Here is a 130,749-nt window from a genome sequence, read left to right as displayed (position 1 = left end):
CGAGTGTAGGCTTTCAGCTAAATGTTGCTAATCAGCTTACCTGGATTGTTTTCCTCCTACAGCTAAATGTCTAATTGGCCTTTATTTGTCTAAAGTCTAATCTGTTTCTCCTCCATATGGAATGTCTCTTGATAAGAAAAAAATCTACTGTTTTCTCTACTATACACTTTTAGGAATGACTGTTTATGTTATATGTTGTCGCGGTTTAACTCCAAACACCAACCAAGTATGATGCAGCCACTCACTTACTCCTCTTCTGCCCCCAGTGGGATGGGAAGGAGAATCAGGAAAAGGGTAAAATTCATAGGTTGAGATAAGATCAATTTAATAATTGAAATAAAATTAATAATAATAACAACAATAACAACAACAACAGTAATAATAATAGTAGATGAAAAGGAGAGAGAGGGAGAAGAATAAAATCCAAGAGGAAAAAACCAAAACAAATGATGCACGATACAATTGCTCACCACCTGCTGACTGATGCCCAGCCAGTCCCCAAGCAGCCATCAGCCTGCCTCAACTAACTCCCCCAGTTTATATACTCAGCATGACGTTCTGTGGTATGGAATATCCTTTTGGCTAGTTCAGGTCAGCTGTCGTGCCTGTGTCCCCTCCCAATTTCTTGTGTCCCTCGAGGCAGCCTTAACAACAGAAAAGTTCTTGACTTAGTGTAAACATTACTTAGCAACAACTAAAAGCATCAGTGCACTATTAACCTCATTCTCATACTAAATCCAAGACATAACATTGTGCCCGCTACTGAGCAGAAAACTTAACTCTATACTGACCAAAACCAGGACATATGTGAGCTACTTTTGTTTTGAAGGTCCTTGCACTGGAAAATATGCAGACATTTTGTAGGGTCTTCTGTGATCTGCACTAGCAACTATACTGCCAGGCATGGAAGGAAGTCAGGGCATGTTGTGTGATGATGCATGGAAATGAGGTTTCATTTTAGGGAAGTAAGGGTATGCATTTTAAAGAGGCATAAGAAATTAGTTTGAGGTCCTGAGTAGGAGATAAACAGACTCTGCATTTGGACAGGGTACTTGGAAAGGAAAACCACAGAACTTTCAATCTTTGCTATTTATTTGAAATTTAGTGTGAAAGGAGTCACACTTAAATATTTGTTGCTTCACATGGAAACTGCCAACATTTTTTATTACCAGCTCACACTCAAAACTTGTGTTTTCAAGTAACGTTGCTTGGCAGGAAGAAAATTTCTCTGAAAGATTGAAAAAACATTCCATAATCTACCACAGATTTGCTAAAATATGTGGTGGGATTCTTGCTTTGCTTTGTCTTCTTCTCTTATCTGTAAAACACCCAGGGTAATATCAATGATAAATGTAAGGTAAAGAGAGATTGGCCTTTCTGAAAACTGAGAATTGTTTGGTCCAGTGTTGCTTTTAACAGCTATTTCCAGCAATGAAAACTTGAAAATTTTTGGAAGATTCTAACATGTTTATTTTATCCAGTTAAGGATAAAATGTCATTGCTGAGGCCAGGGGGGGAAATGACTAGAAAAGACTCCCTTTTTCACACCACTTCATAGCTCTAAAGCCCTTCTCTTTAGAGAAAGATGGGCTTTTGCAGAAATGGTTGCTAAGACCAAGAAAATGTTCACTGCTCAGAAGTAGGCCAGGAATAATTCCCTGTTCAGAACAGAGCCAGTGTGATGGTTGACGAATAGATGCAATGAAGGATGCTGACACATAATGCTGGAGAGCAGCTGCCAGGTCTCCCAGTGTCTCAGACTACTAGGGAAAAACAAAGAGCTTCAGCAGTGCTACTCAGAACAGGGAGCAGGAAACTGTTCAAAAGACATGCAGATTTGCAGGGACACACCCAGAACCAAAAGTGGGAGAAGTCCTAAATTCTGCTCCTTGAAATTCTCAGATAATAACCTCCTTCGTCTGCTTTCCTTACAAAAACACAGACCACCTTGTGCATTTAAAACTTGCCAAAGACTATGGACAGCAATCCCTACATGCTGTGGGAAGGGAAGAAAATCTCTCCTCTCCTGGTGGACTGAGAACAGGTTTACAAAGAGTGAGTTTAAAGGGAAACATGCCCAAATGTGTGAATGTGAGGGATGGAGCTGGTAACCAACCCTTGGGGCTACAGCAGCACTCTTCCACCAGTGGTTACTGTCCACTCCCAGTTGCTCCCAGCTCCCAGACCAGTTTCAGATGTAAGAGTCATAAAGCTCTAATACTAAATTGTAAAACCTACAGAGATTAAAGCACATTAAGTTTCTTTTAGTCCTTATTCCCTAAAGAATGTGCATTACATTAAACAAACCTGGACAGATGACATCCCTTGCCAGCTCTGTCTTTTGTCAGACTTTGCTTTATGGTCATCTCTATTCACCTAACCTGGAAAATAAGCATAATGCCCTCATCTTACCACAACCAACTATCTTTTTACCTCTCAGGCACATATTCCTACTGTTCATTTGAGTTACCAGCCTGAGCTTTCAAACTCTATGGCTACCGTGAATTTGGTCTAGTTGTTTATGTGGGAATGGTGTCACATTCACAAGGAGCATGGCAGATCTCACAGCCCACTTCAATATGCCTGTCCAGTTTTTACTATGGGACACCTAAAAGCCTAATTTTTCTCTTTCTCTGCTTTTGCCTTCCTCTTCTTCATTCCTTCAAAGTATTTATTAGCTGGCCTGCCTGCAGACACAACAAAAGAAAAAAGAACTAAAAGAGAATATGAAAAGGTAAAGGTTCACTGGTTTCGCTTTTGTTATTCTAATGTATCTTATTTATCCTTGCCATTTTAATCTATCTTATTTCAACTAACGATTTACTATGAAGTATAACTTAACTGTATTAAACATTTAATGTATGAAAACAAATACCAGGGCCCTTTGCAATATACCACTTGTCTTCTAGAATCTCAAATTTGTCCATCATACATGAGAAGCTCATTTGCTGAAATAGCCTACTGACATTTTGCATGGCAAATTTTTACAAAGCACAATGGGGCACAATATGACATTTCAGCTTAATTTATTCTTTTCAGCCAAGGTAAAAAATCCTAGCTGCTTTTTCATTACAGCCATTCACAGCTTTTGTCTTCTGATATACTCAAAAATTATCCTAAACAATTCATAACAGCCCTTAAAAAATTAATAATAAATTTCTGCTATCACTTTGTGAGACAATAATTAAGTGGGATCATAATAATTAATGCTGATTCTGATTTATGAGGATATTCTGGAAATTATTTCAAAATTCTGAGGATTTGGATGAAAACCTAAATTTGGAACTGTTTTCCTTTTCCTTTAAATGGCAGATTTTAGGAAACATTAAAAAACGGGGGGGGGTGGGGTGGGGTGGGGGTGACACACACTCAACAAAGTGTGTTCAAATATTTATAGGTAATAATGAGGCTGAAGCATTGTGTTCATGCAGGCCAGATTTCCACATTATTTAATTTATGTGAGAAGAACCGAGGTTCCAGCTGGCTTCTTTAATATTTGAGTAGCTTAAAATATATATTAGTGTATCTATACCTGTTTGACATTTTCCCCCTGAAAATCTGCTTCTGAATTTGTTAAGACTTAAAGAATAACTGTATACACTACTGCAACCATAAAAGCTTTAAACTAGAACTTTATCCAGAGTTTATATGCATTAACTAGGTATTGACAGTTTCAATTTATAAACAGAGACTATTGGTAAAAATTCCAAATTCTTGCTATTCACTTACAAACCACCACAAAAAATGCAGAGCCCTGGCAAGTTTCAGACACTTTTCAACAGTACATATATTCTTCTGAAGGACTCTCATTTCCCCAAAACAGGAAATTCTGTAGAAATACTGTATTCTTAATAGTTAAAGATATGGTTAAGGGAGCCGAATCTTTATCCATATTCAAAGCTCAGCCATGAAATTGTGTTACTTCGTTCTCTTTGAAATCAATTTACGGCAAAAATAATGAAGCTACCCCCTCGGTTTCTACCCTAGTGTGGAGAAAACCCCCTAAAGAATAAGCCTGCAGTACGGGGAAGGAGTTTTAGCTACAGGTTTTATTTTAATTTCGATGGAAAAACAAAAGTTTGCCGTTCCCGGGGTCTTGCTGACTTCACAACACGGGGTTAAACACATCTTTTCTTTCTCATCTGGGGTCCCAACAGCAAGAAACTCCCCCGAATGAAAGTCCACCGTCTTCTCTTCATTCCCCGAAGAAACCGGGGTGATTTCCTGGCACACATTTTACAAAAATTCTGAATTTATAACTCCGAAGAAACACAGACTCGGAGGACGAAAAGCTCTTCCTGGCTCACAGTTAGGCGGGCTCTGCAAAGCACCAATCACAGATCACCGCTGCGCTATAAATTCAGGCATCGGGGTTACTGTAGCCCAATTACTTTCTTTTGATTAGGAAGAAGTCTCTGCAGCGATGTCGGAGACCGCTCCCGCCGCCGCGCCCGCTGTCGCGGCCCCCGCCGCCAAGGCCGCCGCCAAGAAGCCGAAGAAGGCGGCGGGCGGCTCCAAGGCCCGCAAGCCCGCGGGCCCCAGCGTCACCGAGCTGATCACCAAGGCCGTGTCCGCCTCCAAGGAGCGCAAGGGGCTCTCCCTCGCCGCGCTCAAGAAGGCGCTGGCCGCCGGCGGCTACGATGTGGAGAAGAACAACAGCCGCATCAAGCTGGGGCTTAAGAGCCTCGTCAACAAGGGCACCCTGGTGCAGACCAAGGGCACCGGCGCCTCCGGCTCTTTCCGCCTCAGCAAGAAGCCTGGCGAAGTGAAGGAAAAAGCCCCCAAGAAGCGGGCAGCCGCGGCCAAGCCCAGGAAGCCGGCTGCCAAGAAGCCCGCCAGCGCCGCTAAGAAGCCCAAGAAGGCAGCGGCGGCGAAGAAGAGCCCCAGGAAAGCCAAGAAGCCGGCAGCTGCCGCGGCCAAGAAAGCGGCCAAGAGCCCTAAGAAGGCGACTAAGGCTGCTAAGCCGAAAAAGGCGGCGGCAGCCGCGAAGAGCCCGGCCAAAGCGAAGGCGGTGAAGCCCAAAGCAGCCAAGCCCAAGGCGGCCAAGCCGAAAGCGGCCAAGCCAAAGAAGGCGGCGTCCAAGAAGTGAAGTTTTCAAGTGGAAATACTTAAACCCAACGGCTCTTTTAAGAGCCACCCACTATTGTCCCAGAAAGGGCTGATACACTCCGCCGCGGAGCTCCGTGCTTGCCGCAGGGCTAACCCCACGCCATGTCTGTGTGGGACGTTCGGGACGTTCGTCTGTGGAGTGAATGGGACGCTAAACTTCGGCGGTGTTTACGCTAAGACTTGGAAAAATAAAGTTTACGTTCCCTGCTAAAACGCTTTCTAAAGGCTGACTTTTTCTGAGCACCGCAAGAGGCTGTACATGTTAAAGGGACTGCTAAGGGTGGGTGTCGCTCTTGGGCGTGGAGGTTTCTCTCGGTGCTCTAACCAGCTTGGGTTCCTAACAGCCTGGCTGCGATTACCACTACTTTTTAGGGACTGTGCCCGGGAGCTGTCGGCACGGCTCCTCCGCTTCCTTGACAATATCTTTTCCGATCGGCAACGCTGTTGTGGGGCAGGTCTCAATTTCTCCGTGACTTCACCGACCTGCTTTTTGAGAAAGAGGTTGCCGGGACGGGAGGCAGGTAGAGATGCCTGCGATCCTCTTCCGCACCCTGCCGGCCTGGTGGCGGTGCGGCCAGAGTTCCGCCGGGCAGTGGTCGGGAGCTGCTGCGGGCAGGGCGCTCTGCGGCCGATCGGAGCGCAGGGGCAGAGCGGAGCGGCGCGGCGCTCCCCGCAGCAGCGGTGTTTGCGGGGCTCAGCCTGCGGCCGGCGGCGATTGGCTGACGGGAGAAGCCGCAGCCGCTTATGCGGCGATCGGGGAATTTCGAAAAGCGCGCGCGGCGAACGGGACACGGAGCGCTGCCTGCGCGGACTCCGCGCCTGCCGGTGCTCCCGCGTCCACACCCCCCTCCTCCCTCCAGTTTCTCCTCACAAAGTGTCTACCTCTGTCTCAGGTGTCCTCGCTTCCCCCCAATCTTCTTGTCCTGGTCTTTGGATCTACAAGGCTGCTCCCTGTCTTCTTATACAGAAGGCAGTTTGTAAGCTTAGACTATCCCGGGAGACCTATGCAAAAAATTTGATCAGGGTCATTCATCTTCCCGCTCATCCTCATTTTTTAGGGGCGGTTATATTAATACAGCGATTGCAAAGTATGTGAAATCAGAAAGATTTGTCTTTATAGCAGAACGTATAATATAATGTACTGCATCTCAAATCTGTACTGCACAAGCTGAACGATACTGCTTTATTTATTGGAAAAGTATTTTAATGTTAACATATATGACGTAATAGTTAATACATTATTGACTTAAAGCTATATACTTTAACATGGATTCCAGAGACAACTACCAGTCATTGCATGTTCTGCTACGAATTTAAGTTACTTGGAAATTCTATTTACCATCTCAAATAAATTTTAGCATCCAAAACTAACGAACCAGTACTGTGTTAAAGCTCTTATAATGAGTATGTGGATGGCTCTTAAAAGAGCCTTTGGGTTTGAAGTGACGGTCCGAGACACTCTACTTGGAGCTGGTGTACTTGGTGACAGCCTTGGTGCCCTCGGAGACGGCGTGCTTGGCCAGCTCACCGGGCAGCAGCAGCCGCACGGCCGTCTGGATCTCCCGCGAGGTGATGGTGGAGCGCTTGTTGTAGTGCGCCAGGCGCGAGGCCTCGCCGGCGATGCGCTCGAAGATGTCATTGACGAAGGAGTTCATGATGCCCATGGCCTTGGACGAGATGCCCGTGTCGGGGTGCACCTGCTTCAGCACCTTGTACACGTAGATCGAGTAGCTCTCCTTGCGGCTCTTCTTGCGCTTCTTGTCGCCCTTCTTCTGCGTCTTGGTCACCGCCTTCTTGGAGCCCTTCTTGGGCGCGGGGGCGGATTTAGCCGGCTCGGGCATTTTAACACAATTCTGCCGTTTTTCCGAAGTGGAGTCGCATGCAAAATGGCCGCAGAGCCCTCTATTTATAGGGCTGTTATGCAAATACCAGCCCTCTAATTTGTTCAATGCGATTGGATCTTCTCTCACGAGTGTGTGCCTTTGTCTCTGATTGGTTACAATACGATCCGGCTTGTCATTGGTTCTGTAAGCAATGACTGAGTCCAGCCAATCAGCAAGCGCTAATCCCGCCCAGGGAAGGGATAAAAGGGGAAGAGCCGTTGCGTCAGTATGATTGCCTTAGTCTTGTCGCGAGAAGGGAGGTTGTACTTTTTGTGCTGTCTGAAGCATGTCCGGCCGCGGGAAGCAGGGAGGCAAAGTCCGGGCCAAGGCCAAGTCGCGCTCGTCGCGGGCCGGGCTGCAGTTCCCCGTGGGCCGCGTGCACCGGCTGCTGCGCAAGGGCAACTACGCGGAGCGGGTGGGCGCGGGAGCGCCCGTCTACATGGCGGCCGTGCTGGAGTACCTGACGGCCGAGATCCTGGAGCTGGCGGGCAACGCGGCCCGCGACAACAAGAAGACGCGCATCATCCCCCGCCACCTGCAGCTCGCCATCCGCAACGACGAGGAGCTCAACAAGCTGCTGGGCAAGGTGACCATCGCGCAGGGCGGCGTGCTGCCCAACATCCAGGCCGTGCTGCTGCCCAAGAAGACAGAGAGCCACAAAGCCAAGAGCAAATAAGCTCAGAGAACAAAGCTGCTTGGACTTTCAACAAAATAACATTATAACTTAAAGGCTCTTTTCAGAGCCAACCACACAATCAGAAGAAGAGTTGTGTTGCTTTTTTAGGAAAGTACTTCTGTGCTAGGTGGTATTTCTACAGAGCATGTGTTAGGTGCTCTAGTCTGTATCTTCAGTGAAAACACTAGTGATTTATTGATCATGTGTCTTGTAGCAGGATTGGCAAAACACTTGTTTTTACTGTTGGATCTCGATTTTCATGACTTTTCAGGCTGCTTAAGGTGTGAAATACAGGGGGGTTGGCTAAAAGATTGGGGGAGCGGAAAAGGCTATGCAGATATATAGATAAATAAATAGGAGAGCATCTTAAACCCACATAAATACATCTAAGAATGAGAAAAGGCTTCTTTTGTATGCTTTTTCTTCAAAAGATGTAATGGTTTGCTGTGACTTAACTTTATTTAGAAATAAAATGAGAAATTCTGTAGGGGAACTGGCTCATTTTTACTTTGATCCTTGAGTAGTCATACCTGGACAATGAAGTAATAACATACATCTTTTCTTTCAGAAGAAACTCCTTTTTCTTCTGAAACACAAAGTGCTGATTTATTTCCCATTTAAGTGGGATTTTCAGTCTTGCCAGGTAAATTCCCTCACTGTGCATAGCTATTCTTATGTCAGTTAACAGTGGGTAGTATGGTTTGAATTAATTTTCTATATCCTTGGCCCAATCATTACCCAGAGCACACTGTTAAAGCTGTTGAGGTTCAGTTGTAAATTATGAGAAAGATTGTCTAGGTGATTCCTATTGCTTGAATATTCCCAGAACTTGCACCTGGTGGTCTGCAGCACATTGTATTCAGGCCATAGCTCCCACTTGTGCCAGCACCTCTGCCCTCCCCGTCCCCTGGGGAGAAAGAGGAATGCTCTGGCCTTGGAGGAAGGAAAATACCACTTTCAGCAAGATACTACCCTCTGTGCCTCTCCTCCCCACCCCCAAGCTGTAGCAGAGAGGCTATTTAAGTAGGACTGTATCATGGCCAAAGAGGGATATCAGGGATGATTTCTGGAGAGAATCAAAGCAAGAGAGCTGTCTGGAGCACCAGACTGTTCTGATAAGGTGGCAGTTTCTGTGCCTCAGGGTTTTGTTTGCAAGTGGATACTTGTAGAGCTGTAATGTTTTCATTATGCTGTTTTATTGATACTCATTAGCTGAAACTACCTCTCTTCTGCTACATTTCTTGAAGAACTGTAATGATATAAAAACTGTGTTTTAACATGCAGAAGTCTTCTACTTTTGGTTTCCAGAACAGATACCTATATATGTGTGTGTCAGAAGATTGCAGTCATAGAGTGGTCTGGGTTGGAAGGGAGCATCTAGTCCAACCCTCCTGCTGTGGGCAGGGGCACCTCAAAGCACCATCCAACCTTGAACAGCCTTGAACACTTCCATCTACAGCTTCTCTTAGCAGCCTGGTACCGTATCCCACTGCCTGCATTGCAAAAAAAAAATCATCCTTATTTCCAATGTAAATCTCCCTTTTAGTTTAAAACTGTTGTCTTTTATCCTTGCACCTGTCTTTCTACCTTCCTTGGTAAAATCTCTCAGTCTTTCTGTATTGAAAGTCTGCAATAAGGTCTCCCCAAAGCCTGCTTTTGCCCAGGCTGAACACCCCAACTGCATTAGCCTTTCTTCAAAAGATAGGTGTTCCAGCCCTCTGATCATTTTCACAGCCTTCCTCTGGACCCAGCCTAACAGGTCTGTGTCTGCCTTGTGCTGGGGACCCCAGAGCTGGATAGAGTACTCCAGGTGGTGTCTCACGACAGCAGAGTAGAAGAGAATCACTTCCCTTGACCTGTAGGCCAGGGTGCTTTTTATGCAGCCTGGGACAGCATGGGCTTTCTGGGCCACGAGCATGCATCTCTAGATTAAAGCACTGCAATTCCAGAGAAAGCCCATGGGTGTGGGGGTATCTATATCCAGGAGTGGGATTTCTCTGTGAACAAACTCCTATCTGTGGAAATCAGAGTCGGTACCAGAGAGAGCGTCATGCCCTTCTGAGTGTGGAAGTAAGGCCAGTACATCTATCCAAATTATTCCTGTCATCTGATCAGAATTAGATTATTTTCTGCAGAATTTCTTTCCTCGTATTTCACTCACTACTCTGCTCAACTCAATAACTGGAATTTTAGCCTTTGTGATACTTCAGTCCACTTCCTAGTATTCCCTACTTTTGTTCTTAGCCACTAGTGGTTTCACCAGTTGTGAACCCTGTGCTGCCGTCACACTGATGAGGCTTCAAATGTAAGTGTCTTATAAATCAGATGGATTATATGATAAGAGTGCTGGCAAATCTGCCTGGCATATGCCACTGGATGAAGGAATGTAGCAAAGCAAGTTTAAGTAAATCAGATTTCTCATTTTCATATACAACAAATAGTAGTAAAGAGGAAATCCATACCATATGGTGCCTTAGCTGTATTACTGGGTTCCAGTACCCCTTTGCATTCTCAAAGAACCTGTGATGCAAAAAAAAAAACCCCTCCAACCAATCTCCCTCAAATGCTATAGATTGTAGTTATGTTTAGGGATAGCTTAATAATATAAGTCTATATATCAAAGTCATAAATCACATAGGCAAAAAGATAAGAGGCTTTTCTATCTCTTTTTCTCCTTCACTTTGGTAGCAGTGTTAGGAACGTCCTCTACTAAAAAGATCTTCCATGAGTTTAGTTTGCATATTATTGTTATTATTACAGTTGTAGCTGATACATAGGCGGATTTAAATTGCCATACAAGCGCTCAAGAAAATTAAGAACAACGTTTTAGTTGGGTATAATGCACTAATGTGATGATTTTTTGGCAAATTTTGTACTTCCTTGTGCAGTCATGATGAGATATTTTCTTACTACAATAAACAAATGCAATTTCCTCATTATAGTTTAATGAGAAACTAGGGCAACTGTCCTAATTAGTGCACACTTGAAAAGCTACATAATTTTTTTTTCAATGGAGCAGAGTTTTGCAAGTGTTTCCTTTCTCATTTAACTTCTAGTACTATGCATCCAAACTCATGAGGAAAATTTAGTACTTACAAACTGGGGATTGAACCCTAGGTTTTGATCCAAATATTGTCTCAAATCAACAGTAAAAGCAACTTCATCAGGCATTACACTCAGTAGCAAAATTTTCTTTCTGTTTTCATTATTTTTCTCTAAGAAAACCCTCTGGTCCATGAGAGAGCTGATTACGTCACTAACAAAAACACTCAGGAAACATGTCTGTGGCCACATGCAGCAACCTACAGGCAACGCAGCCTTCTAGAAAGCATGATATTAAATTATATTAACTGTGGTCCACACTTTTGGAAAAAGGTTTTGCAGCTAATTAATCTGAAAGCTACTGGTCTCAGCCTCTGCATCACCCATTTCTGCCAGGACACTGTGGAAGACAATTTTCCAAGTCTTCCAGTGGTTGTACTGACAGAGGGAATTGCACAAGGATACTCACCCTGCAGTTAGGAAGAGTTAGGAAGTGATGATTTTGACACACTAAATGATTTTGTGTAATTTATTTTCTTTTTTTTACTTTCTTTAGTATTCAGAAGATTGTTTATAACTGCCTCAGGAAACATAACCAGATCTCCAGGTATAAAGAACAAAGCAGACTTTGTAGAGGCAAATGGTGATATTAGCCACCAGCCTGGCAGGTCCACTACTGACAAACCTTCCAGTTAGTGCAGAGAGAGCTGTAATTCATTATTTTCATCCCAAAAGTGAACATGAACTCAATTAAAGCTAGTTTTGCCAGCTTTGTTGCATATATAATTGAGTGGCAAGTCTTTAATTTAACTCAGAGTAACAGTTTGAATGAAAATGGAATTCACAGTGATAATGATAATGGTAAAAAAGACTTGGTATGTATTTGGACACCTGTAATGTACACCTGTAGCATGAATATCTCAATCACATTTTGCCCTCAATTTATTCTGCCAAGAAGTATTCTGGAGGTGTTGCCTGAATTCTGTAAATTATATTTGGGAATGAAATTACATAAACAACTGTACAAATCTAAAACACAATCAATCATTTCTAAAAGGTAAACATGTTTGAACTGCATAATACTAATAACAGAATAATTTGCATGTACCATAGCTATATTGCTTTTATTCTGTGTAACTAACAGTTAAAAGCCCAACACACTCATTTTAAAAATAGCCTCCTAATGCTTTCAGTATTTATTCATTCACTTTACAAATACAGCTCAACATACTGCAATCAGCATGTATGTGAGGTCTGTTAGCAAAAGCGTGATATACACGGCAAAATGTCTAGATTCCTCATCTGAAGAAGGAAAACTTGACTATCGTTCATTTTTTCAAATAGTATACAAACATCTGGTTGGTAATGACTAACGCTCTCTTTGGCTTGCCGGACCCAGCTGCACGCCATCGAGCACTTCCCCATTCCAGAGGCTGCCAGCCGCCGGGAACGAGCCCGACGCCCCGCGCCCCGCGCTGCCCGTGGGACCGCGCTGCGGGGATGGCGCTGAATGAGGAGGAGGAGAAGGGCGAGAAGAAGGGCGGGCGAGAAGAAGGGCGGGCGAGAAGGGCGGGCGGGCCCTTCCGCGTTCTCCAGCAGCTGCACCAAGTCGCCTTCACGGAAGCCTAACGTCTAAGCGCTTCCCACCGGGGCCCCTCGTTGGCGATATCCCCTGCTGCGTAGGGCCGCTCACCCTGCTCCCTCTCGCACCGACCTGCGGGTAGCTCGGTGTGGACATGAAAGCGCTGAACGCTCGGTGCCCAGCCCAGAGGGCTGCACGGAGGAAGGGGCATCTGTCGGAAGCTCACTGTCCGAACAGACAAAGAAAACACGGAAACGTCACGGCTGAAACGGACAAAGAGACCGCGGCCGAGAAACCCGCGCTCTGCGGGCTCCCAACGAGCGGAAGCGGGGGCCGGCGGCGGGGCGGGGCGGCAGCGTGAGCGCGGCCCCGGATTGGCCGGATTTTGCCGCAGACCCGCGGGCAGCGGGGAGGGCCGGGGCCGGGGGCGCCGCCGCAGCCGCTCTCGCCACCGTCGGAGACCCGGCGCTGCCTCGCAACGGCCGCCCGCGCAGGGGGGCAGGGACGGGGCGGGTGGGTCAGGAAAGAAGCCGAAAGACGGGCCGGGGCAGCGCGCAGGGCGGCCGGGCGGCGGGAGGCGCGGGGCGGAAGCGCAGCCCCGCCCGCGACAGGCGGAGCCACCGGGCGCGTCGCGGGGGCCGGGGCCGGGGAGAGCGCCTCGGCCGCCGTCTCGCGGGAAGCCCGCGCCGAGCCGCGCGGGGACCGCCCGGGGGCGGCGGGCGGGGGCAAGGGCGGAGACTGGGGCCGAGCCCCCCGCCTCCGCGCCGCAGTCCTCAACCAGGTCGGCTCCCGGGGAATATACTGCGGCTCCACGGTGGCGGCGGCGTGCAGTGTGCGGCTGCAGTAACGCTGGCATGTCTGGCAGAGGCAAGGGCGGGAAGGGGCTCGGCAAAGGGGGCGCCAAGCGCCACCGCAAGGTGCTGCGCGACAACATCCAGGGCATCACCAAGCCGGCCATCCGGCGCCTGGCGCGGCGCGGCGGCGTGAAGCGCATCTCGGGGCTCATCTACGAGGAGACGCGCGGCGTGCTGAAGGTCTTCCTGGAGAACGTGATCCGCGACGCCGTCACCTACACCGAGCACGCCAAGCGCAAGACGGTCACGGCCATGGACGTGGTGTACGCTCTCAAGCGCCAGGGGCGCACCCTCTACGGCTTCGGCGGATAAACTTGAATTGCAAACGTTAACGCTGTCAAAATCAAGGCTCTTTTCAGAGCCACCCACATATTTCACAACGAGAGCTGTTCATTACTGAAATAGTTTGCAAACTTAACGGAGCTGTAACCTTAAAACACGAATTGTAATAAATTGAGAATTAAAAAACTGGAGCAAAATTCAGTCTTTATGAGCATCCTGAATAACTACTGCAAAGTGCCCAGTGTACTAAGAGCACACATGTTAAATAATAGCATTAGTAACTGTATTCAAGTGTGTTTTTTGTTTACCTATTTATGTAAGTTTTTTAGCTGGTGAAGATAGTACCCTCATCACAATAACTGCAAAGCAGAGTCATGTAGAATGCAGTGCTTAAGCCGTGACTATTACAGGATGGAAGTGTCTCTACGTTAAGATTTTCTACTCCAATAAAAATGGGACGATTACAATCCACTAATTTGTATAACTCCTTTATAAATGCCAAGGGATGCAAGGGCTATTTTCGATGTTCTTGAAGGTATAGTGAAGATCTTTGAAAGACACTTTTAAGGATGCCTGAGCCGGCTAAATCCGCCCCCACACCCAAGAAGGGCTCCAAGAATGCAGTGACCAAGATGCAAAAGAAAGGGGACAAGAAGCGCAAGAAGAGCCGCAAGGAGAGCTACTCGATCTACGTGTACAAGGTGCTGAAGCAGGTGCACCCCGACACGGGCATCTCGTCCAAGGCCACGGGCATCATGAACTCCTTCGTCAACGACATCTTCGAGCGCATCGCCGGCGAGGCCTCGCGCCTGGCGCACTACAACAAGCGCTCCACCATCACCTCGCGGGAGATCCAGACGGCCGTGCGGCTGCTGCTGCCCGGTGAGCTGGCCAAGCACGCCGTCTCCGAGGGCACCAAGGCTGTCACCAAGTACACCAGCTCCAAGTAGAGTGTCTCGGACCGTTACTTTTAACCCAAAGGCTCTTTTAAGAGCCACAAATTTTTTTGAGAAGGGCTGAATTGCCGTTTTTCTTGGGAGGTAGAAGGTATGTAAACAGCATATTGATTTGCACATTACTGAAAAATTAAGTACTTTTAGGTAACCAAAACATAGCTACTTAAAGGGCAGAGAGCTCTCAACAGTCAGACTAAGAGCCCCACACTCTAAGAGCTGCAAATCAAGTAACATTTTTTCCAAGTATAAAATCCTGCAGCTTTGAGCTATAAAATTGCACTTTACATAGTATTTCAGTAATGAACAGCTCTCGTTGTGAAATATGTGGGTGGCTCTGAAAAGAGCCTTGATTTTGACAGCGTTAACGTTTGCAATTCAAGTTTATCCGCCGAAGCCGTAGAGGGTGCGCCCCTGGCGCTTGAGAGCGTACACCACGTCCATGGCCGTGACCGTCTTGCGCTTGGCGTGCTCGGTGTAGGTGACGGCGTCGCGGATCACGTTCTCCAGGAAGACCTTCAGCACGCCGCGCGTCTCCTCGTAGATGAGCCCCGAGATGCGCTTCACGCCGCCGCGCCGCGCCAGGCGCCGGATGGCCGGCTTGGTGATGCCCTGGATGTTGTCGCGCAGCACCTTGCGGTGGCGCTTGGCGCCCCCTTTGCCGAGCCCCTTCCCGCCCTTGCCTCTGCCAGACATGCCAGCGTTACTGCAGCCGCACACTGCACGCCGCCGCCACCGTGGAGCCGCAGTATATTCCCCGGGAGCCGACCTGGTTGAGGACTGCGGCGCGGAGGCGGGGGGCTCGGCCCCAGTCTCCGCCCTTGCCCCCGCCCGCCGCCCCCGGGCGGTCCCCGCGCGGCTCGGCGCGGGCTTCCCGCGAGACGGCGGCCGAGGCGCTCTCCCCGGCCCCGGCCCCCGCGACGCGCCCGGTGGCTCCGCCTGTCGCGGGCGGGGCTGCGCTTCCGCCCCGCGCCTCCCGCCGCCCGGCCGCCCTGCGCGCTGCCCCGGCCCGTCTTTCGGCTTCTTTCCTGACCCACCCGCCCCGTCCCTGCCCCCCTGCGCGGGCGGCCGTTGCGAGGCAGCGCCGGGTCTCCGACGGTGGCGAGAGCGGCTGCGGCGGCGCCCCCGGCCCCGGCCCTCCCCGCTGCCCGCGGGTCTGCGGCAAAATCCGGCCAATCCGGGGCCGCGCTCACGCTGCCGCCCCGCCCCGCCGCCGGCCCCCGCCCGCCCCCGGTTTTGCTTTGGACGCTTCACGTGTTGCTTTCAAAATTTTTTAGCTATGTAATATTTGCCTGCATCGAGACCTTCTTCGGGTATATTCATAGAATCTTTTTCAGCCTTGTCCTCTTCTACCTACAGCTTCTTTCTGTTGCTAAGTCCTGCTACGTGTTGCTTAAAAGTGCACGGGAAGGAAACGCTCAAGCTACGTGATAAGACAAGGGATCTTTTTTAAAATGCAACGTAGTATTTCCTTCCTGTAACTTAAAACATGATTAATTTGGATTTGGGTTTTTTTCGTCACAGCACATGCATACACACACACACATATATTTGTCATACCTTTACTTATCAAAGATATTTTGGACCACTCTGAGAAAAGCTGAGAGCCTCAAGAATTATTTCAAGAGAATAGACCATAATGAAGCAGCACAGGTCACACCACCATATTCTGGGAATACTTCCTATTGGGGAAGCAAAAGACCTGGTTTTGCTCAGTACCTTAATGGAAAAAAAAGACTGTTACACTACTCTCACATTAATGCTTCAGTTATTTCCATGCTAAACACATGCCATTTAATATAGGAATGCTATTTGTATTTTTAAAGGTTAACAAAACCCCACAGATTAATGTTCTCATGTTACTAACTTCCCTGGTTTAGGGCAAACTTGCTTAAACTAATAAACTTTACTTCCTGAAACCGATTAATATTAAAATAATATATACTGAGATTAAATACAATTTCAAAATTAAAAACCTAAAATGGTTTTGGACTACTTGGGGGTTTCCTTTCTTCTTTTTAACTGTACAGGTTTTCACTAATTTATAGTGACTTTGGCAATAATAAATCATTTTCCCATTTAATAGAGGAATATTGAAATAAACATAAATAAGTCTTCAAGAAATGGGAAAATTAAAAATTTCTTGAAGATATCAAGGATTTTGTTATGGTGTGGTTTCTGTTTTAATTTGCATTTAGTCTTCATATTCTGAGAATTTATAGCATTATGAAAAAATCTTCACTGGCATAAATTTCTGTAACTTCTTAGGAAAACAAAAAAAAAAGTTTCAGTACTGCGCTCACACAGACGGACAGATACACACACACCTTCCTTATGTATTAATCATAACATATTATACAATAGGTTAAGAACTTTACCTCATTTTTTCCCTTTACCACCCCCCCTCATGCCCTAGAGTGTATAATAGATACATGTGCAAAAAGGAAGTTACTATCCTTTTAGAAGATAGACATTTTTAATGTATCTTTATATATATTACTTTTTCCAAACAGAGAAACATAAGGCAGAAAAGTGGGGTGTTTTTTTCCTTTCAATATCTGTTAACTTTTAGCTTTTCTTCCATTTCCTTCCTCACCAGACAAGCTTGTTCAAAACTCTTCAGCCTTCTTTTTAAAATTGTGCAAATCTATTGACAGAAACTATTTTATAATTCAGGCAACCACCAGTTTTGGAACTGTGACTTAAGTATTCAGTGAAGTGTCATAGCCTATTTGTTTGTTTTTCCCTTGATATGAGGCCCTCTTGACTTTTCTGGTTAGTCATCTTTTTATAAACACCACCAGCTAGCCTTCTATTTGATTCCTACATTTAAACTAGAGTCTCCTACAATTAAGTGATAGATCTGTTAGTATTGTGCTTGTCAGCCTCCAGTCAGATAAGCCTCTTACATTTACAGAGCAAAATCCATCAGCAACTCCAAAACCCAAATCGGAATGTTCAGTAAAGACAGCCATAGGATTGATGGATAAATGAAACACTTGTGGAAAAATATCTCAAGGAGAAGAAAGGGAGAATCATTCCTTTTGCAACAGCGAACACCAGGCAGGGTCTCATGGAGGGTCTCAGGAAAGGCCTGGGAGTGCTGCTTTGCATTTCTGTGGGACATGGGTGAGGGCAGCTCTGCTAGATAGTACAGTAGTGGAGTTCTGCATCTGTACTGGGGCAGTGTGGTAGATTAGTGAGAACTTTAAACTGTACTTTTAGTTAAACAGTTGATAAATATTAACTCTTAAATGTCATTTCGAAGGTATTTTTAAAAAAATTATAGGTATCAAACCAAACCCCCAAATACTCTTGAGGATACAAAGTATCAATATTTTGTAGTGTTCTTAAAATACAATGTATTTTGAAGAACTTTTAGTTTGGTCTTTCCCTGTTCATTCCAGGACCATCACACAGGTACATTTTACAGGGATAAATTAAGAACTTTGGATTTGGGCTAAGTCTAAAGATATCAGAAGTGACAGATACCTGAAAATGTATAACAACTGCACATACTCATGCACATACATACCAGCTGCTATGCAGTCCTCATAGCATGTAATCAGTATTTACTATTTCACATTAGACTGTTCATTTTATTTGTGTAGACTGCACTTATGCTGCTGCAAGGCGAACTCAAACTCTGCACACACCTGCCTAAACCAGCGAAACAGCAAGAACTGGCCTGGCAATGCTGCTTACACTGTGACAGTTTTCAGGCATTGAATGCAGAGGTGGAGTGACACGTTTGGTTTGCTGAAACTTTTGTGTTATATTGACCTAGGCTGATATTACCAGAGTAGTTTGGCAACCAACCCCTGCATTTTCTTTGGCATCTGTGTAATTACCTCTTAGACTTGTAAAATAATCTCTCCTGGAAGTGGACTAGTCCATATCCATGTAAAAAAGTTTAATTTTTTCCAGATATGTTCCTTTTCCCCAAAACAACAACAAATCTGGTTCTTTGCTTTGAAGTCCTTTAAAGTCAGCGTGAGCAATTTTGACAATGAGCTGGCTGACTGCACAAAAGTAAACAGAAATTCTCAAATGCTACTTATTGCATTGGTGCAGTGGGGATGTTGCCTGCTTTTCATGGACCATGAGTAGTCTAATACTGAAAATGTTGAGAGCTCAGCTCATTAAATCGGCATCTAAACCACACCAAGCTTTGCATTCAATTTTTGGCTGTTCCTGAAAGGCTGTGTCCCAGTGTTACCAAAAATCGTAACCAGGAATACTCTCCAAAGCAAATGACAGTTTATAATTTGCCATTGATTTATTGCAGTGCTGGGTGCGTGGGGGATTTTTCCTGCTAACACGCACACCAAGCTGTTAGAGGGTACACGTTATAGGAAGTAGAGTACTTGCATATTCATAGCACATTACATATTTCATTTCATGCACAGGATTGGTTACAAGTTTCTTGCTTCCAATGCAAGTGACCTACGCATGCTCCCAAAGCGGGGGTTTGCCCTCTTGGGGGGAGGGGGCTGTATTTGAGTTGAAGGTTGCGATCTCCCACTACCACAATTAATTTTGTCCTACTTCCAACTAATTTCCTGTGGGCTGCAACACGTTATTCAGCTTGTCTTCTCTTGTAGCCAGAACTTTCTTACTTGAAGGCTTCCTTCTGCATCATTTAGGTAACTGTGATCTTACTATGTGTTGTTTCCAAAGGTTGACTCCCACAATCAAGTAGTCCTTCATACATCAGTTTTGATGGCTTGAGAGAGCGGGTCATCTTAACTTAAACTTTGTGCATATACTTGTTTAACATATAGTTAATTCAGGACTTTAGGCAACACCAGAAACCATTCTTCTTCCCTTTTCCATCATGCTTCTTACACCATGCATTAAGCTCTGCATCGACATGCACATTAAAACATTGGCATATTATGCTAAGATTCATGTGTGAGCACACTGAACACTTAATGAAAATTATCTCATGTGCCCTCTGGAACAATTTCTTCCTTACTAATGGCCTCACAGACTGAAGCTTTACAGATCAGCATTTTGTATAACTTCACTGGTCCATCTCAGTGGTGTGTTTGGGCTAAAAAAACCCAAACAAACATACACAAAAAAAAACCCAAACCAAAACAAAAAACAAACAGAAAACCAACACCACACACAAAAAAAAACCCCAACCAAATAAACCATCCCACAAGTGCAGAGAGAAGGGGGGTGGTCATAACCATCTCAAATACTCATTATACAGGGGAGGCAAGGAAATACTGGAAGGTCTTTAGAAATGTATAATGATGGGTCAGTATAAAGGGTAAATATCAAAGCAAAAAGGATACACAGGAGATTTGAGCAGTTTTTTGAATTTCTAAACTACATTTCAGAACCACATGTGCATCAGAACAGATAACAGAGCACAGTATAGTCTCTGCTGATGTATAAAGGTGGAGCCATCAATCCTAGTAACACATTTTCTTCCCAGTTCTATGCTAGCAACTTGTCAGTGTTTAGGGGTAAAACAGCCTAGAAGACAGGGAAGTTGTTCTGGAACTGAAGCATACACTACAATTGCCTGGAAGCTGAATAACAAATCGTTATTTCTCCATGATTAATTGTTAACTGATATTAAGAAAAATCCCACATCATCTAGACATTGATGTCCTGCAGCAAAGCTCAGTGCAAGAACTGAAAAGGAATGGAAAGCATTATTTTAAAGCAAAAGTGATTTCACTTGTGCATCCTGATATTGTATGAATTCACTTTAGGATAGAATAAGCCTTGTAGTTAAAATATATTGAATATAAGAAATATATTCTAATGAAACTAGTAGTTGCACAACCAAAGCGGCTATGAAATCCTCTGTACAGCCCTGTACCAAGGCTAAGAACTTATATTTACTCAAAGAATGTAGGTATAGTAATTAGGCCATGTAACCATAGTCTGAAAGAAATAATTAATGAATAACTGATCAAAGGAGGAGTCTGTTTCTCTTTCTTTAACTTTCTCTAACAAGGGGCCTGTTTAAAAGTTACCTAGAGGGAGCAAGTAAAAGAAACAAGCAGAAGAAACAGATGTCGACAAGGACATAAATTAGCTCAGACCCATAAGAACACTGCAAACTTGCAAGACCCATCACATACCAGGCAAAAGGTGAAAAGTACCATGAGGAAGACCTACTTCCTCCCAGAGACCACTGCCCACAATTCTTGGAGGAATTTGCGCAAGCACGAAGGACTGATAAGCTAATTAACACACGAAGTGAGGGTAGGCGGGATTAGGTAATGAATATGTATAGGTGTTAATTGTTTGTCTTATTGTATAAATATAAACTTATTAGTTACTTTAAACATGCACGTTAGGCGGAAGGGTTCCCCGTGCATCCGGCGCTGCCAATAAAGGATACTTAGTCACTAAGAAATTTTGACTTCGTTCTTTAAATCAATCTGGTGACCCAGGTGAGATACTTCTCTGCCGGGCTGTAGGACCCGCTGGGGATAGGACTCCCCAGGGTACCCCCAGGATTTCCCAGAGGGACTCCTTGACTCAACGGATCACTGCGGCGGCAGACAAGGACCCCATTGCTGTAAGTGACGGTATTCTTTATTTTGGTTTGTTTGTTTGGTAGACCGGTCATTTGGAACTGCCCGTAAGTCAAAAGTTAAACTTCTGCAGGGTGGTGTATACTTTTGTGGCTAGCACCTTAAGTATACGTTTGGTTGGCATTAAATTGCAGTTTGGAGCCTGGCAAGTTCACCTATAGGGCTCGTTTGGTACGGTCTCACTTATTACGGTTTTCTGACTTATTGGGCATGGAAATTTGACTCTGATTATCGATATTGTGATTTTGGCTATATTCTTGGTAATCTTGCTTTTTACGGTTTTTTGACGTATTGGATGTGGAATTTGGCTCTGATTATTGTTATTGTGATATTGGCTATACTCTTGGCAATAATAGTGGAGTTTTGATGTTGCTGTAGAAAGGTACCTGCATGTTGCATTTTTTAAGTGTTAAGTGTATTCTGTTAGTGTGAAGTGGAAAATGGGAGGAAAACAAAGTGGTGGGATTTCAAAGAAAAGCCCTTTAGGATGTGTTTTGAGTCACTGGAAGGATATTGGAGGATCTGCTGGTGGAAATGTGAATAGGAAAACATTGATAAAATATTGTAATCAATGGTTGCCGCTTTATAAGCTGGAATGTGGAGAAAAGTGGTCTTTTAATTAATAATTGTTATACGCATTTATGCTAGAAATGTGAGAACATTTCTGTATTAAGTATATTATAAATTGTCTTGAACATCTGAGGGGTGAATGTGAACCTCTATATGTTTTAAAGTGTATATGGTGTAAAGAATTATTATATGGTGGGGACAAGAAACTGAATGCCCTAACTGTAAGGTTTGGACGCCCTGGGATAAGAGAGAAAGCTGTAACTGAAATTAGAGTGGTCTATGGCTGGGATAGCGATTGAGATAACAAAGTGGTGGAATAGTAAGAAAGAGTCTGTTGGGATGTGTTTTAAGTCACTGGAAGGAAATGGCGGGGGGGGTGGGTGCAGCCTCGGGAACCGTGAATAAGAGAACTTTTGTAAGTACTGTAATCAGTGGTGGCTCCTGTATAAGTTGGGGGACTGAGAGACATGGCCCTTAAATGGGACACTGAATTATAATGTTTTATTACAGTAAATGTTATACTTCATCCCATTTTCCTCTCGCCTCAAGAAATGTGTGCTGATATGTTTCTGTGACAGGAGGAGTGTGGGATTAACACCACCTGATCTTTGATTATGGCTCTAGAAAAGGATTAAAAAAAAAACAAACAAAAAACCCCAAACAAACAAAAAAACCCACCAAACCCACAAAGAAACAACAAAAACAAAAAACCTGAGACCTAAACTAAAAGGATGTTCCCGTTGAAATATTTGTGTAAAAAAAAAATTAAATTAAATTAAATTAAAAAAAAAAAAAAAAGAGAGCTCAGGTTGTGGTTCCTTCTGTGGAGCAACCAGAATGAAACACGTTTGTTATAAATTGAGACCACAACGGATCATAATCCAATTAAAATTTTATTAATTATAGCAAGTAGAATATGAGCAAAAACAGCGCTGGACGACAGGGGAGTCTGCGCTCCGCCAACTGCCATACTGAGCAGTTCAAACAGTCCCTTTTTATACATCTTTACTTCCGTGTTCATGAGGTAGTGGAGGCATGCTTCAGTTGTTGTTAGGGGGTCGTTTTCTGCCTCCTGGTGGTCGTTGAGGCCGACGTAAGAAGTCTTCCTCCTTCGTCCCATAGTTGACCCCTCACTCATATGTCCTTATATGGGGTTGTTTGTCCTGCTTCTGTCGGTTCCTGGATATCTGGTGGTTATCTTATCTTGCGCAAGAGGTATCTGGTTTAGTTTGTGTAAGCGATTGCGGTTATCTTATCTTTTGTTGCCTAACCTTTACATTGGGTTTAACATAAATCTTAATAAACAATACCCTAGTCCATAGCTTCTCACACGTTGTAAGATAAAATTTATACTAATGTATGTAAGATCTGAAGCAGGGGGTGGGTGGGGGGTGGAGAGTCAAAGACCGTGTGAAAGTGTTAGTATTGGAATGAGTTTGTACAACCCCCCGTACCCCCTCGAAGGTGCGGCTGAATCCTGCTGGACGCACGGCAGGGTGTTTGCTGTTTGCCCGCGAAAGCTGATACGTAAGAACACAGACTTAAAGCAACAAGTAACAGTTTTGCGTTCAGGGTAAGAAAGAGTTAAAACAGAAGCGCTGTTGCAGAGGCAGGCTTGTGTAACCTGAAGAGCAGGAAGAGCATCTCCTGCCCCCAGTCCTCCTGATGGTGAGGAGGAGGGGGTTGCTGTTGCTGACGATTAAGCAGAAGGACCTGACAATGTCACCCCAATTGCTGCAGCATTTGCAGTACAACAGGACCGGTAACGGCCCCTTTAGGGCAGACAGTGGGTCTGAGCAGAATAAAGGTGAATCTTTGATGGGGAAATTTAGATGTTTGAAAGTTGGTTGTGAATAGGACTGGATAAAGTTTCGAGTTGATTGTTACTAGGTAATTGTGATGTAGAAAAGTTTGTGAATACAAAACCAACTTATTTGGTGTTAAACTTCAGTGAAAAGAATTTGTTACAGTTGTGGGAGCTGCTGGCCACCAGGAAAATATCCTGAAACCTTTAAAGTACAAACCAAGAAAACAAATAAGAATGCCAAATTCACCAAAATCTTTGTTGGGATGAGATTTATTAGAACATCTAGACCTTTAAAGAAGGGGAAATGAAACCAAAAGTTAAAAATGATCAATTTATTAAAATGTTGAGCTTATCTTTAATTCAACAGAAAAGTGGAAGAGAGGACCTCCCTGAAGTAAAAGAAATCTTTAACCAGGTATATCTGGAAATAAATTCCAGGTAAGGCGAAAAATGCTTTCCCTGTTACAGTAAAAATGATAAGCGGGAGGCCTGCCTAGTTCAGGTAAAACAATATCCTGTGGTCAGCAGGGCTGTGGGGGTTATTGGCATAAAAACTAAAATAAAATACACTCTGTAATAGTTCTACTAATGTAAATCTGTGTGTTTTACCATGACTGACTTGTTATGGGATGCCAGATGAAACTCTGCACTGACAACAAAGTACAAGGAATAAGGTTGGTCAAGTGCCTCCTGCCACAATCAAGGGCAAGATTGGGTTGGCCTCTGTGTTTGCCACCAAGAAGAATCTTGAGCTCTGCTGTTGGCTGCAACCCAGTAGGCGTTGAGCGGTGGGAACATATGCCATGCCAGACCTTGATATGAGGAATGACCCCCTCCGTTATAAGAGGGTCATCCAGGAAGGAAGAACATAAGATGACCCATTGAGGCACTGATCTGGAAATTGGAAACTGCCTGGCCAACCATGAGGCCAGACAAGTAGCAGAGGATGTAGGAAAGGAGGAATTATCCTTAATACCAGATGGTAAAATCCAAACTATAAGTACAGATCAGGAGCCAAACTATTCTAAAGAAAACTTAAAGCTAATTCAGGACATGAATGATAAAATAAGTGGACTTATTTGAGGGATGGTCGTATAGTGGTACCATCCAATTTAATATGGACCACAGCCCTAACAGAACATAATAAGACGCACTGGGGAGCTGATAATTTATGTAAAAGTCTAAATCAGAAATTGATAGGGCGGAACCTGTATACTGTAATAAAACAGGTGATAAAATAAAACAGCAATGTGAAATGTGTTTGAAAATTAGCCAGGGCAACAGTGACAAGTTGATTTTTCCAAACTCCCAAGAAAAGGGGGGTACCAATATTTATTAAATGAATGGACACCGCAACGTATCATACAGTATTATGCACCTGCAACTTGGAATCCTAATGAACTCATTAGCGGTGCTCAAGAACCTATCTACAATCTGAATAGTGTCATTCCTCTACAAGCTGTCTTGGAAATTATTACTAATCAAACAGCTAAAGCTCTTGATGTGAAATGCAATTTATCAACACAGGATGGTTCTCGATTACCTGCTAGCTGAAGAAGGAGGTGTTTGTGGTAAATTATTTGTTTCCAATTGTTGTTTGAAAATTGATGACAATGGTGAGGTAGTTAAACAAATCACATCAGAGATAGGGAAGTAGCCCCTATTCCAGTCCGAACTTGGAAAGACGAATATTGACTTGTTTTCCTGGCTTCTCAGGAGCCCCCGGGTAAAATGAATCCTATTTTATTTGTTATGTGGATTAGCCACCTTATTGTTTTTGCCATGTGCTGTTCCATGTTTTATAAGGTTAATTCAACACATTATAACTAACATGCAATTTGCCATTATGGTTTCACCCGATGGCGTTAAACAAATTTGAGTAGTATGCCAAAATGTACACACAATAACAATTTACTAGCCAACGGGAATTTGGAAACAATTGACTCTTAACAATTCAGATAACAATGTAGGCTGAGTAAGAATAAAAATAGAATAACAGCAAAAACAACCACCAGGAACGCATAGATGAGGATATGGTAATGACTTTTATACTTTTCCACCTCTGCCATAAGTTCTTGATGTGTGACAGCAGAAAAACACACCCTCTGCCTAAACAACAGGAAGAAAAAAAAAGTTTCATTCCCCTTTCCAATGAACCATATAGGTTAAACGTTTTGAGAACACTCACCATACAGAATGTTCAGAGGGGGAAATGTGCACTCTAGACCCTTCTTCCCTGGCAGGTGATGTGGCGGTCTGGTGGTGAGAAAACATTACATTGAAAACAGGGACCTATTGTTTGACCATAGTGCCATAAATGTTACCATTAATAGACTTACTGGAGTGGTAAGGTCAGGAAATGGGTTTGGGACTTCATCTAGACATGCAGTAGCCATGTTTTTATCACACACATGATCTGTGTATACCTTTGAACATGCGCATACACAATTTTAAAGCCCCATGGAATGTGTTGGAAAAATCGTGAAAGACCGCACATGCAAAATCCCTATAGTCTACCCATGACAGTGATGCATGTAAAAAAAAGTGTTAAGTAATAATAAAAATCAATATTATTTAAATGAACTATAAACACTATATTTTAAGTGAAACATATAGCTATAAGTGTTGGGTTTAGGTTTTGGTTTTGTAGGTTATTATTATATGTATTACCCAACCCTTTGGATTTATTTTGAAAACTGTGTGTTTGATGCAAAGTAACTTCAATGAACCATTTGACAATTAGTAAACAACAAATAACAATTTATTAACAAACATGAACTAGAACAGAATAACAGTCCAGCAAAGTCTCATGTAATGTGAAAACAGATTTCTTCACTTGTGAATCCAGTATTTCTCTTCACAAAGTGATGAAGATGAACAGAAAAGAACAAGTCGCTTGGATCCATTATTCAAGAGTAAAGAAAACTCCTGAGAAATCATGGGCCGTTGCCTCGGCAGGACCCACAGAACTACGATTCTTCAGGTCATAATTATAGTCAGATGTTTGCCAAATTTGTACTTAACTCTGTGGAATAATAATGTACATTTATCCCTGGTACAAGGCATATCTCAGGCTCTGAATAAAACTGATTGTTGGATATGTACACATCTGCCTGAATATGGAGAAAAGGGTATATCATTGATTGGAATTCCATTACCTAGGAATAAATCTTGGGAAAAACTGTGGGGAAAATACCTCTTCGAGTATTGAAAATGATGAAATTTTGAAATTAGAGATAAATAGTCCTAAGGTGCAAGAGTCATACTATACGTGTGTTCAGCGATGTAATCCACCCAAAGGATTGGGAAACATGGACTGTAACCCTGTGACCTATGTAGGAAATCAAACTTCTTATAATACAACTTTAAATATTGGTACCTCTATTTCTGTTAACTCCACAGCTTGGCCAATACCGGAAGGAAGAGGATGGTACTGGCTGTGTAATGATACAGCCTGAAAGATATTACCAAAAAAACAGATGGGAACATGTACCTTAGGAGCAGTAGTTCCTAACATGACGTTACATGATTCTTTGTCAAAAGGATACCTGAGAAATCATATGCGGAGAATTAGACGAGTAATCAAAAATTCTTTAATAGAAAAGCCAAGTGCTTTTCATAGCTTTCCCAATGGTTTATCCTGTGGTTAGGAGTAAGTGAACTGAAAAAAAAAAAATAGTCAATATATCAGCAATGATAGAAAACTTGGAAAACAAAACAATCGATGCTATAAAGACATAGCAAATAGAAGTATCTAGCTTGTCACAAGTGGAATTACAGAACAGAATGGCTTTGTATTCATTATTGGCTGCTCAAGGGGGAGTATGTACAATTATTAATACCAGTTGTTGTATATACATAGATCAGAGTGGAAGAGTTTCCACTGATTTAGAAGAAATTTGGTAACAAACCAGAGTATTGCACGAGATTACAAAAGATGATCTTTCTTGGGGATTTGAAGAAATGTGGAACAAGCTGACTTCTTGGTTACCTGACCTTCAATGGTTGAAGCAGATATTTGTTGTAATAATTTTTATAGTATTTGGAATATTTGTATGTATATTATTTAAGTGTATGCTTTGGTGTTTGAATACAAGTAGATACATATGATGCAAAGGAATTTGCATGTACCTAGAAAAGGGGGGAATGATATTGTATGAATTCACTTTAGGATAGAATAAGCCTTGTAGTTAATGAATATAAGAAATATATTCTAATGAAACTAGTAGTTGCACAACCAAAGCGGCTATGAAATCCTCTGTACAGCCCTGTACCAAGGCTAAGAACTTATATTTACTCAAAGAATGTAGGTATAGTAATTAGGCCATGTAACCATAGTCTGAAAGAAATAATTAATGAATAACTGATCAAAGGAGGAGTCTGTTTCTCTTTCTTTAACTTTCTCTAACAAGGGGCCTGTTTAAAAGTTACCTAGAGGGAGCAAGTAAAAGAAACAAGCAGAAGAAACAGATGTCGACAAGGACATAAATTAGCTCAGACCCATAAGAACACTGCAAACTTGCAAGACCCATCACATACCAGGCAAAAGGTGAAAAGTACCATGAGGAAGACCTACTTCCTCCCAGAGACCACTGCCCACAATTCTTGGAGGAATTTGCGCAAGCACGAAGGACTGATAAGCTAATTAACACACGAAGTGAGGGTAGGCGGGATTAGGTAATGAATATGTATAGGTGTTAATTGTTTGTCTTATTGTATAAATATAAGCTAATTAGTTACTTAAAGCATGCATGTTAGGTGGAAGGGTCCCCCGTGCATCCAGCGCTGCCAATAAAGGATACTTAGTCACTAAGAAATTTTGACTTCGTTCTTTAAATCAATCCTAAAACAGATACATACCCAAAAGACCAAGTTTGCAAAAGGGCAGGGCGGTATTGCTTTCAGGGACAGGCAGGACAAGGAATGCTTGCTATGAGCCCTCAGCAGCTCTCCAGGGAGGGGGAGGTGCTGGCTACAATGTGGTCATCTTTGAATGGCCTCTTGTGCAGTTTAGAAGCTAACAGCAATTCTATTCTTCTGTCTCTTCAACATCTAAGACTTCTGTAAGCATTGGAATTCACTCACCACTGGTTGTCTCTATAGCAGAATGCCTTATTGGTCCAGGACTGATCATTATCTTCCTCTCCTCTCAATTGCTTTCCTTTATACTGCCCCTTGCTTTATGCTCTGCTTTGTTTTCACAGCCTGGGTGTCCCAGACAAGCTGCAGGTAGAAATTTGGGGCTCTTTATTACTATCTAGGTGCAACTGACACCCTCCATACTTACAGCTGTGCTTCTTCTCTTCTTTCAGACACTTGCATATACTAATTCCAGAGTTTCAGGAATACATCGGTTTTCACATTTTTGGACAAGTATATTTTTTCCCCATCTCAGTATTTCAATTACTAAAGCTGTATGAGTACTAATTGGAGCTGTAAAGGCCACCACTCTTTCATGAGTGTTTAAGGCTTTGGAGTTTGGCAGTTACAGAATAGTGAAGTGTTCACCAGAAGTAAGGACTTTGCAACACTGCTGCATACTGCAGCTCTGTACAGTCAACTAGGACAGTAAGACACACGCCTAGAGTAGGAGGTGATTTTTCATACAGACTGCAACCTAGATGCTTAGGGACTTCGCCACAGTGCTGTCCTACAAGCAGGACCTGTTGCTGAATAAAGGAGATTAGAGAGCCTGGAAATGTCTTCGCTCCTGGACTTTCACATTACAGAGAGCTCTATGGCTACAGTTCTTTGTGGTCTATATTGTGTTACATTTCCCTAACTTTTAAGAAGGCATGGAAATGTTTGTTAGACCCAATTTTAGAACTAGGGCAATGCATCTTTTACAGTATACTGTAGAACTATACACAGTTTTACAGGACACTAGAACACCAATAATTTTTAGTTCAAAGAGTTTGTCTCTCAGAGCCAACATGACCAGTTGTGCTTAGTTTTCATCTACCAGCTGCTTTTCATAACATTTGGTTTGATTTGTTTATATATGTTCCTTGAGTAGGTTGCCTTTTTATTACTATCATGTTACTTCAGTCAAAGGGGAATCTATTCTCAGCGAAGCTGTTACTACCAGTTCATAGTGTTACAGAAGAAATTTGGTTACCTGTTTTCTCCGCTGAATTGTCTCATTTTGCATTAGTAGCTTAACACTAGTAGCTAAAGTAGTTAAAGCCTTAAGCTGCAAGAGCTGACCAGAAGTAAACTTTGAGAAAACTAATGCTGCTAACACAGACTAGCTTAATCTGGCAGATACTAGCAGAATGAAGATAAGGACCAAGGAAACAATTCCAAGAGAATGAGGTAACTTCAGAAGGCAGCCAGCCCAGCAACAGTGAAAACCAATAAGAAATCAAGAGACCAAGAAGCAAAATTAAGTGATTGGACTTGAGGATCAAGTGCTGGGTGCTGCAGGTGTAGCTGAGGGGCATGATCTGTTGCAGGGGTACCTCTCTGGAGGCAACTAGCTCAAGTTGTAACCTGAGAACTAGTAACAGAAGAATTGGAAACCTTCACCCAGACCACACATGAATCAGCAGGATCCAAGGACTGGACCTTGTTATGGTGGCCAATGTACCTAAATCCCTAACAGCAGTAGCTGACAAGCAGTACTTCCTGAAGCTCAACAATATGTAATATGAAATCTTAGCAAGTGTTCATACCATTATGACAATGTCTGTACATCTACAGTCTGAAAGGTGCTTATATCCAGTTGAAAACACAGTATGATTCAAAGGTGGAGGAGAAGAGGATAAGATGCAGCAAGGCAGTACTGCCCAGGCTAGTAGGAGAGCTGAGACTGGCTGAGCTCAGACTTCACTGATCCTGATTACTGAAGACTGTAACAAACAGGTGATTCGCTTGTGAAGCAGCCCTGAAAAGGGATGTGCAAATGAAGAGAATGTGATAGGATGTTTAGGGTTTATCTTTAAGTACTGCCTAGCATGGAAACCACCATATCACCCTTAAAGTTTTTTACGCTACAAGTTAATTCAAAATTTTAAAACCTCAACTCTTTTCATATGGATACATCTGTTCAGAGTTTTTCAGAAACTAGTAAGAGTCAAGCAGGGCTAATATTTTTGTACTAGAAAGATGCTTTCAGAGTTTTTTATGCATTTTTGATGAAAGGAAGTATTTCACCAGGGCCTCAGTGGTTATGGTCCATCTTACCCTTCCATCTGACAGGAAGTACATCCTTCCAAGCAGTGATCTGAGCCAGACCATACCAACAGAGTGCCTGGTCTGCTCAGAGGACAGCAGAACAGCCAGCAAGTCTTAGCAAAGATCTTACTCAGCATCACAAGTCACCAACAAAAGCACCCTATACCACTACCAGTTTGCAAGCTGGTCCTCAGCTGGGCAGCACTCTGGTCTGCTCATCTCATTACTTTGCTTCTACCTAGCCACATTGATTTACTCACTCTCCCCTGCAAAAAACACCAAAATACTGCTAGATCTTACTGGTATCAGAGGAAACTCCACTTTTACTGTCACTTGGAACTAGTATATCTTACACCAAGTCACCTGTGTGTCTTAGATTAAAAAAAGTTTTATATCAAAAACTGTCTATGGCAAATACAGCTTCATTTCTAAATCATGGTATGTTTGGGTTTTGCTTTAGCAAATACCTTCCAGGATATACTCTACATCAGATTTAATTGATCAATTTTATTCTGAATTTTGTGGCAAGTACTTCAAATCCTTAAGCACTTTATCTTTGCTTAAAATGCTCAATTTTAAATGCTCTTGATACCCATACCTTATAAAAGGATTCCTCCCAAACTTACATCCAATTTGGGATTTCGGCTGTTTCTCTTTACAGTTAACTCATCACCATATGCAAACTGATAGGAATAGGATTCCAGACAGGATTTATCACTTCTGTAAGGTAAGACCAAAGCCTACTACTACTGTATTAAGATACAATCAGTCTACCACTGTTCCCCATATCACTACTACAGTCATCTGCAGCTATTAAAGACTTTTAAAATCCACATAATTCTTCCCAATTTCTAGTCTGGTCCACTAGGACAAGCTATGCTAGGTTATTATTAATGTCTTTTCAAGACATAACACCCCAAAACTACCTCAGACTCAGGCATTATAATTGTGAGTTCATATGAGCTCACCCTTCTTGCAGAAGCCTTGCACAACTGTTTCCTTCTCAGTTGATGGGGGTGTTAGTGGTTTTCACAACTCAAGCATGCAATTGTCCAAATAGTACTATATTTAATAGGACAGGCCAAGATCTTCAAAAGACTAGAGGAAAAATGACAGATTAAGCGAAATATAACCTGTTTCCCTGTGTCACTCCTCCAAAAATAATTTCTTGTGCATGCAAGAAAGCATAGTTTTTGACCCAAATTTCTGCTGGGATTTAAGTATTCTGACTGTTTGCTTATGAATTAATCACCTAGTATACAAAAATAAAAAATATTTTACTTGATTTAATTAATAGTAGTAACATATGTAAACGGGTTTAGATAAATAGATCTCTTGCTATCACAGACAGTAAGAAGAAATTAGTTTGCTTTCACTAAGACTCATTTCTGCAATCACACTGCTGATCATCTACTGTAAAAAAAAATTCATCTGTTCTGAAAAACGCAAATCCTATGTCAAGGAACAAAAGGGGGCTGTATGTATGAATAAATCGCATAGTACTGTAGGAATTAAGACAATCTATTTCCGACACATTAGCCCCTCCATTTTACCCGTCGAGGTAAAGTATTAGAAAATGGCTGAAAGTGAGAAAAACAAGGGAAAGAAAATGGTGTGTCCGGGCACGGGATTGGTCAGATTTTGCTGCAGAGTCCAAGTTCCCGACACAGAAAAGAAAATTTCCTAATATGAACCCTATCAACAGATAACAAAACCAGGAGTCTTGCAGGTTTAGGCTTTCCAAGAGAATTATTTCCACAGTTCTCCGTGGGTTTTTTCCCCGAGTTTAAACAAAGGCTCTATTCAACTCGATCCAACTGCTTCTTAAAGGCACAGCTGCTCGTTTGTAGCATTGAAAAAAATCAGACATTATTTCCAACACCTCAATGGAACAGCAAGCTTCCCAAATTACATAAAAAAGCCTGCAGTATAAGAACAGAACTAAAGGACGACGGAAAGTCAGACACTTTTGGAAACGTACAATTTTCAGGCACCAACTACAGATCTATTTATTATGAGGGTGAGGGTCTGTGCAGGTGAACTTAAGTCAGGGAGAAACCCTGTTTTCCTGGTAGGTCCACTAGAAAAAAAATTAAGTGACCGAACAGGACAGATAGGCAAGAGTCTCCATTTGACAACAATTTCGGACACTATGTCAAGTTGTTCATCACTAATACTCCGTGGAAAACACTTCCTCAGTGCAGCAAATATTTTCGGGAGCCTAATCACAGACCAAGAAAGTTGATCTAAATAGGTATCTCTAATAATTCATACAGGATACCCAGCACCATGAAACGTGCCACGTGTATCCCAGAAGACCAAAGCAAAAAAAAAAGCACACCTCTTAAAAACAGGACTTGCAGAGATTACCCTTGCAACTACCCTGTCTCTAGCGCTCTGGAAATATATTTATGTCAGGAATAAACTAGAAGTGCTTGAGAAGGGCTGAAGATGCCCAGGGGAAGTCTCTCAGGACAGAGACGATCAGACAACGGGTGATAAAACACTAAGAAAACTGCCGAATGGTGCCTTTCCTGGAAGGGCGGGAAAGGGCTTCCTGGGGCTTCAGGGAAAAAATCACGCTACCCCACTCCCCACTTCAAAAAAAAGGGGTTTGTAAAATAAAACAATACTTTTCACAGGGAAAACCAGTAAAATTGTTACCATAAGAACATAAAAATAAAAGCAGCATAGCACGAGGAATTTACATTACTCATAACTGAATACAATTTTAGTTAATGGAAAATGCAGTTCTAAAAAGTTAACTTTATAAATTCAACTTTGGCTGTCTCAAAAGCATTCTTTGCAGTAAACAGACAAAAACATATGAATCTTTTAGAGCCAAGCATTTCCTTTAGAAAAGGAAAGCCCGTGCCCTACTTTTTCTTTAGCAGCCAAAAGTTTTTAACTTACACCATCTGAAAAAACGCATACGTAATTTTTAGGCTAAACTTGTCCTAGCACAATCACCTCGTCATGAATAAACCACACCGTACTCCTTTGCTACGGAAAAAATCTTTTTCTATGTTTTTGAATTGTGACTGCCACATTCCATTTAGTACTTACTTGACGAGATACAGGCTCCGGTCACTATAAAGCCACCCGAAAACACCAAAACGCATCACTGCCTATATAGAACTTAAAGAGTTTACAGCTCCGTTTAGTGCCATGTGGTGGCTCTTAAAAGAGCCTTTGGGTTTTCGATAATCTCAAAGGTCCGTTTTGCTAGAAGATTAAGCACGCTCGCCGCGTATGCGGCGTGCCAGCTGGATGTCCTTGGGCATGATGGTGACGCGCTTGGCGTGGATGGCGCACAGGTTGGTGTCCTCGAAGAGCCCCACCAGGTAGGCCTCGCTCGCCTCCTGCAGCGCCATCACGGCCGAGCTCTGGAAGCGCAGGTCGGTCTTGAAGTCCTGCGCGATCTCGCGCACCAGCCGCTGGAAGGGCAGCTTGCGGATCAGCAGCTCCGTCGACTTCTGGTAGCGCCGGATCTCGCGCAGCGCCACCGTGCCGGGCCGGTAGCGGTGCGGCTTCTTCACGCCGCCCGTGGCCGGCGCGCTCTTGCGGGCCGCCTTGGTGGCCAGCTGCTTGCGGGGCGCCTTCCCGCCCGTCGACTTACGCGCCGTCTGCTTCGTGCGCGCCATCTTGCCGCAATAAGCTTCAAGCACTCAGCAGTGAGTGTCTGGGCAGAAAGCGAACGTCGGGCCCGCAATTTATGGGTACCACCGCGCTGTGATTGGCTAGAGGAAAAGCAGAAATCCCATTGGACAATGGGAACGATTTGAAAAGCCCGGCGACAGGCATGGAGGGGGGCAGGGCGGGTAACGGCTGCTAGCACACGCCGCAGTCCCCTCCTCCGCTGGCCGTGACGGCATTCTGTCTTCTCTTTTCCCCTAGGCTCTGCCCGGCCGAGCGGGGCCGGCGGTGGCTGGGCGCTCTGCCATAGCGGCAACCTCCCAGCGGATGCAGGGTTTTTACACGGGCTGCGTAGCAGGCTTTTTACCGCCGCCCCTGTCCCCGGCAGCCAACATTTCAGCCTCTTTGCAAACGTGTTTGGGTTTGTTTTGGGTTTTTTTTTTTCCGAAAAAGCAGCCTTCCCTGCATATCCTGCACCACATTAAGTATGATAAATCGCTCTCATTCACTTCTTAAACATCCGTTATTTTTTTAATCTGTATTTTCCGACTACGTTGTCACTTAGGATCTACGAGGAAGCTCTCCTACTCAGCTTTTTCTCCATTAAAGAGAAGCAACACAAAAAACTACACCACTTCCATACAAAATGTGGGACTAAAATTATACTGTTCTTTATAACATTTCACCTCTGTGCGCAGTATAACTTTCATTAAAGATTAGTCTTCCAAATGTCACATATACAAATTAATCCCCATGTCTTTAAGTAAACAAGCTGCTCTGGCTTGCCTAGTCGTTTGAGAATGACAGCTGGTGTTCAAAGGCGACAATGACATTTTCTTAGACAAGGCATAAACTCATTTGGATTAAGGCTGAAAATGTAAGGAAAACCCTACATACTTTATTTCATATCGGAACAGCAGGAAAAAAACACCAAAACACGCTAAACACAGCTACATATTTCCCTGTATATATACAAAAATTGGAACCCAGATAATTACTCTAAAATGACAAAGTAAAACTTTAATAGCTTTAGAACTCAGACTTGTAAGTCTTTATAGATCTGCCTGATGAGCAGTCAGGATAGAGAACACGCAAGACCCAAATAAGCCCTGGTACTTTTATCCTGAAAAAATTTTCTCTATTAAACAGTATGTTCTTGCCTGGCAACAAAAACAGTGCTAAACACAATTGCCACTCACCGAATCAAATCAGTGTGAACGACTCTTTTACTGAATATGTGGGTGGCTCTTAAAAGAGCCTTTGGGTTAGTTGATCTTTCAAACAAAAATTTACTTGGAGCTGGTGTACTTGGTGACAGCCTTGGTGCCCTCGGAGACGGCGTGCTTGGCCAGCTCACCGGGCAGCAGCAGCCGCACGGCCGTCTGGATCTCCCGCGAGGTGATGGTGGAGCGCTTGTTGTAGTGCGCCAGGCGCGAGGCCTCGCCGGCGATGCGCTCGAAGATGTCGTTGACGAAGGAGTTCATGATGCCCATGGCCTTGGACGAGATGCCCGTGTCGGGGTGCACCTGCTTCAGCACCTTGTACACGTAGATCGAGTAGCTCTCCTTCCTAGTCTTTCTACGTTTCTTGTCACCTTTCTTCTGCGTCTTGGTGACGGCTTTCTTAGAGCCCTTCTTCGGAGCAGGAGCTGATTTGGCTGGTTCCGGCATTTTACAAGTCTGTCACTACCTGTCTACCGCAGTAACGACGTAAATACAATAGCGGCGACCCCTGTATTTATAGGGACGGTATGCAAATGAGCTGACTCAAGGCTGTTCCAGTCTATTGGACAAATCGGGTTCGTGATGTCAAAGCAGCTAGCAGCTCCAATTGGTCGCTATTGCATCTCTCTTCCCATTGGTTAATTTCATAATCGGCGCCTCCACCAATCACAAGTCCCACCGAACCCGAGAAGGAAGGGATAAAAAGGCAGGGTGGCCTCCCTCACTACATTTGTTCTGGTTTTACAGCTTTTTCGTTAGTTAGGTAAGTCTTTTTTGGTTGGGGGTTTTTTTTTCCCTTTTTTTTTTTCACTGTTAGAGTTCTAAGCGAAGCGATGTCCGGCCGCGGGAAGCAGGGCGGGAAGGCGCGGGCCAAGGCCAAGTCGCGCTCGTCGCGGGCCGGGCTGCAGTTCCCCGTGGGCCGCGTGCACCGGCTGCTGCGCAAGGGCAACTACGCGGAGCGGGTGGGCGCCGGCGCCCCGGTGTACCTGGCGGCCGTGCTGGAGTACCTGACGGCCGAGATCCTGGAGCTGGCGGGCAACGCGGCCCGCGACAACAAGAAGACGCGCATCATCCCCCGCCACCTGCAGCTCGCCATCCGCAACGACGAGGAGCTCAACAAGCTGCTGGGCAAGGTGACCATCGCGCAGGGCGGCGTGCTGCCCAACATCCAGGCCGTGCTGCTGCCCAAGAAGACCGACAGCCACAAGGCTAAAGCCAAGTAAAGCTCTTTAAACAAAAAACTCAAAGGCTCTTTTCAGAGCCACCCACGTCTTCCCAGAAAGAGCAGGAACACCTGAGCCCTAAATATATGTGCATCTGCAGAATTTTTTTGTTTTTATCTGGGAAATTTTTAGATGTGAGGGAAGGCTTTTTTGAAGCCAAAACTATTAGATCTTCCAGCTTCATTCTGATCAGTGTAGATTGCCTGTATTTTTCTTCAGGAAGTTTTATGTATACAAGTTTCTTATGTAAATGTTTCTCCGATTCACTTTTTTTTAAAATCAATAAAAGTAGTAGTTGCGATTGATTAAATCGGTCACCGCAGCATGGTGTGAGGAGAGATGAGAACACAGCAAGCGTGCGCTCGCTGCTGCCCTCTCCTTGGTTCCAGTGGGGGGTAAGCACCCCGACCCGCGGCAGAGGTGGGCTGTGGCGGGGTGAGGGGCCGGGGGTTGTGCCTGCCCACTGTGGGGGGCGGGGCCGCCGCTGGCCAATCCAAGGAGAGCGCGCGGGTTTCAAACCCAGACGGGATGGAGCGCGCTTCAGTCCCGGCGCAGGCGCCCCTGTTCCTGTTTCACGGGCCGTAACGGAGTCCGAGTGCCTTGTGTGTAGGGGCGGCTTTGTCCTTCTGCACGCTGAAGTTCTTTCTTTGCGATTTATTGCTTGCAGGCAGCGGTGAGAGAATTTAGTGTTTGCCTGGGGAGCTGTCCTGTAACTAATCATGGATGGTTTCTAAAGGGCAGTATTTACTGTTCTGAGCAATTTATCGGTGGTGGAAATTGTAATGGAGGGTCACGAGTTAAAACAAAATAGGCTCAACCGTACTTCTTAGCGTGTGAGATTGTGTAGAAGCACTACAAAAAGTCACATATATTTGCAGTAGGGGATCACCGTGTAACAGTATAGACTTCTACTGGTGTTTCCAGTTCTTTTTCACTCTGACAGCTTGAGCTGCACTTAAAAGCGTTGTTGGGCTTTTCTGTAAAGCTTTCCTTTGCTTTTACTGTATTGCCTCTCGGGTGCTGCCTTTTTTGCCTTGGCCGTGCCCTTTGGTGCTACCTTTAGGTGCAGGGCGGGCTTCGTCGACTTTTAGGGCCTCTTGGCCACGGCGGCCGCCGACTTTTCGGGGTTCTTAGCGGTCGCCTTGGCCTGCTAGAGCGCGGGAGCCCCTTGCGCTCCGTGGAGGCGGGGACGGCCTTGGCAACCAGCTCGGTCGGTGGTGGTGGGGCCGGGAGCTTTAGAGCCGCCTTCAGTTTCCTGGAGGCGGGGGCCGGAGCAGCGAGCAAAGGCTCGGACATGGGCAGAGATGGGTTTGAAAAAGGGGGTGGTGGTGGTGTGTCATTGTGGTGTAAATCAAGGTAATAAGCGAGAGGCTGCCATTTGTAGGGAGGAGCCTCTCTGCCATTCGTGCCTCTGGGAGTTTACCTTGCTTGGAAGGCAGGGAAGGCGCTTCTCCCCTCGTTTCCTCGGAACAGATTAGCTTTTCTTCCCCTGTAAAGGACACGGTGTTCCCTCTTTCGTCAGGCCGATATCGATGAAAGGGGCTTTTATTTGTTTTTTCATTCAGTAGTGGTTTATGTGGAAGAAAAAACTGCCCGAAGGGGAGGTGGGAATGCAAGACTTGGAGTCTCCGATTCAGGCTGTCTGAAGGCGGGGGGTGTTTTCTTTGTTCTTTAAAAGTGCCTCCTGAGAGCTAAGGCGGGGAAAACTGTGGTGCTTTTTGCACTGTCCTGCCTCTGGAGGCAGAGGAGCGAGCCATTTTGCCAATCCAATGTGTAATGGAAAATGTTTCTCAAGCAGAGGGAGATAACAGGGGAGTGCCCGGCCGAAATGTTGCTTGGAAACAAGACGAGAATCGCGGGACTGGTTTGAAACGGTACTTGCTTCTTACGCAATTTTCAAGTTGGCTTGTTGATTTTTTTTTTGTTGTTTTTGTTTTGCTTTGACCCTAAATACTCAGAGAGGAGTGGATTTTTTTTCTGTTATCGGCCGTGTCTTGCTGAATGAAATTGCCTTAGGTACTAATCACCTACCGTTAAGAGCTGGATTTTGAAACAGTATCAGCTACAGGAACTTATTGGTAACTACGCTGAAATTTGAAGCTAGAACTAGGTGTAAAGCACTTCAGGATTTTTTTTTCTTAATAATCTCAGTTTCTCGTACGCAGTATAATATTCTATTGGTTGATATAGGGGAAGAGATTGCGTGGGTCTGCAGCAAAGGACTGATTTGCAGAAGGCCTAATTGGGCCATCTGAAAATCCCGTGTTTTGAAACGGAGGCCTCTGGGTTTTATTTTTGTCCTCAAAAACACGGTGTGGGGAGGGAGCATTTCTCTTTTTTTTTCAAAAGCAATAAGACCCTGAACTGCTTGAGAAGGAAGTATCTCTGTTCAGTTTCTCTTGGAAATTAGGGAAGGAGGAGTTTTCCCCACTGATTGAAAAATCACTTGAAAACACAAGTATTTTAACTTTATTTACAAATGAGATACAGGCAGATTAAAATACAGTCTAAAGTTCTTTTCTTCGGTTGTTTTCTTCTCTATTATCTTCACTAGAAACTAGTTACACTCAGTAGTTGTAATTCATTAATCTTACCGTTTTGTTCTCTGCCTTTCTGGCCATGTTTCCCCCTTGAGACGGTGCATGTAATGAGCTCGGTTTCCTTCTATAGTATTTGATGACTAATGTTCTGTTATCTATGCCACCAACAGCATTTTCAAGATGTTTTTTAGTATGTTTTTATTAGTACAGGAAAACTGATGAGTTCTGGATACCAAATCCTTTTTTTTCTTCAGCTAAACTATGACTGGAATATTTGCCTACAATTACTGCGTATCTTTATTTCTCCTGATCAGCACATTCACATTTTATGTAGTAGGGCAATATGTTATTCTACCTCATGTAACTGTGCTTGTTATAAATGAACACATCTGTCTGCATACCATAGTGAAACAAAAGGTTTGTATATTTTAAAATAGAAGAAACTGATCGTATAACTTATTTACTTACATGACAGGTAAGAGTTAAAGAATTTCTCTTCAAATGGACAAATGTTTTATTTCATTGCATATTGATTTCTAATTAATCTGGTTTCCTTCCTAAATTTATTTCCAACTGTTCAGGCAGCCTAAATTCTCATAAAGGAGAAAGGCTTTACATTTAAGAAGAGTGCATCAGAGATGCTGGCAGTCATGAAAAGACGTGTAGTGTCACAGATGACCTAAATTACTTTTGGTCTTTAAGTCCTCACAAAATAGACTGTTATGCTTTAAAGTACTGGCTTATAGCATAGGTAGTGCAATCTCTCAGACAGCTTGCACTCAAAGAATGTTATTCAACCTGCATTACTTAATAGTTCTCTGCTTTTCTGTAAAGCACTAGAAGATAATGTGCAAGAAAATACAATTTAAAGAAAATACAATTTAAATAAAAGACAATGTTCGGTAGCAGAAGTTCCCACAGAAGCATTCCCAAGTGTGCAGACAAATAAAGTAAAGTAATATAAGGACGTTCACTTTCCTGTTGACTTTGTTATAGTGACAGTAGTGTATGGCAAAAGCCTTCAAATTATTATTTTCCTTCAAAAATTCTTATTCCCGTTTTTCTTGAAAAAGACTATGCTGGGCTGCTCAGTAATGACCTGATTGTGGACAGGATAAATAGATTGTTCAAACTCCCTTGATACTAAGCAGTCTTCTACAGTCTGAAAGGAAGCTTTGATGTTATTTTTTAATTATTTTTCCTCTTGCCTTTCAGGAGAAGTTGCTTTAGGCTACCATACCAAAAATGTAGGCAAGTTGGTGTATGTGCCTAGGTCAACAGAAGTGTATCTCCATGAGGCTGTGGGCTGTTCTTTGTAAAACTTGTTCGGTCATTTATGTAATGCAGTCTATGGAAAGGTTATAAACATTTGTAGGTCTTTTCATAAATTACTTTCAAATCTTTTCACTTGGATTTTTAGTCCTTTAGTACCTTTCTGTGACCATACACAGCAAACCAAAATAAAATAGTAATATCTTATAAATCTGTTGTAATGTATAGAAACCTTTTGAGTAACATCATTAGTAATTTACTTTTCATATTGACTGCAGAACAAACCTGCTTAGATATTAATGAAGTGTTTTTTAAAAAAAAAAGTATCGATACTATTGTGTTTTTCTCTGACACCGAACAGGATCAATTTAGACTTTGGTAAATATGAAAGAAACTCACATGTGTCCAATAATTTCAGAGGCACTGATGCTGACATTCAGGAAACTTGAATGAAAATCTGAAAGCCAGTTGCACTAGAGCTGTAGAAATCCAACAGAAATCTGCATTTGCAGGTAACAATAAACGCTCCCAGTATACCTGGTATTAACAGCAAAGCAGACTGCTGTAAACCGTAGCTCAGTGCTTTTCCATCTTTCTCTTTAAATCTTCTGAGAATCTCTCTAACGTTACCGTGGCACAGCCGAGTAACGGGGGGTGGGGTGGTGTCGGTCGGGCTGGGGTGCTCCACCACCCCACCCCCACCCCGCCCCCGTACACCAGCCGAGGCTGGGGAGCGAGGCGGGGAGGCGCGGGGCCGCTGCACCCGAGCTGCAGCAATTCCTGACCAATCCTGCCCAGGAAGCGGCTTCCCCCTCTGCCTTCTCCTCCTCCTCTCCCTCCCTTCCCCTCTGTCTCCCCCAGGTTACATTCTCTGCCACCCCCACCCCTCTCCCCCCCGAGTCCTCTCCATGTCGTTAACTGGCAGGCAAGGCAGGTGGATCTGCCGGATGACACCGCGGTGAAATGGGGAGCACCTCGCCCTGGCTGCTGGTAAAACCAGCCTGAGTTCTGTCAATATCTCCAGTGCTTCTTGCATCCACGGTCGGTCTTATTTTAACTGTGCTTTATTGATACTGTGGCTGCTGCCCAGGGTTAAAAAAACAAAACAAAACAACAAACCAAAAACAAAACCAAGCCACAAACAAAAAAATGAGGAGAGGTATGACTTCCAGCTTTGATTTCCATTTTGATTCTGCAGGCTTCGCTGCTGAGAGAGGAACGGACCCTGCATGATAAACTGCTTCAGTAAGGAAGGAATCTGTGATCATTAGAGCTTTGCTCCCGTTGTCCATTCTGTCCTAGAAAACTTGACACGTGACTGCACAGTACAGAAACAACACTACCATACTAGCTAGGCTGATGCAGACAAACCTCTCCAGATGGCATGCATGTCTATATATCAGGTCTTAAAAAATTCAATTAATTCTTGCCTCTGCACTCTGTGTATGAATGATGTTGCCCCTGACATGTGGGGAGGGATTTTAAATAGAAAACAAGTCCTTCCCTCCAAGTAGTTTGTGAGAGAACCATGGAAATACCTGCACAAAACAGGATGCTAGTAACTTGGAAGCCCGGGGTGGGGAACAACAAACAAACAAAACTAAACTAAAATGGGAGCTTTCTTTTAGAAGTCCTTTTTTTAGTAGTGTTTTGCTGGGGTTTGCTGTTTGGGGTTTTTTGACCTTATGACAAAAACAAAACTGACTCTGAGGAAGTGTAGGTAATTAAATGGCAGTTCATGCCATTAGGAATCAGTTTAGAAGTCTTTAAGAGATGGAAACTATTCACCACCAGTATTAGGAAGTGCTTGCGGTAATGCAAGTAGCTGTGCACTCCAGAATTGGTTTCTGTTGAGGAGAGAGGTGCTCCTTCCTCACCCTGTCACTCTGCATCTTCAGCTCTTCTCTTTCATTTGGAAAAAGCCTATAGAGATAAGGAGTCCATTTACTTTAGGAAACTGCCTATGATATTTAGGCAGTCTTTCTGGCATCAGTAACCTTTTGGTTGGTAACTAACTTTATAATTATCAAACTAACTAAGTCTGATACATTTAACAAATAACCTTGTGAATAGTAAAGATAAGCAAGAACATCTTCACCCAGTAGTTTTCTCTGTTCTGAAAGTGTCCTAGTATACTTATTACAAAATACATTTCAGACCTCAAATCATCTTTACCACTTTTCTCAAACCTTCTTTTCCAGTTGCACTAAATCTTTTTTAGCTATTATTATTTGGAGGCCAGAAATGGGCACAGCACTCAAGGTGCAACTATTGCACAAAATGCTACAATGGTAAAAAGATACAATATCCTCTGTTTTGCTCTCTCTTCCTCATCTAGCGATTGTTGATATTCAGTTTTCACTGAAGTGCTTCTGAGCATTGAACAAATGGTTTGTTTAGTTATTTATTTGTTTTCAGATGTGGGAGGATTTTTTTATTAGGCTCAACCTGGAGGTTGAAGTGAACGTAGAAGATGGTGGTGAGACAGTTTGAAGATTGACTCACGGATCAGGGGCAGGAGGACACGCAGTGAACCTAAAATCTATGGTTTAAAAAAGTGAATAAGTGAGAAGGCTGAAGTTTATTTTCATTTAACGACATCCAAAACTACTGAAGTTTAGAAAGCCCAAGATGTGCATGCTATAAAGGTCACAGGAAGATCAGTGTTGCACATCAGGCAAACGGAGGTTTTGTTCATCAACAAAAGAATGGTTGGATTTGCCACCTTACATTGTGACCCAGAAGTCTAAGTCCACATGTCTCTATAGGTGGTGAAGTTTCCATTAGTTGCTAGCCCTAGGTACTCAATGTGTGTGCACGCACTGCTAAATGCTGAAGGACCTTGCAGTCACATCAGAGCAGCTCTAAGGCTTCTTTAGGGTGGGCATTTCAACAGAAAATATCATACTAGATGCTTGAATGTGTTTGTGTGCATGCAAGCACATTTAACATGCTGGATGTGTAAAAGGACAGTATCATACAGAAAAGCAGCAGCACAGGATAACAATTATCAAGATAATACTAATAAGATTACTATTTCATTACCATACATGAAAAATGGGGGGTAAGGGTTGGGAAATAGGGAAATAGTCCTTGTAAAGGACTTTGTAACTTTCTCCTACGTGTTTGTTTGGTTGGGGTTTTTTTTGCTTTCATCCTGGGCTATCCCTTGTCCTTGTCTGTGATTTTGGGGACAACCAGCAAGCATTACTGGAGGTAACTGTGTAAACACATCAATGCATGAAAAGGTAACACTTTTAAGCATCAGTAATTAATAAGTACATATATGATTTCAGTGAGGTTTATAATGCTCTGTCAGAGGTGGACCCCACTGTTTCTGGGGCATGAGCTGCCATGATCCATGCTGATTTATAGCTTGTACTGGAGGAAAGTGTCTTTGGATGCACCAGCTGTTGCCTTCAGTACAAAGTTGCAAGTAGAGTTCAGAGGCAAATGCAACCCGAGAAGGAATCCTGCTGTTCACTGGGCAGAAAGACCCATGGGGAGCCATTGTCCCAGGTGCCAGGTCCTCCATCAGGTTATTCCAGGTGAATGAGAACGAAAACTAGGGCTAAGCTGACCAAAACTCAGACATTCCAGCAATAATTTAGGGGCATATCAAGCTGTCACATGAAAAATGTGGGATTCCCCTTTATATTGAGAGAATAACAACCAGTCATGTTGATGGGCCTGTATTATTTCTGGCAGATGGCCTGGGCAGAGACTGACAGGTTGGAATCTCCATATGAGTAGGCTATACAAAGCATTAATTTTGCTTGTGCTGTAATAAGCTTGTGATGCAGTGTACAGCAATATTTTTTTTCCACGGAATTAGACAGTGTCTGTAATATTTTCATCATGTTGGTTGTCATTCTAGGCAAAAATCCATCTCCGTGTTTAGCTGGACTTTACTTTTCATGTGATTATGCTCTGAGAACACTTACACTTCCCTAGGAAGATGACGCGGTTTAATTCCTTTCCCTCACAAATGTCTCACTTAAAGTAAACCAGCATGTTTAGCACAAGCTTCTGCTTTAGGATGTGGGGCAGATCTATATCTCCAAATTGCAACATTTCTATCACAATACTTTTAGCTAGTTTTAAAAAAAACAACCATGCTGCAGAGACTTTGTAAATTGATATTCATTCTCCTAAGGACCCAAAAATACATGTGCTGGCAGATCTATTGAGAGACCAGCGACTCCTTCAGATAACAACAAAACAGGTTTCCTGAAAACTTCAAGGAAAAGTAGATCACTGAAGAGAAAACAGATTTTAGAATTTAATTATTTCAGCAGCTTCCTCAGGGGATGGTTGTCTCTTAGGAAGGCCAGGAGTATTAGCAGGAATAACAGGGTGAGAGATTAAGAGATGATGGAGAAAGACAGGAGCATTATGATCTGCTACAACGTACCTAGAGTAGAAAGAGGAGTACAGTTTTCTCACTCCTTTCTGCCCTCACCCAACCTGCTCCTTCAGTCCATTGTGCCCTGGCTGCCTTCCCACACCATGGGAAACAGCTCAAGGCTCTTTCAACTAATGCCTTATCAGAAAGAGGGAAACAGAACTTTCCCCCTCCCCATTCTGTCTTAATTAATGAGAAAAGCTGAACTGTAAAAAAAATAAAAATAAAAATCAATAAAATTAATGGGTAATTCATATACTCACTTGGCTGGTTCTCGGTCAAGAATTCATGTAAATGAACCACCAGGAGTGATGAATGAACACTAGCCATAAAATGAGACCAAAATGTCGTATTAGGAAATGGAAGTGTTACTCCAAGATTTAGTCAATGCAGATTGCACAGAGCTCCTTCCTTCTTTTCCAGAACGTTGAAAGGTTTGAGCCCTGTAAACAGGATGTATGCCCCTCCTTTTGGTTTAGTTTTGTCTATTTTCAGGAGCACCCCAACATTTCAAGAATATACACACTGTTACTTTATACCTACAGCTGCCAGTGAAAAGTTTAGAAAGACACCACACATATATTATGCTAAAATTAAACTGTCTGTTGTTTGGTGTGGAAAAGATAAAACTGGGTAAACATAACCTATATTTCACAGTTGTGATATATAGAATAATATTTCCTCAAATAACTCAAGCACACTGTAATGCAGCAACATATGTTTGTACATTGCTATGGTATCTACAGAAATTTGGTGTGAAATTGGTCATAATCATGCGTTAGAAAATCTGTGGGGTTTATGCCTTTTGAAGCTAAGTTATTGCTTATCTCAGGAACAAGCTACATTGGCAGCTGCTTCAGTTCTGCAGCTGGGTTGTCACTCTTCAGGAGTAACGGACCCTGGATAAGGATGAAAAGTTGTTTATTTAAGTAAGTCTAATAAAGAGAGAATCAAGGAAGTATGATGAAAAATAAGCAAAAGTTAAATTTTGTGCCAAAATTTTAAGTGCAAAATAAATGCCACAAACAGAGATCCAGTGAACTAAAAAGAAGCAAGAAATGGATGCTAAAGGAGACTGAAACTTTTTGACAAAGTGCCAATCAACACTAGGCACAGGAGGTGAATAGGGGAACTTGCAAGGCAAGAATACCTGTTCCCACTAAACCACAAAAAGAGAATTAAGTGGATAATCTAGAAGAACATTAACAGTTACGCATTTGAAGTCATTAAGTGAATTGAAGGCAAGGCTATAAAAAAGTGCAAATAATGCATGATTAAAAATAAATATGCCAGATGAGAAAGAAAAAATAATTATTTCAGCAGTCCCAAAGAGAACAATAGAGGTTCTTTGAATCTAGACAAATAGAGGGGAAAACACACTATTACCTCTCAGGGAAAAGGTGTTTTATATTAAGTACTGAGAGAAGTAACAAGGAGGGAAGAATGTACTTTATAGTTATGCAGAAGCGTTACTGAGCTCTCTTGTATTCTATTTATGCTGTAACCAATAAATGGGGGAGAAAAAAAGGCTGCATATCAATTCTTTTTTTCTCAGTCAGTCTGTGAACTCATAACTGTGTCTTTGCACACTAATGATTCTAATATAAACTGAGGAGGTTCATCTCTGCCAAGACCGCTGTTAGGGTTGATTTGCAAAGATAAATACATCTTTGCTATTTCTGTTGAACTGCTGGGTCATATTCATAAAGGCTGATAAACACAACAAAGCTGGCTATCTACACATGGAAACAGGCTTATTAAAATGGTGGCCAAAAAACCTGAATTTAACAACATACATACTAGAAGGCTACAGAGAGATAGAAAAAAAAAATATCAAAAAACCCAAACCCTAGAAGCCCCAAACACGGAGAAAAATTCATCCCTTTTTCTTGGAATAAAAGAACAAAGGGGGGGGGGGGGGCAGCAAAGTTACAGCTCAAATGGAGAGGGCTGTGAAATAACCAAGCAAAAAAATTTTATGATCAGGAAGCATCTAGTAATGGGGACCTATCAGGAAACAAGGAAAAGATGGGGAGGATCAAACAAAAAGACAAATACCTTTGCAATCAAACAAATTCTAAAACCTGTGTATTACATGAAAGTTACCCAGGGACAAAACGACAACAAAAAAACAAAAAGATGGTAAATAATAAATATCTGGGAAAGCATTTATAAGATGATGCTTCAAAAGCAAAATAAAAATACGTTAAATACATATTCGGGGAAAAAATTAAATACAAAGTCAGGAAAAGTAAAACTGCGTGTACGGGCACCCAAAGTTTAAGGGCTTTCTATACCGGTCGTGCCTCCAGGAGTCACTGCAGCAGCTCCCGCGCAGTGCACTCGTGGCGCGAACGGCGCCCCTATATCTTCTCCTGAAAAAATGCTGCTATCCCGGAACACCGGAACCGTTACAGACCCCAAAGGTATTTCCAAAAGTATTCCGCGGGCAACGTTGCGCACAGTGATCATCCCCAAATCGACAACATCGATTCACCACACCGCTACAACCGCGACGTCCAGGTCCCCCACCTACCCGGCCGGGCCCTTTGTTGGAGCGCAGCGAAATGGCGGCGGCTCCGCGCGGGCGGGAAGCGGCGCTCCCGGCCCCGCCGCCCCCATTGGCTGGATTTTGCTGCAGACCCGCGGCCGGCGGGGCCCGGCTCCCCCGCCGACACCGAGCGCCGCAGCAACGGGACCGGGCAGCCGAGCGCAGGAGAGCGTTCCCCCGCCCGAAGATTCGCTCCCGCAGCGCCCAGGCCGAGCCGGCGGCGGGGTCGGCTGTTTCCCGGGGCCGGGGCCGGCACCTTGCCGCCCGCCCCGCCCCCTGCCGGGGGCGATGGCGCGAACGTCCCCGCCCGCAGGGGGAAGAACGCGGAGGAGAGCCCGCCCTTGCCCTGCCTCGTCGCAGTTCTCAACCAGGTCGGACTACGGGCTATATAAGAGCGGCGCTGGCGGGTGTTGCCACCGCGCGTTGTTCACGTCGGGTAGACGCTGATCATGTCTGGCAGAGGCAAGGGCGGGAAGGGGCTCGGCAAAGGGGGCGCCAAGCGCCACCGCAAGGTGCTGCGCGACAACATCCAGGGCATCACCAAGCCGGCCATCCGGCGCCTGGCGCGGCGCGGCGGCGTGAAGCGCATCTCGGGGCTCATCTACGAGGAGACGCGCGGCGTGCTGAAGGTCTTCCTGGAGAACGTGATCCGCGACGCCGTCACCTACACCGAGCACGCCAAGCGCAAGACGGTCACGGCCATGGACGTGGTGTACGCTCTCAAGCGCCAGGGGCGCACCCTCTACGGCTTCGGCGGATAAACCTGGGGCTTGGCATAGGTTACGCTTTTAGAACACAAAGGCTCTTTTCAGAGCCACCCATGTCATCAGGAGAAGAGCCTTAATCGCTGTTGAAGATCTGTCGTGGTTTTACGGTCACGATAAAGTTGGGGGGGGGGGGTGGGAGGGTTGTCGGGTGTATGCCGAGCTTCTGCTGTTGCTGCCCGTACCGGGCCGTACGGCCCGATGTCTAGGGGTCCGGCTTACAGCCCCGAATGCTTAACGGGCAAATTTGCAATCGGTGACTGGCTATATCCCCATTGCCCTGTCCGATAACAATAGGGGGGAGCAGGCGGAGCTAGTGCGTGACTTGAGGCTCTCTGGGCTCCACAGAAAAGCACGTTCGGCTCGTAAAGATGACTGCGTCCTCGGCGCTCCGCTCGCGCTCCTTCGGACAGGGTACATAGAAGGGACAGGCAGGCAGGAAAAATCGGACGCCGGCGGCAAGCGCCACTGCGGCAGCCGCTCCCCGCTACCAGCTTCACCGCGACAGCCTGAAACGGGAAGCTCGTGAAATGGCGGCGGCGCGCGCTCTGCCATTCGGGGGCGGGACAGAGCGGGAAGGCGGGGGGGGAGGGGAAGAGACCGTTAAGAGCGGCCGTAGCGCCCCGGGGGCTGCAGGGGAAAGAAGCCGCGAGCCCTGTGCGGAAACGCCTTCCCTTAGTGCTCTCCTATTGCGGAAAGGCTGTTGGTCCCCTGGATACCAGTACCGACACGCACCCCCCCACGACCCTCCTTCCCCCAGCTTTAAACGGGGCACCTCAGAACTGCCAAATCACTGGTCTGGGCGGGGGGGGGGGGGGAAGGGTCCCACGCTACCGGCAGTCCGAACCTTCCCATCATCCCAGAAGCAGCGCTGCCTCAAGCACGGGAAAGCGCACTCGGCAGCGGCTGCATATGCCTGCTCCCACAACCCCAGAGATACAGCTCTCTCCAGTGGCCGTGTGGCGGCTCTTAAAAGAGCCTTTCGGTTTGGTGATAGCAAGGCAGGAGCCTCAGGCCCGCTCGCCGCGGATGCGGCGTGCCAGCTGGATGTCCTTGGGCATGATGGTGACGCGCTTGGCGTGGATGGCGCACAGGTTGGTGTCCTCGAAGAGCCCCACCAGGTAGGCCTCGCTCGCCTCCTGCAGCGCCATCACGGCCGAGCTCTGGAAGCGCAGGTCGGTCTTGAAGTCCTGCGCGATCTCGCGCACCAGCCGCTGGAAGGGCAGCTTGCGGATCAGCAGCTCCGTCGACTTCTGGTAGCGCCGGATCTCGCGCAGCGCCACCGTGCCGGGCCGGTAGCGGTGCGGCTTCTTCACGCCGCCCGTGGCCGGCGCGCTCTTGCGGGCCGCCTTGGTGGCCAGCTGCTTGCGGGGCGCCTTCCCGCCCGTCGACTTACGCGCCGTCTGCTTCGTGCGCGCCATCTCTAAAGTCTTCTTCCTTACAGTACTACTAGAAGTAGCAATGTAAAACTCTTCCGGGCGCTCTGCGCTGACTCGTTTATATACGCGATCTCTGCTGGTTCATTGGCTGAGAGGAAGCGCCATTTCATTGGGCTAATTTGAAAATCCCGCGTTAACCCTTTGTATGCTAAACCCTGCTGTTTCAATCACAGGCATAATCTTTTCATGTTCCTTTTCTTCGGAAACTACTTTCCCCCTTTTTAACGATTACCCTTAATGTATTGCTCCCTTCATCAAATCAATTATACTAATGTAATCGTAAAAGTAGCCTACTACTGAAAATGGTTAAATATGAAACCTAAACACATTTTCTAGGTTTATCTGAAAGTTCATCTTTTTCTTACAGGTTTCCTTATATAAAACCTAATTATGCAAAAAGCCGCTCGCTTTTATTTTGCCGTACTAAATCATTTAGGGAGGTATTTCAGGAGTAATGGAGAGCTTTAATTGCAATCCAAAAGTAGAACTCCCATATTAGTGTGGGTTTTTAGCAGCTAAAATAGTGTACAGTATTACATCGTATACTTGTATCATAGAGTTTACAAGCACGATTGAGAGTTTTAAACAATTGAGAGAAAAAAACAGGGTTAGTAAATAATAGATAAAACTTCAAATTTTATATGAAAAAAAATAAAAGAGCGACTGCACCCCTTAGGTGAGGGCTCGGACTTTGGGCGCCTTCAGCTGCCTCCGAGGTGACGCAATTAAATTCTTCCCGGTTTTGACCAATCACAACTGGGAAGGCGGGGCCCGACCGCTATAAATAGGAGTCTGAAATGCGATCGGGGTTCACCGCGAGACAGTGGGTTTATGATCTGCAATGGCGCGCACGAAGCAGACGGCGCGTAAGTCGACGGGCGGGAAGGCGCCCCGCAAGCAGCTGGCCACCAAGGCGGCCCGCAAGAGCGCGCCGGCCACGGGCGGCGTGAAGAAGCCGCACCGCTACCGGCCCGGCACGGTGGCGCTGCGCGAGATCCGGCGCTACCAGAAGTCGACGGAGCTGCTGATCCGCAAGCTGCCCTTCCAGCGGCTGGTGCGCGAGATCGCGCAGGACTTCAAGACCGACCTGCGCTTCCAGAGCTCGGCCGTGATGGCGCTGCAGGAGGCGAGCGAGGCCTACCTGGTGGGGCTCTTCGAGGACACCAACCTGTGCGCCATCCACGCCAAGCGCGTCACCATCATGCCCAAGGACATCCAGCTGGCACGCCGCATCCGCGGCGAGCGGGCCTGAGGCTCCTGCCTTGCTATCACCAAACCGAAAGGCTCTTTTAAGAGCCGCCACACGGCCACTGGAGAGAGCTGTATCTCTGGGGTTGTGGGAGCAGGCATATGCAGCCGCTGCCGAGTGCGCTTTCCCGTGCTTGAGGCAGCGCTGCTTCTGGGATGATGGGAAGGTTCGGACTGCCGGTAGCGTGGGACCCTTCCCCCCCCCCCCCCGCCCAGACCAGTGATTTGGCAGTTCTGAGGTGCCCCGTTTAAAGCTGGGGGAAGGAGGGTCGTGGGGGGGTGCGTGTCGGTACTGGTATCCAGGGGACCAACAGCCTTTCCGCAATAGGAGAGCACTAAGGGAAGGCGTTTCCGCACAGGGCTCGCGGCTTCTTTCCCCTGCAGCCCCCGGGGCGCTACGGCCGCTCTTAACGGTCTCTTCCCCTCCCCCCCCGCCTTCCCGCTCTGTCCCGCCCCCGAATGGCAGAGCGCGCGCCGCCGCCATTTCACGAGCTTCCCGTTTCAGGCTGTCGCGGTGAAGCTGGTAGCGGGGAGCGGCTGCCGCAGTGGCGCTTGCCGCCGGCGTCCGATTTTTCCTGCCTGCCTGTCCCTTCTATGTACCCTGTCCGAAGGAGCGCGAGCGGAGCGCCGAGGACGCAGTCATCTTTACGAGCCGAACGTGCTTTTCTGTGGAGCCCAGAGAGCCTCAAGTCACGCACTAGCTCCGCCTGCTCCCCCCTATTGTTATCGGACAGGGCAATGGGGATATAGCCAGTCACCGATTGCAAATTTGCCCGTTAAGCATTCGGGGCTGTAAGCCGGACCCCTAGACATCGGGCCGTACGGCCCGGTACGGGCAGCAACAGCAGAAGCTCGGCATACACCCGACAACCCTCCCACCCCCCCCCCCCCAACTTTATCGTGACCGTAAAACCACGACAGATCTTCAACAGCGATTAAGGCTCTTCTCCTGATGACATGGGTGGCTCTGAAAAGAGCCTTTGTGTTCTAAAAGCGTAACCTATGCCAAGCCCCAGGTTTATCCGCCGAAGCCGTAGAGGGTGCGCCCCTGGCGCTTGAGAGCGTACACCACGTCCATGGCCGTGACCGTCTTGCGCTTGGCGTGCTCGGTGTAGGTGACGGCGTCGCGGATCACGTTCTCCAGGAAGACCTTCAGCACGCCGCGCGTCTCCTCGTAGATGAGCCCCGAGATGCGCTTCACGCCGCCGCGCCGCGCCAGGCGCCGGATGGCCGGCTTGGTGATGCCCTGGATGTTGTCGCGCAGCACCTTGCGGTGGCGCTTGGCGCCCCCTTTGCCGAGCCCCTTCCCGCCCTTGCCTCTGCCAGACATGATCAGCGTCTACCCGACGTGAACAACGCGCGGTGGCAACACCCGCCAGCGCCGCTCTTATATAGCCCGTAGTCCGACCTGGTTGAGAACTGCGACGAGGCAGGGCAAGGGCGGGCTCTCCTCCGCGTTCTTCCCCCTGCGGGCGGGGACGTTCGCGCCATCGCCCCCGGCAGGGGGCGGGGCGGGCGGCAAGGTGCCGGCCCCGGCCCCGGGAAACAGCCGACCCCGCCGCCGGCTCGGCCTGGGCGCTGCGGGAGCGAATCTTCGGGCGGGGGAACGCTCTCCTGCGCTCGGCTGCCCGGTCCCGTTGCTGCGGCGCTCGGTGTCGGCGGGGGAGCCGGGCCCCGCCGGCCGCGGGTCTGCAGCAAAATCCAGCCAATGGGGGCGGCGGGGCCGGGAGCGCCGCTTCCCGCCCGCGCGGAGCCGCCGCCATTTCGCTGCGCTCCAACAAAGGGCCCGGCCGGGTAGGTGGGGACCCGGCCGTTGTGGTTGTCGCGGTGTTTGCGTAAATCCACCCTTTTATACCGACAGCCAAATTAATTAATTAATTAATCAGCTTTTTTTTTTTCTTTTGTGGGTACGACATACTCTGGCTTTGTTTCTCATGTCTAAAACAACGATCACATGACTTTTTTGTGTTTATGGGACTGAGGTGCCGAGACAGGAACTGATTTTCGTGTCTTTAATGTGCCCGTGACAAAAAGTAGATTGTTTCTTCTGCCTTCAAAGATATGTCATGTGTTTGTTAATTTTCTTTGACTTAATCTTCATTGATACGTAATATCTCAAAGTATTCCTTTTGCTGTTTTTCTTCATGTAGTTTTACTTTTTGAACATATGATATTTTTAACTGTAGTTCTACAGCTGCATTCATAAGCAGGGGCACATAATTTTAACAAATGGTAGGTATCATTTTAATCATTTTTAGTCATCTCAAGTGTCCAAATGTTTTGGGAAATGCATGGCAACTTCCTGTCTCTCCTTTATCCTTTCCTTTTACCTTGTGGCTTTTCCAGTAGTTATTTTATCCTGTAGAAATGTGACCCACATATTGACTGTTACTCTAAGTAATAATAAGGCCTTCTGATTATAGCACCATTCAACGATTAACAACCTAGAAAACTTGCAGGTATAGACAGCAAGATATGCAGCATATAACATAATTATGTTTAATATTGCAACCTCAGCAACTAAAAGGTCTACAGTAACTACCCATAACCATAAAACTTGACTTCTCAAATGTGATTCTAAGGCACATCATGTGCTTTAGAAATTTTCCAGAATAACCACAACGACTAGACAGTTCTGCCTCATCATCAATATATTTGTAATAATTCCTAAGGCTATGTACACAGTGTCTTCTGTTGATGCTCTAGTTGTTCTATAACTTTTTCTTGGACTTCTCCTTGGTTCTTTTCTCTGTATTCCTCTGTGTGGAACACATCAGACTAAAACAAAGTAGCGTTCAGACACCAATCTGAATCTCCAGCAGTTATCCTACTATGCTTAAAATCTACTTCTTTGTCTCTGCTTGTTTGCTTTGTTAAATGTTTTTTTGTTGGTTTTTTTCTAAGCTTTTGGCATTGGCATGGTGTACTCTGTAAGCCCAAGATAATACACAGGTTTCTGACTTCTTCAGACAACTGGTTCTCTAGCGTTTCTGGCTGAAGAGGCTTCAGAACGTGGGATAATTAAAGTTAAGATACTACTCAAAAAATCCATTTTTATTCTTGAAGCCCATTTAGGCAACAAGTACAGATGTAAAAGAATTGTCTTTCTGACTCAAGATTTCAGAATAAGAAGGAGCATTTTCCAGAAAAATCTGTGCAGAGCTCACCCAGGAGATGTAGTAGCAAAACACTGACAGCAGCTTTGCCTTTATGTGTTCTCATTGCCTCCTAAAAATTTCAAGCTGGAGCAGTTACTCCTGTTTGTTCATACTGTTTGGTAATATGCAGTATGCTGGTGACTCCTTCCCACACTGACATCCTTGAACTGTTCTAGGGCTGTTCTTGAAGCCTTTTTTGTTCCCTCCTATCAGACTTAGGTTTCCTCACTCTGAAGGATTATTTCTTATGGATGCTCCCAACCTTTGGTCAGTCACTAGAAAGTCCAGTGTTACTGAAGTGGAATGGATGATGGGTGACTGGATGTTAACAAGTTCCCATCCGTTTCCTTTAGTGAACATGTTTTTTTAGACTTCTGAGAGAAATATGTATGTCTACATTTCTTTTACATATATCCTGTCTAAACAGTGCACTAAACTCAGCTCTTCTGCCATCGCTGATAAGGTTTCCACAATCATTCCTTTCCAAGAACTCTAGTTCCCTTTATAAATATCTTCTAACCTTCTTCCTACTCCCATCCCCAGTTATTTTGCCTTCAGTACTGTCCAGCTGTATCTCTTTGTGAAGGCAGCACACACCACCACACTATACCGGGAATGACTGGCATTTAGTTATTACTGAGATATTTTGGTTTAACAGATTTTTTTAGCTGGAAGGCTAAAACAAAGCAGTAGTTGTCCAGTTCACAAGTAACTACTTTTCCTCACTGGGAGTTCTAACCTGGATTTCTTTCTACTCTGTAGCTGATCTTTAGAAAACTTACTGGAACTGAGAATCTGTGAGACTTGGATCAACTGCCATTTTTGTTGGAAATGATCAACAGATTTAAAAGGATTAACATGGGGAGGAGGGTGTTTGCACAAGTGGTTTTGGTTTTTTTGGGAGGAGAGGTGCTGCATTTTTAATGCCTCTGCTTTCTGGACCTATGTACTTTACATTGCTGATATTGCCCTTTGTTATTCTAAATTTTGTCTTTCAGAGCAGTGTAACAAGAGCAACAGCCTTTGTCTGCTATTGTGGAGAGAAAACTGGTGATCCTACACCACACTGTCCCCAAGGGGCATGTCAAATCATGGACTTTCACAGGTGTTCATCAGAAGTCCTGTTACCAGGCAGAGGTGTTCTCAGTGAACTGCTTTTCCAGGTAATGTTTATGACAAAAAAAGGTAATCAGGTTCACAGTGTAAAGAGTTAAATGTGTAAAGATGGGCCACATTGGCTTCTCTTCTCGCTTTACTGAAAAAGAGAGAACTACTTTTCTTCTCTTGAAAAGGCAGAAAGAGCTCCCTTCTGTCTTACCAGATTTTCTCCAAGCTAGATTGAGCTGCTGAAGACAGCTGTGGGGGAAGCAGAGCAAATAGGAGATGGATGAGCATCTATCCCATTGCTGTTCCTGATGAGGAGGAGCAAGGGTGGTGGTGGGGCAACAGACATTAAACCAGAGATCCGCAGCATGATGAAGTTGCTCAGCACAGGTGGCTGCCTTTGTCTCTCCAGTAGAGTTGTTGAGCACAAGAGAAGCATTTGCAAGCTAGCCTTACTGGCTAGGAAAGAGAAAGGTCCCACCCTTTCCTTGCCTGGTTCCCTTTGTTGAGACAGCACTATTTTGTATGTAGGCTGGAAATCTTTGTGAATCCAGAATTCTGCCCAGCAGGGTAAAGGGGGGTGGGGTGTGTGTGTGACACGACAAGAAAAGGGAAAAAAAAGAAAAAGCAGAAGTATAATCAGCCTGGTGAGGTGATAGGTCTTTTTATTGCTTGTGCTGGTATCCAGAATCTCTTTCTAACAATTAGTTTTGTTTTGGTTTTAGCAGTGTTACCTACCTTAAACTACATTTACCTGTGCCAGGTAGGTTTCTTGTATAGGCCCCATACTGTCTGTCTCCTCTGATACCAAAAAAGTTTAGACTTTGAATGGCCCTTAAGGGTTCTCTCCTGGTTTCAGCTGGGACAGAGTTAATTTTCTTCTTAGTAGCTGGTGCAGTGCTGTGTTTTGGATATGGTGTGAGAACAATGTGGGTAACAGATGGTTTTAGACGTTGCTAGGTAATGTTTATACTAAGTTAAGGACTTTGTAGTTTCTCAGGCCTTGCCAAGAAGGTTGGACAGGGCACAAGAAATTGGGAGGGGACACAGCCAGGACAGCTGACTCAAACTAGCCAAAGGGCTAGTCCAATACCATAGAATGTCATGCTCAATATATAAGCCGGGGTCGGTGAATCGCTACTGGCTGCACATTGGTCAGCAGTGTGTTGTACATCACTTCTTTTTTTTTTCTTCCTTACTTTTGGATTTTGTTCCTCTCCCCTTCTCCCTCCTTCTCATTAGATTTTTTTAATTATTATGCTGTTTTGTTTTGGTTTATTTCAATTATTAAATTGTTCTTATTGCAATGCTTGAGTTTTACAGTCCTTCCCAATTCTTCTCCCTATCCTTCTGCAGTGAGCAAGCAGCTGTGTGGTACCTAGTTAAACCACAACACGTTCCAAAAGGAAATAGCATCATTATAGCACTGGGTATTTGATACCAACTTACCCAATCCTAGCTTCATTCAACCACAAATGAAGTTGAACCCTTTAAAAGTGTATTTTAGTGCTCTAATTTGTTGATGAATGAGTCTATAATTGTATCTTCTAATGTCACCATACAGCATTTTAATAAAAAAAAAAAATGCCAGTACATCAGAACTCTTAATGGTGTTAAATTGTTTCAGTTGATTACAGATTGTATTTTCTTCTTGCACAAGTCAAATTAATATGAAAATAGCTTCAACTTCTGATTGATCATAAATTCAAAATGCAATTTAAAATCCACTAGGATTATCTTGGGTTTGCCTTAAACACATTCATCCAACATTTATTTCATCTCAAAAGAAGTCTACGTTCTTTGAAGATACAAATTAAATCAGGACTTCCATCTCATTTAAAGTCCTGAAAAACAAGCCACGGTCTGTGGGACAGAGAAATTATTCAAACAATATTAATAATGCTTCGTATTCCAGATCCTCTATATGTATTCTGGTTATATTTTTTCGCCTTTATATTTAACTTGTGGCTGTTACAAATGCAGGCTATTACATAAGGTATGCAGGTATATTTCTTGGAAGGAAAAAAAGAGTAGCAAAACCCTTTACAATTTTCTCTAGGTTTGGGTTTTGTTTTGTTTTTTCTTTTCTAGAGTAATTGCTGATAACTACATTTTGTACGTAAAAATCCACCGGAGCAGGCAGCTTCAGGAGACCCGGGAGCTCAGATGCTCCGAGGTGACCCCGGGGGCAGGGCGAGGCCCGACAGCAAGAACGAGCTTGGCCACCGAACTGAGGGATTGAAAGAGATCAATGTGATTGGCTGACAGCGTTCGAATTATTAACCAATAATAGCGTGGGATGTAAAAGTGACCAATTACAAAGCTGTTCGTACGATTGTAGACGTCACTGAGTCCATTATCCAATAGAAGCGCTGATCGCTGAGGCTAGATATTTGCATAAGGTTCCTATAAATATAGGAGTAATCGCATTATCGGACATTTCGGTGCTACAGAGCCAGCGCGCAGCTTCAGCTATGCCCGAGCCGGCTAAATCCGCCCCCGCGCCCAAGAAGGGCTCCAAGAAGGCGGTGACCAAGACGCAGAAGAAGGGCGACAAGAAGCGCAAGAAGAGCCGCAAGGAGAGCTACTCGATCTACGTGTACAAGGTGCTGAAGCAGGTGCACCCCGACACGGGCATCTCGTCCAAGGCCATGGGCATCATGAACTCCTTCGTCAACGACATCTTCGAGCGCATCGCCGGCGAGGCCTCGCGCCTGGCGCACTACAACAAGCGCTCCACCATCACCTCGCGGGAGATCCAGACGGCCGTGCGGCTGCTGCTGCCCGGTGAGCTGGCCAAGCACGCCGTCTCCGAGGGCACCAAGGCTGTCACCAAGTACACCAGCTCCAAGTAGAGTGTCTCGGACCGTCACTTCAAACCCAAAGGCTCTTTTAAGAGCCACCAATTTTTTCAGATAGAAGGGCTGAATACTACTTTTCTTGGGAGGTAGGAGGTATGTAAACAGCCTGTTTGCACATAATTTGAAAATTAAGTACTTTCAAGTGGCTGAAACGCGACTACTTAATTTTAAGGGTGGAGGGCTCTTATTTAACAGTTTGTGCTCACCTTAGAGTTGTACTTGTTTCAAGCTTAGGATTTCTGGTCTTGAATCTGTCCTAGTGTTTTGCTAATTCTGCTTTCAAGAGTTCAGAGTCCTTGGGGGGAAGGTAGGTAACATTTCATTTTCTAAGGGGTTTAATTCCTCTTGGTAAGTCCAGTACAAAATGCTAGCTGCTATTAAGAATTCTGTGTGCTGTACCTGTTAAATAAAAAATAATTTTTATTTTGGCCTCCTCAGTGACTAAATATTTCGAAAGCAGTTTCTGAAGCAAGTTTTTCAGGTGTTTGCAGTTCGGTTTCTTTGTTTTCTGAACATTCCACTGCACCCGCCCCTATTTTTTTTTTTCTTCACTGTAGTTGTGTGTACTCGAGGCAACGGGCAAAGATTTTTCTTTGCGAACATTTTGCGGTTTAAAACGCCAATTCCCGAAGTTGCGCAGGAGTTGGTACTTTAAAAAAAAAAAACAACACTAAAGTTATGGAAGTGAAGCTGGGGGCGGTTGGTGATGTGCAAGGTACCCAGGGTCTGAGTATGGGGCATGGGGCCGCAAGTTCGTGCGAAAGCCAATTTCCGTCGCAGAGGCTAGGCTGCCGCACAGGGCAGCCTTTCGCTGCGGGGCCAAGGCAGCAGCAGGGCACGGCGCACGCGTGTCCCCATCCCCGCCCCACACCGCGCCCGGCCCCGGAGCCCATCCGAGGGGGGAAGGAGAGCCGATGCGGCGCCCTACGTAACCCGCGCGGGGGACGGCCCCGGGAACAGCCTCAGTGTGAGGGGGAGCGGGGTGTCACCGGTCACCGCCCCACGAGGCGGTGCCGCGAGGGGAGGGCGGGGCTGGAGGGTGGAAGGGGCCAATCCGGGCCCAGCGCGGGACTTTTAAACTCCCCCGGCCCCCGCAACCAAGGGGTGCTCGCTGGCGCGCGGGGCTGCCCGTCGCTGCTCTCGGCTGTGCCGGTCAATTAAGAGGGGGCGGGGCAAGTGCCGCCGCTGCCGCGGAGCTGCCGGACTGCACGTAGAAGACACTTCCTCTTTAAGGAAGCCCGGCTCTCCCATGAAGGCTGTACCGCACGTTTCGAAGATGGTTTAACTACCCTACTACGGCATCAATTACTACTAAAACTTCCTAAGATTTGGTTTAGCTGCTAGGATTACCATAGTGTTCCAGCTCTTTTTAAGAATAAGTGGGTGGCTCTTAAAAGAGCCTTTGGGTTTATTTAAATGAGTAGACTCTCTATTCTGAGTCGTCTTACTTCTTCTTGGGCGCCACCTTCTTCGCCTTGGCTGCTTTGGGCTTAGCTGCTTTAGGCTTGGCTGCTTTGGGCTTCACCGCCTTCGCTTTGGCCGGGCTCTTCGCCGCTTTCTTGGGACGGCCTGCCTTGGCCGCTTTCTTGGGGCTCTTGGCTGCTTTCTTGGTCGCGGTGGCCGCCGGCTTCTTGGCTTTCTTGGGGCTTTTCTTCACTGCTGCCGCCTTCTTGGGCTTCTTAGCGGCGCTGGCGGGCTTCTTGGCAGCCGGCTTCTTGGGCTTAGCTGCCGGCTTTTTCTTGGTTGCCTTTTCTTTTGTCTCACCCGGTTTCTTATTCAGCTTAAAAGACCCGGAGGCGCCGGTGCCCTTGGTCTGCACCAGGGTGCCCTTGTTGACGAGGCTCTTGAGCCCCAGCTTGATGCGGCTGTTGTTCTTCTCCACATCGTAGCCGCCGGCGGCCAGCGCCTTCTTGAGCGCGGCGAGGGAGAGCCCCTTGCGCTCCTTGGAGGCGGACACGGCCTTGGTGATCAGCTCGGTGACGCTGGGGCCCGCGGGCTTGCGGGCCTTGGAGCCGCCCGCCGCCTTCTTCGGCTTCTTGGCGGCGGCTTTCGCCCCGGGAGCAGAGACAGCGGGAGCGGCAACAGGCGCGGTCTCCGACATAGTGGCAGCTGTCGTCCACGAATCAGGGGAAACCACTGGGCCTGGAGCAAGTCAGCGGCCTCATATTTATAGAGAGGAGCCGCGCGGTGATTGGTGCGTTGCAGAGCCCGCCCCGCTGCACGGCAGAAAGGTCCCTTCTCCCCGCTCATTTTGTGTTTCTTAGGAGTCAAAAAAGCCTGTTTTTATCAGAATTTCTGCCACCAACCCCCCCCCAGTTCGCAGCGGCGTGGAAAAGAAAGACTGTTGTTCCCCTCTGCAAAGTTTCCCCTCGAAGAGGCAAAGGGTGAGTTAAAAAAGAGGCGATAAACCCCGAGTCCTGGACCTGGACAGACCTCCGGAGACAGAAACTTTTGTTTTTCCTTCTAAATAAAATCCGCGATGTGGGCAACTAAATATCCAGAGTAATTAATTATTATTCTTTAAAGGGTCTTCTCTTAATCTGAACTGAAAATCAGGAATTTGAACCGATATTTTTATCGCAAATTGATTTCAAAGAGGAGGAAGTAACACAGGCTCATCCTGAGCACTGAATATGGATTAGAAATTAGCTTCTTTGTCCAAAATCCTTTACCCCTTTCAAAATAATTAAAATAAATTAAATTAGTGCATTATGCAACTAAGCAAGAAGCAGATTAAAGTTTTATGAAGGGCTGTTTTTGTCCCAGAAGGAGATGACTTTTTACAGCATAGCAGCTTGTACTGTGTTGCTCAGTGAGCACAATGCAGACATGGTTCCCCAGTGCTCTGCTGCAGAAATATTAATTTTCTTAATAAATTAGGAGACGTAAGAACTGAACACGGCCAGGTTTTGTTAAGAATTATAATCAGTGCCCCATCATTTCATAATTCAGCAGTGTTTTTACTTTGATACAGCCTGATTGGTAAAAATCTGAGTCATCATTATCTAAGGAGACACTGCTGCTGCTGCTTTTTCCATACTTCTACACAATCAAACTTGCTCAAGTTACCAGTTACGGCTCCCCTTTCACAGCAGATTGTGAAATATTCAGTTTCTTTAATGTCCAGTGGCGGGATTTAGGCACTGGAAGTAATACTAAAAATAGTATATCCAACTGATGTATCTGCTATACTAAAACAACTGGCTGCTGGCAAGTAGGGGAAAGTCCTCATCTGCACTTTACTAAGACCATGCTTAAAGAAATAAATGCTTGCTTTTTTACAGAAACAGAGAATTAAAACAAGTATTCTCTGATATTTTTATTATTTCTTATAAGCCTTTTTTTACCAAAGGCCTGCAAAATGCTTGCTACCTCTTGCTACTGTAACTGTCAGCGGTACTAACATTTTGTTCAGTTATGATGCGAGTAAAATTATGTTTTCAAATGTATAATAATTAAATTATGTTTCTTAACCTATGACCACTGATTTTACGTTTCTATTTCAAAATCTTTATGGTAATGTTCAGCACTATGTTGAAGGTAGAATGTAAAATGGCAAGTCATTTTTCCCCTTAAATTGCCTGTCCAGCGTTCACTAATTATTTTCAACCCATTCAGATTTCAGGCAGAAAAAGGGCAAGGCAGCTCAGACAAAGCAATGAGAAAACCCCATAGAAAATTAATAATTCCAAATGTCTGTCTTTTGTAGCAAGTCTCCAGGTCAAAATATTGGGGGGGAAGGGGGGCAGGGCTGTTTTAAGACACATCAGTGAGTTACCCCAACTTCACATAGAGCTAAGCTGAAAAAGGAGAGGCCCGCTGGGCCTGTGGGCTCCTTGCCATAGAACTGAACTGCCTCTCTGGACCCTACCACACCAAATTCCTTTCACATGGCATAAATCTGGCAACAAGAACTTTTGGAGTTTCTAAACTTGAATCTCATTTTAGAACGCAAATATGACACATCCTGTTGTGAGATTTTGGTTATGAGGATTGAAGACTTTTTTCCTAAAATTACAGCTCCTTTTATGACAAAGTGGGTGGCTCTAAAAAGAGCCTTTGGGTTACTTTTGAAGTAGGTCTGCTCCTCAAGTTCGGAGTTTATTTGCTCTTTGCCTTGTGGCTGTCGGTCTTCTTGGGCAGCAGCACGGCCTGGATGTTGGGCAGCACGCCGCCCTGCGCGATGGTCACCTTGCCCAGCAGCTTGTTGAGCTCCTCGTCGTTGCGGATGGCGAGCTGCAGGTGGCGGGGGATGATGCGCGTCTTCTTGTTGTCGCGGGCCGCGTTGCCCGCCAGCTCCAGGATCTCGGCCGTCAGGTACTCCAGCACGGCCGCCAGGTACACCGGGGCGCCGGCGCCCACCCGCTCCGCGTAGTTGCCCTTGCGCAGCAGCCGGTGCACGCGGCCCACGGGGAACTGCAGCCCGGCCCGCGACGAGCGCGACTTGGCCTTGGCCCGCGCCTTCCCGCCCTGCTTCCCGCGGCCGGACATCGCTCTCGACGATCTCCTTCAACCACCACCCAAACGACGTTGCAATACGCGTCACTAAACCCCGCGCCCGGCCCCTTTTATAGCGTCCCCGCGCGCCCCGGCCTGCTTTCTGATTGGTCGTAGCACGCTCTCTCCCGCTCCGACCAATGGGGCTGCGGATCCAAATCCATCCAATGGGGGAGCGGGCGACCGGCCCGCCCCGCCGAGCTGCCCCCGCCCGCCAGCCGGCAGGGGGAGGGGGACGGGCTGGGCGCTCCCGGCGCAGTGGGGCCAGCGCCCACCCCTGGGCGGGGATCCAGCCCCACCGCCCACCGCCTCCGCTCTGCTCCTGGCTGTGTTCGGCTGCGCAGCCCGACAGCCGTGACCCCAAGACGCGCTCCAGAAGGCCATCTTAGAGGGAGACGGGTCCTCGCCTGCAGCGGCCTTCCAGGAACGGGGGGAACCTCTCCTGATGCCATCGTTGTTGTTTTAGAAATAATTCTGTATTTAGAACCTCAGAAATGCTACTACAGGATTACTTTGTAAAAAAGTACTATCATTACAAAAGAGAAACATTCCTTTTGGTAGGACCACTTGCAACCCAGCACTACTGATAATGTTTAGAAACTAGGCAGGAACATGTAACAGGATTTTTCTCTGATTCTGGAAACAAATGACTCATATTACTGTAATCAGACTAATACAGTATTACTTGCAAGGCTCTTCTGCAGAACATTAGAAGTCAGGCTGTCACACTTTTACTCAAACTGGAGAATATCTCACTGCAGCAATAAGCTGAAGCGACTTCTTCAAGATTCAGAATGTTTGTATGAGATCCCTGGTCCTTTTTCCTCCATTGCACTAATTACCCACGGTTTCTCTTTATTCCCTGGCAACTTTTTCTCGTTCTTCCATATATTTTGAGTATGGACAGACCCTATCCTTGTCTACAGCCATGAAGGAACGTTCACCCTGGACTTAGCCACATCCTTGTGCTACCTCAGTGTTGCATGGCAGGCTCTTCCTCCATTTTCCCCACAGCATGGGATTCTGCTCATTTCCATAAATTCCAGTTGTGTGATTTTTTGTTCCTTAATGTTTTTGCACTCTAATATGTGGGTTCTTCTTTGTAATGCACCCCAGACCCTATAATACAGATATGATGCTAGTATTGTCATAGTTCAGGGAAAGACAAAGATATGACTCCCACCGGGCCATCCATGATAGCCTACCAAAAAAAAACCCCAACAAAACAAAACAAAACCAAAACAAAACAAAAAAACTGCGCCAAAAGACAGTAATTCATCTAAACATTGCAACTCTGAGATCAAGAGAGAACCACAGCCTTCTTTCCAGAAGGGTACAATAACAGGAATTCCGATCAAGACTGTTCAGTGTATGCCAGTCGCAGCAGGAAAATTATAAACAAGGCAAAACAAAAAGAACTTTATAGCAGTTTCTGGGTAACTAAGACCAGCTCCCCGTTCTGAAGGTTCAGTAACATTTAGAAAGCATCTTTCCTTAGTGGTATCATTCAATGGATTGTGCAAAATTCACTAACCTCAAGAGTCTTCTATTTCCATCTTTATGCAGTCACTAATTTTCAATGATGCGCTGGGCAAGTCACATCACTGCAGCTCCATCCCCTCCCAGTCCTTTTCCTCCCCATGATAATTTTTTCTTCTGTGAACACTACTCAGGACCACACATGAAAAATGTGACCACAAGATGAAGGTGGTATTACAAAGAATCCCAAAGCTCTATATGACAACACAAAAACCAAGAAGAAATTGGCCTGGGATTATGTTACCAGTTATCCAGAGCTGAAAGCGTCTGTTCTGGAGCTGTAGAGAAGATAGCATTACAGGATTGTGTCCATGACCCGTGCCATCATAAACTAAATACATAATTGTTTCTACAGGCTATATTGAAACACAGACTATTCTTGAATATGCCACGAGCTTTCTATTGTGTTCTTTTCTCCCCCCTAAGAAAATAATTTCTATTTAAATACTAAACATTGATTCAACTCTCCCTCCTCCAATTAAATTAACAGTATGTTAAATCTATATACACATGTATATCTATTCCACACACTTTCTTATTCAATCCCTTTTTTATGGGTGTTGGGGTACTGAGACATGGTAGACACTAGGGAGCATTGTCCTATTTTTTTCTTGGTAGAAGTATGTATAAGAACAAAACTTTTGATAATTAAATGGATGTTCAGCCAAAGCAAATATCATTGACCTGTTCTTTTTTAAGGATTCCACTCAGAGTCATTATCAAAGGTCAAAGATTATACACCTGTATAAAGAGAAAAATATATCTAGTTGATTAAAGTATTGTCATTTAGTAATGAAATTGCTTTACAATCATTTCTGATGCTGGGGGAGAGAAGGTTGTCAGCAGTCCTCAAAGCTGGATTTTATGCTTCTGCCGTGGCCCACCATTTGCATGGCTGATGAAGAACTAGATGTTTACCTGAGTGCATGGATTGAAGTCAGGGCATCCACAGATCCCACTGCTTTGATAAAAGTGAGCTTGCATCTTTATGCTCTCTCCACTTGAAACTGGCATTAAAGGCAAATATCCTGGTTAATTTTCTTCTTGGTGGCTAGTGCAGTGCTGTGCTTTGGATTTGGCATGGGAACAGTGTGGTCAGGGACTTCTTGGTTTCTGGCCTTGCCAGCAGGAGGGCTGCAAGAACACAGGAAGGGGGGGAGTGGACATAGCCGAGACAGCTGACCTGAACTAGCTAAACAAAGAGTATTCTATACCATGGGACATCATGCTCGATATATAAACTGGCTGGGGCTGCAGGTTGTTGCTTGGAAACTGGCTGGGCATCAATCAGCAGGTGGTGAGGAACTGTATTGTGCATCACTTGTTTTCTTTTCTCACTTCCCTTTCGATTTCATTCTTCTCCCTTCTTTTCATTAGAACTATTATTCTTCTGTTTTTATTTTATTTCAACTGTTAAACTATCTTCATCTTAACCCTGGAGTTTTACATTCCTTTCTGATTCTCCTCACCCCACCTTGGGTGAGGGAGGGAGTGAGCCAGTGTGGCTATATGGCACTTAACCCCAGCTGGTAATTAAACCACAAGAGCAAGGAAGGAAAAACATCCCCCATATTAAGTTAGCTGAAGACAAACCATGGTTCTGGTCCATCAGATGAAGTATCAGCCCCACGTGCAGCCAGGTTCTACACACACAGTCCCAGCTAGGCACACAGCTCCCAACCTCATGTGTTTATCCAAAACCTCAACAGAGTACCAGTAGCCTCATGTATGAGAGGCTCACAAGACAGTAGGCATCCTGGCCTTGGAATCTTCCCAGAAAAAGAAAATAATCATGCAGCTCCTGGATGATTTGCATTGTCAAATCCAGCCCTTCCCTGTGAGCCTCAAAGTCCATTCCAAGAGTACTCTCTCTTCCCCACCTCCCCTCACCTTCTCCACACACCCTGCCCCCCAAAAGCCATCTTAGAGGTGCAGCAGCTGTGGGAAGCTACCTACCTTCTTCACACCTGCCCTTCAGCCCAGACAGGGCGAGGAAGCAACCTTTCTGATATTATGCATAGTCCTTGTGCATTTGATTTCCTTTTTTGAGCCCATTTAAACATGTAGCAAATTCAGATCCTTTTGCCTCAGTCTGAAGAGGACAGGTACAGCAATAGGGAACTGTTCACTCTATCCCAACAGAAGGAAAGGTGGCTCAGCTGTATGAGAATATGGCAAGTGGAACATCATTAAACCAAGGGTTAGAGGTACCACAACGATGCCCCTTCCATCAAAAAAATCACCACGCATTTCAATTAAAAAAAAACCCACAGAAAAAAAGCATTTTTGTCTTTATTCTTTAAAAGCTGAAATAAAGGGGATATTCCATAACCATAACTAAAAAAAGATTTAAGATATTACTGACAAATGCAATTAACTCCTGAACCAGGAAGAGAACTGTTATACAAACTTGTTTGTGTCCAGAATTTGTGAAAACAGAATCAAAGCTTGCATAAGTAATAATTGTCTCTTTAAAACAGATTTAACCTCAAAATGCTGAGTATTCAGCCAAGTCTGAGGCTTATAGCCAGAGTAAGGTATTGTTTGAGATATCTGCTAGTTGGCAGCTTAACACGAATTCTCATTTTAAAAAAATGTAAAAACCCACAAGTCTGGATATATTCATCTAGAAATTGGTATGTTGTTAGAGGACTCACTCTTGAAATCACCGAGAAACTCACCACAAGCCCTTCAACAGGGACACTGAAGTTTTATCAATCTCTCATGCTGTATCATAACTTGAAAAATTCTTTTTTTTTTTTTTTTTAATTGCATGAAGGCACCTACATAAATAGCTAACTACTAGTACTAGGCCTTGTGCTCAAATTCAGCATTCCAGACAAAACTTTGCATGTTTGAAATATTTATCATCAGTGAAGATGCAGCTCATTTGGGAGAGGCTTATTGCCAACACAACTGATCCCACTGGTCTTAAAACTGACTTGCCTACAAGATCCTAAGAGATTTTGCAGTCCATTTCAGATTAGAATAAAGATTAGAATAAAGATTAAATATTTGTTTCTTGCATGTGGTAGCACTTATTGGAATATTTGGCTCTGTCAGTCTAGTGAATGAAGCTAAAGGAATACTTCTGCCAAAATAAAATAATTCCTTAGAATGGAAACATGAGTCTTTTTTAAAGGATCTGCACATTAAAAATACTAACTTCGCAGAGTTTGAAATTAGATTTTCCACAAGTAAAATTATCTGTCAAGCTCTTAAGTAAAAATTGGTAAACAATTTTAATTATGGTAGCCTGGTCAAGATGCATACGGTGGGTATCTGAGGCTTGATATGAAGTAAACCTTTCAATAAGAGTATATAAAATAGTTTTGTAATTATTAGTAATACTTCAGGACAAACTACCAACAAAGGTTGAAAGGGATGTTTAAGAACTTAAAAGAATAGAGCAGAACTCCAGTGAAAAAGACTATGTATTATTTATAATGTAGCTATTGCTTTGCTTTTCTGAGGTTCAGAATGCCTCCATCCTCCCTCAAGATCAGCAAAAAACCTCCCCCCTTTCCATCTACGTGCTAGTTTTAGACAAATAACAAGGAAAGCAGTATTTTGATACACTGAACATTTATTGTCTTTCACAAGACAAAATGAAGTTTCCCCAGTTGATGAAAAGCCATCAAGATGACGATAAAGGGGATAGGGTGTGGAATTCCAGTGTACAGTATATGCCATGAATTACCTCCCTGACTACCCTGGAAGAAAGATGATTGATCAATCTCACTGCAACTAAAAAAAAAAACCAGGATTATAAAATATTTACAGAAAAGAATAGTACAGAAAATAAGACCTGGACAACCATATGCGTATGAAATGCTGCTAACACTTTTCTGGCTCCTTAAAAACCTGTTCCACTACCCTCACCAGAGCATTCAGGATGTGCAAGGATTCAGGCAGAGCATAGTCACACCCCACTCCCACACCCCCCTCCCCAGAGTACCATTATCTCCCTCCAAGGAAGACCGAGGACTTGAGGGAAGCAGCACCGCCTTTACTGTAGTATCTTTCCACCAAGTGGTCTGAAAGGTGGTCTCCAGACACGCCTCATCTGCAGCAGTCTCTATTCAGAGCATACTGACAAGTTAACCTGTGGGTAGGGAACCATTCCCTGTCATGCGAGCCCTTTCATTGCTTGCAGGAGGACTTTCCCTTCTCCTTCCTCCATGGCGGTCTGATCTGTGTTCAGAGGGGCAGGAAAGCTGACTAGGACTATGACAGGTCACAGAAGACCTTCCATTTCCTTCATGAAAGCTTCATACACATCATCCTTTGTCTGTACAGAGATAGGGGCAGATGATCCAGCCTTAGGGGCAGCTTTGGTTAATGGGAGAGCAGGCTCATCATCCTGTTTTCTCTGGGAGGCGGCCGAAGCCCCTTTATTCTCCCGGCGCACTCGCAAGGCAGTGGGCACAAAGCGAGTGATCTCTGCCTTGGGGTTAGTGATCTGCGGCTTGGCACTGATAGTGGCTGTAGCCTTCTTCTCAATGGTGGCTGCACTGGTGTCATCCGCCTTGGGGCGCTGAATCAAGCTGGGTGGGGCACTCAGTACCCCAGGATTTGGAATGGGAGCTGGCGGGAAGAGCCCAGGTGGGGCAGGTCCTAACGGAGGCACCAGAGGTGGCCGTAACATGCCTGGGCGAGGAGGTGGGATACCTGTGAAGAAGAGGAAGCAACAGCTGACTCCACACCTGGAAGTCTTACAAACTTTAGTCAAAAAAAAGCACACAGGCTCAGAAAGCCAAGAAGGAACAAACAAAAACAAACAAACGAAAAAATGCAGCAGCACTGGCTTTAAAACCAAAACATACAAGGTTTCCAACCCTGGACCAAATGCTGCTGGTCCTCAGATTTTGAAAGTCTGTGTATTGCTCCCTTTCAAATTTTAAAGTTATACACTGAAAATAAGGTTTCTTGATAATCCATCCCACTGGAATTTCAGACTCATCAGAAAAATGTCTGACCAGGCATAAAAAACAAATATCCTTATCTCCAACTCATGAAGTAGAGCACCAGTATAGTACCCAGGGGTTATTCAGAAACAGTCCAGCAGAAGTTTAAACTCTGAAATTCCCCTCTTGAAGACAAGTTTCTTGCTACCAAACTACACACAGTGGCATGGCATTACTTATTATTACACAGGAAAATTTAATAGTATAACACAGCCAGGAACAAACTGGTAACTGATTATACTTACTGGCTTCATCAACACAGCAAGAACTGGGAAAACAAAAGACTTGGTACTGAACCAAACAGAACACTTTACCTGGTGGGGCAGGAGGGGGCAGACGAGGAGGAGGACCACGTGGAGGAGGTCCTGGGGGCAGACCTGGTGGGGGTCCTGGGGGAGGGCCAGGTGGTCGCCCAGGTGGAGGGCCTGGTGGCAGAAGTCGAGGTAAAGGCCCACGCAATCCTGGTAAGCCAGGAGGTCTCAGAAACGGAGGAGCTCCTGAAAGCAAGTATACAAAAACAGTTCAGTTTAAAAAAAAAACAACCACACAAACAAAAAACCCCAACAAAACACAAAACAACTATCCCAGCAGCTAAAGATCTTCAACAGTAATTCAAACGCTATTCTACCACTAGCCAGCTGTCAGATTAAACAGATCTTCTAGAAGTCTCAAAAAGAGACAGCAGCTGTAGAGTTTACAGTAAAGCTTCTTCATAATAGTCAAACATAAGTATCATCTCCCATTTGGAAAAAGGGCTTCTCCCCATGTAATGAAGCAATAGCTGAGAACAGATATCGAGCTGAGGTTGTCAGAATTTAAACAGCTAAAAAAACAAATCCAGCTTTTCATTCTGACATTTGATTGCCCTTCTGGCCTGAAAAACAAATAATTTTGCTCTATTGAAAGTAAATGGCTTGAGGTTCCCCCTCTACAAAGTATCAGAAATGGAACAGCAAGGAAGACGTTGGAAAGGGAACTATGCCTGCCCACACCCACAAAAATATTAGTGTGTTCATATAGGATAAAATACTTTAAAATCATAGCATATAGTGCTCCTCACTATTGCCCAACTGTTATCTTAGCAATTTAAGAACAAGCAACAGGTTTATACACTTTTTTAATTACAAAACAACCTGTTACGTTATCCAGTTCAACTATATGGCAATGTCATCAACTTACAGAAAATAAATGGTCTTTCTCCAGATCAAAGAAACTCAAGTGATGGCCCTCAAAAAAAAAAACCAAACCAGTACTGATTGGCTTTATTGCTAACTGTCACTAAGCAGTCTAATATTGATACAAATTCAAATTTACTACTTATTTCATCCAAGGATACTTATCTACCCTAACAAGACTGAAATACATTCATTCAAGTGGTAGAATAGCAGAACCCTTCATTACACCGTAGGTTTAAAAAAAAAAACAAATAACAACACACAAAAGCCAAAAAAAACCCACCCACAAAACCAAACCACACCAAAACCTGTAACTAGGTAGCAGCTCACAAACCTCTTTAATCATGCCCCAACTCAGCATGGGGAGAATGCCACAAGGGGGGCAGGGGGAAGGCACAAAACTGGAGAGGCATGTGGCACCAGGCCCTGTTCTTCATACTCTCAGCGCTGGCTCCACTGCCACCTGTCAGCATCAGTGCTAACAAACAAGCCAGTGCCCATCAGGCAGACTACAGCTACAAGAGCCTGATGCCTCAAAAGCACAGTACAGCAACAGACTGACGACAGAAGAGAGAACACAGGTCTCAGCAATTACCACGTTGGGCTCCTGCACTGCATCTGTACACATCCTGTAGCTTCAAAACTCCCAAACTGATACACTGCCTGTAGTACCAACAGCCTGCACCTTCCAAACCAGACTAAACCAAAGTATTCACCTGGTGGAGGGCCAGGAGGAAGGCCGGTGGGCGGACCTGGGGGCCTCAGTGGAGGGGCCGGAGGTGGTCCTAGCGGAGGTGGCCCAGGCATAGGAGGTGCCTGTATCTGAGTTGGAGGAACAGGCTGTGGAGGCGGTTGCTGCTGTTGTGCCTGGGAAGTTGCAGTAGATGATGCAGTCTCTGCAAGAGCTTCCTCACTAAGCTGCTGCTGCTGCTGTGATGTCTCTTCAGACTCTGAGTCTTCTTCCTCCTCCTCCTCCTCTTCTGAATATTCCTCCACTTCTCTCCCTTCTTCTGGAATTTCTTGACCTGGAAATGGAGACATACTTATCATATCTGTCCACAGACAATACCTTTGTGAACATCAGAGAAACCTGAGCACACAGAATACAAAGAGGAAAGATAAACCTTACTTCAAAGGAAACTGATCACATTTTATTGTTAAACATAAAACGAAAATAAGAAATTGAAAAAATAAATCCACTCTAGACAGAACTCTGCCACCAAGAGCTATCTGTTCCCACGGGAGCTGAAACTTCTACTACCCATCCAAACTGCAGCTATTTTATCTATAGTTTGTGGGAGCTTGCGGGAAGGGAAGGAAATGGGGACTTAACCTCAAAATAAACATAATCCCTGTGTCCAAGAAGCTCCAGCACCTCCGAAAGACACTGAAGGTGTCTTTCTAAAACAAACCAACCAATCTTCACTCTATCAGTTAACTTATTTCTGCAAAAGGTTATTTTTAGGGAGTACAAATCCTTACAGGTTACAGGCTGAGCCTACAGACTCACCCTTTCTTTTTCATTAAAAAGTTTGTATTTAATTTGAGCAGCTGTTTAAAAAGTAAGCAAGATAAAATTTAGCTGAAAAAAACTATCCCAGTACATCAAAAAAACCCTGTTTCTACTATAACTTCAACTCTGCTGTGCAAAACACACACTAGTAGATTAAAAATAATAATAAAAAACCCAAATCCACAAATACCTAACCACAGTTTATACTCTTAGCAGATATTACATTGTAACCAGTAAAATATTTACTCTATAAAATAAAAACTGTGCAAACAAAAGTCAGCTTGCTGGATAAACCTTAACTGGAAGCCTAATGGCATTACCTCCACTTAATATACCCATCTCACTCACCTGCCATTCGTAGCATCATGGCCTGGAGTGGAGTCAGTTCTTTCATGTTCTTTTTCTTTTTTCGTGACTTCCCAGGCATGTCTGCAAACCGTACACTATGACCTGGGGAAAGCAAAGCATGGGCAAGGGTGGTGGGAGGTGGGAAGAAAATAAAAATAAGATAGATTTAAGTCTCCTACCTGGTATGGATAACATATTCTAACATAACGATGCTCCTTACATAAGGGTTAAAACATTGGTGTTACTGATTATTTGAAGTTTTGCTAATCTAGTATTCTCTATCAATTTGTCTCCCCAAAGCAGTAAAAAAAAACCCAAACACTACCCAAAAGCAGTAGTAGCATAAAATTCAGTTGTCTTAGCTATTCAAATCACTAAGCCTATTTTACATTGAGGCTTAATTTCGGTAGGGTACCCTGTCAATTCAGTGCTTCAGGTGAAAAATGGCTTGCAACCTTACTAAGCTAACTCAACTGTTAAGAAAACACATCCATTTAAGATATACTTTACTTCCAGATCATTTCCTTCTGATCCATCTACTGGTAAAAATTACTCAGCTGTAATTTAGGTGAGTTAGAACTGAATTAGCTGGCTAAACAAATTACTCCACCACCACCCCAGCGTCAGGAGAACAGACACATACTCTGTTAAGTAGTGTTTCTCTTGGGGGAAAAAAATAAAAAAAAAAATCTAACCCCCATGTGCAGCTTCCCACCATACCTGATTTCTTTTCTTCACCACCTTCCCTCTCCTTGTCATTATCACGATGCAGAAAGTCCTCGCCTTCACTGTCTGCATCTGACCTATCGCTGTCACTATCATCACTACTCTCATCATGCTTGTCTTGATCCATATCCTCAGGATAACCTTCATCTTCACTAGTACTGGACATATCATCTTCATGCCCTCGCTGTCCTGCAGGAAGCAAAGTATTAGGAAATGAATAAACTTCAAATACAAAACATTGTCTTACACATCAGTGAATATCTACAGTTAGAAAAATCCCCTCAGCAACAGCATAGACATATTGTCAACCCTTTACTGTTTAGCACACAGTCTTGAGAGTCTACTTATAAGACTGACTATTAACCAGCTGGTTAATCTGCATAGAAACAAGTGAAGGCAACTCCTATCTGTAACTCATTAGACCATTTGTTTGCCAACAGTCCACTATTAAAATACTTCGATGCTTTCCAGTATGCAATAAATCTGATCTACCCATTCACAAGTTTCTAAGGACGATACAGTAACTGGGTGAAAAGGAGGATCTAGGCTCTCCTACCAAATGCATACCCAGGGTTGGCTGGGGGTTTTGTTGTTGTGATTTTGGTTTGGGGTGGGTTTTCAGGGTTGGTTTTGGTTGTGGGGGTTTTTTTTGTGGGTCTTTTTTTTTTAAAAAAAAGGAAGACTTCTCTGAGGATGGCTGTGTTTTTCTTAAGGGACACTATGTAAAATGTTTCAGCACTGTTAAGATTACATAGAAAATATTTAAACTGTGCAACCTAATTACAAAGATTCTGAAAGTTAAAATCAGAAGTTTCAACACTTAAAACATTGCTGATAACAATAATGCAGATATTATGAAATATACCAGAATCACCTCAGAGGCATAATCGCTTATAAAGAGTCCTTCAAGTAGTATTAACACCCATAATGCTCAGAGAATACCTTGTCTAGGGCACACTATGTTTGTACTAGTACTATTATTAGCAGCAAAACACAGAAGTCAAAACCCCAGACAGTAATAGGAAAATCCTTACCTGCTTCAGAACTGTAAGAAATCTCCTCTTCTCGCCTTCGAGGAGCCATCTCCAAGGTGAAACCCACTTTACGGCCATACATCTGTAGGACTTGAGGTGGAGGTGGCCCTGGTGGAGGTCCAGGGGGTTTCCTGCCTGGAGGTAAACGTGGAACACCAAGCCCAGGAGGAGGAAGTACAGAAATAGACCGAACTGGTGGTCTGGAAATAAGAAAGGAAATGAAAAAGGTAGGAACACAGACAAATGAAAGCAAACATGCACTTAATAGAATACTTTAGCCTTGTCTCAATTGCTTACACAGCAGCCTTCTAAGAAGAAACATGAGCATTTATAAAGAATAGATTCGTCTCAAGGAGTTTACAACCCCATACAAAGACATGACTGCTGAAGATCAGACAAAAGTAAGCTTTTTGGAAGGCAACTGAAGGCAACAAATAAAGCAAGACTTGAATCCCAACAAAGAAGCAGAATGAAATAATTACAAAGTTGGTGAAAACAGAAGGCTGTTCCGAAAGAAACAGAACTAGTATTAGAATGACAAACCTAGTAAGTAAACCAGAAGTTTAAACTCAACATACTAGTAAGACTAAAAAACACATACGGCAATTTAAGGGGCATTGATGTTCAAAGTGGCAGAGCTTTAAGTTTTACTGATATGCAGAAAGACAAACACTGGAAGATACAGTGTATTACTCAAAGCAGTTTAAACAAAAACCTGTAATAGTAGAGAAAGATTTAAAAGGGCTTTGGTTACAAGAAAAGTACAATTCACTCATACAGAATTCCTCATTTCTGCTGTCAGTACTAACTCTGTTTCTACCCTTAGCTCCTCCCCAGTAATAAGAGTGCTCCTTTTTTCTTCCCTTCCCAAGTTTCTTTTTTCACTTACCCATAGGCTGATGTCTTCTTGAGGATAGAAGGTGGCTGGGCCCCTGGAAGGGGAATGTCCTGTATGAGGATGTTGGAGGGAGCATGTGGCATATCTGGTAAGGGGATACTTTCCACTTCAACATGCTGAGCATTCTGGGGAGGAAAAGAAGAAAAAAAAAAAAAAAAAAAGAGATAATTGGTTACTCCCACAGAAACTACTGCACAACCTCATTACCTTTCAGAGTACAGAACACATGGGACCTTCCATCACTTGCCAAGTTGTCTGTTCTTAGGGCATGTTATCTTGTAGCAGTTCATGAAAAATACTTGGGAAAATGTCAGCAGTAAAAGCTTTCAATGCAAAACAAATACATGCAGTGCACCTCTGAAAGGCTTTACTATTTCAAAATCAGTCATATTACCATTTCCTTTTAGACCTTCAGCCCCAAAGCAAAGGGGCTACAGACAAGTATGTCTGTATTTAAGTATCCAGAAGGCAAAAGTTATAAGCTGCTGCATATTCCAAAGGAAAAAAATTATAATCTTACAGATACTTGCAGTTGGGCAACATTATGTTCTCCAATAGGGTAGGGAAGAATGTCAAAGAAAACCCTTTAAAGGAATGCCAAAGGATTCTCATTGTTTCCAGCAACAGATTTAGCAGAAATTCACAGAAATATCAACTGCACATTCACAAGCTCTCTCTCCAATACAGAAAACAAACTCTCATATTGTTAATTTGCAACTTAAAATTTCCCTTTCCCCTGTAACATCACATTGAATGAAATCAGTATATCAGAGATGAGAACAGACTTGACAACCCCCATGCTGTCCTTACTGAAATGCTGCAACTAAAGATACTACGCAAATTCATGTAAGTACTTAATATGGGCCACGATATATACACTGGTCTCTCAAAAGTTCTCTTCCTTTCCAACTATTACGCTTAACTAGCAAAAATTATACCCTACCACAATTACAAGCCTGAAAAAATAATTATTACCTTGACAGCATCAAAATACTGGCTGAGTTGTGATCTCTTCTGCTCATACTCTACTTCCAGCTTGCGCAGTTCTTTATAGATGTCAGGATTCTCCTTCTCATAGAGCCGCAAGATACGCTCAAAAGTCTCACGAAGTTTTTTGCGTTTATCCTTTAGTACTTTTTCATTAAGTTGTGGCTGCTGTACTGGGTTAAACTCTAATACAAGACCGCAAAAAACAACCCCAAAAATTCCTAGGTTACTCTACTGCACAACTGTGATGAACGAAACAACTTCAAAGCAAACAATTTTCAACCCCTATTTTCAGGAAGTCTTCAGCCTTATAATAATCCTCTCCTTCAACTTTACGTTAATATCACACACACTACTCATTATCAGCCACCTTCCTGGAAAAAAAAAAGTTATCTTTGATGGCAACACACCACCTCAAATCATCATTAATCCCCCATTATTCATAGAATCTCCCCTTCTAACAGGAAAGGAAAAACATTACTCTATTTTAGTCTCCTAGTCACCCCTTAAAACTTTGTCATGCATCTCCATAAACCACTGCGTAAGTCCAACACCTGGTATCTCTCACTCACCCATCTCATCCAATTTCTCCATGTCCCTGATAATCTGCTTTGGATCTTTCATCTTCAGTACAGCTGCTCGTACCATCATTCGTTGCTTTTTGTTCTAAGAAAAGCAGAGATCAAGCAGATCAGAAAAGTGTCACAGAAGAGAGAGAGGTAACAGTTGTATCAAATACCCCTTTCTCAGTATTTCCGGTCTGCAGGAAAAACACACCTCAAGATGTCGTGCAAATACTAACCACAGTACAAATCTGCAGCAAAGGGAATTAAAAATTCTGGCTATCTTGCTAATTACAAATGCTTCTAGAACTCATTCACTCAGATCAAGATACATACAATCAACAAGATAACCAACTGACAAAATGTATACAGTAAAACACACTAAAAAAGTATGCAAGTCTTAGGTAGTTTATCTGTTGTTTGGGTGGGTTTTTTTTAATTCCCAAGTACTTACAATAACATTTCAAAAACTGTAATCGTTACAAGTTAGAACACAGCAGATGACTGAGATGGTAAAAGACCTTGTTGCAGCTTGATAGTTTGAAGAGTGCTGTGACAATTGGTGCCCCATGTGAGGCCTTTCAGATTATGAGGCTGAGTGTAATGAGCAGCGACAGCAGTGATGGCTGTGCTGGGGAATATGTTTGAAGTTTTGAACAGTGACGGCAGTGCCCAATGTAGCAGAGACAGGCGGGGATAGCCTGTGATCCAGATCACATTGAGATAGGAGGGAAGAGCCTGGGGATCTGGATCAGACACCGGTAAAGGTGAGCCATTGTGATCAAAGAGAAGGAAGCCTGACTGTCGTGGAGTTAAGAGACTGAGGGTAAAGGGCAACAGTGGCAGAGTACACGGCCAGACGTGGCAGCAGCCCACAGCGGTGGCGGGTACAGAGCGGGTCCAGCTAGACAGCAGTGATGGCTGTGCTGGGGGAAGGCACAAGAGCAGCCAAGGAAGAGGTAAGAGAGGAAGAAGCAGAGAGAAGAGAGAGAACACACACCCTGGATGAGGTTAAACGAGGAGAAGGCAGCAGAGAGCATGAAGAGTATGCTGGTATGAGATGGTAAAAGACCTTGTTGCAGCTTGATAGTTTGGAGAGTACTGCGACAGATGATGAGACAGTTACCCAAAACAAGATTTCTATTTATGTTTTCTTAAGCTACTCGTTTGGAAAGTATTTTCTGAAGTCAATCTTAGAATATCAACCAAAACATCTGTAGTCTATGCATCAGCCGCAGCCCAATACAGTCACAAACATCATACTTTTTACTTGGCATTGCCTGTACTCATTCCTGATCTTTTTATTTACCTTCTTTAGTTCCCTTTTCCGAGCTTCCTTCCCTAGAAAGGAGGGGGGGAAAAAGAAAGAAAAAGTGAAGACTTGAAAGAGACAATCAAATCCATGAAGAACCTTTCCTTCATCAAGATTAGTGCTGTTTCTCAAGAGTTCACTCATTTTATACATATTATAACTGTTTAACTCATCTTGCTACTGATAAATACAGCATGAAACATTTTTCATGTGTTACACAAAAGGGATACAGCAGTCTTCATGTCTCCAGAAGCAGCGGCATTTGTATACAAAAAATAACAGGCAGCAAAAGTCAGAGCTATATGTGCAGTCATGAAAAGACTGCTTCCCAGAAGCTGCAACAGAATCAACAGACAACCCACTTTAAAAATATGTAGGCTTTGAGTATGCATCTGAAATAAAGTACATTCACTGTGGAAGTCAAGATTTTCTTTCTCTGCTTAGCAGAGTATCTGGCATACTGCCAAAAGGAAAAAACGGTTAGACAATTCCCTCATCTAACCAGAGCATCTACAAAATTTAACATTTCTCAAATTCTAGCCTCAAACAGAAACTAAGTCCCAAGAAACAGCTTGCAGTTTAGTCAAAAGCTAGGTACAAAGGTCTTTGAACACTGATAACTACAGCAAAAACGAAGAGAAGCAACAGCATGAAAGCAAGCAGGTTTATCAGGATTTTTTTTAACAAAACTCAAATACAATTTTTCAAGATAGGGAAACTCAATTCTGATTCACAGGTGAAGATCATATCATCAGAGAAAGCTTTTTATCTGCTTCCCTAAGACTCCCCCATTCCCATCTGTTTAGCTTTTACAAATACTTACGGGCCTGATCCGTGGGATTCATAAACTTCCCACTCTTGGTGGATGATGTAGATCTCCGCCCCATTTTGACCTTTTCCCTTCTGCCTCAAAAAAAATCCTTTAAAAAAGACAGATCTGGAAAAGATGACATGGTTTCAGGTCCTATGCACCAGTAGGTTGAATATGCTTATTTCTCTTCTCTGTATCAGCAAGTTGCTCCCTCAAAAAACGCAAATACTTGTGAGGTCCTCAAACCCTACTACAGGCTCAGGCATTCACATCAAGATCACCCTACATTAACTAAGTACTACTATTTAACTAAGTACCTACTTACTACTACTTTACTAAGCACCTATTTTAAGATAATCATCTACTCCATTATTACTCACTCCAAAATTCAAACCGAGAAGCTTCTTGCTTATACCATGGTGAGGAACTGGGGAAAGAGAAACATACATTGTATTTTTATAAAAGCATATCAGAGCCCTTCTAGCTTTTCATTTACTTTCATATGAGCTCTCCAATTTTTACATTTCCATTCCTCTTTCAAATGTTTCCCACAAATTTCCTCCTTTTCTCAGACTTTTAGGCTGCCCTTGATTTCTCTCCCAAGTACCCACCGTATCCAACATGTGTTCCATACACATCTGTGTCTTCTCCTCCCCATAAACCACTGCTCTTATGCTCTCTACCTCCATCAGTGTTATTTCAAGCTATGTTATGATGACCAGAGAAAAAAGGTTACTCTGGAAAGAGTTATTTCCTGTCTTTAGACATTTCTTCAACTATGTAAGTGTCTAAACTACCTGTGATGTTTCTCTCACAGCTCTGATCTCCCCCCACCTCCACGCCTACTTCCCTGCCAAAACATTGTGTGTTGGGAGAGGGGGATGAGGGGGGGAAGCGGGGGCGGGACATACGGCAAACAACAAAATAATCCCACCACACAACAGATTCTACCCCAAAATCTAGAACACCCTCTGAAATTTAGGAGCTGCTGGGATGTAGCTTTCTAGTCACCATAACTGCATCCAAATAGATCACCACCGAAGTGAAAGCATTCACAAGTTCGATATGAAGTTTTCTGCAGCCTAACTGCAGTCACTATGTGCATCCTTTTCTCATGCTTACATAAGATACTACCTCCAAACTACTAAATTACATGCCTCCCCTTACCCCCCAAAAAGACATTTAAGCACTGTGCCTCATTTCATACTTTAAGGCCCAACAGAAGGGGTCCCTAGCAAGCTCCAAGAACTGACCCCATTCAATGCACTGACTAGTTAAAATCTGCAGAGCTCTGCTCACGGCTTACGCTACCAGGTTACGCTCTCAGGTGGCCTGCTGTTTGCCAGAGCACCCCACGATTTGTGATCCCCAAAAACATATTCCCTTTTTCTAAGATCATGACTTTTTTGCATGACACTATCATTTCTTTAGGCGGGAAGCTCACCAAACAGAGATGGAAGTTAAGAGTTGCACCTCGTATTTATAACGTTTAAAGGCTAAAGAGAAAGAGAATAAACTTCTGAAACCTTGACCCCAAACCCTCTTCGGGCACAAAGCTAAGAGCTTCAATGCTACAAATTAACATCCGAAAGTGAAAAAAACAACAACCACTAAAGTTATGATTATTTTTTTGCTCACTGAGGACAGAGGCAAGAAAGCCTCCCACGAGGCACACGACTGCCTGCCCTCCTCCCCCGGCGGAGGAAGCGAAGGCGCAGTGCAAACCGCCGCCTTCCCCTCGCTTCGCTTCCCTTCCTCTTCCCCTTCCCCCGACCCCAGCACGGCCCCGGTCCTCTCACCCCTCCGCCCGGCCGGGGCGGCCCGACTCTCTCCCACTGCGGCCTCTATAACCCCCGCGCTGCCCGCCGCCGCGGCCCCACCGCCATCTTGAACCGGGACCGAATGGCGCGCCGCCGCAAAGCGCGACTGCCGCGCCGCGCGGAACCGCGCTCCGGAAGTGGCGACTTTGGCGCGTCAGCCCCGACTCTGATTCCACCGCCCCTCGCTGCCCCGCCTGGAGGCTCCGCTATGGGTGGGCAGGGGGTGGGGCCGGGAGGCGGGCAGGGGGCGTGGCTGGCAGGCAGGGCAGGGGGCGTGGCTGGCAGGCAGGGGAGCGGAGCGGCGGCCGCCGGCGCCTTTGGTGTGCGGGAGTGCCGTGCCGGTGCGACCGGCGATGGAAGCGCGCTGGGGCAGAAGAGGAGCCCTGTGAACGTGGGCACTGCGGGCACTGCCCCCGCGCTCTCCGGGGGGGGGGCTGCGCAGCGCCTCCCTGCCCCCAAACACGGCAGGGCCGCGAGAAGCCCCTGTCCGTGGGGAATGGGGGCGAAGAAGCGCTGAGGGTGCAGGAGGCCCGCCTAGTCTCAGGCGTTAATACGCGTTGCTTGCTGGGTTGGCCTGAACGCAGCACTGCTCCCCTGTTAGTAGGGCTGGCATCCCTTGGCACCCCTCGGTTAGGCTCCTGTGCCAGCTGCTGTTTGGGGGGACTACTGGAGAAAAGGGACCCGATGACATTCATCAGGCAACCCGGGCCATACAACGAACACAGCTAGTCTGGAGCCAGCAGGGACCGCAGAAACTGCTCTGTTACTTGTCTTTCACTGCAGCCACCCCTGCGGTGTGATCAGCTTTGCAGAGGCTGGTGGACACTTCGGTAGGAACTGTTACACCTCATTGCCCAAAGTGCCTCTCCCAGCAAAAGTCCCCAGACACATGAAAAACCAGGATAAAGGTAGACAAAACAGCCCCTGGGAGACCAGTTACATCACTGTGAATAAGGAGGGGGCAAGCAGTGAAGGATGGGTGCAGGCGTGAAGAAACAACATGCCAGGGGGAGGTTACAGGAAGGACATTTTTCTATTCACCAAAGCACCTGACAGCAGAGGTGGTCTAACGCCCAAGCAGGATTTTTAGACCCTCTGCTCTGGGTGAAGGTACCATGCAACGCGATGTTGTTACAGTTTTTCAAATAATGGAGGCTTAGTTGGCAAACTTGAAAATTACAAAGGATCCTTGCAGGGTGGGCAAGAGCAAGACTACAAGCTGCACGTCACATTAACACCGACATCAGCTGCAAACCGCACAAAATCTAAGTCAGCAAGTGGCCAGCCCAGAGGCAACCTCAGAGACAGAGCTTCAAGAGCTCTCAGCACCTAGGAGTCTTGCTAACCATGTACACAGCAGTCATCCGCTCCCTGTGCCTCCTTGGCCTGTTCTGTTACATTGTTCTTGTTACCAGAAAGAATTTGCTGCAGGGCAGATTTCCGTTGCAACCATCCAGTGTTTGTTTCTACACAGGTTTGGAAGCAGCTTAGACTGGTTTGGGCTGGTTTACAGGTTTTTTACTTTTTTGGAACTGTTCTTATTTGAAACATGCATGTTATACAGTTATAATTCTTCATCTTTTCACCAGAACAACAGTCTGAGCAGAGGGGGGGGATGCTTGACGGGGTGTGATAGGAATACTGTAGCCATGCACATGCCTGTCATGTGCTATGTCACTGGAGAGGGGGATAGCTGAGGCTTTGAAGATTGCCTCTTCTCACAAGGCTTGGGGTCTTCTGTCATAATACTGGGCTCAGTGAGGACAGTGGTACTGCCTCAGTCTTAACTGCTTTCTCCCAGCAGTGTCTGCTGACTTGGAGGACCATAGTCCTCTCATTTCTCACTGGGGACTTCTGCCATACCAAGGGGCAGCTCCAGGGAGTCTAGAGGAGAAGCATCAACAGGCTGGTTATAACATCTTTGGAGGACCAAGTGTAAGACTGGTCAGAGAGCTAGAGAGAGCAGGAATTATTTTTTATTTTGTGGGACAGACTTTCAGTTACCAAGCAGAAACAGAGCTAAGCTAGAGTAACACTCCACTGGATGCTCTCCTTTACATCTAGCCGGTTGCACTCAGTTCAAGTATGTAACTGTTGGTAATACAAGTAAAACCCATTGATTTTCTTACTGCTAGAGTTGGGGGAAAGAGTTTGAGAAGATCCCAAGCTGATCAGCAGGTTTTTTGACTTCAAACCCACCTTGTTATGGCTGTGTGTTGCTATACCCCTCTATGAGGTCACGGGCAGCTCTCTTAGCTGGCTGGGGATGCTGGCCTGGCCTCTGTGAGCTCACAGCATCCTACCTCATAAGCGGAGGGACAGGCTGCCGCCCACCAGTCTCCAACATCTCCAACATCTTCAACATCTTCCAACATCTCATGGGCATGACACCTGCCACACCAGCTGCTGTGGGCAAGCCAGCTTTCCTTTAAACCCACCAGGAACAAGGATCTATCAAGAGGTGAATAGAAATTGTGTATCTTTACATTCTTTATTGCGTATCACATTTACCCTGACACAGCTTGGAATTTGCTTTCAAGAAAATGTGGACAAACTGCCTAAAAAGTACAACAGATTTGTTTTTATTTGACTCCACTGTTCTCATATAGCCGTGATGGGCAGTCTTGCAAACATATGTACTGATTTGGTGGGTTTTCTTCCTAAATGAGAATGCACATTTGCATGCAGAAAGTCGGTAGGAGCCAGGAACTCCTGCCTCTCTAACACTCAATATCACTGTTCTGCTGATCGACAGTCTCTTGCCTCTAAACAAGTACCTCTAAACCGGGCGCCACATGTCAGGAGATGGGAGATGTCGCATCTTGGCGAAATGATGCCTCAGGTCACCATATCACCCACCACAATACCTCATGTGAGGCAAGGCAGAGCTTTTTGCCTCCTCTAAATTGGCTTTCTTGACCCACACTGCCCAGTGTGCAGCTTGTGCTGGTCCCAGTTTGTAAGTACCTAGCACTCATCTGGCTGGCAGAGATGCTTGAAAGCCAGCAGCTGCATTGCCATCTGGTGGCTTTTGAACACAAAAGCAGAGAGGAATCAGCAAAGATGATTAAAATGGGAACAGTGGGGGGGGAAAAACCTGCACAACAAAAACCAAAACCCAGAATGGAAGTGTTATGAATCCAGTGTAGATCTTCCCTGTTGCGCTCTCACCCGTGTCTTTATTTTCATAGGCATGATCTAGTTATTATTATAATAATCTAATATCTCTAATATTAAATATTAACAAATGCATTAATTTGAATAAGCTTTTAGTATGGGGGAAGCTTTTACTAAAAAAGAGCGGTCTATCATGGATATAAAAAAGAATTTATAAGTTGCATCTATAATGAATTTTATTCTTTTTTCATTATTTGTTTTAAGATTGGGTTTTCAGACAGGAAAAAAAACCCAACAACCAAACCAAGTACAGGAAAGAGAAGTCTTACAGTACCCAGGTACATTTTTATTAATTTGTAAATTACCTCCCCCCCCAAAGATCAAAGCAAAAAAAGCAAACCACAGCAAAAGCAGAGCAAGAGACTGCAAATCATGTTTTTGCTTCAAGCTTTGTTTTCAAAACCTGAAAAATAAGGGCATTTGGTAGCATATTCTGAAATGCAGAATCTAAGCATACTTTTGGCCGTCCCATGTTGGTGGGACTGCGTAAAGCACTTGAAAATAAATTTAGTGCATTAATAGGGCTGTAACAGACATTTCAATCAACACAGCAACAACTGTTCAGAGAAATGTTTACTTATGAGTTGCCAGGAGCAGGGCATTGCTGAACATAAGAGGTTATTTACAGTCAAGCATGCCTAGAGCACTACAGCTGCTTTCTCTCAGTTGTGGGACAAGGTTCTGTGTGTTTACCTGTAGGCCCATATTTCTCTTACCTGCTAATCTAGTGGAATTAGACTTTATTAAAAGAAGATCTCTGTTTGGCTTCTTTGGCAGGGATGGGACAGGAAATAGTAGTTAAATATGCTTCAGCTAGTCCTTGTAAGCAGTTCAGCGTACAGGGAATTCAGCCTATCAGATTTAGCACTAATCCACACTAAGAGTATAGCAACCACAGCTGTCCTGATGAGCCCTCCAGATGATGACAAGGACCAGCATGTTGAAATTTTTTTTTCCCATCATGTTGTCATCTTTTATATAGAAACACAACAAGAAAAAATCACGTCTTCTCACCACTGCTGCTCTAGCAGTGAGTATTACTGTCACTGGTACAAATTACAGTTCAAGGTTATCTACAAAGCATTCCAGAAAACAGCTGAAGGAAAGGTGCAAAGTATTTGAAGCATTACCTCCATGAAGCATCTATAAGCCAGTTCCCTATTAATATATTTCAGTGCCAATTCCCTGATCTGTCACATCTCTTGCTCTGCTGCTACTAATAAGAGAAAAAGCCATCAGTAGTTCATTTACCATAATGAATTGAAAAGGTTTCTGCAGGCATAGCTGCTGCAGCCACTGTCACAGCAGGAAGGAGAACTGCAACTTCATTCACTGAACCTGCTGTCTCACCAAAGAAGTCACTTCATTTATGGCACGCTGGTACTTTTCTGAGGCTGCTTTAAATTCAGCCAGGTGCTCCTCATAGCTTCTCACAGCTGTGAGAAGCTGATTCCTCTCCACGGCTCCCAGGATGGCATGAAGGATCATTTCAATGCCGAGCCCAAGAATGGTGATGCTGATTCCCCCAAGAACAGATGCCCCAATCTGTGCAAGGAGACTGACGAGCTTGCTTACAGTGAGAGTTATAAGGTTGGAGCCAAGAAGTTTGATAGCTACCATCCCAGCTGTTGAAGTTGCTTCTCCAAGAACAACAGAAAAAACTTTATGGGCTATTGCAATTTTCTCCAACTCAGGCTCTTTGATGTCATACAGCTTTTGGTACAGCACAGGCTCTAGCTTTTCCTTCATGTCACTATCAATCTTCTGCACTTGATGCTGAATCTCACTCATCGCTTGAATGATGATGTCACAGTTTTCCTTGACAGTGCTGCTCTCTTTCATCTGAATGAGGGTAATTGTACAGCCCAGGTGTTCATTCAGCACTCCAGCTAGCTCATTTGTTGCATGGAAATTTGTGGACATGCAGTCGAGCAATTCCTGGTGCAGATGGATCAATTCTTGCCTTCTTTTGGGGTTATCTGGGTAAAGGAGGTCACTCAATGCCATTCTTTAGAAATAGCCTACTTCAAGAGAGAAAAGAAATCTCTTACCCTGTTCAAAACCCATAACCCTAGCCTTTAAAGAACAGTGAAATGTCTTTTGTCTCTGCATCACTGGTTCTTTTTATACTCAACAAGTCAAATCCCAAGGCATAGCTTGTAAATGTAAAAATCTAAATTCTTGCTTTGGAACTTTAGCCAAATGATTGGAAAAGGACCTTATGAGACATTGGACATACTCAGAGCAACAAAAATAGCGAACAAATATGTAATTAGCAGACTGGTAAAATGAACAGGGGTCATTCTTCACCTGTGAAACTGAACATGGTAGAAGCTGAACTAGTTCACTAAAAAAATGGAACAATTCTCATCTAATCAGCAAAATCTAAAATAAGCTGTGGAAATAAAAGGCCTGTTCTAGACACACTTTTTTATCAGCCTATTTTTTTCAGTTAGTGTCATCTGATTTTTAAACAACTATGGTGGCTGGTGGAATGGGCAAAGTCCATATCAACACAAGGGTGTTTATGCCAGTGTAGTTTATTTCTCCTCACATTCAAGAGAAAATGTTACTATATAAGCACTCTGTGCTGCTACTAATAAACTTACACTTGGGGATTCATAGAGAATAATACAATTATGTATCATAAACCCACCCTAACTTACATCACCTTACACACATCTCCGACTGTATTTCCTTCCCTGATATTTAGCCCCATTCCCTCATTGTTTATTCACCTCCCTAATGCTGTAATGGATTCACCATTGTTTTTTCACTTGTGAACATCAAACAGCTGCAGACAGCCATATGATGTCAGCACACTGTGTAGGCACCCTGAGGTGCACCTACTCTGGCAGGACATCTGTGATGGCAGACTGCCTTGGAGCAGCACGCACTGGCTTGCAGGAACAGCCCCGCTTGCACAGCCACGCTCCTTCCATATCCAGGGTGTCCTGTTTGAAGCTAATATCAGCAGGTGTTCACCAGGCTCCTAGGACATGACTGAGCAGAATGTGGCACTCCCTTACCACTGTACAGACCTGAGCACAAAATTTAACTCCTTTTATTCCTCTCCCGCAAACATTTGTGTCTAATCCTTAGGGTCACCATTCCTCTCTGAGCTGTCACTGCTTTGCTTCTGTAATCAACTCTGTGACACTTCCCTTTAACCCATCATCAGCTGCAAAGTAAAAATGCTTTAGCATGTTTTTGACTTAAATGCTATGTCTTACTTTGCTGCAGCAGGGACAAACTACGAATGAGAGGGTGACTTGTTTCTTTGCTGGTACTTTAGTGTTCTCAGCCCTTTTATTGCAAATCTGGGCCACTTTTATGCAGTGCTTCACATTTTCCCAAGACAAACCTCTTCTTGCTGTTCGTGCCTATATATCACAGTTACAGCTAAAAATAGTTATGTGTAGGGGACTAGCTAGATTTTTCTTCTTAAAAAGATAACTTTGTGTCCTTTCAGTCCTTTGTAGTTCTTGCATTATCTGCTAACTGCAAATCATCTGACACTGACCCAGCTGTATTTTACTAAACACACCCTCCCCCAGAAGATATCTGTAAAAAACAATTATTTCAACAGTCCCCTAGCCAAATTTTAGTCTCAGTGTTGAAATACAAGCCAGTCTGAAGAGAATTTTTTCTGCAGTACTTCACACAGTACTGTACCTTTCTTTCAGCCACTTACCTTGTAGCTCTGTCAAGAGAGTAAAATCTTTAACACATCTTTTTCTTCAAGCTGGAGGGAGAAAAGTGCATATACAGTAAAGGTTTATGATTTTCAGGAAACATAAAACCATGTCAATGCAAGGTATGATTTCCTATCAGTTCTGCCTCAGGGATGTTGCTGTCTTGCTCTCTGACTCAGTATGATATTAGCTCCTTTCTACCCTGGTGATGCTTTGTTGAAAGGTCATTTGTTTCTTCCTTATTCATAGAAACTGAGAAGACAATGTGTTCTAAGAGGGATAGCCCTTCAACAAACATTTTATGTACTAGACAGGTATGGAGGAGACTCAGCGTCTATTCTTTACGCAAGATTATTTCAGCTTCCTATAAGTGCTCTAGATTTTTTCTCTTAATGCTAAAATTGCCTTCTAGTTCTTCACGTTAACTTTTTTGATAGTTTTTACATTTGCTTTCTAGAGTTAGGCAGGCCACATATATGTCCATATTTCTGACTATTTCTCCAGCTCCAGGAGATTTTCCCCTGAAGCTTTTCTAATTAAACATTTAGACAGCCTACCTGATTTTGTCTGAGTGCTCCCGCAATCAGCTGAAATGTGTGTGGCAGAGTGACTTCATCCTTTTTCCCCTGTGTTCCTCTAGTGGTTTCCAGCAGCATGTGATGAGCTAGGGATCCAGAGGCTGGGCTGCAGCTGGGTCCTGTTGCCTGTCCGCTTGTCATTAATTCTATCGTGTGATGTTTACTCAGATTCATCTCATTTTCTTCCTCCTTTCCCCTTCCAATTTTAATAGATTTCGGTTTATCTAACACTAGTGCCAAATTGTTAGATCCTCCAAAGGCATTCTGTTCCTAGAGAGCAGAGGTACAGCATGAATCCCCCTGCCTATGACAAAGGGGGTGGGTACAGCCGTGGTACACAGATACCTACACCTATGGCTGGAAGGGATGGATTACTTGCTGTTCTGAGAACACAAAACATGTAGGACATCACTTTTCATACATACAGATAAAGGATTAGGTTTTGTACTGAGATTTATAAATTTCTATTGTTTATAGGTATCAACAATAAACACTAACTCTTGCAGCTGTTCCTTGAAATAATGGTTTTTTTTTGCCATGACTGGTTTTGCATGACCTGCAAATTATGGAAGAAAAGTTGGATAGTCCCTCACAAATAGAAAAATAGATACCACAGACAGTAAAAATAGGCTTCATCTATCCCAGGAAGACAAGCTTGTACTTCTGCCTTCATCCAAGCTCTAGACAGCTTTCATGCTCTGGTCCTTAGAAAGATGGACCTGCTGCCTACTAGGCTCTGGTCATGAATGCTGCCTCCCCAGCAGAGAGTGGCTGAGTTCTCAGGTGCAACTAGAAGATCAAGCTCAAAATACTCTGCAACTGCCAGAGTTTTTCCCTGAAACCTGAGCTATTGTATTCAATCCAGAGCCAGATTATCAAACTCTCCTTGTTTTCAGAGCTGTAGGCATGAGAAAATGAGCTGAGAGGGAACACTAATGATTTAACTATTACATTTCTGCAATCATCAATTAGTTGTGAATCCTGTTATTAACTGAGAATGCCATGTAGTCCTGAAGTACTTCTTTCAATATTAGACTGAACTGAATTGATCAGGCTGACAACTGCCTCTGTGTCACATTCTGTAGGCTGGAAACTGATTTCAGGTCTTCAAGATCTGCAGTAGATAAAAATTCTAAAGTATCATTTGGAACATGACAGAAAATCATTTAAACACTAAGCAAGCAGTTTTATTCCTGCTTTACTCTGGGTCTTTAGGGAAGATTAATAGCTGTTGTTTCAGAGCTATTAAGTTTGAGTGAAAGACTTCATCTAGAGTGCCTGTCACCCTTCTTTGCTGCAATTTGCCAGGTCATCTCCTCTGATGCCATGAGAGTGGAAGAAGTAGTGTGGAGACCCAGAGCCAGCTCTGGTTGAACAGCAGTGGAGGCTAGCATCAATTTTGCCATTTCACACAATTTCAGACTACTTTTGCAGTGGGAAGGAAAAGGAGAAAGAGGCAGAGGGTTGAGCTGAGCACTGAGAGAAAAGTCTTTAAATGTATGAAGTGGGATGGGAAGCTGCAACTGCTTGGACACATCTAACTACACATCTAACCACATCAACAACTAATGAAATGTCTCTGCTGAAACCAGCCTGGCTTTACAGGGCTGTGGCACAAGCAAAGACAACATCAGGAGCAGTCTTTCAGCTGCGTCCTGTCCCAAGACTGAACCTGCAGTTGACCTTGGGAGAACGCTTAGGTGCAAGCTGAAGGACATAAAACTTCCTTAGTAGTCAAAATAGTAGCAAGACAGGAGCCCAAGCAAGGAGGACATTTTGTGTTTTCATCTGTCAAGGGATGCTTGCAAACAGCTAACCCATGTATGAACTGATAGATATGGGTCAGTTCGGAGGAAACCGTAGCCTGACAAAATGTTGCATTCTCAGTCTTCAGTTGCTTTGTCTCTTGAATGTTGATGTCTGATGCCTTTGCCTTTGCTGTGTCTACTCCCTCCTCTCAAGAATGAGAGTTTAATTCTGTCTACACCCGCCAGTATATACAAACTGAAGGATTATAGTTGCAAAGGTGATGTAAAGTAGATTGCTTGCTAGGGCTCCTGTAAATTTACCAATAAACACCAAAAGGCAAGAATAATTCACTTACAACACTTCCACTGCTTTTCAGATTGCATGCTGAAGGTGAGAGTAATGCTTCCTGCAGCCATAAGAGTAATGTTAGTTGCAGCTGGTTACACCATATTTGCTGGCCTGCTTAGTAAGACCCCGTAAAGGCTGATAGAGAGCTTTTTCTGTGTTTTCTTCTAACTAATGTCTTGGGAGAGGATGCATCATGTGGGCTGCTAATTTTCAATACTGGTTTCAGAAAAGTAACATTCTATTTGACAATATATCCAGGTTTTTTTCCCCTGTGTCTTCTGGATTTCCTTGGTTTGCTTTTCAGAGTCAGACCCCACTCCAGAAATGTTAGCTCATCTTGGTTTTATGAGTGATAAAGAAAGGCTGGTGAAGACCTGCCAGAATCTGCATGATTTAGTGTACATGTACGTCTCTTCAACCAACGCAACAGCCCGTCTCCTTAATGCACATCTTGGCACCAACTTCCCCATCATACCAGCAAAAGAAAATTTCAGCATTAAAGAGAATCTGCTGCTCGTGGTCAATGCTTTGAAAGAGATGCAAGCCACCATGGAAACAAAAGACAAAGATGTACAGGAAATCATCAGCCACAGTTTGTATGCTAAGATTGCTGGTCCCGTCACCTCCCTGCAGGACAAGGTCGCTGCAGTAAAGGGACTTTGTGAGAATTACAAGGGGGATGTAGGAAGTATCATGGGTCTACTCATTGCAGAGATGTTGAAACATGATAATTTCCTTGCCACAGTAGAGTCTGCTATTCATCAGTTACTGGATTCACCTGCCTTATCCCTCCAAGTATCAGAACTTCTCATGGAATATGCTGACATTGTGAAGATGCTGCAACAAAATGAGACACCAAGTACCGCAGAAGGCAGCTCCCCCTCAAGCGGAACATCACAACAACTCGGGCTTTGCTGTTTACCCTCCTCCTCTTCACTCCTTGTTTTCCGACCAGCTACCCTTCAAGGACACAGAACCATAAAGAAAAACCTGAAAATAGCAGCTGACTATTTAGAGGAGGTTTTCAGGGTTCTGAAGCCACCTTGTGAGAGATTTCAAACCTCTGTTAAAATGATTGAAGGCTGCATCTCAGCAATAACAGATAACCATAAAGAGACATAAATGTGCTGATGTGTCAGAAATCCATCTTGATTCCTGTAATTCTTACATAGGAAAAAGATTAAGCATGTTTGAACACACATACAAGTGGTATCTGCAGCAGGTGCTTTAATCTTTTCACTCTTTTTTTGAAATCTAGGCTCAGTATCTTTGAACATTTAGAGATCAAAATTTGAAATCACTGGCAAACCAAGAGCAACAAAAAAGTAGCATGAAATACAGATAGAAAACAAGCTAATAGTAAAAGAGCTATGTATTAAGTCTGGTTTAGCTGCCTGGGCAAGCAAGTCTCAAGATTTCAGAGGCAGCCGTTAGTTTCACGGAATACATTTCTAGGTTTCAGACGATTAGATGATGGCATCTGCCATTACAGACACCTAAATTTTGTACACAAGATGCTAAGCCTCAAGCTCTTCCATTTAATCTGCTAAAAGCTGAAGACATCTAAATTCCTTAAGTGCCTACATTTGTAAAGCTAATATTTACTCTGTCCCTAAGTTGTGCATTCCTTGCCATAGGCTTTCTGAGGGAATGGCAGCACCAAGTTTATGTAGAGCCGCTCCAAGTGTCAAGCAGTTCACACAGGTTCTTTTGACTGTCCTTACTTTTGACTAACCAGCTGATTAGCAGCTTGTGCAGTCTTCTTATATTCATATCTCTTTTGGATAGCTAATTTGTGACTCCGTGTTTTGGACAGTGGTGGTGAATACTGAACTCCAGCTTCCTGCCAAGATAGCAGTGGCTGAAAGCTGGGGTCATCTGCGAAATGTGTCACCAAGTTTCAGTTCAATTATTTGATGATTCCACTGTGAAGTTTAGTCACTATGACTAGTCTCCTCGGACTGGTGAGATTATCTCCCTGACCGTAGCTTCAGCCCAGGGCCAGTGTCAGTGGGGGTGAGGGACCAGGGTGAAGAAGCAAGCAAGGTATGTCAGAAAGGGGAACTGCAGGCAGAAAATGTTTCTTACCATTTTCCCACTAGTATTTTTTGGAGATGGGAGATCTTCATAGCTGTTCTGCCTTGGGTGTCTAAGACTCCAGAAGTGCTAAATGAATGCATAAAAGCGAGAGGAATCTATAGCTAAATCAGAAGTTCCAGTTCCAATATGTGATGTTGATTCAATTTCCAGCATTAGATGTTGCAGACCAGCAAAGTAGAAAGGCAAGTAAGTGAATTTCACTCACATCCAGTACCCATGAAGGCAGCAGTGGGCTCCACAGGTGCTCCTTCATTTCAGTGTGAAATTACCAGCATGTGTTCATAAACCACTAGAGGACTATTATGAGCACAGGATCTGCCTGATTTTTTAGAAGAAATGCTAAACGAGAACATGAAAGCTGAAGACAGGCCTGACAAGTCTCATGATGCTCTGCTGCTAAGTTCATGTCTCAAACATGCTTCTAACGCCCATATATGAGATGCAGTCAGCTTGGGGTGAGAGCTATGGCTTTAGTGCATGGAATCATGCAGCAGCGGAAGACCGCTATGCAGCAGGCACAGACTTTACTGTCCCCTGAGACCCTATACTCAAATGAAATATGCAAGGCTGCATAGCTGCACACCTAACTTTACCACCACGGTGCCTTTTGCATCCCACAGACAGACTCTTTATCACTAAAATTAAAGGTACAATCTGTAAAGAGTCCAAAGTTCATGTGTGTCTCCTGAACTCCTAACGGTAAAGCGACTTACGGTGAAGGGTGTCACTGGCCTAGAAAGGCCATAGAAAACTGCCCTCCTACCTGAATGGGTCTATGGAATGTCCATTTTGATGAACCAGGCTGAATGTTCCAATCTTGGCAGGAGAGATGCAGCTGAAATCAAAGGGAGGGTCAAACCTTCTGTAACAACAGGAACTCCAGAGACTGATTTTCTGTGAATTCTTCTTGCCTGCTATTCAAGTGTATATATCTGAATGCACCCAGAGAATCAGTCATCGCAGGCCAAGCACATGAAAACTCCAACTACACTGGGAAGAGTGGCAGAGGTGAGGGCAGTGGAGTAGCTGTTCTTGCTTCTTGAACCTGAAAGTCAAGAGAGCAGCCATTTAGACCTCTTTTGGGTGCCTAAAGCTTCCTGCACTTGCTAACAGAGCCTTTGCCCAGAAGAGCCATTTTCTCAAGTCTACCTACTACTTTGGTGGCTTAGGTCCAGGCACAAACTCATTCCTGAATCATTGTTTTGTGCTCAAAGGTAGCATTGACACACTATCGTCCAACGAGACAAAAGCAAGAGTCCTATATTGGTGGTGAACTCACAGAAGAACAGGGATGTGGAATAGGTCCAGTGAGGTCTTCCAGCACAGTTACCTCTATAGCCAGGAAACTCAGTGTGTGTTTTGCCAAAGGATACCTTTCCTCCTTTCTGTCACAGGTGAGAGAACACCTCTAAAGCAACAGTAGTTTTGTGTACACCTACCTGAGCTTGCCAGAGTAGTAGTGGACCAAAGCCCAGAACAGTCCTGAGGCCTGAAGTGTAGCAGCCTTACAAGTCACCAGAATAAATATCTGAATTCAAGTTGCTTGCATATTTCATCTGCCCTTGTAATAGGAATGCTGGGGACCCAAATGCATGTGTCCTATGACATCCTTGCAATAGCAGATGGGATAAATGGAGGATGCAAAAAACCCTGAGACCTGCTCTGTATCAGGTGGATTCATTTTTAGCAACCTGAGAGGTGTTCCCAGATTTCACAACAAAAGGTAAAAACTGGGTCATGTGGCTCTCGTAGGTGAACACAGCAGGCAAGCTACAGATTTGGCCTTGAGTGTGGCTCCATGTAGGTGCAGCTGGTGAGGTCTGCTTGGGGTACTTGAGACCAAACTGTCCTGCACTCCCTTGCATGAAAGGATGTGTACAATACCTTCCATGAGCTGGCAGTGGTACTTACTGTAGTTCCCCACAGACTGCAGATGCAGCCAGTTACCATGCTGTGTCTGAATTTGACAAAGAGTATCTCGTACAGGGGAATGAGGACTTCCTTCTCAGATGTGTAGTAAGAAAAGCCTTGTGCAGCTGCTCCCAGGCAAGTTGTCACTGTGAACGAAGTTTCTTTCCCAGACTTCTGGGCTTCATTCCAGAGGTGGGAGGTGGAGGTGAAATGGACAAATTGCACCCTGCTGCCTACCCTGGCCTCAATATATAAATCTTTTACACCCCTGTGCACTTATTAGCGCTTATGTTTCACCATGCTCTCCTTGTTGCTCTGCCATTGCTTCATTATCTGAATAGCAGTCGTTAGGTTCAAGTGAAAATATTTGAAACTGAACTTGTGTCTGTAGTGCTCTGGAGAGCTTCCTGCTATAGATGTGGCCCAGTTCAGCTGACAGTGCAAGGAAGAATTCATGGTGTAAGCCATGGCATGGCTCTCATGCATCTCCCTCAGGAGACCTACAGGGCTCTTTAACAAAGCCTCTTGAGCCTTCTTCCAGAGACTCAAATAGTCCTTGTTAGCAGCTGTCTCCTTTCGGAAATAGTCTCAGTCCAGTTCTTCCATCACCTGATCTCTACACCCCAGATACTACTAATCAAAGGAATGCAGAGCCATATCCATCATGAGGTGGGACACAGCCTGCCACATAAAAGCAAATGAAGATTGGCATCAGAAGTGTGAAATTTTTGTGCATCTCTATGGATGCAAGCCAAGCTTCTCCTTACCCTCTTCTTGCCTCTTTGTCATTGGCAGAACAAGCACAGCAGGTAGGCATTTTGACAAGATCTTGCTGAGCAACCTCCAGTTATTGTCGAAGATCCACCTCTGGCAAATGCCAGCCAGAAAGCAAGAGTTCTTATCTGATGTGGATCAGTGGCATTAAAAACTTCAGGAGAGTTGGCCCTTCACTGGGCAAGGATATAGAGCTTGCAGGACAGACCCATGGTCCATCTATTTCAATTTTCTCCTCATGATTAATAAGCAATTTTGAAGAGGGAAAGAATAAGCAAAACAATGTGCTTGGGGCAATACAGCCTGAACACTCTCAGAGGTGAATTTCTTTTTCCTGTCTTGTCATACCTCTTGGATAGGTTTTGGCTCCAGGGAATGATGTTCAGTAAAGGACAATATAGTAGCAGTGTGCCAAAACTTTTGTTCATCCATTTTGTCTCAGTGAGGCCAGATGAACTTGTCATGTATGTAAGTGTTAAAGACATAAGTAAGGACTTACACAACTGGGTGCTATAACAGGAAAATAATGTCTAATATATTCTGCCTATCAAATGACACACTAATTATCTGTTTCTAACATTTGTCATTAATAAAAACCTTGTGTAATAAGATCTAAGAAATGGTGTGAGTTATGGCATTGTTCTTCTTGCTTTTTTGATCTCCTAGTAGACTAGTCAAGTACTACAGTCAGTTGACAGTTATGTTCTACAAGAAGATATTCACTTCATCTCAAATGTGTATCCTAGACACATAACCTTTCATAGACTCTGAAGTTATACTGGCCCATAAACAACACAGGCATTTAGTTTATTATTCCATGATACTGTGATCTTTTGGAGGGAAAACTAAAAGGCAGTCACAAGAAAGAGAACAATATAGTCACTGTCCCATCCAACAACACATCGATTTTATCAGAGTGTTGGCTGGGACAGGCTGGAAAAGGAGAGGAACAATCCCATGAGATCTACACACAGACATACCCTGGGAAACCACCTGGCTCCAAATGAGAAGAAATTTCCAACCAAGTAGTTAAAAGGAATTAGGACAGGTAAGAAATGGAACAGAGCTGAAAGCAGAAGAGTTAAAACTGAACCCAAAACTCCTTAAATAACATATTTCAAATAAAATAAAAAAAAAAAAGAGAGAGAAAAGAGAACAAAAAAGGCCTATTTCTGTGGGATGAGCAATTTCACTATTTAAAATAAAGAACAATGTTTACCCCTTTTATCAGCATTTGTGAGGGGATCAGCAAGAGAAGGCTGGCCAGCAGCACTGGCATCCTAGAGTTCACCCAAGACACTGTAAAAAACATTTTGCTGAAGTAGGGGTCATTTACATCTGTTTCTTTCCCTTTTTTCTTCAACTGGAAAATTCTGCAGTTTGTAATTTGCACTCAGGTTTTGATGACAATTATTCAACCAAGGATCATTCACCAGATTCTTACAGCAATCCAGAAGTCATAATCACCGCAAACAGACAATTTACAGCTAAAAGTGTGCCCACAATCCGTAAGGAAGAGTCCGGTTGCACCAGCTTCAGCTGTTGTAAGTATCCTTCACCTTAATGGTTTTCTGAATTCCAAGGTATCTGGTGTTCTTGTTCTTGCAAAAAAAAAGGAAGAAAACCCTGGCTTGGACAAGTCCAAGGCAGTTCTTCCCTGAGGAGTGATGTGTCAGGATGAGGTGGAAAGCACTCTCTGGTCAAGAGCTTAAAAAGCCCTTTTAAAGAAGTACAGAGCTCTGATAAAGCCAACACAGAAATGCAGGGTAGGTTGGGATCCCATCTGGAAGCAGAAAAAAAGTAACTGTCCTCCTCCTTAGCTCTCACTGGTTTCTAGTAATGTGCTGCCAATCCCACTCTTACGCAACTGCAGAGTGGCACCTTGTTGAAGTGTTTATGTTGGGTGCACTCAAAATGTGTGTAAATACAGATTCTATACTGAGACTAACCCTTCTCTAGTAGCTGCTTTCCAGTCGCCCTTCCAAATAACGGCAGTGTGTTATTCACCTGCTAAGTCCTATGGTCTCTGTTAATTTTTCTGCATGGAAAAAGAGTAAAAAGGAGGTGTCAGAGCCTTGTTCTGACTACAAAGAAGCAAAGTCCATTTTCCATTGCCTGCTAGTGATAGGCTGGGTGAGTGAGGCGCCTGCAGACATGATGTGATTCCCTGGGAAAAGAGGTGTTTGTGCAGCTGCTTGGATTCTGTGGACAGAGAGTATTTGCCAAATCTTGCTTAAACAGGGTGAGAGATGACATAAAGGTCTCATATTGGGTTGTTTTCAACATGATCTATTACGCTGCACCAGCCAATACTGCTGACAATACCTGCAGCCACTGGTGATAGGAGATGATGGCATGAAGGATGGTGCAAAGGGCTAAATGCATTCTACCCACTTCCTGGAATTTCTCTGTTATCTTGGGTTGTATTTCAGAAAGTGGCTCTTCGACTGCTAAAAGTGAATCCACAGAAGGGTTTGCGAATTTATTCAGAGGTGTTTCCTCTCCTGTTTGCGTAGAGATAAAAAGGAGCTGAAGTGTGACAGGCTCCAGTGGGAACCTGGCAATCAGGATAGGATAAACAGAGCCACTAAAACGTCAGTTCAGCTGTATCTAATCCAGTTGCAGATTATGTCCCTATTTTTTTCCTTCTGGCCTCTTAGAGTATGTTGTACTATGATGTGAATCAGGAAGAAAGCCCACTGGATTTGCGTTTTCAAATGCTTCAAAAGCAACGTAGTCGTTAACTACAATAAATAAAACGGCCATAAGATGGCAGCAGAGGATTTGTACGGAAACCTGCATTTACCGAGGGCAAAAGGAGTTCCTCCCTTCCAGCAGTAAATTTGTAACGTGACTTGTGCATTCATGTCCTCAAAGATCTTAATGACTTCAGCCTGTATAGAAATCCGGTGACACAGAGGAGATGATATGATCAAGGACTTCGTGTGGAACTTTACTGAAAGGAAGAGAAAAATATAAAACTAACAGAAAGATGCAAATACAGACAAGAAGCTTGATTTCCTTTTTGGTGCGAACAAAACCATACAACAATAACAAAACCCCTAACTTGATAGTACAGCAGATATTAGAATTTCACTAATATCTCTAGTATTAGCAATATATCCCAGCAAAATTTTCACTGCTTTTGACGAGCACTTTGCTCATTTTTACTAGATGGCACTCAGAGGAGAGTTTTGCTTTGAGCAATGAACCCCATCAGTTTATGCCAATAGAGGAACCTGTCCCAGGTGGTTTGACCAAGACAAGCAGAAATACTTAACTGTCTTCTCCTTGGCCAGGATCAGCATAGCCAGCACAAGTTATAGTAGCTTGCTAAACAAGAGATGCTCACACTCACACTGGCAGCCATCTCAGTGGACTTACCCCATGTACTTACTTCAGGGCAAGGACTTTCGGAGAAATAATGGAATCATAGAATCATTTAGGTTGGAAAAGACCTTTGAGATCATCAGGTGCAACCATTAATCCCAGACTGCCAAGTCCATCACTAAACCATGTCACAAAGCACCACATATACTCATTTTTTAAATACCTCCAAGGATGGTGATTCCACCACCTCCCTGAGCAACCTGTTCCAATGCTTGACCACCCTTTCAGTGAAAAAAAAATTTCCTAATATCCAATCTAAACCTCCCCTAGCATAACTTGAGCCTGTTTCCTCTTGTCCTAGCACTTGTTATCTGGGAGAAAAGACCAACCCCCACCTGCCCACAGCCTCCTTTCAGGTAGTTGCAGAGAGCGATAAGATCCCCCGAGTCTCCTCTTCTCCAGACTAAACAACCCCAGTCCCCTCAGCTGCTCCTCATAAGACTTGCTGGACACACCTCAGCTACTCTACATCCCTGTTGAAGTGAGGGGCCCAAAACTGAACACACTATTTGAGGTGCAGCCTCACCAGTGCCAAGTACAGGGGGACAATCACTTCCTTTATCCTGCTGGCCACACTGTTTCTGATACAAGCCAGGATGCTATTGGCCTTTTTGGCCACCTGGGCACACTGGTGGGTCATGTTCAGCTGGACATCAACCCCCAGGTGCTTTTCTACCATGAAGTCTTCCCCAAGCCTGTGGGGTTGTTGTGACCCAAGTGCAGGACCCAGAGCTTCTCCCTGTGCTGAACTTAGTAGATGGTTAATCAAGAAAAGCCTGGCCCTCCTCTCCCTCACTGTCACAGTGTACTGGGATTATGACCTGAACTCCAATGTAGTCACATCTGATTCACGCTGGAGCACAGGAGGGGAGAAGGAAGCTTCACACACTGAGATCCTGCTCCCCAGGGTTCACAAGAGCAGGCTTTATCTTTTAAGCATCTCTTTAACCACAGATAAAGGTTGTACGGAGGAAGAGAGAGAAGCAGCACACCAACCTGCTTTACATAAGAAGTATTTATTGCAGTTGGCAGCTGAGGGTGGTTGCAGCAGCTTACACACAACCAGAGAGATTTTGGTCTTTGTTAGTCTTCTGAGGGTCAGCAGTCCCTGCCCTTGGAGGGGGGATCTGCCATCTGCCTCTCAGGGAAGGAAAGCTGACAAAGCACATCAAGGGAGGCTGTGAAGAAAGTTGCTAAGGTACAATGTTCATACAGAATGAAGTAGTGCAGAGGGAAGAGGACATTTATATAAATACACACACATTACATATCTCGGAGAGATACAAATTGCCCTGAGTAAACCAAATGCTGACCCCACTTCAATCTCAATCTATCCTTGAACTGATTTTCTTTTTATTTCATGAAGTTTACTGCTTTTTTTTTTTTTTTTTTTTTTTTCTTTTTTGGAGCTGTTTAGACACTTTCAGTTTCAAGCATAAATGATGAAGTATCAGAGAGGAACAGATAATTTTTTTTGTTCTGCTTGGGTAAATTCACTTTCACCAGAAACCATTTGTAACAAAAACAAGAGATCTCCAGGTTGCTGTTTACAGTCATTGACTACAGTATACAAATGGAAAGGCTCATCTAAAAGGACTCCTTAAATGGAAAGGCTCATCTAAAAGGACTCTTTAAATACGCCTTTGGAGATTTATCTGTTGTTGCTCTACAGGCAAATTTTGTGACAGAATAACTGGAAGAGTGTACCAGAACCTGATTTCTGGCTATGTAACAGTATTTCCATACTTCTGTCTTTACATAACGATCCTGCCCTGGCACATATTTAGAGTGATTATTCTACCTGAAAACACTGAACTTTCCCAGTCATTATACTAGGAGGCAACTATTTTGCCTTCTTCCCTCCACCACATTTACACATATTGTGACATGCTCATTCTATAATCCTGCATTTTGCAGAAAAGGACAAAAGATCTAGTTATGCTTCTAAGGCATACATTGATTTTCTTGAGAGCAATCACCTATTGTGATTGTCCTGGGGATTTGAATGGAAGGAAGTGCCATGACAGCATTGTCCCCTGGTCTCCACTAACACACCGTGTCAGCACAGTTGCTTGTTTGCTCCCTTAGATCTGTGGTTGTGCAAACCCTGGGGTGCTGTGGAGCACCCCACAAACAGCAGGTAGAGCCACTTCACTCCCCAGCCCCAGCCAGAGCTCAGCACAACACAGCACAGCCTCACTCCATGGGATGGACCCACACCAGCAGAGCTGTGCACAGGTGCTGGCACACCAGCAACACAGGCAGCTACACACCAACGCACATTTCAGCAGGTAAACAGGCAAACCTGCTATCACTGGGGGAAAGAAGTTTCTAAGATCTCTGCCTGTGGGGAGACAGTGGGTCTTGTATCCTTCCCTCATCATCGCGGGGTGTTTGACTGTTTCTGTTTGGCAGGAGAGAGATGCCCCCTTTAGCAAGCTGGGTTTTAGTCTATCAAAATAACAACTACGTAGAAACTGCGAGTTAAAGAGCTGTCAGAAATCGCCACCTTTCCCTGAACACTCTTTTCATTTTTTATGTCTTTCCCAATCTGTGTTTGTATTGGCTCATTGGAGAAATAGCAGCTTTCATGCTCCTCAGCAGCAGTGTTATCCTTCAAGGTGTGAGAAAGCACAGAGAGGGGACAACGAAAGGGATTTTCCATACAGACGTCTGCCAGAATCAGCTTCTTGCAAAAGCTGTGAACACCCCAAGGTGTCCAAATCCCCATGTCCCAGGCAACCTAACAGGAGGGACTGCAGCCCTCAGGAGCAGCCAAGGAAGGCGCTTGCTTTCAGGCTCTCCAGGCTGTGTGATTTGGCAGGGATGTCACAGACTGTTGCTGTGTGGCACCAAACCTTTCTGCTGTGTGATCCTGCACAGCAGACTGACTGCTCAGCAGATCCAAAAGACCATCGTCTGCTGTCACTGGGGCAGGTTCTGCTCTCTTAACCACCTGGGGACACTTTGGATAGGTCTCTAAGGCCAGCTCACGGAAGCAGGGAGAGTGGCCGTGTTGCTGCACCCACATCCCCCTCTTTCACAGAGGGCAGATGCATCCAGCTGCTAATAACCTGCAGGACTTGTGTCTTGCCTGGAGGCTGCTCAGGGGTTGTGGAGATGCAGGCACTAGCACACCCAGAGCGATGCTGGCCTACCAGTGCAGGGCTGCTAACTTCTCCTGTGTCTCCTGCCCCCATGGCTGTGAAAGGCAACCCCTCTGTTTGCTGCAGGTGTTCTTGCAACTCAGGGACTGCAGCGCTGAGGGAGCGAAAAGGGAACAGCCAGAGGGGCTCAGCATGGTTTTTGTTCACTCCTTGAACCTGTCAAAGGGGAGAATGGTGGCAGATGCAGGACAACAAAGCTGAGTGTCCATCACAATGATACACTTACTGGCAGCACTGGGAGATCCTGAGGGGTCTTTGGGATCTGAAAGACAGACAGAAAGAACTTTGTTTATGAGTCCTCCTCCTCTTCTCCACTCTGTAGCTGAATTCCTCTGCTTACTGGCTGGATCAAGCTCCCCACACTCTCCCAGAAGGTCTGTTCCTTCTGAAAAGGGTTTTATTAACACCCACCACAGCAAAATTCACCCATTATGCCTGGATCTGTTTAATTTCAACTTCCTCTGAGCCATATTAAATGGCACAATAAACATATAACCACTGTGGAATCTGGAAGAAGACCTTCCTCCTCCTCCTCCCTCCCCACCCTTGCTAAGAGCAGGGACAGCTAGTGCTAGGGAACTATTTGAGCAAAACGCCAAATTTGGACAGAACCTGAAGATAGCTGAACATGTCCTCTCACTTTTGGAAAGAGAGGTTTCCTTAACTCTGGGGATAAATTTCAAGCCATTGATAGGAAAGAGAAATAGGGCCAAAATTAAGGAACAATTCTGTCCTCACAGCTTTTTGGCTCAGAGTTGAAGTACCTGGCTCACCAGTCCTCCCAAGAGGAATTTACCCACTGTATTTCTCTGTTCAGCCCTAATCTTAATGCTCCCTGCAAACACCCAAGGAAGGCATCCTCAAAGAGAAATGGAAGGTCTCCTAATCTTGGCTCTCCCACACTGTCCTATTTCACAATTTTTTTCTTCCACTATTTCACCACACTTTTTTTCAACAGTGTCAGTTCCACTCAAGACATCAGATATTTGGTATAAGTGTATTTACAGGCAGAAAGAGGACTCTAGAGGCCAAAAAAAATAACAACTGTGCTTAAACAAAAACTTTGTGTAAAAGGGTTGTGTGTAGTTCTATTTTTAAGCAATGTATACATACCTTGGGTTTGAAAGAAAGAAAGAACAAAATTAGAAGTTACTCCAAGGCCATTAAGCATTCTGGAATGTAATAATGACAAAAAGAAAAAAAAAGGCAAAAAAAAAGAAGATAAAGAGTGAAAAAGTGAGAGTTTGACAGAAGGAAAACACTGATCAAACAAAACATAGTTGCCAGCATTGAATCATGACATAATGATGCCAAGACCTGAACAAAATTTAACTCTGAATGAGATGATACAGGAAAAGACAGAGCTTTCTCCTGCTCAGTTTCACTTTTCCTGCTGTAAAGGGAAAACACTTGCTTCTTCTGATCTTTCCCCAATTCCCTCTCTCTTTATCAGCTATAGAGCTGCCACTACATTACTATCTCTTCATCATAAAGTCACCATTGTTAAGTAACCTTCAAATGTTATGTGCTCTTATTTCAATGGGAGAACTCTGATTTATTAACAAATAGGAAGCTTTTTTTCCTCCAGAAGTTCTCCACATCCCACATTTCCCTGCAGGTGAAGGCTTGACTCAGTGCCTGTCTCTGTGATCCTACAGCACTCCAGGGCTGGCAGGCACAAAATCTGTCTTCCTGTGGTCAACACACTCTGCCTGCAGGTCAACCCTCTTACTCAAAAGTGAACATCCAGCATACCTTTGCCAGTTCACCTAAATGCTAAACTGTTTTAATACTTAAACATACCACATTGTTCAAATTATCTGCTGCAATTCAATACTGCAGTTGCAGGGGTGGAGTTTGACCAGTGGAAGAAAGTGCCTAGCATGAGATGAGGCTGTCCGTCCCCGAGCCCTCTCTCGTCCTTGACTGTCTCTCAGACAGAGATCTGAAGTTGTGCAGTGACTGGTGGTGCAACTCCGCCCACCAAAGCTGTGCATGTCTCCCAGACCGAAGGGAGGCTGGTGGCAAGACGCAGCACTGAGCAGCACTCCCGAGACCCTTCCAGGGAAGACATCCCCTCAACAACAAAGCACTGCCAGAGCCAGAGTCATGATCAGTGGTACCAGCAGACTCCTCACATCTTCTTTGGCTGTGCCAGTCTTCCTGACCTCAGAGCTTTCCTGGCGGTTACTGAAGTTCTCCAGAGCTTGCTTTCAGGCAGCAATTGATATCCTGTGATTGCCTGGGCAGACTGGGGCTCTGGCTTGTGTTCCTGCATCTGAGCTCCAAAACAAAGCCTGTCCCTTGTGCCAGGGGTTTCAGGTCCTGGCAGCTATTTTGCACATCTATCTCAGGACTCGTGGCATTTCCAGAATATTTTATTTGAAGTTTTGAATGGGAATGTTGAAGAAAAACAACTGGATAAAATAATCAGTTTCTCTATAAACGTAAAAGCCATTCAGCTTCTTGTCAGAAAGCCAGGGGAGAGAACAGCACACCCTGAAGTAGAGCAGCTGTTTTTGTGTGATGGGGCTCTCTCATGTGGAAAAGCAAATAAGACTGAACCCAGTGGTGACCCTTTTCCCTCACTCCACCCTGACCCATTCCCCTGAAGGTAAAGAAACCCATGAAACAGTTTGCATAGGGCAAACACACAATAGATTTTTGCTTTGGACAGTTTTATTAAACTACTTTGGAGAGCTGAGATTTTTTTACTGTTGGGAACTTTGGTAGTTTGAGGGAAGGTCTTTAATTTTTCTTCCTGCAAATCTTCCTAGTTTGGAGGGTTTCACTTGGCTTCTCTTGTCTAAAAATCAAATAAATATTTAGACTCCACAAGTATTTCATTATTCAGGACTTGGGAGGCTGTAGTTACTTGGTAATTGAAGAGCACTGCATGGGCTTTTCCACAGCCTACCTACCAATAACCCCATACTCCCCAAACCCACCGTCCAAGTTTCCAAAGCCATGTACCACATACAGCATATGGATCACATCTTCATCTCATATCCTGTCCTCCTCAGCCCCATATGCAGGGGACATGTCCATGGGTTACACAATTGATACAGGGCTAAAAGGCTTCCAAGGGCAGTCAGAACTATTAGGGATTCTGCCAATCCTTAGAAATACTGTCTTTTAGCTTAGAGAAATTTCAGGATTCGGGAGGGGGGTGGGGGGCATGGGGGGGAAGTGTAAGTTTTCTACAGTCCAGGTAAGACGAATATATATACTAAAATACGTATGCTAAAAACTTCCAGCAAAAGTATGTTAAAGAGCAACAGCTTAAAAATAAATAAATAAATGTCTAAAAATAATAGGTATTCTAGGAAAATTATGCTTCCAAAAGAATACTTGAAAGAACATAAATATACAAGTCTAGTAATCCAAACAGCTTTACTTCTCTTCCCAACTTTTCCCAAGCCTTCTAACCAGCATGTAGTCCCTTAAACATGTTTGGTTATTGCTTACACTAACAAAATCCCACAGAAATCTCTGGTATTATTCATTATTTATATTGGTAAACTGGAGGTTGGAATCACAAGATATTTCTGGACACAGACCCAGACATCACTACCTTCTGTTTTGTTAGTGTCATAGTGTCAACTCAAACCCAGACACTGCAGACCTGTTGACTTTGGGTTATGGAAGTTTTGCTCCAGTTGGTGATCATAAGATTCACCCACTTGGGAACGTGCAGAAAAAATATGGGTGTAAATATACCTAAACTGTATGGGTTTTTTCCTTAAACTCATTTATCTTACACTTTTTCCTTTGGTCAAAACTTTAGCAACTGTCAGGGTGGAGTTTCCTATCAGAAGTGTTTTCAATAAATAAATCATATTTCTTTCCCAAAGTTCATTTTCAAAGTTGGCAAAGCCTTGAAGCATATTTTAGAAGATGCGTTTTTCTATTGTGACAGATAGATTTGGCTCTAGATTTAATTTTACAAATTAGTCAACTATTTGATCCTTTATACCTCATAGTCTTTGATAGTGTGCCGTGACTCTTTCCCACTTCTATAATCTGCAAGTGCCTGTGGAAGCCTGGAGATACAAATGTGCAAACCAGCTGTGCTGAACTGAGAAGTTGTTATGTCTCCTATACCCCCCACACCAAGGAGCATCCAAGCTGCTGTAGCTGCTGACCAGCCCAGAGCAGCACTGAATTCAACACAGGCATTTCAACACTGGTGCCTCTTGGCCTGGGGACAGGCTTTGCCAGGTGCCCTGGTGCTGGTGACAACCTGACAGCAGTCACACCTGCTCCTCAGTGGGCTGGGAGGTGCTCAGCAACCTGTGCACAGGGTCAGGCCACATCTTGGTTTCAAGTTATGAACAGTAACGTGAAATTGTTCTAAGTAAAGAAAGTTGGGTTTTGCCTCAAACACCAGGTTTATTTATTTACCACCTGTAGCCCCATTTCATCTTTGGTTTCTGCAGCTTTCTAGCACTACCAGAATAATTCCAAGTGGAAGTAAAGGCATGAAAGGGGATTCCAAAAGAAAATATGAGTAAAGTCTGGACCACACACTCCTTTCCACAGCAGCACCCTATGTCAGGACCTGAGGGTAACTGGATAAACAAGATGCAATTTACAGGCTTTACCTGTCACTAACTCTTAACCTAACTTTGTTTTTAAGATTAAACAGACACCTTCTGAATTTTGTTTCCCCAACTGACGAAAGACAGTATAGATTACATTTTCAAAAAGTGCATCTCACTTTGCCTTTTAGACACCATGCCATTTTAAGATGTCTTAAGACTGGGAAATGAAATTTGCCAGTGACCTTTAAAAGGACCACTTGTAGACCCTGGAACAAAAATATTGTAGATCCTTTCAAACTCATGTGATTGCAAGGTAGTGGCTTTTTTCTGTAATCTGCACCAGAGTCTATGATAAACAAACAAACTGAGCTTCTTCATGGAATATAGCACACACACACACCAAAATACTGTGACTCATGAGAAGATAGTATCAAACCAGCAATTTATTGTGTAGTAAATACCCACATCCTGAACTCTTTCTGATCTCTGCTACATCAGCTCAGGGCTAATTAACACAGTGTAGGAATCCATGGCTAGATGGGAGTGAAGCAGCGGGCAGGATAACATACAGGGACATGAGCAACTAAATATGTTTCAGAGCCATTGCATGTTTTGGGAGGATGCTGTGGGCTCCAGGCCTCAGGCTGGGGACAGGTCATCCATTACTTAGTCCTCCTCCTCTCAAGATAGTGCCTGTAAGCAGAAGGATAGCCATGGAGAGAAGCAGGATCACAGGGGTAGTAGTCCTCACAGATCTCCCTCCGAAGTTCCTGTGGCGCCTTATTACGCTCCCTGATCCTGCAAAAATAGGAGAGGTAAGGAGTAAGCACTGTCATCTTAAATATCTGTCTACAGCCCTTTTCTGCCCCACAACCCCGCTCCAGGATTAAAGGTCCATCAACAGATTCCATCATCCAGCTACAAAGACCTTAGCATACCAGCTTCTGTGTTCACCGCACCCCTGGGAGCAATGTGGCTGCAGCAGGAATGTTTTGCCTCCTCACATAACCTTTTATTTCAGGGCTAAGTAGGGTGGTGGGGAAAGGGAGGTGGCTTGTGCCTCAATTTGAGGAAGAGTCCTTCCTCTGCAGTCCCCCCAGCCTGCTGCCTTCAGCTCTTCTGCTCTTCCCCAAAGCCATGCATGGAACAAAGGCCTGAAACAGCCTGCAAAGGGGCCACCCAGTACTGTGAAGGTTTGCCTTGACACCTCGCTAAGACATGATTTCTGTGCTTCAGCCTTTATTTTCATAAGCCCTGCATAAGGCATGAAACCACCTATATCTGCATTTTATAAATGAGGCAAGTTGGCCCCCAGATGGCCCTACGATTTAGAAAAGGTCATGCAAACTCCACATGAGATCTGAGAACTAGATCAAGATCTTTAACAAAGCTTCCCACACTGATTCCTTCCCCTGTTGGTTTTTCCTTCAGACAAATTAAACAGAGCCTTCCCAGCACATGACATGTCCTCAAACACAAGGACTCGCTCTCTGCTGAGTTCTGACCTCTCCCAAGGTTGGGGACTTCACGGGCACCTCACATTGACAGAGGGGCTGAGGCTTCTCAGAAGTCACCGTGGCTTCCACCCCTGGTACTAGCCTGTGCTTGACAGGGAGACACCTCTCCCCACCCCTATCCTCAGTGTCCTGAGGCCATAACGTACCTCTCCTGAGAGATGGCTTGTAGTCTTGCATGAGCTTGTATGAAGTCATAGGCACTTCGCCTGTTGATGAAGGGTCCTGAGAAGGCAAGGCATTGTTCAGAGCAGATAGACACTTTTTCAAGGCCAGATTTCAACAAAAGCTAGCTTCCACATTTATAACCTACTTGTCCACCTTCCCATGCACAGTGAAACCCAGGACCTTTTAATGCTTCCTGCTGCCCACCTTGCTGGTTCATACACAGGCTCTCCCTCTGGCTTGTGCAGCCTGTATGGAAGTGCACACGCTGCTCTCACTCTGCCGTTATTAAAGCCACCCGAGGAAAAGCTACTGTGATTTTTCTGCCACAGCCCTTCTGAGTGAGTGGAACTTTGCCAAGAGGTAGGTGCCAAGCTGTGCAAGACCATGGGATGTCTGGGCACACTCAGCAGAATTACCAGAATTGTGAAATTACAGGTAAAAACAAGAAGGGCCTCAGTAAATATATCTGCCTCCAAGATTAGGCAGTCACTGAGCAGTCTGTGTGGCAGTTTTGGACTGAGGTGCCTGAAGGCCCCTTCCATCCTTTTTGAAAAACATCACAGTCCTATTGCAGAGTTCAGGAGTCTGTGGATGTCTTTGGTGTTAGATGGCCTGTGTGCCTTTGTTCTTCTGACTAGCTTCTTTGTGAAGTCCTTCTTCCAGATGGTGTATTTTCTTTTTAGTTTTGATCCCTCTGTTCTCAAACCCCTCCAGGATATCACTTGTTCCAGAGTGAGACTCTCCACCCTCTCATGCTCTTCCTGTAACACTAACTCTCTCTTCCAGACAAAGGATCCCTTCTGCCCACACATCCCACCTGCTTCTTCCAAGGTGCTGAGAGTAAGGCTCTCCCTGTCCCTGGGGGAGAACAAATCATGTCACTGCTTTCTGCAGTACCTATTCCCATGCTCATCCCCAGGCTTTTTGAGCAATGTCTTTTTCTAGTATCACTTAACCTTTTTTAGGTGCACTTAGCAGGGATCTGAACTCTGTTTTCCAATTCTCATTATATTCTTTGCAAAACAGTGTTATGCATTTGTGCTCAAACATGTGAAGTCTCTTTTTAACTCTCTTGCTTTTCATCCTGAAATGCCATCACCCAGTAAATTCAATTTCCCTGGACTGAATGGTTCTGCTTATTTAATCCCTACGGTACAAGAATATGATCTTGAGCACACTTCAAATTAAAGAAGATAGTAAAGCAGTTTCTTACTGAAATACTCATGGGATTCCATGCTCTCACGGGACTCTGGGGAAAGAAAGAGTGAAACATGGTAAGACAGAGTATTGATGGGATTCAGAGTCTTTCACACACCACAGGTCAATAGAACACTCACAAATCAGAGAAGCCACATTTTTAGGCACCTGTTTAAAAGGAAGAGAAAGGTATCAGTGGTGTGACCTTGAGGAGTTTCGAGTGTTCAGGAGTTTAGAATGGAGCTATCTGGTGCCTTAGGCAGAACTTCAAGGCTTGTGCTTGGTCTTCCAGTGTGTGATTCTCAAACATAGTTCCTCACCTTCATGTTCCTGACACCACAGTGGCTATGATACCTGCTTACCTTCAAAGCTTGCATGTGTTCTTAGGAAATGGGTTAGTACAATGAGATGTGCTTGACTCTTGCATGAAACAGTATCTTAATCCCATTAGTATGGAACTGTGTGCCTCACAGGAAAAGGGGGCTGATATTACAAAAGGAGAAGGAGAGATCTCCCCATTAACAAGGAAAAAAGTTAAGAATAAGAACTCTTATTGTAGTCCAGACAACAGAGGGACAAAAAGAAGAGCAGTCTGCAAGGTGAACTGGAATAGAAAGGAAGAGGTTGAAGCATCCTAGACCACAAGCCACAATACCTGGAACTGACATGTCTGGAGCAGGGCTAGGAGGATCTGACACAAGGGCAAGAAAGCAGGTAAGAGATCAAGTTAAGGAGAAAGAAGACACAAAGTTGAGTAGAAACCATCTGAACAGATCCAAAAATGTCTACAGGTTTATTGTAGTTATCACTCTACCCAGTAAAAAAGGTCACCTACCATAGCAAGTAGTAGCCATCACCAAGATAGCCAGGACCATAAGGATGATGAGAGTGCGCATTGTGCCAGTGCAGGGAGGAATTTCTCACTGTCTCTCTCACTGTGTCTTCCTTCCTCTCTTCCCACTGAGGGCAGCTGGAGATTCTGGGTTGCCTGCAAAATTAGCAGTGGAACACTTCTTATGAAAACAGAGCCAGGAGGGGGCCCACGAAGAGCCTGGGGAAGGCGATGGCTGGCTGGTATACACTCTTTATGGAGCCATTACAAAACATCCTCTGTTAGCAGATTGAATCAGGTTTCGGGAAGGAGAGGGCATGCCCCCTTCCTCTCCCAGTTCAGGGCTGGGGGCCATAATTCACAGGCAAACATGTCACTAGCACTCCATGCTCAGAAAAGCTGGCTGCGCAAGTGGAAGGAATTTCAGGGGCTGCTGGGGGCCCGGAGGGATAGGTGTGTGCTGATTTCAAATGTAAATGTTTGCCTTTCTAATTTTTCCTCTGATCTGCTTTCTTTGCCCTTGCCAACCTCTGTCTGGATACACCCAGGCCAAACCATTCTGGCTGTTTTGCCAATGGAGACATGCAGAATGAGGCTTCAAACACTCCCTCCCCACTTGGTCCCCCTCCTGCTAGTTGGCCCCTGCTGTGGTTCCAGCCTGTCAATTTTTCAGAAGAGGAATCCAGCCCTACTGTCCCTTCCCCTTTCCTACTTTACTGCCTCAGGAGTGACAAGCAGTAACCTAGAAGGATCCCTTCTGCTGGAAGTATCATAATTTTTGCATTGATATGACAGCAGCACCCAGAACTCTGTCTCTACATGTCCTCACTGTGGTCCTGACCCTATACTGTTCTTCCAGCCTAAGGGACAACATCTTGGTGAAGGCAGAGGTAACCATATCTCTCAGGACTGCTGCCTCTCTGGTATAGCACTAACAGTCCTCATCCCACTGGGCAGTGAAAGTCAGGTGTCAATGCAAGATTTTTCAGCTGGGATTAATCTCCCAGGCCAGCAGTCTCTGAAAGCATTACCTTGCCTTCTAGCACCTAAAGAGCTTGTCTGGGACTAATATCATGGACAGCAGCAATGGACAAAACATGGGGTGTTCCCCTCTTCAGCTCTGTGGTACAGTAGGAGGGAGTGAAAGAAGAATGAAGGAGTTACAGAGATGGCCATGCATGCTGGGTGAAAAACAAGGGGAGTAGTTTGCTAGAGGCAAGGCAGGGAGGGAAGGTGGATACCCAGTGCCTGCCAGCCCTCACCCATGGCATTGGTGGGTCTGGAACCATGTATATTGCCCGAGGATGAGCCAAGGGCACAGACATAAGCATTGTTATGTCTGATCCAAGCTGTGGTGACTGCTCGTTTTGTTCATGCTTACATGCAGGCATCAGGATTTCTCACTGACAAGGTGTAGACTGAGTGCACTCTGGGTGCAGGCCATTCCCCCCAAGCCAGTGTGGTGTTATCACTGCTGTCACCTGCAGGGGCCAGTCTGGGGAGGATGCTGCAGGTGACACAGCCAAGAACTACAGGAACAGCTAGCTGGAGCCTAGCACTTCCCCAATGGGGAGTGAAAGTTCAGTGGAGCAAAACTGCTCTGGGCTTTACAACTTACCCTTTCAATGCCAAACTTATGGCTCTTGCCTGAAGCCTTTGGTCACTGGGAGAGAAAATGAGCAGGGCCTTCAACTTCAGACCAAAAAGAAAGAATTGCTTTTCTTCCCCATTATCCTGCCCCACATGGAAAGCAGCTCAGTCCTGCACCATATATGCCCCCCATACCATCCACATCCTGCCAGTTCAGTGCTCAGACTGAGATAAGTAGGAAAAATAGGTTGTGCTGGGGCAAAACCCAGAAGTCTACTATAGACACAAGGTCAGAGGAGAACTGAGATTTTTCTGCTGTCCCTCTGTGCCCTGCCACTCCGTCTCTTTAAGGGAATTCTCTGCTCCAGGATTGTTTGCATTCTTTAGAGCCCACGGTTTTGGAGTTCATGTTGAATGTGGATTTTATCTGCTTCCTGAATGTCTTGTACACTCTGGGAGTTTGTGGGATCTGCCAAGAAAGGGAGGCTTGAGGGAGAGGCTGGAGGAAAGACCCCAGCAGGAAAGCAGTGGGATACAGAGAGGAGGATGTTGGGAGTACTTTGGAATGAAGGTGAGGCTGCTGAGTGGGAAACTCCAATGCACATTCCAGCCAAACCCTCTTTATTTACCTGCTTTCACTCAGGGCACAGCACAATGCTCCCTGGAATACTCTGCTCCCATTTCAGAGGGCTCTGATCCCAGGATGCCTGAGCATCCCCTGCCATCAACCACAGAAGAGCCACAAACACCACTTTAACCCAAATGTTTCATTTTTCACCACAGAGGCCATGCATTTTCCAAGGGATGAATGAACATGCTGACTACACAGCCCTATACCAACAAATCTCCTTTGGGGAACACTTTCCCTTTCAAAAGCACTTCTTTTCGCTCTTCCTGCACTCAATACTTCTCCAGCACATATCTCCCCTCCCCAGTATCATTGGATTGTCCCCTGAGGTAACACACCATGAAGCATAGTGAGCCCACTCCCCCTGCTTTCTAGCAGCATTCCCTAGTTAGAAATTCAAAAAGAGAAGCTAAGATGAATTGCCTGCAAATTCCAGGGAAATATCCACAGTCCCCCAAATAAAGGGTAGATCAGAAAATCAGTCCTCTGACCTGTCTTCTGCTGGAGAGGAGAATCACAATAATTCACACGCCATAGCAACCACTCCTAACATTCTGCAGCTGTGAAGCACCGGCAAGATATTAATAATGAGCAGCCATCCAAGAAAAGCAAGGCAGTCCCTGCATACTCACTAAGCTGTCACTTCCCCGCCAGCCTGTAGCTCTTGCCTGAAGGGGCAGCTCTCCCAGCGTCCTGGACCCTGGACTGAAGAAGAGGGGCCCTTTATTTATTAGCCTCAATCAGTGACTCCTCCCCTCTTCTGTCTCCCACTCTTGATCCACCCCCAAGCTACCACCTTCTCTGCCAAAAACACCTTCTGCCCACAATCAGGAAACCAACAGTCACATTGAACTGAGCCAAGAGGGAGGGGAGAGAACCAGAACAGACACCAGGGGCTACTGGGGTCATCACCACATCCAGGCTGCCTTCCTGTGCCCAGAAGCAGGGAGTGGGCACAGGTCTGAGGACAAGCTTGAGTCTCGTTCCCTGCAGCAAGACACTTCCCCCTCCAAACCCTCCTTCCCTGGCTATGCTCTAACTAGAGCTGCACTGCTGGCCAGGGCACCTTCTTCCATGGGGAGCAGGAGGCTAGGAGCCTTCTTCCATCTCCTTTCATGCTCTTTTTGCAACTGTCTGTTCCTCCCTCTTAATGGCAGGCTGAAAACTCACGTAACAAAAGTGTCTGCTTTTAGAGGCAGCTCTGAAACCTCCAAAAGTGACAAACCTTTTGTGGCAAAGAGCTGGCGTGCACCTGAAAGGTGCCCTCACTGCTCAGATCAGACTCACAGCAGTGCTGGACAACGTGTCAGACAACCCAGGATATGCACTTGTGCTTGCCGGGCTGGGTTATTGGGCTTCTGGCCCTGCTTGCACCTGAGCCAAGAGCACAAGTGCACCATGCTGGGATGATGAACCCATGCAAGTAGCAACCTGCATCAGTGCTCCCTCACTTAGCAGAGAACTGTGCCCAGTGCATTCTTGGCATGGGTGCTGGCATAATGTCCCATCCTTCAGTAAGGGCAGGCAAAGCCTGATGGACTGAGCTCAGCAGGAGTGAGGTAGGAGGGATGACCAGCTGCAGAATCAGTGGCTCAGGACATTAAGTGAGAAAACCCATCACATCTATTCACTAACCAAACAACTGGTGAGTGTGGCTTGTCTGGTCTTAGGCTTACATCCTTGGTTGCAAAATGAAAATGATAGTATAACCATGGAGTTAAAGAACCACCAAATTATTGGGACAGAGGTGGGATTTGCTGTGCCTGTATAGGACACATTGTCACCTTAGAGCTGACATGCATTTTTTGATCTATGTACTTTTGCCTGGTTCCCAAAGAACAGTGAGGGGCTCCTGTCCAAGGGTGGGATCTTTAGCTCCTACAGTGCTTGATAAGTTTGGGAAAGTTCAGACTTACCTGTGGCAACAAGGTACCACATAGCACGTACCCTTGTACAAGCAGCTTTTGGCCTTCAGAACCTGAGAACAGCAATCCTGAGCTTTCCTGAAGGTATAGGACACATGGTCATGAGCCGCCTTTGAAAGTCAATACAAACAGGAGGATATTTCTTACCCTCTTCTACCACCTTTCAGGGACAGCTGAATATTCAGCTCTATGACATGCTGAACACTGAAAGAAATCAGGACTCAGAAGATCTGGTCACACTCATCTGTCTACATATTGGAAAAGCCTTGGCTCCTGTGCCATCTGGCAAGTTTTTGCTGAAGTTGGCAAAAATGGGCATTAAAGCCAAAATTGTGAGATGGTAAAGAACCAGACAAATGGGGCAGAAGCTTGAGCAGCGGAAAGGGGAAATGTTCAGAGATTACTAATTGAATTTCTCTTGGGACTAGCTTTACTGAATAATTCCATTAATGACTGGCTTAAAATGGGAATACTTGTGGAGGAAGTTTGTTTATAACACAAAGCATGAAAGCAACATCAGTGCAAAGGAGGTCTGAAAGCTCATACAGGAGTAGAAAGGTGACCTTGAAAGCTGGAGTAACAGAAACAGAGTAATATGCTGTAGCATAAAGTCAAGGTCTTCCATGGGGATTAGCTGTAAGAATCCTTCTGTAAATTAAAAGCTTATAAACTGGAAGTGAACAGGGAACAAAAGTAACAACTGTGACCCAGAGGTGATCACAGAATACTGATTCTGAGATGTCTACTGAGAATGTGCCAGCAGAGATGGGCACCTGTTAGTGCCACTGGATAAAGATATCAGTGGGACCTCAGCAGGAGTCCTCTGCGTGGCTCAGGTCACCCATGTTCATGGAAGAAGAATTCCTGTGGGAAGTGGTATAGGTGAGGACTAATAAGGCGAGGTGAGTTGCAGTCATCCCCAAAATGACAGATCTTCTCACCATAGACTGTGGGAGTCACCAAACCTCTCCTTCCCTGGGCTGTCCACAAGGCTTTTCCAGTAGACCAATGGACTGGCAATTAGGTGTTGTTTCCAGTACTCCTCCAGGGGCTGTTGCAGAGCCCACAGCTCTCATGTTTAGGAAAATTCTCATTTCTAGCCTCTTTAGGGTCTTAATCCACATCCATGTGTCCCTCACCAAGTGCCCAGCTCATGCTAGGAAGGTTTAAGCAGAGTCACTGAGCACTGCAGCAAGGGAATAGACCCTATCAGCTCTGTCACAGGGGAGGGTTTCCAAACCCAAGTTGTCCAGAGTATCAAGTAACTGGACTCACCAATCTGGACAGCCCTTTCCAAGCTTGCTCTTGTGTTTCAGGATGTAAGTTAGTCAACCACCACACGATCTGTGGCTTAGGAAGCGATTTCTCAACACGATAAACAAGTGCTTTTTGGAACAACTAGTTCTACAGCACATGAGAAAACAAGACTATTTTTATTTTTTCATTTAGTCCTAAGTAATACCTAGGAACTGATCCAAGAAGCAAGTGTAATTGAGCCACTAAGTAGCAGTGTCCGAGTATCCATAATATAATTAAAGTCAACAACCTCATGGAATAAATCGTGCTGAAAAGCAGCATACTGACACTAAGCTTTAGAAAGCAAGATGTTTTTTAAACACAGGAGCTAGTCAAAAGACTGTGAAATAAAAATAAATGGAACACATTACAGACATTTAAAGAACTTTATATATATATATCTGAACATGTGTTAGCTCTGGCAGCAAACTCACACAGCTACTCAAAATTAACCCTAAAACTAGTTCAATAGATAGTTCAACCTGGGAAAAACACAGATTTAAACATTTCAAAACTAGATTTAAAATGTTCCAAATATTAAAAGAAAGGGGGAGCACAGAAACAGGAGAAATTGAGTTTCACAACAATCAAACAATTTTTTCCCCCCAAAATAACTTAAATTATTAATTTTCATGTCATTGGTGGGGTGGTGAGAAGAGTAAATTTGTAACAAAATAAGTGGCTCTTTTTCCCTAAAAATATTTAAGCGCATATCTTTGATATTTGTTTCCACCTTTCCCGAGAAGAATTTTGCCACCAGCATTACAGCTTTGTGCAAAAATAAGTTTCTAGTGCAAAACTACACATTGGTTCTAATCGAAACTTCTTCTAACAAAGTGAATCCATGTATAGTCTTATGAGTATTGTAGAAACCATTCTCAGAAGATTACAGATAGTGTCCGTTTTCTGTGGCTGAGGAAGGTTCCCATGCCAGCTCGCAGCTATTTTCTTTCATGCTTCTTCCAGTGTTTTGGACCAGGGTGCATTTCAGAAACTCCCCTTTTCATCCTACACAATGAATTCCAATGACTTTCCCCTGCCCGTGGTTGTGGAACACACCTGTACATTCAGCCTGATGGGCATCACTCTGGGCTCTGGGATAACTGGTTGCTCTGTATCACAGTGCCAAGGAGCAGGAGTGAAATTAAACACCATCAAACGGTCCAGATCCTTCCTCCCTGACAAAAGCCAGATGGTGAGAGGATAATTCTTCTTCCACCTGCAGTATCCTACATAATTTGACCCTGTCTCCATGTTAGCCACGACCACAAGGAGAAGTTTCCAACTGGTAAACTGTGGGGTTTGTTTGGCTGGTTGATTGGTTGGTAGATTGGAGAGGGGTTTAGCCACTATATTCAGTTGGTGGTGGCAAATGTTTAATCTATTGAAATTCAGAGATCAGTGGTAAGATACAACCTCACAGTCATGGCCTATAGAGTTGTGATCCCTGATGTTACTCCTCGTAATAATCCATCAGACTTCAAAATGAAGTCCAGTGGCCTGGAAAAATCACAGTCTGGGTATAAATAAAGGAGCATTTGGGGTCAGCAGTACAGCTCAATAAGAACTCATTGCTCTCCATTTCTGCTTGCTGCAAAAAGTGAGCCTGGCTCAGTCCTTCAACTCCAGTACTCAGCACTCTTCTCCATGGGATATCATTGCATTACTTTAAAGCCTGACTCTCTCCAGCCAAGATTTCCTAGAACAGCTGTGTTTGGCTGAAACAGTGAAAAAAAAGATTACTGGTAACGGGAAGTTCATGAGCACAGAAGACTAAAAATTCACAGACGACAAACCAAGGTTATTTAATTCACTGAATAAAGCAACCAAAGCATTCAGGGCTAAGACCTAACTGTCACTTCATTTGGCTTCCCCTCCACCCACCCACACATGTCCACGTACACTGATCAGCCTAGTTCTGTTGCTGTCTGGGAAGGAAGGGAGAGGATAACGCTAATATTATTTGGATATTGAAAAAATTGGCAGAGGCTACTGTGTAGGGATTAAACAATCCATATAAGTAACTAGAATTGCTTGAACTTCAAGTATCCTATGAAAAATGAAGCAAGCAAAAAGTCTGAACTCTTACTATGAAAACAGCATGCTTCTGGGAAGCACTCTTATGGGAAAGGGGAGCAGAAATCTTTCTTCCTTTTCCACCCTCATGCCCCTCACTTCACCACGAGCACAAAAATGTCCTGACCTGATTCATTCTTTTGGGTCAGATAAGGTTTACCCGCCTTACCTCCTGTCCAGACAGGCAGAATGATTAGAAAGCAGCTGTGGTTTCACTCTTCTCATCCATCTGGTAAACAAAAAATAACAATAATGCCTCTTTTTTCAACAACAAACTTAGCTCCAAACCTGCCAGTTCTTGTGAAGCCAAGATTGGAATGAAAGATTTCTGTTCTGTCTGTCTTGAACGCAGCAGGCCACTGAAATATTTACAAGCATCCCTGTAGTGTTATATAAGTTTCTTTGTTCTGTCTTGGATTCAGTATCTACAGTATCATAAATTTTGTGTTTATTAGGTAAATAACTTTTTCTGTGGCACACCAAGCCCCTGGTCTTGGCCTCTGTTTTCAATATTTGATAGAGTTCAAAGGAAGGCTAGAGCGTGGGGGAAAATGCATGATACCCAGCTAATTGTGAAATGCTGTTTGTAGCAAGAAGAAAGACATTCTTATTCCTTAAAGCACGAAATCTGATTACTCTTATCTTGCTGTGCATAACTACAAATTATATTAATGTTCCTAACATCACATGCTAGCCAAGTCATTTGACTTGATGACCTTCCTTAGTAATGAATTTCACACGCTAATTATATGCTTTTTGGATACATGTTTATGGTTTATTTGTATTAAATTTGACAATTGGTTATTTTTGCTAAGAAATTTCATGTTCCCATAAAGCACAGAAGAATTTTTAAAGGAGAAGGAAAGATAAATCAGATCATTTTTTATTGCTTTTCAATTAGTATTTCCTTCTTCCTAAAATGGCATTGAAGTCCAGAAGTCACCACTTTACCAGGGATGTCTTTGTCATTAGTGGTCATAATTTCCTTTAAATTATTAAAAAAACAATAAGAATAGTAAAAACGGAGAACAAAGAAGAGGTCAGGGTGTGGAAGCAATGGGAAGAAAGGCATAAGAAGGGCTACAAAAACAGCACATATTGATGGCACCTAGATTAGTAGATCATTAAAATCCCAAATATTGACACACCAATCCTCTGGACATCCAGACTGGGAAAAACAAAGCACAGTTTAAAACAAGATATGTCCTTTTTTTAGGACAGGCTTAATGAAAGGAAAAATTCAAACCACTAGAGATGATGGTGATAAATTAAAGAACAAGATTGAAAGATACCTAGATGAAAAGACAAAACACGATGAGGCCTAATGATCCTCAGATATGGGAAAAGATGGAGAGGCAAAAGATCATAGTCACTACCAGGTCCTGAAGGATGCAAAAGATGCATCTAAAATGAGCATATGGTGGTCAAACTAAGAGAAACCCAGGAGACATGATGAGGACTCCAGAGCCCATGCCTTGAAACTTTTATGTGATTGCAAGAAAACCAAATAGTAGGAACAAATGCATCTTGGTGCTTATGAATATGTGGTTATGAAAGTGTTAGTCTGAGTGAGTGAAACCAGTGTGGCTTACAATAAAACAGCCTTCCTTTTCTGTAGTGTCTCACATTGACCTCCAATATTGCAACAGTATTTACTACAAAATGAAGTATCAAAAAGTAACATGAAGACATTGTGATGTCCTCAGAATGGAAAAGTCTTCATCCAAAACCATCTCACATCATTCTGCAGCTTGGGCAGTGGTCTGTGTGGTAAAAAACTTCTTTCAGAGCTCTTTCCACTTTGGCTCATGGTCCTTTTAGCTAGACTCTGGGAGAAAATGGATGGCAAAGATGCACAAGAAAAAGAGCAAGGCAGCAGTGCTTCAGGCATGAGGTGACATTCTTGGATTCATAGAATCATAGCATGGTTTAGGTTGGAAGGGGCCTTAAAGGTCATCTAGTTCCAGCCCCCCCGCCATGGGCAGGAACACCTTCTACTAGACCAGGTTGCTCAAAGCCCCATCCAACCCAGCCTCAACATCCTCCCTCACTTGGCTTGGTCAGCGTTGGTTGGGATCTGCTGTGCTGAAACTATCTGCCCTTTTATATCTCCACACATGATAAAGGATGTATTTTAAGACTCAATACAGGTGCCAAAAATCACATAAAATCACACATATGACTTATAGCATGTATCAGTCCTAGAAGTTGCATAGAGGTTTTTTCCATAGCAGGGCCTTTCTTTAAAGACTCCTGCCAGCAAAGACACTTTTGTCCTTCCTGGGCTTTAATTGATGTTTTTTCCCTCTCTGTTTTAGTGACAGGATCTGTTTACAATACTTCCTGGCACCCATTGGGCTGTATTATTTGAGATTTCTCACTTCTCCCACTTACAGCCATACCTGCACTGGAAAATATTGTTGTACATTTATCAGCAAAAAACACTTCACAAGTCCCATGTTGGGTATACAAGCATTTACAAACCTGCTGGCTGGCTAAGTGTAAGATTAATGAGGACATTTTTTAATACATTTTCCCAAGCAGACGTAGTATGAGAAACTCTGCTGTGCATATGTTATTTACCAAACATCTGTACACATCTGTAGAACAAACCTTCCCCTATGTTACTTGGCCTACCATCTGCCTGTCACTTCAGCTATTTGAGGTAGGCATCTGTCTTTCTAGATGGTCATTTCACTAGTGAACCTACTGAAGGCCGCAAGCCTGGGGCTTGGTGATGACAGATGATGTACAGGCATCCCAAGTTCAACCTTTTTTCAGCCCCTGGAGCTCTTCTGCATTATCTGATCTCTCTGGCCCACTCTTCACTATCGCTCTAATGATAATCTGTTGCTGACCTCCAGCAACCATTGCAGACACCAGGCTGCTAAACAGAAATCTGCTGTCATTATGCCTTAGCTGGGGAGATAATGAGATAATAAGAAGATAAGAAAATAATTTATCACAGTGGGCTTGCGCTTCCAGAGAGAGGCACCATCAGTAAAATAGCAGCGGGAATGTTACAAGGAGCTCTTTACGCCCAGTGAAGAAAGAAATCTGCCAGACTGGAGTGACAGCTGAGAGCTTGGCTTTAGCTCCTTCCCTCCTGCCTGAAAGCAAGCACTTGAGATCGCTTTGGTCAGGTTTCTGCCTCCTCCGGGCAGAGGGGACTTAGCCCTGAGGCACAAAGCTGACTTTAAGCTACTGCTGAGCAAAGGGCTTCTGCTGGGTTGCTGCTAAGGCTGTTTCCTGCCCGGTGGCTGCTGTCCTTCATTCCTGCAGCCTTCTGAATCATGTGAGCTCCCTGAAAAGATGTTGGGCTGCGAGAAGGGTTTCTTCTGTGCTGCTGTCCTGCAGCTGGCTGCTGTGGTAACATGAAACCTCAACACCTCAGCCAATGTTCAGCAGTTGCAGTGGAGAAAACTGGCTCAGAAAGCAAGAGAAAAGGGCCCAGGGACTTTCTTGATAGCCACAGGTTGAGATGACCAGCATAAGCTAACTCACATATATGTGTCTGAACTTTATTTCAGCAGGCTTTGATTTTGTTGGGAAATTAAGTTGCTAAATAGGAGTGAAGTAACAATACACCCTTGTGGGCCTGAACAGGTAGCAGAAGATGTGAATTCCAGTTAACTAGATTAAATCCCCATACCAGGGTGTCCAAGGTATCAGCGGGAAAGGAGCCGCAAGCAGGACACTGAGGGCTGCATACAGCAGCAGGGCTTTTCCCCAAGCTAGGGGCAGCTGCATTCCCAGCGTGGAAGAAGGACAAACCTGTCAGTCACCATGTGTTTACAGCAAATACAAAACAAAGTGAATGTCCACATCAGCAGCTCTGGGTGAGGTGAGGATGCTAATACCAGCCACAGGGATCAGCTTGCCCTCCCCAGCCTGCAGAAAAGATGGGCTCATGACCTGCCTTCAGCTGTAGGGTGTGAGGGGGCCTGCCCCACCTGCCACATTGCCGGTGCTCTGAGCTCCCCGCTACTGCTCACTTAAGCACCCCAGCTTCTCCCACAATAGCTGCATGTTTATGTGTCCTCCTGAGCGTCCATTTCTTTTACCTGACCTGCCTTGCTGTCCAGAAACTGAATCAAAAGGCAGAGGGACAGCCAGGGCATACCTCCAGCCCTTTTCTGTCTTTAGGGCTGCTGATGATCATGGTGATGTTGAGCCTGTGACTTGTGCTGGCTCCAGGACTGGGCTCCCAACACTGCAGGGAGATGCAGTGTAATGCAGGAACAGCAGCCCTGGGCAGGAGAGGTGTCAGGCTCCTCGCTCTGCACCTGCTCACCATGCTCCAGCCATGGGGCTGAACAACAGCAGCTATAAACCACAGTCCACAGTCAGCCTCAGCTCCCCCTGTCCTACTCTGCTTTCTCTCTTCTCCATCCTTGCCCCAGTTGGCCAGTGGGATACACTATGGCAGCAGCCCCAGCCCCTTCTGCAGGCTGTCTGTCCCCTCCATCACAGATACGGCACTGCCACCTCCCACCTGCTCCAAGCCCTGTTCTGCCCTGGAGAAAAGCCTGCAGGAGGGTGCCATGGCCAGGGGAGTGTAATGGAGAGGAGCCCCAGTTGCTGGGGAGGGGGGCAGGGGAAGCATCCACAACCAAGCCCAAATGACAGAGCAAAGCAGTTGCCAATAGCAGCTGCACAACCAACCAGCAATCAAACATAGGTCTTGATACCCTGGGGCCCATCTCAGGACTTTGGCACCTCTGCTCTCCATTTGGGAGTGCTTTTGGGGCAGATAACCATGTCATTCCTCTCAGCCCCCTCCTCCTTGCTCTTTTTTGCTGCTTTTGTCAGTGACCTGGGGAACAGGGTCCCTGGAAATTCACTAAGTGGGTTGTGGGGCTGGGGGAAAAGCAAAGGAAGGTGCTTGTCTGGAAATGGAGCCCCCTCCCACACACACCACCCATCCGTGTCATGTTTGTCTGTCACAGGGAAATTCACAGAGACAGATCTAATATATCAAACACAAACAAACCAGCACCAAGCCTTTGGCTGATCATCACAGCTAGAAATAGAAGCCAACCACTATGCAGGGGCTTTAGGTCTGCATGCTGCGTGGATTCCCAGCACAAGGACAGGCGTTCAGCTAACCCCAGCCCAAATCAAAGCAAACACTCCTGCCTGGATTTTCAAGAAGGGGGCACAGAGGTGAGTCAGAGAATGTTGATGCCATTCAAGGCAATGGGCAAGGAGCAGCTCCCAAGCAGCTCATCTTGGGGGGCTTGAGGGTCCCAGCAAGGATGTGAGGGCATGTTACGAGCAAGACCACAGAACCCCTGGCATAACAAACCTAATGATGTAGCTTTTGGGATTTTCCTCCTCTGCCCAACACCTAGTCTTGCAAAACCAGTGGCACCATAATACCTTAGAGACCACTGCCCTGCTCTCAGGTGTGTCTGAGCATTTGGAAGGTGGGATAGGACAAGCAGACACACAAACCATGTAATTTCCGTAGGAACTGCCACAGAAATAATCCAGCCCTACCATGTGAAATGCTGGTAAAGCAGTGTCTCAGGTTCTAAATGTCCTGGATATAGTTATCTTTGCTATTAAAAGAAGGAGGGTTCATTGTCCTAGATCGCAGAGCCAGACCTGCCAAGCAAGGCTCCACTGAAATTTCACTTGCAGGACTCAGAGCCCAAACAGAAGTCTTGGGGTGAACAGGGCCCCCAGGGCAAGGTAGTTAATCTATTCCTTCTTGTTGCTAAAGGCTTGTTTCATTACCACTCTGATGGAGGGTGCCTGGTGGGTTCTCTTTGTTCTCCCTTTGCACGGGGTATTTGTTCTTTATAAAAGCAGGCATCTTCCCTTGGGAGCAGCAGGGTTATGCTTGGGATAGAACTGCCTCCAGAGCATGGGGTAGGCAAAAATAAATAAAATCATAGCAAGGGTCAGAGGGCCTGTCACTTACACAGAAACAGGGAACCAGCAGAGAGGAAGAGAGTGTAGTTAGAGCCAGCACCGTCCTGAAGTCTGAGAAGTGTCATGTGGAGTGGTTTGTACCCTTGAAAGCCTCAATGCTGCTGAACAGACAGCAAGGCAGAAGGAAAAGACTCTGTTTTGGGATACCGAGGACAACCCTAGTGAGATGATTCTTAGATCACCCTACTCCTGGCTGCTTGTCTGTGGAAGGATTGCATCCTTCCGGAGTGCTTTACAGCTCTGTGTGAGTTAACCAGTCATAGCAGAGAACCAAAGATGTGCTGTTTCCATGCTAGGGAACTGCATGACAGAAGACTTCGGAAGACCCATTAATTGTGCCAGCATCCAGACTCCTGGATGACAGGATGGATCTGTGTAAAAAAGGCTGATGACCATTTAAAGATGGTTGATCCTTTGATAATAAGCATCGCTATCTCAGTTATAGCATCAGAAATAGCCTTTCACTTTAACAATCCCTGCCTTTCTGCTACTGTCTTGCCAAGACTAAAATGTACCAAGCAGGGGCTCATTCACATTTTCCCCTCACCTGCCATAGATATTTTTTTTTAATATGCAAAGATATCTTCTTAATATCTTAAGAATAAAGTATTTTAAACAGAATAATTTTTACATATTCAGCAATTATTTAAAATTATATTAAAATATTGAATAGGCAAATACAAAATATTTTCTTCACTGACAGAACCTCAAGAGGGGAGAAAGCCTGAAAACATTGCTACAAGATGGAGTCTGAAATCCAGGATGCCCGGGGATCCAAGAGAGCACTGCAACTGCATTGGGAAAGCCACATGGCAAGGGAGCACATTCCCCACTGGCTCACATAGGGATAAGACAGCTGCTTCAGGAGGAAAGCTCTCACTGGCAAGGAGTGAGAGACTGAGTGAAAGCAGTGATCCAGATCCGTTCAGCTTCAGCTGTGCCAAGCTAGAGCAACCAAACAAGGCAGCCCTTGATTCATGGCCAAAGATTGCCATTTTGACTCTTAAGAAAGTAGCCATTGGGAGTCACAGGGAGATGGAGGGTGAAGAGAAACTGGCCATATGGCTAAGGCTCAGGAAATCTGGATACCGGAGATCTGGATTCTCACTGCAGCTCTGCCCACTGGCCTCCTCAACAATCTGGGATAAGTTACTGTCTTTCTCTTCTGTTTCTCAGCCAAAGAACAGAAATAATTGGCCAAGAAAAATAAAAGTCTTGATCACAAAGGGAAGTCATGAAATAGCCTCGGGTCAACACCCACACTGAATTCCAAAATGCCAAAGAATACTCAGAGCACAACAGATTTATACTGAAAGTATCACGTCTGTATTTTAAAACAGAGTATTGTGGTCATACAGCCCTGTATTATTCAGTGGATAAGAAAACAGATGAACGGTTTTTCTGGAGGTGATTATTCCATTGATTTCAGTGAGTAATAGCAACAAAACAAAAAACAGGGAAACTGCAAGATCCCATCCTTCTTTCCTGATAGCTGATTATCAGATCCAAGGATGTGGCATTTCCCTCTAGCTGCCCACACAGACCAAAGAACTATACTGCACCAATGTTAACTATGTCTTCTGGTACCTATGGAAGTAATGATGTGCTTCTCAGTCCTGTCTGAGAAAGTTACAGAAAACAATACTACCAACACCCCAGCTACCAGATAAAAGGCAAGAAATAATGATGGTGATAAAAGCATTGTACAGCCATGTGACATGAGTGGCATAGACTCACACAAAGCCCCTAACATGAGGATGAAATGTGAACTCTGGCCTAGGAAAAGAGAGAGGTGGGAGACATGAAGGGTATATAATACTCGTAACACAGGGATAAGGAGGAACTTGGAGTGCACACAGAGCCCATGTGTTTAGGCTGGAAAGTGGATGGGTCTGGCTTTTCACCATGTTCATGGACAGGGTGGGGCTCCAGGGGCTGCTGTGATGCACGGAGGATTCAAAGGCTTGAACCCTGGTGAGCATAAGGAGAGAAGGACACAGTGCTGGCTGCAGCCATGATACAGAAGGCAACTCTGCACAGCTGCCACATGTGGAGGCTTAGAGCAGGCAGGGAGGCCGTTATCTATGGGCCTTTCCTCTAATCCAGAGAAATGTACTGCTTTGCAGCTCATGGGACTAGCCTGCCTGCCTGGATTTGTAGGTACATTAGCAGAGAAGGGTGAAATTCAAAGGGGAGAACAAGTACTTTCTTCTTCAGTGTGCATCTTGTGGCTTTGTAGGTTTTTCCACTGAGAATATTCCTCTGAAGTTTCCTTAGTGACTAAGCCAAAATGAGTCAAAGAAGTACTTGATTCACAGCCTCAGAAAAAACACTGCTATGTTCTCCTCTCCATCATTATCAGTTCCCAGAGGTACCCACTCAGCACCTTTCCTCACTGACCCTTGCCTGTCCCTGACCACATCACCCCTTGGGCAAGCACTTTCTAAGACCAGCCTCTGGCTCATCTTTGCCCTGCTCTTTCATGGTCCTGCAAACCACTTCCCCAACTGCATCCTTCAGACAATATTTCCCCCTCCTGTATCAACTGCCCCCACCTCTTTGCTGGCCCATGGGCTGCCATTAGTGGTACTGAGAGGAAGCCATCCTGTGTGGAGGTGCAGAATGACTAAGCCCTGCAGTCCTTCCATCTGCAAAAGAGTGTTGGCTTCTACTGTTGCTGCCCAGATTTATTGGTTCAGCTTCCTTCCAGACGAACAGAGGCATCAGCCAGCCATGCCCTTCCTCCTTTTATTATAAGGAGGACAAGGGTTCCTACAATATCTTACGCTAAATCTTTGCTATGTCCTCCCCCTCCTGGGAACTCACGCCCAGCTCAGTGATGGACTTCTGTGCATGAGATCAGATCTGACTTGAGCACCATGAAGTTCATCCTGTGACAGCTATTCTAGTATATAACAGAGAGAGTTTTAAAATTTTTATTCAAAGTTGGCAGGGCCCTGGTGCCTAGCACGGTCCCTAGAAGAAAGGTAGGAGGTTCAGTCCTGCCTGGGGAGCAAGCCAGGCAACCTTGCTGTGCTGGTGGTGGTCCTCTGTGTGTATAAGGCACTGGGGTCGCATGCCCTGGAAGGTGTCTCTTCCCTTCATTCTGTCAGTCAGAGGCCTCTCAGCATCTCCCAGCCACTGCCAAGAGCAGGACCACTGCTGACCAAGCAGATTCACATGCAGAAACCAGAGCCCGCTCCTCTTCTTCAGGGCAGATGCAAAGGTTGTTCTGTTCCTTCTCCTGCCAGCCAGACTCCCTGCAGCTCAGCAGACACTCATGGCCAGACCCAGCACTCCATGAGCAGGGGGACTGCAGCAACAAAGCTGAGGCACAGAGATGTTCATATTGAAAGTCTTGGTTCAACCTGCAGCAGACAAGGGCTTGTTCAGAGGTCTAATTCCCTTGCATTCAGCAATGCTCAAAACTTCGGTTTGGGGCCACGCTACACAAAAGGCAGAAAAAAAATTCTGTGCTGAAGGACACAAGTGAGTAGAAATAGCAGTCCCAACAGTTGAGGCACTGCATGTATCCTGTTGAACACTCTCTTTCCCAAACAGCCTTGTTCAACTAATATTCAGCATGATTTACATGAAGATGGCACTGTATCAGCTGCTGGAAAGAGGAGGATAAAAGCAACAGAGAGCTGAACCTTGCTCTGTGGGCCTCAGGACAAAAGAGCAGAAACTCAGCACCAGCTCTTCTCTCAGACCTCTTGCTGCCTGGTGACATCCCTGACCCAGAGTCAGACTCCTAAGGTATGTGCGTATCCAGGAGATTTCTGATGAAAGCTGAATACTGCATGGAGTAACACCCTGCCAACCAGTAGGAAATGCTGAGAAGAGGGTTGTAACATAAACCTGTGCATCTCCAGGCACTTGGAAGTACCAAAGGAAAGTGCCCAAGAGAGTTGAATGATGCCACTAGGACCTGGCAGCTGGTTTCTGCCTGGGGAGGATATGTGGGGAGCACTCCTGAGACCCAGCCCTCACCTCTAAGTTACATTTGCCTATTACATGCCACACACAACAGTTCAGGGGGATAAAATACAAAAATGTTAGTCCCCTTGCCAAACCTCCAGTTCTTTCTAATATTCTGCTCTTAGAGATGTTCAAATTCTTTCTTACCAAAGATGAATGTGAAGTTACATCTTCCACAGTGCACCCAGTTCCATGTTCCCTGGGGTAAGGATGGCAGCTCTTGCATGGCTCCACAGCTTCGCTTTGCTGTCAGGCAGGCTTGGCTGCTATCTTAGCTGGTTTGAATGTCCCTTGAGTCCAGGCACTGCTGCAGAGCCACGGCTCCCACAGCAGAGTATTTCCACAACACTGAGGGGAAAGGGAACCCCCCCCACACACACACACATCCTGCCCTCTGTCAGTTTGTATCTAGCACTTCCTCCCCTTGAAAACCAATCCAGCCTCCCCAGCCAGCTCCAGACATCTGGGCCAAGTATGTCACAAATTTGAGTCAGAGATAACACAATGGGGACAAAACCCAAACTAAAACAACAAAGAGATTGCCCCTCCACAAGATTCTGCCTCCCATTTCTACCTCAGATGCCCCATCGCAGTGTCTGAGCCCACCAAAGCTCCATTGCAGAAGCTTCTGAGCACAGGGATTAAGGCAGATCCCCTGGCTCTACGCCCACCACTGCCTGTGCCCAGGGCATCCTGAGTGCAGCGCTCCGGGGCCGTCTGTGCTGTGCAAGTCCCAAAGAGTACTGCAGAGCAGTTGAGGAGGAGGAGACTTTTCCTGTGGCTGCCTTGTGGCTCCCAATGTTGTTAGTTAGGTGCAGAGCTCTGGTAGGTGCAAAGGGTATTAAACTCCCCAGTGTACATAATGAAGCTCCTGAAAAGCTGTCCCTATAATTAGCTGTGTACACAGTGAACACAGTCACTGGGGACATTGCTTTTGCTCCCAGGCTTGTTTGCAGAACCAGAGCTTCATTCATGTCCTGTTTTGTTTCCCTTCAGCACTGAGGCAGAGTCACGTCGCTGTGCCCAATTCCTGCAGCTGTTGTGTCTGCACAGGGCCAAGACATGAACCTCAGACGCCCACGCAGCAGGCCAGTTCCCCCCACTCTGTTTGGTATGGACCACAAAGGTGTCTGACGCTGGAAACATCTACAACACCAAGGCTCCTCACAGATGTCTCTGCAGAAGACTTTCTCACTTTACCTAATTGCAGAGAAAGCAGTACAACCCTTCCTAGGGAGGAACAAGCTATAGCCATAACAAGGAGCAATTTTCCCATAGAGGAAATGCAAGCAGAGCCCTTGCTAGGAGATAGAGTCCTACGTGTTCTAGGACTGGTAATAAAATCAGGTGTTCAAAACCATCACACACCACTGACATGGGGATGTTGAAGGCAGGTATGAGTTTGCTCTGCCTGGACTCTGGGCCAGTGTGAGGTAAGCCATCTCTGATCCTCAAAGCTGTAGTGTGTGACAGAGTCTTGGATGAGACCCTGTGGCTCCCCAGTGCTTTGGAGGGGCTGAGCCCTGTACTTAGGCCTTCACACAGTCCTAGGGTCAGATACAACTGATCCTTCCTCCACCATGCCCCTCACACAGGGCACACACAGGCCTAGCAAGCCTCATGCTTTATCAGGGAACTCCAGCACCAAAGTCGAGGCTTCATACTCGCCCTTCCAGTTCAGCACTGCAACCTCTGCCCACCCCAGGGGCTGAGCCACCAGCCAAAAGCAGCGAGACGTTCTGATACCTTAGAGTCTTCCTGGGGCTCAGCCTTCTGCCCTCAGCCTGACTGGTTTGCTGTGGCTTTTGCACACTGAAGAAGGGCTTTCATGTACTTCTGCACCCTTCTTCAAGGCGCAAAAGCCACAGGAGCATCCAACAGGATCCAGGCATACAAATTGCCACTAGACACATGCTCATTCAAGAGGTCATCTAGGGCAGAGATTTCTCTTCCCTGGCCCTACTGATGATGAGGGCACGCTTTGCTCTGCTCACCAACAGCATCTCCTGGGTGAGCTCACTGAGCAGGAGAGAGGCTGCAGCACAGCTGTGTGATGCTACAGGCAAGACCCTCCATGCCAAGAAGTGCTGCTGAGAAGCAGTCTTCACTTGCAGCTCCACGACTAGCCTGTAAATCCAACGCATGAAAACCAGTGACAGGTATGTGACCCACCCTGAACAGTCTTATGCTTCAGAGAAAAAGACACTTGAGATGTTTGCAGAGATGGCTCACTCCAGCTGTTACGAACACTACACCATGGCCCAAACCTTATGGCCTTGTACATTCTAGCTGATGATGGTGACATCTCCACTTCTGGGACTACAGGCAGAAGGTCACTGTGAAATGGCTGCTCAGAAGAGAGGACACCCCAATAAAACAGTCTGATGGGCTGAGAGCAGGTGCTTCCGCTTTTACCAGGCTAAAGAAAGAAACATGCAGCACATAATGCCCCAAACTCACCTCTCCCTTGACATCTTCAGTGTTATTGTCAAGCTGTGTCCAGAAGCAATGTCACAGGTTCTTATAGGCCACATGAAAACGAGAGGTTAGGCAACTCTCAGCTGTGCCATGGGGACAACTGAACAGACAGAGGTGATTTGTCTTTCTCCCCTTTCCTCCCTCTTTTTTTGCTCTTTTCTGAACTGTCTCATTTAGGAAACAATTCTTGGCTATTGCACTGACCATGGAGCTCCTGAGTCCCCATATTGCCCATCACTCTGCCTCTTAGGAAAAAGCCTGCTTGAAGGGAGAGAGTTTCCCATCCTTGCCCATACAAGGCACAATCCTGAATACTGTTTTGGTCATACCACTCTTCCTTGGAAATGTTCAGCTGTTTTGATTCCCCATACCAAATGTTAGAGCACTGGGCTTGCTTTAGGTAAGTGGAGGGGAAGCAAGGGTAGAGCACTAAAGGAGATAAGTCCATCTGCATGGGAGACAGAGCCTCAGGGAGATGAAAGACATCAGCTTGATCCACGTGGAAGAGGCAAGAGCTAACACAGGATTGGCACCTGCATCTTCTTTGTACTGAAAGCCTCGGCTCTCGTCATGGCGGCTGGCAGTTACTTGTGCATCCCTTCCAGCTCCTGACTTCCCCATCTGTGGTGGTGAGCTGTGTTTGCCTCATCTGCAAGAACAAATTCTTCTATTCCCAGTTCTTCACCTTGGGCTAATCTCCAAGAAATTGCTGAGAGCTCCAGATCTATGCCTCTTAGACTCCCTGTCCCAAGCCAAGTCTCTCAAGCCCTGACAGAAAATGCAGTCACTGTTTGACAACAGCATCCATACTTCGTGCCAAAGGTTGCTGAGCCAAGTATGAAGCAAGCCTACTGCATGTATCTAGCACAGCAGAACAGGGGTGGCTCATACACCTCACCTGCAAAGTCCCCATCCCCTGTACACCAGCACTGGGACCTCTGAGGGATGTCTGAGGTCAGTGCACAGACATTAGCCTTTCCCTCTAATGTAGTGTGGAGATATCCCATATCTTGCAGTGCAAATTTCTACTGCCCTTCTGCCACAGCTCCCATTCCTCTTAGCCTCAGCCTGCATCTCAGGCTCATTTATTTTTGCTGCACCAGCTCAGATCTGCTGTACCCAGTACTGTTCTGATTCCCAGCCTTCACACAAATCCCTCATCCTGGTGGAAATATCTGTTGCTGGTGGGTCCCATTCCATGGTGAATGATTCTTAGCAACGAATCTGCCTCGTTAGGCATTGCAAAACTGGTTAAATTCAGAGAAAGGAGGTGTTTGAGCTTACTCTCTCAGAAATACACAGGCTTTGTCCTTAAGTGAAAGACATGGGGAGTGGGAAATCGGATATTTGCATAAAAATTTAGGCTATTCACTTTCTGCTTTATTTAGTAAAAGAAATGGAAAAGTTCCTGTGACATCAAGCAACGAATCTGTTCCTAGTGTCAGGAGAGGCTGACAGTGGATCCCAGCATGGCACCAAAAGCAAAGAGAATGGGGGAAACAGATCTCTGGAAACTACAAGCTTTATCTCTGATATTGCCATTTTGCTGTATCACCCACCCTTTGCTCCAACAAAGG

General features: G+C 44.8%; 18 protein-coding genes across 20 annotated transcripts; 8 read left to right on the top strand and 10 right to left on the bottom strand.

Moving 5' to 3' along the window:
* Positions 1 to 4,391: 4,391 nt before the first annotated feature.
* Positions 4,392 to 5,322, top strand: LOC119148770 (histone H1.10). The gene has a single exon (XM_037389329.1). It carries the CDS (start codon positions 4,424 to 4,426, stop codon positions 5,087 to 5,089), a length of 666 nt encoding a protein of 221 aa, XP_037245226.1. The 5' UTR covers positions 4,392 to 4,423; the 3' UTR covers positions 5,090 to 5,322.
* A 1,170-nt stretch (positions 5,323 to 6,492) lies between these two features.
* On the bottom strand, positions 6,493 to 6,997 carry LOC119148790 (histone H2B 1/2/3/4/6). The gene has a single exon (XM_037389351.1). The coding sequence runs from the start codon at positions 6,948 to 6,950 to the stop codon at positions 6,570 to 6,572; it is 381 nt and encodes a 126-aa protein (XP_037245248.1). The 5' UTR covers positions 6,951 to 6,997; the 3' UTR covers positions 6,493 to 6,569.
* A 229-nt stretch (positions 6,998 to 7,226) lies between these two features.
* On the top strand, positions 7,227 to 8,165 carry LOC119148783 (histone H2A.J). The gene has a single exon (XM_037389343.1). The coding sequence runs from the start codon at positions 7,279 to 7,281 to the stop codon at positions 7,666 to 7,668; it is 390 nt and encodes a 129-aa protein (XP_037245240.1). The 5' UTR covers positions 7,227 to 7,278; the 3' UTR covers positions 7,669 to 8,165.
* Positions 8,166 to 13,115: 4,950 nt separating this feature from the next.
* On the top strand, positions 13,116 to 13,514 carry LOC119148800 (histone H4). The gene has a single exon (XM_037389361.1). The coding sequence runs from the start codon at positions 13,147 to 13,149 to the stop codon at positions 13,456 to 13,458; it is 312 nt and encodes a 103-aa protein (XP_037245258.1). The 5' UTR covers positions 13,116 to 13,146; the 3' UTR covers positions 13,459 to 13,514.
* A 468-nt stretch (positions 13,515 to 13,982) lies between these two features.
* Positions 13,983 to 14,421, top strand: LOC119148791 (histone H2B 1/2/3/4/6-like). The gene has a single exon (XM_037389352.1). The coding sequence runs from the start codon at positions 13,998 to 14,000 to the stop codon at positions 14,376 to 14,378; it is 381 nt and encodes a 126-aa protein (XP_037245249.1). The 5' UTR covers positions 13,983 to 13,997; the 3' UTR covers positions 14,379 to 14,421.
* Positions 14,422 to 14,709: 288 nt separating this feature from the next.
* On the bottom strand, positions 14,710 to 15,111 carry LOC119148801 (histone H4). Its single transcript, XM_037389362.1, has one exon. The coding sequence runs from the start codon at positions 15,075 to 15,077 to the stop codon at positions 14,766 to 14,768; it is 312 nt and encodes a 103-aa protein (XP_037245259.1). The 5' UTR covers positions 15,078 to 15,111; the 3' UTR covers positions 14,710 to 14,765.
* Positions 15,112 to 35,344: 20,233 nt separating this feature from the next.
* LOC119148789 (histone H2B 8) lies at positions 35,345 to 35,857 on the bottom strand. Its single transcript, XM_037389350.1, has one exon. The coding sequence runs from the start codon at positions 35,804 to 35,806 to the stop codon at positions 35,426 to 35,428; it is 381 nt and encodes a 126-aa protein (XP_037245247.1). The 5' UTR covers positions 35,807 to 35,857; the 3' UTR covers positions 35,345 to 35,425.
* A 250-nt stretch (positions 35,858 to 36,107) lies between these two features.
* On the top strand, positions 36,108 to 36,627 carry LOC119148786 (histone H2A-IV). Its single transcript, XM_037389347.1, has one exon. The coding sequence runs from the start codon at positions 36,193 to 36,195 to the stop codon at positions 36,580 to 36,582; it is 390 nt and encodes a 129-aa protein (XP_037245244.1). The 5' UTR covers positions 36,108 to 36,192; the 3' UTR covers positions 36,583 to 36,627.
* An 11,096-nt stretch (positions 36,628 to 47,723) lies between these two features.
* Positions 47,724 to 48,205, top strand: LOC119148796 (histone H4). Its single transcript, XM_037389357.1, has one exon. It carries the CDS (start codon positions 47,800 to 47,802, stop codon positions 48,109 to 48,111), a length of 312 nt encoding a protein of 103 aa, XP_037245254.1. The 5' UTR covers positions 47,724 to 47,799; the 3' UTR covers positions 48,112 to 48,205.
* A 2,152-nt stretch (positions 48,206 to 50,357) lies between these two features.
* On the top strand, positions 50,358 to 50,855 carry LOC119148779 (histone H3). The gene has a single exon (XM_037389339.1). The coding sequence runs from the start codon at positions 50,395 to 50,397 to the stop codon at positions 50,803 to 50,805; it is 411 nt and encodes a 136-aa protein (XP_037245236.1). The 5' UTR covers positions 50,358 to 50,394; the 3' UTR covers positions 50,806 to 50,855.
* Positions 50,856 to 51,725: 870 nt separating this feature from the next.
* LOC119148799 (histone H4) lies at positions 51,726 to 52,208 on the bottom strand. Its single transcript, XM_037389360.1, has one exon. The coding sequence runs from the start codon at positions 52,129 to 52,131 to the stop codon at positions 51,820 to 51,822; it is 312 nt and encodes a 103-aa protein (XP_037245257.1). The 5' UTR covers positions 52,132 to 52,208; the 3' UTR covers positions 51,726 to 51,819.
* Positions 52,209 to 52,911: 703 nt separating this feature from the next.
* On the top strand, positions 52,912 to 58,347 carry LOC119148788 (histone H2B 1/2/3/4/6). Its single transcript, XM_037389349.1, has 3 exons — positions 52,912 to 53,033; positions 54,958 to 55,122; positions 57,155 to 58,347. The coding sequence occupies exon 3, from the start codon at positions 57,538 to 57,540 to the stop codon at positions 57,916 to 57,918; it is 381 nt and encodes a 126-aa protein (XP_037245246.1). The 5' UTR covers positions 52,912 to 53,033; positions 54,958 to 55,122; positions 57,155 to 57,537; the 3' UTR covers positions 57,919 to 58,347.
* A 957-nt stretch (positions 58,348 to 59,304) lies between these two features.
* On the bottom strand, positions 59,305 to 60,394 carry LOC119148771 (histone H1). The gene has a single exon (XM_037389331.1). It carries the CDS (start codon positions 60,023 to 60,025, stop codon positions 59,369 to 59,371), a length of 657 nt encoding a protein of 218 aa, XP_037245228.1. The 5' UTR covers positions 60,026 to 60,394; the 3' UTR covers positions 59,305 to 59,368.
* A 1,567-nt stretch (positions 60,395 to 61,961) lies between these two features.
* Positions 61,962 to 62,454, bottom strand: LOC119148787 (histone H2A). The gene has a single exon (XM_037389348.1). The coding sequence runs from the start codon at positions 62,413 to 62,415 to the stop codon at positions 62,026 to 62,028; it is 390 nt and encodes a 129-aa protein (XP_037245245.1). The 5' UTR covers positions 62,416 to 62,454; the 3' UTR covers positions 61,962 to 62,025.
* A 5,074-nt stretch (positions 62,455 to 67,528) lies between these two features.
* Positions 67,529 to 80,261, bottom strand: WBP11 (WW domain binding protein 11). 3 transcript variants are annotated; one of them, XM_037389299.1, is made up of 13 exons: positions 80,094 to 80,261; positions 78,675 to 78,721; positions 78,307 to 78,420; positions 77,481 to 77,512; positions 76,181 to 76,274; positions 75,597 to 75,793; positions 74,613 to 74,746; positions 73,724 to 73,923; positions 72,684 to 72,878; positions 71,964 to 72,065; positions 70,819 to 71,127; positions 69,242 to 69,424; positions 68,198 to 68,631 (listed from the first exon to the last, which is right to left on the bottom strand). In XM_037389299.1, exons 3-13 carry the CDS (start codon positions 78,368 to 78,370, stop codon positions 68,198 to 68,200), a joined length of 1,944 nt encoding a protein of 647 aa, XP_037245196.1. In that variant the 5' UTR covers positions 78,371 to 78,420; positions 78,675 to 78,721; positions 80,094 to 80,261. The 3 variants fall into 3 exon arrangements, with proteins under 3 accessions (XP_037245197.1, XP_037245196.1, XP_037245195.1); XM_037389298.1 differs by lacking the exon at positions 78,675 to 78,721; XM_037389300.1 differs by lacking the exons at positions 78,675 to 78,721; positions 80,094 to 80,261 and having other exon boundaries at positions 67,529 to 68,631; positions 78,307 to 78,419.
* A 4,359-nt stretch (positions 80,262 to 84,620) lies between these two features.
* On the bottom strand, positions 84,621 to 85,298 carry SMCO3 (single-pass membrane protein with coiled-coil domains 3). The gene has a single exon (XM_037387556.1). It carries the CDS (start codon positions 85,296 to 85,298, stop codon positions 84,621 to 84,623), a length of 678 nt encoding a protein of 225 aa, XP_037243453.1.
* Positions 85,299 to 92,711: 7,413 nt separating this feature from the next.
* On the bottom strand, positions 92,712 to 95,758 carry ART4 (ADP-ribosyltransferase 4 (inactive) (Dombrock blood group)). The gene is given in 4 exon segments (XM_037390692.1): positions 92,712 to 92,806; positions 93,646 to 93,723; positions 93,726 to 94,353; positions 95,666 to 95,758. Coding segments are annotated over 4 exon segments (894 nt in total).
* A 10,214-nt stretch (positions 95,759 to 105,972) lies between these two features.
* Positions 105,973 to 112,219, bottom strand: LOC119149312 (matrix Gla protein). Its single transcript, XM_037390426.1, has 5 exons — positions 112,109 to 112,219; positions 109,262 to 109,414; positions 108,443 to 108,478; positions 107,211 to 107,286; positions 105,973 to 106,345 (listed from the first exon to the last, which is right to left on the bottom strand). The coding sequence occupies exons 2-5, from the start codon at positions 109,320 to 109,322 to the stop codon at positions 106,210 to 106,212; spliced, it is 309 nt and encodes a 102-aa protein (XP_037246323.1). The 5' UTR covers positions 109,323 to 109,414; positions 112,109 to 112,219; the 3' UTR covers positions 105,973 to 106,209.
* Between the last annotated feature and the right edge of the window lie 18,530 nt (positions 112,220 to 130,749).

Source organism: Falco rusticolus, chromosome 5, assembly GCF_015220075.1.
Source record: "Falco rusticolus isolate bFalRus1 chromosome 5, bFalRus1.pri, whole genome shotgun sequence".
NCBI lineage: Eukaryota > Metazoa > Chordata > Aves > Falconiformes > Falconidae > Falco > Falco rusticolus.
The sequence above is the reverse complement of the archived record's forward strand: the minus strand, read 5'-3'. Positions and strand labels throughout refer to the sequence as shown.

Bases quoted from the DNA above. Each gene is read 5' to 3' on its own strand.
- LOC119148789 (XM_037389350.1), bottom strand. From the start codon at position 35,806: ATGCCGGAACCAGCCAAATCAGCTCCTGCTCCGAAGAAGGGCTCTAAG.
- LOC119148788 (XM_037389349.1), top strand. From the start codon at position 57,538: ATGCCCGAGCCGGCTAAATCCGCCCCCGCGCCCAAGAAGGGCTCCAAG.
- LOC119148786 (XM_037389347.1), top strand. From the start codon at position 36,193: ATGTCCGGCCGCGGGAAGCAGGGCGGGAAGGCGCGGGCCAAGGCCAAG.
- LOC119149312 (XM_037390426.1), bottom strand. From the start codon at position 109,322: ATGCGCACTCTCATCATCCTTATGGTCCTGGCTATCTTGGTGATGGCT. The intron at 107,287-108,442 runs GTAAGAAACTGC...TTGCCTTCTCAG, and splicing joins GGAATCCCATGAGTATTTCA to GACCCTTCATCAACAGGCGA. The intron at 106,346-107,210 runs GTACGTTATGGC...CTATTTTTGCAG, and splicing joins CAAGCCATCTCTCAGGAGAG to GATCAGGGAGCGTAATAAGG.
- LOC119148783 (XM_037389343.1), top strand. From the start codon at position 7,279: ATGTCCGGCCGCGGGAAGCAGGGAGGCAAAGTCCGGGCCAAGGCCAAG.
- LOC119148799 (XM_037389360.1), bottom strand. From the start codon at position 52,131: ATGTCTGGCAGAGGCAAGGGCGGGAAGGGGCTCGGCAAAGGGGGCGCC.
- LOC119148779 (XM_037389339.1), top strand. From the start codon at position 50,395: ATGGCGCGCACGAAGCAGACGGCGCGTAAGTCGACGGGCGGGAAGGCG.
- LOC119148801 (XM_037389362.1), bottom strand. From the start codon at position 15,077: ATGTCTGGCAGAGGCAAGGGCGGGAAGGGGCTCGGCAAAGGGGGCGCC.
- LOC119148791 (XM_037389352.1), top strand. From the start codon at position 13,998: ATGCCTGAGCCGGCTAAATCCGCCCCCACACCCAAGAAGGGCTCCAAG.
- LOC119148770 (XM_037389329.1), top strand. From the start codon at position 4,424: ATGTCGGAGACCGCTCCCGCCGCCGCGCCCGCTGTCGCGGCCCCCGCC.
- LOC119148800 (XM_037389361.1), top strand. From the start codon at position 13,147: ATGTCTGGCAGAGGCAAGGGCGGGAAGGGGCTCGGCAAAGGGGGCGCC.
- LOC119148796 (XM_037389357.1), top strand. From the start codon at position 47,800: ATGTCTGGCAGAGGCAAGGGCGGGAAGGGGCTCGGCAAAGGGGGCGCC.
- LOC119148790 (XM_037389351.1), bottom strand. From the start codon at position 6,950: ATGCCCGAGCCGGCTAAATCCGCCCCCGCGCCCAAGAAGGGCTCCAAG.
- WBP11 (XM_037389299.1), bottom strand. From the start codon at position 78,370: ATGGGGCGGAGATCTACATCATCCACCAAGAGTGGGAAGTTTATGAAT. The intron at 74,747-75,596 runs GTAATAATTATT...TTTCCTCCCCAG, and splicing joins AGTATTTTGATGCTGTCAAG to AATGCTCAGCATGTTGAAGT. The intron at 73,924-74,612 runs GTAAGTGAAAAA...TCTTATTTCCAG, and splicing joins AAGAAGACATCAGCCTATGG to ACCACCAGTTCGGTCTATTT.
- LOC119148787 (XM_037389348.1), bottom strand. From the start codon at position 62,415: ATGTCCGGCCGCGGGAAGCAGGGCGGGAAGGCGCGGGCCAAGGCCAAG.
- LOC119148771 (XM_037389331.1), bottom strand. From the start codon at position 60,025: ATGTCGGAGACCGCGCCTGTTGCCGCTCCCGCTGTCTCTGCTCCCGGG.
- SMCO3 (XM_037387556.1), bottom strand. From the start codon at position 85,298: ATGGCATTGAGTGACCTCCTTTACCCAGATAACCCCAAAAGAAGGCAA.